This window comes from Rhinoraja longicauda, chromosome 24 (genome assembly GCF_053455715.1).
Source record: "Rhinoraja longicauda isolate Sanriku21f chromosome 24, sRhiLon1.1, whole genome shotgun sequence".
Lineage (NCBI taxonomy): Eukaryota > Metazoa > Chordata > Chondrichthyes > Rajiformes > Arhynchobatidae > Rhinoraja > Rhinoraja longicauda.
This window is the reverse complement of record NC_135976.1, coordinates 5639938-5784116: the sequence shown is the minus strand read 5'-3', so window position 1 is coordinate 5784116 and position 144179 is coordinate 5639938. Positions and strand designations below refer to the sequence as shown.

General features: G+C 42.5%; 1 protein-coding gene across 2 annotated transcripts; it reads right to left on the bottom strand.

The window, feature by feature from the left end:
- Positions 1–26619: 26619 nt before the first annotated feature.
- On the bottom strand, positions 26620–123523 carry trim33 (tripartite motif containing 33). 2 transcript variants are annotated; one of them, XM_078420577.1, is made up of 20 exons: positions 122894–123523; positions 109008–109126; positions 101941–102088; positions 100696–100828; positions 82630–82746; positions 75531–75645; positions 75295–75441; positions 70511–70628; positions 69718–69965; positions 68960–69139; positions 65238–65438; positions 60723–60867; positions 55361–55436; positions 54607–54775; positions 51416–51768; positions 49144–49267; positions 48031–48105; positions 36940–37092; positions 32939–33013; positions 26620–30408 (listed from the first exon to the last, which is right to left on the bottom strand). In XM_078420577.1, the coding sequence occupies exons 1-20, from the start codon at positions 123507–123509 to the stop codon at positions 30196–30198; spliced, it is 3525 nt and encodes a 1174-aa protein (XP_078276703.1). In that variant the 5' UTR covers positions 123510–123523; the 3' UTR covers positions 26620–30195. The 2 variants fall into 2 exon arrangements, with proteins under 2 accessions (XP_078276703.1, XP_078276704.1); XM_078420578.1 differs by lacking the exon at positions 32939–33013.
- Between the last annotated feature and the right edge of the window lie 20656 nt (positions 123524–144179).

Below are 144179 nucleotides of genomic sequence, written 5' to 3'. Positions count from 1 at the left end.
TCGACCCAGATGAGATGGTCGCTCCAGGTGGTCTGGTTCTGCGCGATCAGACAGCGCAAGCAGGTCTCGAGCTCCTGGTTCATCCGCTCAGTCTGGCCATTGGATTGCGGATGGTAACCAGAAGACAGGCTGACGGTGGCACCTATGAGGGAACAAAACTCACTCCAAAACTTGGACACAAACTGAGGACCTCGGTCCGAGACAATGTCTGTAGGGAAACCATGGATACGGAAAACGTGAGACATCATTACCTCTGCCGTCTCTTTGGCAGAGGGGAGCTTGGCCACAGCGATAAAATGTACCATCTTTGAAAATCGGTCTATCACCGTCAGGACAGTTGTGTTACCTTTGGAGACCGGCAACCCAGTAACAAAGTCAATGGAGATGTGGGACCAGGGCCTCTGAGGGACTGAAAGTGGGTGCAGCAGGCCCGCTTGGGCTTGTCTGGAGGGCTTGCTCCTTGCACAGACAGGGCAGGCGGCCACATATTCAGCTACATCCTTCTCAAGTGAAGGCCACCAAAAACGCTGTTTAACCACAAAAACAGTTCTCTTGGCACCTGGATGGCATGTGAGCAGGGACGTGTGAGCCCAGTGGATTACCTGGGGGCGCAATGTCACAGGAACAAACAAACAGTTAGTAGGACAGCCACTCGGTGCTGGAGTCTCATCATTAGCCTGCTTCACATCTGTTTCGATCTGCCAAGACACCGCTCCTACCACACGGTTAAGTGGCAGGATGGGTTCGGGTTCTCTGGTATCAGGTTCAGGGTCATAAAGTCGGGACAGAGCGTCTGGTTTTGTGTTCTGGGAACCGGGCCTGTAAGACAGAGAAAAGTTGAACCTACTAAAAAACAGAGTCCATCTGGCCTGACGTGAGTTGAGTCTCTTGGCTTTACGGATGTATTCCAGGTTCTTGTGATCTGTCCATACCAGAAAAGGCTGCTCGGCCCCCTCCAGCCAGTGCCTCCACTCCCCCAATGCGGCTCTGACCGCCAGCAGTTCTTTGTTTCCGACATCGTAAAAAAATTTCTGCGGGGGTCAACTTACGTGACAGGTAGGCGCAGGGATGAATCCGGTTGTCCTTCTCCGCTCTCTGGGAAAGTACCGCCCCAATCCCCTCGTTGGAGGCATCCACCTCCACAATGAACTGTCTCTGGGGATCTGGGATGGTCAGAACAGGAGCGTTGGTGAACAATGTTTTGAGGCGCTGGAAGGCGGCTTCGGCCTGAGGATTCCACTGGAACTGGGTCTTGGAAGACGTGAGAGAGTGCAGAGGAGCAGCAACAGCACTGAAGTCTCTAATAAAACGTCTGTAAAAGTTTGCAAATCCGAGAAACTGTTGCACCTTCTTTCTGTTAGTGGGGGTGGGCCAATTGGCCACCGCACTGACCTTACCAGGGTCCATCTGGATGTGGTCGGCCGATATAATGTAGCCCAGAAAGGACATTGTGTCTGCGTGGAAGTCGCACTTCTCGGCCTTCACATACAGACGGTTAGCTAGGAGCTTCTGCAACACACACTTGACATGACGCTCATGAGACTGTATGTCTGGAGAGAAGATAAGAATGTCATCAAGGTAGACAAAAACACACTCATTGAGAAATTCCCTGAGGACCTCGTTCATAAAAGCTTGGAAGACTGCGGGGGCATTGGTTAACCCGAACGGCATCACCAAATACTCGTAGTGCCCGTTAATGGTGTTAAACCCAGTTTTCCACTCATCCCCCTCTCTGATTCTCACTAGATGGTATGCATTCCTTAAGTCTAGTTTAGTGAATACTTTGGCTTTGTGCAACAGTTCAAAAGCAGAAGACATCAAAGGAAGTGGGTAACGATTCTTGATCGTAATCTCGTTTAGGAAGCTGTAATCTATGCAGGGACGAAGTGATCCATCCTTCTTGCCCACAAAGAAAAACCCCGCGCCTGCTGCCGAGGAGGACGGGCGAATAATGCCCGTCCTCAGGGAGGACTCAATGTACTCATCCATCGCCTTCCTCTCGGGGCCGGATATGGAATACAGTCGCCCCTTGGGAATAGGGGCCCCCGGCAGCAGGTTGATAGCACAGTCGAAAGGTCGATGAGGAGGTAGGATGGTGGCCCTGGACTTGTTGAACACCTCCTTCAGTTCATGGTAACAGGGTGGAACCTTCAACAGATCGGGATATTCATCATCATCATTAGAAATCTTTATTTCTTCAGATTTAAGAACATTTATTCCCAAAACCGCCCCGATCTTCCCGTAACTCACCCCTTTGTTCACTGGTTCAACAAGACATGATTGTGTGCACTCAACCCCCCATCGTCTGATCTTACCAGATCGCCAATCAATCTGAGGATTGTGTTTCTGCAGCCAAAGGGAAACCAAAGACCAAGGGATGTTGAGCTGAGTCAAACAAGTGAAAAGACATTATCTCCACATGGTTAGCATTGAACATGACTTTGACAGGTTCTGTACGATGAGTTATCTCAAACAACTGACGTCCATCTAAAGCGCTCGCCACAATAGGTTGCAACAAGGGCACAGATTTAACCTTATACGATCGAGCTAGAGTCCAGTCCATGAGACTCTCGTCGGCTCCGGAGTCGATCAAAACCCCCCGAGTCACAATTTGCTGATTCAGAGTGAGGGTAGCCTGTGTCAGAGGTCGAGGAGGTAAGTCCGAAATGGGGAATTGGCTCACCAGTGTCCTCCTTTTCACTGGTGAGCCACCCCCTTTTACCGAGCAGTCGGCCAGACGGTGTCCTTGTTGACCGCAGTAAAAGCAGGCTCCGTCCTTCAGGCGGCGCTGTCGCTGCTCCGGAGTCAGCCTGGTTCGTCCTAGCTGCATGGGTTCCTCCGACAGCTGAGAGGACGCTGTTTTCTCCGGCCAGCGATGGACAGGGAACGATGACTTCTTCGGTGTGAAGGACCCGGAGGAGCGCCCCTGGTGATTGGGAGGACGATTAGCAGCCTGGTGTCTTTCCTTTTCCTTTATCCTGTTATCGACACGAATAGCCCTGGTAATTAATGTCTCTAGATCATTGGGTAACTCAAAAGGTAAAAGTCTGTCCTTTATAGCCTCCGACAACCCATTCATGAATGCATCCACTTGTGCAGGCATATTCCACCCACTGTCTGTTGCAAGGGTTCGGAAGTCAATGGCATAGTCTATCACTGGGCGAGTGTTCTGTTTTAGCTGCAGTAAGACTCGGGAAGCTTCCTTAGCAGAGGAAGTGTGATCAAAAAGACTGCTAAATGTTCTTTGGAAGAGGTCTAGATCCTGACAGACTGTGGAGCCCTGAGACCACTCCGCAGTGGCCCATGCTGCGGCTCGTCCCGTCAAATGGGACACAATAAATGCTACCCTGGCCTGGTCTGAGGGGAAGTGTGCAGGGTTATGCTTGAAGTGGAGATCACATTGTACAAGGAATGATCTACAATTCTCCGAGTCTCCAGAGAACTTATCTGGTGAAGCCAGGCGTAGAATCAGCGTGGGGTTCGCGGGTGTGGCCGGAACAGCAGGTGGATGGCCGGCTGAAGGTTCAACGTGAGCCAGTGGAGAAGCTGCTGAGGTTGGGTCGAGACGAGCCAGAACCTGATGGAGTTATACAGCGAGGTGGTTAATCTGGGTCGTCACTGATGACTGGAACTCGCCTTGTCTATCGTTCAGCTCGCGCACCCCGTGACTGACTGAGCGCAGCTGCTCCTCCTGGTGCTGGATCTTAGTGCCCTGGTTGGCAAGGGCTGATTTCCAAATCTTAGAGTCGGCTGAGTCCATATTATGGCCAGTTCGTTCTGTTATGCTCTGGGGCACACAGGAACTGGACTCAAACGCACGACTCACACACAAGAGTCAATTTGGAGAAAATAAAGGCGTTCTTTAATTTTCACATTAAAGAACACTGCGATTCGAACCAAAAACTCTAAACTTACTCAGCTACAAAAACATTAGTTACAGAAATTACTTACTAGCTGTACTACGACCGAGAGCACATGAATCAGAGCACATGAATCACAATACGAACTGGCACAGGACAAAGGGAGGTGTGGACTATATATACATGAGGTAAGGGCACACAGGTGGAAACAATCAAGGCGGGGCTGACAATTACAATGGCAGGAAGTCAAGGGACCTGAAATGAGAATTTAAACACAGAACATGACACAAGACTAACAGATCTGACGGGACATTACACAGACTTCCAATCACAAAAGGAACCATCAGCCCTACCTCCTATCTCCTATTACCTTTTAGCCAATTTTTCCTATGCGAGATGTTGTCAAGGCCGTGGATTACGTCAACCATATCACCCTTATTGACACGCATAGATATATTTTATGTTGAGTTTAGAGATACTGAGCGAATACAGGCCCTTCGATCCCCGTACACTAACACTATCCTACACACACAAGGGACAATTCACATTTATACCAAGCTAATTAACCTACAAACCTGTGCGTCTTTGGAGTGTGGGGGGAAACCGAGGATCACGGGGAGAACATACAAACTCCGTTCAGACAGCACCCGTAGTCGGAATCGAACCTGGGTCTCCAGCGCTGCAAGCGCTGTACGGCAGCAACTCTTCTGCTGTGCCACCGTGCCGCCCTTTTGAAGATTTAGTCAGGATCTCTGCTTCGCAAAGCTTTACTGACTATCCCTGATCAATCCCTGCTTTCCAAGTGCAGATACATGCTGTTCCTCAGATTTATTTTCCATTCATTACCTGACAACAGATGTTAACTCACTGGACTGTAATTCCCTGGCTTTGGTTTATCCATGCTGCCTTTTTTGAATAAAGGTATCATATTTGCTGTCCGAGTCATCTGCCATCTCTGTGGCCAGGGTAGATATGAACAGTCCTGTCTCCTCCGCCCCACCTGTCTCCTCCTCACCCTGTCACAGCAGCCTGAGATACATCATCAAGTAGTCCTTGGATGTATTCATCCCCAAGCCCAACTAGAACCCAACTAAAAACCTCCTCATCCCTACAGTTCAAAAGTATCCAATTTGTTTGCTGCGTATGGGTTGCTGAAAATTTAGTGTTATAGAAGCAGGCCCTTTGGTCCAACTCATCCTTGCCAACCAAGATGGCCCATCTAAGCTTATCACATTTGCTTGCATTTGGCCCTTATCCCCCTAAACCTTCCCTTTCTTTGTATCTATCCAAACACCTGAAGAAGGGTCTCGACCCCAAACGTCACCCATTCCCTTTCTCCTAGATGCTGCCTGAACTGCTGAGTTACTCCAGCATTTTGTGATACCTTCGATTTGTGCCAGCATCTGCAGTTATTTTCTTACACAAACGCCTGTTATAGTGTTTTGAAAATGTGACCAAAAAGGTTGATGAGAACAGAGCTGTAGATGTTGTACATGTGGACTTCAGCAAAGCTTTCGACAAGGTTCCTCATGGTAGGCTGCTCTGGAAGGTTAGATCGCATGGGATCCAAGGAGAGATAGCTGAATTGGATAGAAAATTGGCTCCAAGAAAGGAAGAGGGTGATGGTGGAAGGTTGCTTCTCAGACTGGAGGCCTGTGACTAGTGGTGTGCCTCAGGGTTCGGTGCTGGGCCCGTTACTGTTTGACATCTACATCAATGATTTGGATGAGAACGTACAGGGCAAGATTAGCACGTTTGTAGATGATACAAAAGTGGACAGTACTGCAGATAGTGAAGATGGGTGGCGAAAATTGCAGCAGGATCTTGATCGATTGGGCAGGTGGGCTGAGGAATGGCTGATGGCATTTAATACAGAGAAATGTGAGGTGTTGCATTTTGGAAAATCTAACACGGGCATGACCTACACAGTGAATGGTAGGGCCCTGGGGAGTGTGGCACAGCAGAGGGGTCTAGGAATGCTGGTTCACAGTGTTGAAGTCCCGAAAGCTATTTGATGTGGAATACTCTGTCACATATTTAAAATCAATTCAGTGATCTTTTATATCATGTAAAACATTTTATTTTTCAACACAGTTTCTTGTTTAAATATACTTTATTCATAAAATTAGTAACATAGGCGACTCCTTCATCACGGTAGAGTTGTAGGAAGTGTAGAGTTCATTAACACATTAAACCAAGAAATCGCTAGCCAGTATCAGTTCATTAACATACTGATTGTCCTTACCCTTGTGTGCTAAACAAGAAGTCGCCAGCCAAAATCTGTACATTAGCGCTCAATGCTGGAGTAACTCAGCGGGACAGGCAGCATCTCTGGAGAGAAGGGACGGGTGATGTTTCAGGTCGAGACCCTTCTTCAGACTGAAGACTCTATAGGAAGAAGACCCTTCTTCAGTGTATCATTGGTTTAAACCAGCATCTGCATTTCCTTCCTACACAGTCTGTTCACTAACATTTTGATCTAATCACCCCTTGCATGCAGACCTAGTGGCGATCACCATCACGCTGATCAGCCCCTGTGCATCCTGAACCATCTCCTTTGTGTGTACCAGACAGGGCTAGTGAGTGTACCCATCAAGCTAATCAATGCTTGTGCATCATAAATAGACAATAGGTGCAGGAGTAGGCCATTCGGCCCTTTGAGCCAGGACCACCATTCAATGTGATCATGGCTGATCTTTCACAATCAGTACCCCGTTCCTGCCCTCTCCCCACACACCCTGACTCTGCTATCATTAAGAGCTCTAACTCACTCTTGAAAGCATCCAGAGAATTGGCCCCCACTGCCTTCTGAGGCAGAGAATTCCATAGATTTACAACTCTGAGTGAAAACGTTTCTCCTCATCTCCGTTCTAAATGGCCTACCCCCGGACTTCCGGTGGCGCTATGGAGGGCTAGAGGGTAACGCCAGCCAGCTCCTCGTAAAAAACGGAGAAAAACCGGGGATAAATCGACCTACCTGCTGCCTGCTGTCGCTGCAGTGATTGCACCGATTGTTATAAGTGACGCTATCAGGCGCGCGACTTATAATGTATACACAGCACAGCCCACCCGCGGATAAAACGGATAAAACGAAAAGTCGGGCTACCAGGCAGAATCCGCGAGAAGGCCTGACTGAAGCCTCGGCCTCAGGTAGGACGTTATCCCAAGAAGATGTGACGGGGAAAAAAGTGACCAAAAAAGCAGAAGGTGAGGAACTCAAAAGCTTTATTGCAAGTGAAATTGCTGGTTTGAGGGAAGAAATAAAGCAGATGAATGTTGCTGGGGAAATAAAAAAAATTAAGGAGGAAATGAAGGACTTAAAGCTTGAGACTAAGAATATAGCAGTGGATTTGAAGAATGATTTGTCGAAAGAAATCTCTGAAATAATATTTGGACTATCAAAGGAGATGAATGAGAAAATTAAAAATGGGAAAGTTGAATTTGATGAAAGGCTGAATCCTGTGGAAAAGGCATTGAATTACCAGACGGGTGTTATAAAAGACCTTGAAGACCTAGCCGAAACAAGCGCTCACACTACAGCAAAACTCGTTACAGAAAATCAACGTCTAACTGATATGATGGTCAAAATAAATGAGAAATGTATTGAATTGGAAGGTCGCCAGAGAAGACAGAATTTAAGAATTGCAGGTATCCCAGAAGGGGAAGAGAAAGATCAAGATATCCGAGAATTCACTGCAAATTTACTGCAAAAAGTTTTATCTCTGGACCAAAAGCCTCAACTAGCCCGAGCACATAGAGTGATGAGACGCCAGACAAGAGTAGGCGCACCCCCAAGACAAATGATAATAAAATTACAAAACGACTATGTTGTGGAGGAGATAATGCAAAAAGCATCAAGAAACAGAAAGCTTGATTTTAAGGGTCACAGTATCAGCATTTACCGAGATTATCCAGCAGAGGTTGCAAGGAAACGAAAAGCATTCAACGAGACCAAAAGTATTCTGAGGGAAGTGGAGGATTTGAAATATGGTGTGAGTTATCCTGCTACCTTAAGAGTTACTTATGACAAGAAGGAATACTTTTTCTCCGACCCTGTGAAAGCATTGGACTTTGCCAAGAAGTTTAGGTCATGAGAAGATGCCTGATCCCTCATCATGAATAAATGACTTTGCAGGACTGCATGGAATTGAATTGATGACTAAAGAAGCTGAGAAAGAAGTGGATCGGAAATTCTGCCATGGATACTAATAACTGCGCTACTAATATAATTAACTAATGAATACTAAAATGATACCGCGGTATTTTTAACAATTAGAATCAATAATTATTACTAATGACTAATACTTACTTATAAAGTTACTTATAATGGAATGATTAGAGGTAAATACAGAGCTGGATCTTATATGTTATGTTTGGAAATCTGCTCTCTTTCCTTTCCTGCTAGTAATTTTCATTATCATTTTTACTTTTATTGTTCCTTTAACTCTGGGTTTTATTATTTGTATCATAACTCTTCCGACTATTGGAACTTGATATACCCCCGGTAAAATATTGCTATGGAACACAAGTTCCAAGAAACAAAGGGGCTGGATAAGTTCGAAACATCAACTACGGAAGTCGGTAGATGGGTAGCCATGCTAGTATGGCTAGCACTAACTGCACTAACATTAGATGTAGTTTTTTCCTTCTTTGTGCACAATACTAATTTCTTAATCTATTCTCTTTTTTTTTCTATTACAAACTATCATTATTATTTTCAGTTTGAACGGAGTTATAAATTGGAGCAAAGGAGATATATATGTGAGAGGCATTTAAGAGTCTTAAAATTCATCTATTCAGTGTTCGGGTGCGGGGTCGGGTCTGTTGAACTGAACCATTGGCTCTATTATAGACCCCCATAGACAAAAAATGCAAGATTTAAAAATGAATACGGGGAACGAAGGAATAACGTTTTGCAGTTGGAACGTTAAAGGTATTAATGAACCAATTAAGAGAGGTAAAGTATTAGCACATTTAAAAGCAATTAAAGCTGACGTGATTTTCATCCAAGAAACACATTTAAAAAAAGATGCTGAGCATAGGCTGAAAGCTAAATGGATAGATAAAACATATCATTCTTCTTTTACACATAAATCAAGAGGCGTAGCAATATTATTTCGGAAAGGTACTTTATTCAAACATACATCAACTATAACCGATAAGGATGGCAGATATATTATTGTAATAGGAGAATTAAATGCACAAAAAATGATTTTTGTTAATGTATATGGACCAAACTTTGATAGTCCACTGTTCTTTAAGAAAATATTTAACTGCATTCCGGAAATGGCACAACATAATTTAGTAATTGGAGGAGATTTAAATTGTACTTTAGATTCCTATTTAGACAGATCAACAAGACAAAGGAAAACCAAATCACATTCCAGTGACTTATTAAATGCATATATGGACACTAGTAATATTAAAGATGTTTGGAGAGTGGAAAACCCAACTGGACGAGAATACTCATTTTATTCACCTGTACATAAAACCTATTCAAGAATAGATTATTTTTTGGTCGACGCTAAACTTATCTCACTTACTTATAATTCAAAATACCATAATATTATAATCTCAGATCATGCACCTTTAACATTCATGATTAAATTAAATGGAATGTCCGAGAAACAAGCATATTGGAGATTTAACCCACAAATTGTGAACGAAAAGTCATGCCAGGAATATATTATTAAACAGATTCAAATATTTTTTGAGGCAAATGACAACCCTGACACACCTATTTCTCTTATGTGGGAAACGTTTAAAGCGTATGTTCGAGGTACATTAATTTCTGCTCAAGCTTTTTACAATAAAGAGAACAGGATTAAGCAACAAACATTGGAAAGTAAAATCAAACAACTAGATATAGAAAATGCGAGAATGCCATCTACTCTAAAATATAATAAAATTGCGGTATTGAAATATAAATTAAATAAAATGTATTCAGAACAAGTAATAAAACTCTATCAAAAAACAAAACAATTACATTTTGAATTTGGAGACAAACCACAAAAACTATTAGCACGTCAGTTACGAAAAATGGAAGGGGAAAAAATAATTCATAAAATTAGAACAGAGACAGGAGAATTATTAAAAATGCCCAAGGACATAAATGATAGATTTCTCCAATATTATCAGAGCCTTTATTCAACTAAAACCGTAGCACAATCAGAAGGAATAGCAGACTTTTAAAAAAAATGTAATTTAAAAGGTTTAGATTCAAACGATAGAGAAGTATTAGAAAGGGAGATTACGACAAAGGATATTGAGGAGTCTATTGGTTCTTTAAAAAATGGTAAAGCAGTAGGACCAGATGGTTTAGGCTCCGAATTTTATAAAAAATTTTATGATTTGCTTAGCCCACGTTTACATAGACTGTATGAGTATATATATACTCAACAGAAACTTCCAGACACTCTAAATGAATCTATAATAACACTCATTCCTAAAGCTGATAAAGATCCGGAAGATCCGGGATCATACAGAGCAATTGCACTTTTAAATACAGATCAAAAAATTTTAACTAAAATACTAGCGTATAGATTAAGTACAGTGATGAATAAATTAATACACCCTGACCAAACAGGCTTCATTCAGAAACGATACTCATACTATAATCTAAGAAGATTATTTAATATTATATATTCCAAGAGAATTATTAATGAAGATCTAGCAATAATCTCACTTGATGCTGAAAAAGCATTTGATCAGGTTGAATGGTCTTATTTATTTTCGGTGATGGAAAATATGCAGCTAGGGGAGAAATTCTGTACATGGATAAAACTGTTATATACAAATCCCACGGCCAGAATATTTACAAACCAAAGGTTGTCATCGAAATTTAGCCTATCTAGAGGTTGTAGACAAGGATGCCCGTTATCCCCATTATTATTTGCGCTTGCTATTGAGCCACTGGCAGAAAGAGTTAGGGGGCATCCGGAAATACATGGATATAACACAAAGGACACAGTGAATAAAATTTCTCTATACGCAGATGACGTATTAATTTACATCACAAAACCAGAAATTAGTATTCCAAACCTATTAAAGCTAATAACCCAATTTGGTTCATTTTCAGGATACAGAATAAATTGGAATAAAAGCGAAATTATGCCAATAAGGGAACATAATAAACAGATAATACAACAATTTCCATTTAAAATAGTAAATGAAAAATTTAAATATCTAGGGATCTATGTAACTAAGATATATACATCATTATTTAAAGCAAATTTCCCCCCATTACTGAACAAACTACATAAGAATATTCAATATTGGAAAACACTCCCTATCTCAATGGTTGGCAAAATTAATGCCATAAAAATGATTTTTTTACCGCAAATATTATACCTTTTTCAGACAATTCCGATATATCTGACAAAAAACTTTTTTTAAAAATTGGACTCTATTGTTAATGATTTTATCTGGGATTATAAGAATCATAGGATAAACAAAAGACACTTGTGTAAATCAAAAATAAATGGAGGCCTGGCTTTACCCAATTTTTTGTTTTATTTCTGGGCAGTTAATATTAAAAATATGAATTTCTGGTTGGAAGAAATAGATCATCAACCAGACTGGTTAAAAATGGAAAAGGAAGATTGTTTACCTTTTGATATTGGTTCGATATTATTTGCTACGTCTAAATTAAACAAAAAAATTTATAGGGAAAACCCTATAATATTTAGTGCTACACGAATTTGGAAACAATTAAAAAAGACATTAAAATTAGATAATTTATCACTTTTTCTTCCAATTGTGAATAATCCTTTGTTTAAGCCTTCATGGGTAGACGGGGGTTTTACACAATGGAAGGATTATGGAATTAAAAATATGGGACAACTTTATAAGGAAGGCACCTTTCTGACATTTCAGGAGTTGCAACAGACTTATGGTCTTCGTGGAAATGATTATTTCAGATATCTTCAACTTAGAGATTATGTAAAATCGAACTCCCAAAATTTTCGAATTAGAAATTCAGAAATTCTTGATGAATGTTGGAACAAACATCCTAATACAGAAAAATTAATATCTTATATATATAATATCTTATTAGACAGTGACATTCCCTCCACGGACTTATACAGACAAAAATGGGAAAAAGAATTAAACCAAGTAATTACGAAAGATACTTGGGAAGAAAGTTTGCAACATATACATCAGTGTTCACTAAACGCCAGACATTCTCTAATACAATTTAAAGTAATACATAGGTTACACTATTCAAAAACAAAACTACATAAAATTTTCCAACATATCTCACCTAAATGTGATAAATGTCAACATTTAGAAGCTACATTATTTCATATGTTCGCAAACTGTATAAAAATTAAAAAATTCTGGGTAAATATTTTTAGCATAATATCTAAAGTAACCAGCACACAATTGGACCCAGATCCAAAATTAATTATACTCGGAATATTAGAATTAAATCAAACATTTAGAACAATACAAAGAAACTTTATGGATTATAGTTTAATAACGGGAAAAAAATTAATTCTAAAATTTTGGAAAGGCCCTACGGTCCCCACAATCAAAATGTGGATTATAGAAATGACGGAGACCTTAAACGTGGAAAGAATCAGATTTTCCCTGTTGGACAAACAGGAATTATTCATTGGAATATGGTCTCCTTTTATTGATTACTTAAAGGGTCAGAATGGTTCAGCACAGGAACCTGACTAGCACTCGGACTAAAGAATGGATGAAATGCTATACTTTGAAATGTACGTATATATCTCGAATGAAGTTTTTGTTATTTTAATAAATTTTTCCATTCTTCTTTAACTAACTTTTTCCTTATCTTTATAATTTGTTCTTGTTTTTGTTTTTATTTTGCTTCTCTCTCTTTTCTTTCTTTACTTCATCTATTTCTTTAGTTCTATCTAGTTTTTTAAAAAAAAGGGGGCAAAAGGTATTGGAGACAATATAATAATAATTGACAATATTATCAATTTAAAAATGTATGACTGTAAAGATGTACCTATCTCCAATAAAAAATTTATCTCAAAAAAAATAAATGGCCTACCCCTTATTCTTAAACTGTGGCCCCTGGTTCTGGATCTTCTTCGTGTGTTACATGCAAACTAATGATTATCACCATTGCATTAATCAACCTTTGTACATCACATTGAATCTTCTTTGTGTATAAATATCTTGTTGTGCCATCAAACTTTGGAGATGTGATCACAGCCTATGAATAAGTCCTTGCGCAAGTAAATAAACCTACTGGTTAATGATTCAAGTCCCTGAGTCTTATTACGGTTTGCGACTTCGACTATACTTCATTGAATGGTAGCATCACAGGTAGATATGGGTGGGGTCAAAAGGCTCTTGGCACATAGGCTTTCATCGGTCAGAGTCTTGAGTATAGAAGTTGGTAGGTCATGTTGCAGTTATATAAGATGTGGGTGAGGCCATATTTAGAGTGTTGTGTTCAGTTCTGGGCACTGTGTTATAGGAAAGAAGTTGTCAAGTTGGAAAGGGTAGAGAGAAGATTTTACGGGGATGTTGCCAGACTTGAGCTATAGGGATAGGCTGAGTAGGCTGGGACTCTATTCCTTGGAGTCCAAGAAGGTGAAGGGTGATCTTATAGAGGTACATAAAATCATGAGAGGAATGGATCGGGTGATGCGCAAAGTCTCTTGCTCAGTGAAGGGGGATCAAGAACCAGATGAGGCCCCATAGCAGAAGCGTCCATGTCGTGGGACTGGAAACTGGAAGTGTCCTGAGCTAATTCTGCTACTACGTCATCTATTGTACAAGTGATGGCTCCCACTGATTGTCACCGGAAGCTTGCGCCTTTTTTCCAGACGGACGATGACAGTGATGTAATATTTGAAACATAGATGATGGACACGGAAGAAGAAGAACCAGAGGACATAGGTTTAAGGTGAAAGGGAAAAGATTTAATAGGAATCGGAGGGGTAACTTTTTCACACAAATGTTGGTGGATGTATGAGATGAGCTGCCAGAGGAGGCAGTTGAGGCAGGAACTATTGCAATGTTTAAGAAACAATTAGACAGGTACATGGATAGGACAGGTTTGGAGGGATATGGGCCAAACGCAAGCAGGTGGGACTAGTGTAGATGGTGTTTTGTTAGTGTGTTTACTGTCTGTAATCTGCTCCATTACAGCCACACAACTAATTAACAGAGGCTTTACACTCGAGTCTTGGGTTCAGCCAATTTAATTCAGGATCTCCTTGGCTACTCGTAAAGAATCTATACCTGTCGATGGTCTCGTTCCTCACGGGTTGACAATGCTGTTCGAAAGCATCGCGAGCCTGCGCTAGCGTAACTTCTTGTACGTTGCCCTCCGGCGTCCGTGTCTCTAGCGTCTGGTAGAGCTCCCTCCCTTGCGGTCCAACTAGGTACATGAGCAGTTTCCTCATTGTCTTGTCATCCTTCCCTTCCATGCTCAAATCAACATGGAGCTCAAACTCCTCCCATCAACATCTCCACTCCATTGGCAGGTCTCTTGCCTCAAAATTCATTTGCCTAGGGGGCTTTAGCTGATTCATGTTCCTGATAAATCCGCCCCTCTATCGATGGAAACAATGTAGGCCCCACAGACGTCTCTCGGTAGGAATTACTCACAAACGTCGTCCGTTGTCGTCCTCTCGACTAATCTGACACCGTGTTTTGTTAGTGTGTTTCCTGTCTGTAACCTGCTCCATTGAACCCAAGACTTGAGTGTAAAGCCTCTGTTAATTAGTGTGTAGCTGTAATGAGCAGGTTACAGACAGGAAACACACTAACAAAACAGATGGGACATGTTGGTCAGTATGGGCAAGTTGGACAGAAGGGCCTGTTTCCATGTTGAATTACTCTAAATGCTGTTATAGTACCTGCCTCAACTACTACTTCCTCGATCCATATACACACCACCCTCTGTGAAAAAGTTGTCCCTCAGGTTCCTTTCCTCCTCTCACCTTAAACCTATGTCCTCTAATTGTGGATCCCCCTACCCTGAACTGTGCAGTTCCCTCTGTTGTAACTGTTGTGGGGTCACCAATAATGAGGGCTAATAATCAGTGAATAGGGATGTGGATTGTGCTAATGTGGCGGCAGGAAACCACAGACAAAGTTTAACAAGAATACCATTGATTATGCGTGTACCATCATTGTAACAGAAACTTGGGTCTACTGTTAACGAATTTAGACTTGCGGATGTAAACACTAAATGCCGGAGTAACCCAACGGGACAGGCAGCATCTCTGGAGAGAAGGAATGGGTGACGTTTCGGGTCGACACCCTCCTCCAGACTGCAAGTCACGGGAAAGGGAAATGAGCGATATAGATGATGTAGAGATATTGAATTATGAATGCAAAAAAAGTAACAATGATAAAGAAAACAGGCCATTGTTAGCTGCTTGTTGGGTGAGAACGAGAAGCTGGGGTGACTTGGGATGGAGAGAGAGGGAATGCCAGGGTAACTTGAAGTTAGAGAAATCAATACTCATATGACTGGAGAAAATGAATGGGTGATTCAGTCTGAATAAGGGTCTCGACCCGAAACGTCACCCATTCCTTCTCTCCAGAGATGCTGCCTGACCCGCTTAGTTACTCCAGCATCTTGTGTCTACTTTCGATTTAAACCAGCATCTGCAGTTTTCTTTCCAAGACTTGCGGATAATCATCTAATTCTGTTTGTGACCTAATTAAGACTTTCTGAGTTCCACTCTGGAATTAAAGACTGTTGCATTGTTAATATATTGTTAACTGTCATAACCGCGTGCGGATTTCGCAAGAATGCAGCCACACAACTACCACCCATTCCTCCCTTTAGTGCTGACTAACAAAAAGATCATCTGAGAGGATGGGGAAGCCATCAATACAATACAATATATCTTTATTGTCATTGTACAGGGGTACAACGAGATTGGGAATGCGCCTCCCATACGATGCAATAAATCAATTAGCTAGACAGTATTAATTTAAACAACCCAATGAAACAAATTGTAACAGTTTTAAAACAGAATAAAATGCAAGTAGATCTGTGCCGGATCACTGTGCGATGTGACCATCCGGCTCAGCAGGACCGGTTCATAGCAGCTATGGCCCTGGGGATGAAGCTGTTCCTGAGTCTGGAGGTGCGGGCGTAGAAGGCCTTGTATCGTCTGCCCGATGGTAGAAGTTTGAACAGACTGTTGCAGGGGTGTGAAGAGTCTTTGTGGATGCTGGTGGCTTTTCTGAGGCATCGTGTGTTGTAGATGCCCTCCAAGGCTGGTAGCTGTGTTCCGATGGTCCTCTGAGCTCTATGCACTACCCGCTGAAGAGCTTTCCTCTCTGCCTCCGTGCAGCTGAGATACCACACAGGGATGCCATGTGTTAGGATGCTCTCTGTGGTGCAGCGGTAGAAGGTCGTCAGCAGCTGTTGGGGTAGACCAGACTTCTTCAGTGTTCTCAGGTAGAACAGTCGTTGCTGTGCCTTCGAGAAGGATAACGGGTCATGAGACTGGGGCTGAATGGGGCTCTGAAGAACCCTTCCTTGTCAGACAGTATTTGGGATTGGGGTTTGAAAGTACAAATCCATCCCAGAATCCAAATTATCTCTCACATTATCGTTGTACAGCTGATTGTTTTGTTAACTATTATTATTTTAATGTGTTTACTGCGACAACAGATAAAGCATTGGCCTTAGAGGGACGAATGTTTAGAAGGTCAAACAAGGGATCTAATCTTTAGGCCAAGGGCCGAGAGGTGGGGACTGTTGTAGGGTTAATAATTAGTGAATAGGGATGTGGATTGTGCTAATGTGCTGGCAGGAAGCTGCAGACAAAGCCTGACAGGAATGTCATAGATTATGCGCGCACCCTTTATTGTAACAGAAATTTGGATCTACTGTTAATGATTTAGACTTGTGGATAATCATCTGTTTGTGACCTAATTGTGTCTTTCTGAGTTCCATTCTGTAATTAAGCCTTTGTTGCATTGTTAATCAAGTCACTGCAAAACCTCGTTACTGTTAGACAATAGGTGTAGGAGTAGGCCATTCGGCCCTTCGAGCCAGCACCGCCATTCAATGTGATCATGGCTGATCATTCTCAATCAGTACCCCGTTCCTGCCTTCTCCCCATACCCCCTGACTCCGCTATCCTTAAGAGCTCTATCTAGCTCTCTCTTAATCCAGTTTCTGAGTAACTTCATCATCTGACAAATGTAAAAATGTACCAAAGTCACACTTGACAGGTTAGCTTTGGCTGGCCTCTTGGTGTGCAAGCAGCAGTTTAATAACTTGCCCGTTACGTGGAACGCCAACTCTGAATGGCCTTTCCATTTTGTTCCTACACCCCTATTCCCCTCATGACGCTATATAACATAATGAGATCACCCCCCTCCAGTCTGCTGCACTCCAAGGAATAAAGTCCCAGCCTGCTCAACCTCTCCCTGTAGCTCATGCCTCAAGCCCAGGCAAAGTCCTCATGTCTTCTCTGCACTTTTTCCAGCTTAATGGCATCTGTCCTACAGCAGTTTAGTTTAGTTTAGAGATACAGGATGGAAACAGGCCCTTTCGGCCCACCGGGTCCGCGCCGACCAGCGATCCCCGCACATTAACACTATCCTACACCCACTAGGGACAATTTTTACATTTTAACAAGACAATTAACCTACAGACCTGTACATCTTTGGAGTGTGGGAGGAAACCGGAGATCTCGGAGAAAACCCACGGCAGGTCACGGGGAGAACGTACAAACATTGGACAGACAACGCCCGTAGTCAGGATCGAACCCGGATCTCCGGCGCTGCATTCGCTGTAAGGCAGCAACTCTACCGCTGCGCCACCTTGACCAAAAGTCAATGTGATTCTCCAAGTACAGCCTCACCAATGTCTTGTCAAATTGGGCTGATCAGGGCTAACTTTCTGGGTTGCTCGGTTGTGGATTAGCAAGAGCTGAAAGATGTCTGAAAGATGGCAGAGGATCATAACGTCATCAACTCGCTTTCCTCATGAAGGATAAGTGACCAGGACCTCAATTTTGTGTTTGAAAATATCTAACGACCAAATTGGAACATTCACAATGGATAATTTAGTCATGGAAAGGTGCTGCACTGAATCAGGCCCTTTGGGCCATTGAGTCCACACACACCATCAAGTACCAAATGTTACCATCATTTACCCACACAGTGACGATTATCGTAATCACATTCCCACCAATTTCTTCTCCCAACGTTGCGCTGGTCAGATCGCATTTGGAATACTGTGAGCAAATTTGAGCCCCATACCTGAGGAAGGATGTGCTGGCGCTGGAGAGGGTCCAGAGGAGGTTTACAAGAATGATCCCAGGAATGAGTGGGTTAGCACATGATGAGCGTTTGACAGCACCAGGCCTCTACTCACTGGAGTTTAGAAGATTGAGGGGGAACCTCATTGAAACTTACAGAATAATGAAAGGCATAGACAGAGTGGATGTGGAGAGGATGTTTCCACAGGTGGGAGAGTCCAGGACCAGAGGTCACAGCCTCAGAATTAAAGGGCGCTCATTTAGAAAGGATGTGAGGAGGAACTTCTTTTGTCAGAGGGTAGTTAATCTGTGGAACTCATTGCCACCGAGGACTATGAAGGCCAAGTCAGTGGTTATTTTTAAGGCAGAGATGGACAAATTCTTGATTAGAACTGGTGTCAAGGGTTGTGGGGAGAAGGCAGGAAAATGGGATTGGGAGGCATAGATCAGCCATGATTGAATGGCAGATGAGACTCGATGCGCCGAATGGCCTAATTCTACTCCTGTAACATGTGAACTTGTGAACTTTCAGATTCTTGCATCCAGCCACACATCAGGGGCAATTTACTGCTTCCAATTATTCCACCAACCCCATGCATTTGTAGGATGTGGGAGGAAACCAGAGCACTTGGTGAAAATTCAAAGTGGCAGGGAGAACATGCAAACTCCACACAGACAGTGCAGGAGGTCAGGATTGAACCCAAGTCACAAGCTGTGAGGGAGCAGCTCTACTAGCTGTGCCACTGCGCTACCAATTCCTTCACGAGGTGTTGGGTTGAAAGCCGGCAGGGCTCATGCAGTTAGTCCATACTGGCAGTGGGTATTGACTGAATTTCAATTTTATTCTGGAGCCATCCGTACCTCAACTTGTCTACTCTCCCAAAGTGGGCATTGGGATGGGGGAGGGGGAAGGGTGCAGGGAAGAAACAGGATTAGCAAGAACCAAGTCAGTGATCAGGAGTTAGGGGCAGGGTTGGGTAACCACACAGAACAATCCTGACGCACGGTCTTAACCCAAAATGTCGACTATCCCTTTGCCTCCATATACAGTATGCAGCGTGACCTGCTGAGTTCCTCTAACAGTTTATCTTTATGCTCCAGACTCCAGCATCTGCAGTCTCTTTGTCTCCACAAAGTGGTTCTTTGTGGTGCAGAATAGAATATGAGAAGAGATGAGGAAGAGGCTGAGAGGGTGATAGGAGCAAATAAATAAAGGCTTCTTTCATTCACTCCCCTCTCCTCAAGGGAAACTCTTGATTCTTTGAATTATCATTTCATTTCTGCTTCTCCTTTTCCAAAAAAATGCTTTTGAAAAAATTTGAAGGTGATGAAATATATTGAGAAGCACTGATCCATTTTCACTCAAAAGAATGAAGTTTTCTATCATTGTGAACAAAATAAAGAGGCACTGTTTACAGAACACAGAACCTTGCTTGTACCATAGCACAGCTGCAAAGGCACTAATATTTGGAGGGAAAACAGAACTGAATGCCAAATATACCTGACTGGTTTAAATAACCTGGTTTAAATGACAACATTACCATCTGTGTTCTCTTAGATTCATACCAGCTGCACCATTTTATTGCTCCGCCGAAGATAGGCAAACAAAGCTGGAGTAACTCAGCGGGTCAGACAGCATCTCTGGAGGAAAGGAATAGGTGATGTTTCGGGTCGTGACCCTTCTTCAGACTGAGAGTCAGGGGAAAGAGAAACAAGAGATATAGACGGTGATGTGGAGACTTTTCTCCAGAGATGCTGCCTGCCCCGCTGAGTTACTCCAGCTTTCTTTTTCTATCGTCGGTTTAAACCAGCATCTGCAGTTCCTTCCTCCACATATTACTGCTCCACCATGTGTATTGACTTGCTTCGTGCTACTCCACCACCATGACAATGTTTCTTTGTTAAAGCATTGCAACGTCCTGATGGAAAAGGAAAGCATTCAAGAACCTTGTTAACATTGACTCTTCTTACACTGCCTCAGTATCAAGTCATTTTACCGTAATGTAGAAAGCTGAAAAAGCTCAGGACTAAAACCGCATCACAGTGCTGGAATCACTGCAGCAGCTGCTTTTGAGGATTGTAGATGGTATGGATTTGCACTTCAATCCTAATAAGACACACTGGCCAACCTGAGGAGCACCTTCAGCGACAGACTGGTTCCACCAAGATGCAGCACAGAACGCCACAGGAGATCCCTTTTCCCTGTGGCTATCAAACTGTACAACTCCTCCTCCTTCTGTCATGGGGTAGACTGACTCCCCTTCCCCCCCCCCCCCCCCCCCCCCCCAAATCTTTGCACATCCCCAATCCTTTCCACTCATCACTTTAATTCCATGTTTCATGTATCTTGTGTTTTATGACTGTTGGCAGATCAATTTCCCTCCTGTTTGATCGTATCGTACCGTACCGTGATATGCAAAAGTCTATTACCTAATATGCCAAATATTCCCAAGTCAATTGTTTAAAACAGGATAGCTCTCATATCTTCAGGAATCAATCACCACTGCGTAAAAAAAACCATGCCCGCACATCTCCTTAAACTTTGCTGTTACCTTAAAGCTATGTCCTCTAATCTTTTACATTTTCATCCTTGGAGTGTTGATCCTATTCATACCTCTCATAATTTTATACACATCTGTCAATCTCTCTTCAGCTTCCAACAGAAGTTCATAAGTCATAGGAGCAGAATTAGGCTACTCAGCTCACCCAGTCTACTCCGCCATTCAATCTTGTCTGATCCATCTTTCCCTCTCAACCCCATTCTCCTGCCTTCTCCCCCGATACTCTTACTAATCAAGAATCTGCCAACCTCCACCTTAAAAATACCCAATGACTTGGCATCCACAGCCGGCTGCGGCAATGAATCCACAGATTCACCTCCATCTGATTAAAGAAATTCCTCATCTCCTTTCTAAAGGTACGTGCTTTTATTTTGAGGCTGTGCCCTCTGGTCCAAAACTCTCCCACTAATGGAAACATCCTCTCCACATCCACTCTGTCCAGACATTTCACTATTTGGTAAGTTTCAATGAGGTTCCCCCCTCACCCTTCTAAACTCCAGCAATTGCAGGCCCAGTGCCATCATATGTTAACCCACTCATTTCCAGAATCATTCTCGTAAACCTCCCCTGGACCCTCTCCAGAGCCAGCACATCTTTCCTCAGATATGAGACCATTAACTGCTCACAATACTGCAAATGCAGTCTGACCAGTGCCTTATAAATCCTCAGCTTTACATCACTGCTTTTATATTCTAGTCCACTCGAAATAAATTATAACATTGCAATTGCCTTCCTTATTACCAATTCAATTTGCAAATTATCCTTTTGAGAATCCTGCACCAGCATTACCAAGTCCCTTTGCACCTCCGCTTTCTAAATCCTCTCCGTTTAGAAGTAGCCTATGCCTACTAGCCTACTACAAAAATGCATGACTCCACTTTGTTACTTCATCTGCCATTTCTTTGCCCACTCTCCCAACATGTCCAAGTGCCTCTGCAGATTCCCTGCTTTCTCTCCACTACCTGCCCCTCCGCCTATCTTCATATCATCTGCAAACTTTGTCCCAAAGCCTCAATTCCCTCATCCAAATCATTGAAATACGTGAGAGACTAGAGAAATCTCCGGAAGACATTCACATGGCGATCGATCCCTCTGAGAAACTCCTACCAGGCTCCGACCAACCGTGGATAACCTGGCGCAGTCTCAACAGACTGGGGACAGGCATGGGAAGGAGCAAATCGAACTTGCTGAAGTGGGGATACACTGAAGATAATAGACAATAAGTGCAGGAGGAGGCCATTCGGCCCCTCGAGCCAGCACCGCCATTCAATGTGATCATGGCTGATCATTCTCAATCAGTACCCCGCTCCTGCCTTCTCCCCATACCCCCTGACTCCGCTATCCTTAAGAGCTCTATCCAACTCTCTCTTGAATGCATTCAGAGAATTGGCCTCCACTGCCTTCTGAGGCAGAGAATTCCACATGCGGCAGACTGCGAGTGTGGACGGGGCCTCCAGACTATGGAGCATCTCCTGAGCTGTGACATGCTGCATGACACACGCACAGTAAAGGATCTTGCAGAGGCCAACGACGAGGTACTAAAATTTGCTCGCTATTGGCAAACAGTTGTGTGATGAAACAAATAATAAAAATATACAACGTGAAGAATAGCAGCCTCAGCACCTACCCCTGCAGAACAGGACTAGTCACTGGCAGTCAACCAGAAAAAGCCCCCTTCATTCCCACTCTTTGCCATCTGCCATTGAGCCAACCTTCTATCCATGCTAGTATCTTCCCTCATATACCATGGGCTCTCATCTTCTTTAGCAGCATCATGTGCAGCACCTTATCAAAGGCTTTCTGAAAATCCAGGTAAACAACATACACTGACTCTGTCTATCCTGCTATTTACTTCCTCAAATAATCCCAACAGACTTGTCAGGCAAGATCTCCCCTTCACAAAACCATGCTGACTTTGGACTATTTCAGAACCTGGGTCAAGGTGATTTATCCACCTTTAGACCTTTTAGCTTCCCCAGCACATTTTCCTTCGTAATAGCAATCCACTAACGTCCGCCCCTGGCTCTCTTGCATTTGGATCACGTTGCTGATGTCTTCCACTGTGAAGACTGACATAAAATACGTATTCATCTCCCGTTTCTTTACTCACCACTATCACTCCTCCAGTGTCATTTTCCAGTGATCCAATGTCCACGCTTGCCTCTCTGACTCTTATATATCTGAATAAACTTTTGTTATCATTTTATATTATTTCCTAGCTTACCTTTGTATTTCATCTCTTCTCCCCGAATTATCTTTTTAATTACCTTTAATGACCTTTTGTTGCATTTCAAAAGCTTCCCAATCCTCTAGCTTCTCACTAAGGCTTCCCTCAGAAGGCAGTGGAGGCCAATTCTCTGAATGTATTCAAGAGAGAGCGAGATAGAGCTCTTAAGGATAGCAGAGTCAGGGGGTATGGGGAGAAGGCAGGAACGGGGTACTGATTGAGAATGATCAGCCATGATCACATTGAATGGCTCGAAGGGCCATATTGGACATATTGTCTATTGTCTAATCTTTGCAATATTATATGCCTTCTCTTTTAGTTTAATGCTGTCTTTGACTCCCCTTGTCAACCAGTCACCTCGTTCTCTCCTTAGAATCTTTCTTCCTCTTTGGGATGAATAGATCCCGCGTCTTACGAATTCTAGAGAATACAATCCAAGTTTGTCCAACCTCTCTTTATGGCTACAATCTCCTAATCCAGCCAGTATTTTGCACCAGCTCCAAAACTTCAACATCCTTCCAGAACGCCGCGCAATGCTTCAAAGCGGCCTAACCAAAGTCTTAAGAGTTGCGTCCTAACTTCCGGATTCCTAGACTCAACACCCTGACCAATGAAGGCGAGCATACCATGTCTTCTTTACCACTCGATCACCATGTGTTGCCATTTTCAGGTAGATATGGATCTGGATCCCAAGATCCCTCTGCACATCAATGCCATCAACCGCATATCTTCCCCATTATATTCAATTTCCTAAAGTGCAGCACCTCAGTTGTTTGGATTAAACTCCATCTGCCATTTCTGTGGTTCATCTGCATCCTGCTGTATACTTTGACAACCTTCCTCTCTGTCCACACCTCCAGCAATCTCAGTGTTGTCTGCAAACCATAATAACCAACCCTTCTACATTTACACCGAAGTCATCTGTATACATCACGAAAGCAAAGATCCCAGCACAGATCCCCATTTGTCACAGACCTCCAGCCAAAACAATGCCCTTCCACCATAACTCTGCCTTTGTCAAGTCGTCAAGTCAATTTTATTTGTATAGCACATTTAAAAACCCACGTTGACCAAAGTGCTGTACATCTGATTACGTACTAAGGAAAAAAAAATGAAACATACAGTAGCACGCAAACAGTTCACAGCGCCTCCTCAATGAGCCTCAAACGCTAGGGAGTAGAAATAGGTTTTGAGCCTGGACTTAAAGGAGTCGATGGATGGGGCAGTTCTGATGGGGAGAGATTGTGTTCTGGTTTCCTCCCACACTCCAAACTTGTAGGTTAATTGGCTTCGGTAAAAGGTGTAAAATAATCCCCCATGTGTAGGATAGTGTTAGTGAGTCAAAGGGCATGTTTCCGCGCTATATCTCTAAAGACCTAAATCAGCTCTGAATTCATACGCCCGGAATCCCATGCATTTTAATCTTTTGGAGCAACCGACTCTGGGGGACTTCATCAAATGCCTCACTAAAATACATGTTTTGATATAAGCTTTGGCTGAGTTGTAGTTAAGATGTTTACTTTGGAGTAGCGTTTCCCACACTATCAATATTTTCACCTCTTCAGCCATCATTTAAAATCTCTCAAATGGAGAGGCAAGCTTGTTATATTTCTTATTTAAGATAACCATTAGATGCCTGAACCAGGTCTTCTCTGGATAGAATATAGTCACTGATAGACACAAGGAAAATGGTGAGTAGTGTCACAAAGTGCATTTCCATTCCAGTCAAACAGGATGAACAAATACTAGAGTAGGGTGTGGCGTTTTGGAAGTGCAAAGCATTCATAGCTACCCATACCACTCAACTCCAGGCATATTAGTGTCCAGGCCTGGAATACACAAGTGCCTTCAAGCAAGCTCTTGGGGAATGTTTTAAATGAGCAAGCCTCACAATGTTCGGTGCAGCTTCATGCACGGAACAGAAGATTCTCTGCCTGTATTACAGCAAGAAACTCCCCATCTTTAAATTCTCCAGATCCAAGCCAAACCAGCACGCTGGATTTATGGTAAAATTCACAGTGTTGTGTAATATCAATGTGCATACGGTCCACTCCCCACTCTGGAAGAGTGCCAAAGCGATTTACACCAGTGGCAATTTCTTTGCAAGCAATAATAATTACCCACAAATGCTGCTTGCAATTGTTACCAAGCCGTTGTGAAGGGTCTGGAAAATAAAACACTGCACATATCGAAGCTATCAAAAAATTGGAAAAATGTGCACCTATACACCGCACACTTATATTGGAATTTTAGAGGAAAATATCACTCGAGAAATTCTAGAATATTGTAGGCCAAAGGGCTGTACTGTTCTATTGTGAACTGGGCTGGGGGCAACATCTCCAACACCTTCACTTGCACCTCCTCCAACCTCATCTACTGTATCCATTGTTCAAGATGTGGACTCTTGTACATCGGCGAGACCATAGACTGTGCGATCGTTTCGCTGAACACCTTCGCTCAGTCTGCCTGGACCCACCTGATCTCCCAGTTGCTAAACACTTTCATTTCCCTTCCAATTCCCACACTGAAATCTCTGTTCAAAGCCTCCTCCCGTCAGAGCGAGGCGAAATGCAAAATGGAGGAACAGCATCTCATATTTTGCTTGGGTAGCTTACAACACAGTGGTATGAACAATGGTATCTCTAACTTCAAGTAACCCCTGCATTCCCTCTCTTCCCCCCCCCCCCCCCCCCCCCAACCCAAGTAACACCAGATTTTTGGTCTCATCTAGCTACAGCTAACAATGAATGACCTGTTTCCAGTATCATTGTTACTTTTTTTGCATATCTTTCATTCATTTTTCATTATCTCTCCCCATCATCTTCCATCTCTTTATTTTTCTTTTCCCGTGACTTTCAGTCTGAAGAACGGTCTCAATACAAAACGCCACCCATTTGTTTACTCCAGCATTTTGTGTTTATCTTTCGGATGCAACATTAACATGTTCAAATTTGGCACATTGGTCAATGTCAGATTGTATATCTAATTTTAATGCAGTTTTTTTTTAAACTGAGTGGCTTGCCAGTAAACTCAGAGGCAGTAAGAGCCAATCGCTTTACAAGGAGTCTGGTGTCACCAACATATGGGCCATCTCCCCGAAGATCTGTAACACAAAAATGTTACAATCTAGTTTTTCTTATGATCAATTTCAGACTTTAAAATTTAGTTGGCTGAATTTAGATTACACAGCTTGCAGCCTGGGACTCAAAATTCTTCATGCATCTAGTTAGCTAGGACAGTATTTAAATACCGATACAAATTCTAGTCTGTAGTCAAACTTAATTTCCTCCATTGCTGAAAAGCCAACACATTCCAACATTGTGACTGACGGTGTAAATCCTATGCGTATTATTTTTCCTTAGCAGAAATTACTTATTTGTGATTCAACCTGGATAAATGACCACTAGCAGCAGAATTCCTGGTCAACCCAGCATCAAACTTCATTGGTCCAACATTACATTTCAAAAAGGATTGAATTAAATGTTTCATTGTTGTAAGAACTGTTGAATTTTCCAAAATCAAAAACATTGCCAAATTAAAGGTGCTTGCATTGATTTGGCTGAAATATTTCAGCTGCCTTGAACAAAAATCTATTTTTTATTAATAGATAAACAGAATGTTCATTTATTTAAACAGAAGTGACACCTTGATTTTTATTTGAGAATAGTGTCTGCACTGTGGTTGCATTGAAGGCCACACCTGCGTTTAAGCACAAGAAAATCACTCCTCACCACATGGCCCTTGCCAGCTGTACAATTTAATAGAAATGACCAAGGAGAATATTTCCAATTAAAGCTTTTCTTCAGTTCTAATGCAACAAATGTTATCATCTACAACACAACATTCCATATTATTTTAAACAGATAATATTTACAAACTGTTGACAGGCTTTTAAATAACTCATTTTGACAAAAATACTGTAAACTTTAAGTTACAAAACTAGCAAAAAACACAGCGGGTGCAAGTCATAACTGGCAATTATAAAAAAAGACAAAGTTAAATCGCTTAAAATTCATCCATCGGACGATCGACGAGTATGATCAGTAGCTAAATGAGGCTGTATATTTTTATAGCACACACAAACAGCTTATGAAGATAAAGTAATTTTTTTTGTTTGTTCAGCTTCAGTCTCAAATAGTAATAACTTTAATGAGATGTCATACTACTATTTTTGATTTCAGTCCAAGACTTGAGCTAATGCACAAATTATCACGATGTAGTAAGGTATAGAAACAAAGTGCAACTTATAAATATGTTATTATTGCAACTTCACAATTCACTGTACATTGCTTCAGTAGATTGCAGGCTCTCTTTTACATATAACATTGCGTATTTCAATGGTCCATTCCCTCTTTCCATGATCTAATAGCAGCATCAATGTTTACTGGTGTTTAACAGAATTGCAGTACACATTGGATGCATGGCATCAACTGTTTATAAGTAATGTCAATTTTCTCTTTCAATTCAATTAACAAATTAAAACATGGTCTACTGAAGTACATAAAAGGGGTTAAGTTATGAATTTGAAAGACCCCAGATAGACACTTTATTCTGCTCTTTGGGGCTTAACAGCTGATTAGGAATTGCATTGTTTCTGGGTACAAACATCAATTACCTACCTCCCAATAATGGAAGACCTATTACAGATTTGCTATTCACCAGCTAATAAGACATTTAGTAGTCAGATGCAGGTGTTCAAAATTAATACTAGAGAACAAAAGAAAAATTGCATAAAAGCAACATGCAAACTAAGATTTACAAACAAATATTCTGCACCCTGAAATTGGTTGAAAAATGAATTTAGAGATTCAACTAGATTTCTAATATATTCAGCCCTGTGAGAAGCTGCCACCTGTATGGAGATTTGTGATGAAAGGAAAAAACAGTAGTATCCAGCAGCATGCTACAGATTAACATTGCCAGCACATCACTTATAGAAAAGCAAATCAGCAGGTATATAGATTTTCAAAATCTGAAAAAGAAATCAACTTTTTCACTTATTGGTTTACCAGTTTTGAGTGGAGACAGAAACCCAGTTACATTGCAGTTGCCAGGGAAGTACAATAAAAGCAAATAGCCATAATCTGGTTCCTTTCATAAAAGTCTGCATCGCATAAGAAAATAAGAGCCGTCTTGCCTTGGAATTCTAACACATTCAAATGGAAATATTTGATTTAACATGTTGATACCATTATCAACACTTCATAGATCAAACCACATTTATTAATGTTTCATTTGTGGTGCAAAACATGTTGTGGGTGCCATGAGCCAAGATTTACCTTTATCAAAGTTCAGATTTTACATATTTATACAGTAATCACAATGAAAATTCCATTAACCTATACACTTCAGATGCCTTGGTTATCAATGCCTATTCCGTACACGAACCATACACTTCTCACATGACAATACATAATGGTTGACAGAAAAATCTTAGATAGCATTAAATTGTTCAAATGATTTTAGCATTGTTTGTACATTTTAAATAAATAATTAGCACTGAATAATTTTATAATAATCTATTTTATAATAGTCAAGAAATCAATTCAATAAAATTAAGGATCAACACTAATTCCAAATGTAACTGTTCCATCTATTTCAAAATTATACGTGTATTACTACTGTGTGCAGGGCAATCATTTGTAGTTCCATTCCTGACTACACACTTTCATTTTGGCTCCCAGCAGTATTATTCCAAAGTCAAGTAGAGCAGAATAACTGCAGACCACAGTTCCCATCATTAACTTGACCACTGCAAATAAAATCTGAATGTACAGCTGATGCATCACTTCGTGAATTTGGAATGAAGTGTAAAATAAGCCAAAGGAAAGCTGATATTCTGTTGGCATTCAAGAATAAACTTGGAATTTTTGTCCAGCAAGCTCCAGGACAAAATCCATGATGGTTTTGTTGTTGCTGCCATGATGTCTTGTCATATTCTGATATTGAGCATTCCCAAAAAAGGCACTGAACGTAAAGTTTGGAGATATCATGTTGTGCGAGATGCACCATGGTCCTCAATTTCCAATACTAGCCACCCTTATTACAGACATCAATAGTTAGCATTGATGAGAGGAATTATGGACATTTTTGCTCTGCTGAATTAAGCTCACTCAGCCTGGGTCAAACTGACTAGTCAAACTCAGTTTGCACAATCCCAATCAGCACAGAAAATGGCAGCAGCTCCGGCCATATTTACGGGGAAATTCCAAAGGATAGAAAATATGATACTTACATTAAATGACTAGTCACTTCTACTTAATGTTTAATGAACTAGAGGCAAGATCCTGTTTAATAATCAAGCACATGAACTCAATTATGTTTAAAATTAATAATTTCGCAAGCTACACTTTTAAAAGGGTACTCGTGATTCTGTTCTAAATTTATGTGGTATTCACTTATGCATCTAAAGGATCAAGAGGGCACAGAATGGGATTAATATGTCAGAAAACTGCCTTGAATTCTTCCATAAGTTTGAAAGTATGGAAGCCCATGAGGTAAAAAAACTACTGGAATATCAACTAAATGGTGTAGAATAAAAGTGATATGTTAAACTGCTGAAGCATATTGGGACCATATCATAACATAATATTGTTGGGCTTGTATGTCCATGGTTCCTTACTGTGAAGTACAAACCAAAAATATGCACACATAAAATACATTATTTACAATTGTTAGGAAAAATAAATAAGAAATTCTTGTATTTTTAAGATGTGTCACATGTGTTACTGTGGTCCTTAAAACAGTTTACAGTGTGATTAACGGCAGTTATTACAGTGCTCATTGGAATAAAAAACACTGACATTCAATGGATAGCGCACGACGTTGAATCTATTCTGAAGATTCAATCATTGAAACAAGATAACGAAATAAGAACAGCCACCTGAAATACAAGATCAAATATATTTATCCAAAGTGATAGTTGAGCTGGTTTTATTTTACACAAATTAAACTTTTAGTTCTAAATTTGCAAATTAAAGGTGTGTAGAGTTAATAAATATTCTGTTGTGCATGCCAATAAAATACAAGCCTTCTACAACATTTACCACAAAGAATTATATAATTACATCAGTAAAGGCAAGGATTTCTTTTTTAAAAAAGCAACAGTCTGGAAAGAGTCCTAGTATTCAGGGAATGAACAAATGCAACAAAGTCTTATTTATCTGTACAAAATCATTTTAAAACTCTAATAAATACTGTTTGGTGGGTATCAGCTTTAACAACCAACCAGCAGATCGCCACAGGTATGTGCTCACTTCCAATGAACCAAGGGCAAAAAAAGGTCCAACAAGTTCATCTTCCTCTCAAGGTGAAGAAAATTATTTAATGTGCACTGGTCTGTCATCTGATTTTAGGCGCTTTCGCCTAGGTTGAACAAAGTCATCATCTGAATCCTCGCTTATATGAGTTTCTTCATGATCAGAATCTGATTCCATTAGAGGTGTAAAGGTTCTGTCGGAATAAACGTCTTGTAGCTTTGCTTCAAAATAGCTTTCTAGAGCCTTTCCAGCTTTGGCCACTTCTGAATCTGCCTAAAAAGTGAACACATACAAAATAGTTAATCTTACTACTAACACAACAGCTACACCATCATAAGGAAGCAAATATTCCTTTATTAAAAGTCCATGCGTATTAGTAGATGGGTTGTTATGACAAGTTAATTCCCAATGTTTTTAAGAGTAATGCCTTTAGTTGGGAGAAGAATTAATTAGACCTGTACAGTCTAAATAGGTGAGAAATTTAGGTTTATGCTTGGCAGTTAAATGGCAACTACTGGAAATATCCCTTGTCTGGACTTCAACGGGGATAGGATCATCAACAAAGGTTAATGTTTTGAAATTCACCTACTAAAACTCAACGCCCACAATTTAAATGTCCACTTTGTTGAGAGAAAGGAAAGCCATTAGCCCTCATTACTCCAAATAGGCAAGATTGTATTTCCAGATAAGGAGAACTTTCTGGAATAAATTTTCTGAAGTTTATAATAGTGCATACACAATATACCGCAAACTTTAAGTACCTCAGAAAATAAATTTGGCGCATATGAAATTCTCAAAGTAATGCACACCCAGATTTAAACTCACTTTTAAATAGTGTGTATCTAGAGACGATAGCCATATACTATTTTAAGTAATGTCTATGGATTTTAAAAACAGCTCACAATTAAGATAAGGAAGAGAATAAAGATAATTAATCTCTTTACAATAATTTAAAAATACTACTATATATTATGAATTAATGTGGCAAATCCACTTTATCATTCTGCCATGAAATGTTAACATTGAGCACATACTAAGTGTTTTGATAGATATCCTTTTGCACATTACGCAAATATTTTACGTGCAACAACCGCGTCATTTACATCAAGACCATACAACAAACCTGAAAGGCAACTTACATTTAATCTGCACCTCAAATAAAAATAATAAATTGCACTCAAATAGTCTTTCATTACCTCACATGTCTGTGCACCTCATCTGACTACTTTTAACATGACAGGATTGTTGGCAAATGTAGTCAACACATAGACACAAGGTCCTACAAACCACTTGGAGGTGGATCTCTTGATCATGTTGTAAAGCTATTTGAGGGATATATCCAGGACATTACACTACTTTGTTGAATAGTTGTAATTTAAAATCAGAATGAATAATTAGTGGAACTGCTGCCTCACTGCTCCAGCACCCTGGACTTTCTCTGCCACCATGCAGTACCTACTGGGTGTTCAGGTTTCATCTCATTCCAAAACTGCATGGGTTGGTAGGTAAAATGCCCATTGTAAATTGCCCCGTGTAGGTACTCACTAGATTCTGGAATTTGATAGGAATGAGGGGAAAATAAAATCAAATTAGTCTTGAATTTGTGTGAATGGGCACGTGGGACAATTTCAGTGGGTTGAAGGGCCTGTTTCTGCACTGCATGACTATGACTCCCTAATACTGCCATGAAACCTTGTGTGCCTACCCAAACAGGGCCCTGAAAATCAATGCAGCATCTCCCCCACTGTACTGACAAATCAGCATAGACAAAGTCTTCAGTCTCTGGAGTGGAACTTGATTCCACAATTACAGATATGGGGTTATAATTGGCCAAAGATAACATGTTGAATGGCAGGTTAAATGCTTGTGTTCGTAGATACCATATCTAGATTTTTCTCTTCCTAACTTGCCTTTAACTTTCGCTAAACAATGGTCTCATTGTCAGCAACAGTGCAAGTATAATTGCAATCATGGGTTTGCAGGAAACAAAAAAAAAATGCTTAGATGTTATGACAACTTGGGTACATGAATAAGTAGACTACTACTGACGAACTGAGTTCAGTGAAGTGGAGCAATTAGCAGAAAATTGTGCTTCTCTCCTAAATCTATGAACTTACTATCGATATATTTCAAAAGCAGAATGTTAATTTTCTGCTGAATGTCAAAAGGGTTTGTAAGGAGACATTAAAAGCTAGAAAGGGGTAGTCTCCTAGTTGTTTACAACTCTACTTGCATTAAAAACCTCCACAGGTAAAAAGAGAAATGGTAATATAATTGATTAGCCCAATTGCACTCTTTTGTACAAAGTAATTGAATAACAGTTTCTGGTAAAATGAACGTTCCCCTTTGAGGACACCCACCAAAAAGCAATTCTAGATCATGCAAAGAATTCCATGTCAACAGCAAAGCTCCCTTTACTCCACTAAGCATAAGACTAAATAAGCCCCATCTACAACACCATTACATCCCACTTCTCACCAGCCATTCCACTAACAAAGCCAACCAATGAACAACAAAAGTCCATATGCATAAGATGCAGAGAGTAGGACACAGACCTTGGCCCATTAGTCTTATCCTGCTCCCTGAATTTCAACCAAAGTGAAAATACACTATGATTTTGATCTGATTCAAGTGCAGTGGCTAATGCAAGAAAGATTTTCTGTTGCGCCTTGGTGATGTCCTACATCTTTATTTCTCATCCATCATGTGTCATATTTGATTTTATATATAAACAACAAAATTCAACTGATTACAGACTGCAGAGAAAATAACAGGTCTGTCAAAAGCAGGGGTTATGTTTTACCTTGGTTCTCATTTCCCTTTCTTTGGTCCCCATGAAGGCTTGAGGACCATTTTGAACCCCAGGTAATAGGGTAACCTTTATGAGACAATAAAATTCATAACATAAATTTGTTTTATGTTGCACGGAAATAGATAAACATCAAAAAGTTTCCTTAATATCTGTATAGTTTACCCTGTTAAGTGCATATCTATTTGCACCACAGAAAAAAGGTAAATCTTTTTTCCTAAGGACCAATCTGTTACGAAAATAAAATAATGTAGAAGTTTAATATAATTGGTCAACCACTGGATGTAAATGTCATGCTCACTTTCTAAGCACTTACCCTATCTTTATATGTAAACATATGCAAACTAGATAAAATATGTGAACACGTTCTATAACACAAGATCATGCTCAAAGAGTAAAATCAAAATGAGAGCATACTTTGCTAGAAAGACACTATGTTTGTGTAAACCCTGTTCTTGTATTTGTTACGAATCTTGCAAGAAATGGAAGATTGTTATTCCATGATGAATACACAATGTCAAATAAAATCAAAAGAAGGGTCTCGACCCGAAACATCACCCATTCCTTCTCTCCAGAGATGCTGCCTGCCCTGCCGAGTTACTCCAGCATTTTGTGTCTACCTTAAATAAAATCCTGGCAGTTTCCCACCGGGTAAACATCTATGGATTCATATTGAAATCTGCAATGCAGAAATCCAGCTCTTGGTTAGTGTTCAGTGAGCTGGGCTTTGTAAAAGGAACCATCTTTTCCTCAGTAATTTTCTTTATTTCTAAACATCCAGTACCACTACAATCCAAATTGGGCATTAAGGAGGAGCACAACGAGCCTATTGTAATCTACACTATGGTAAATTGTCATGGTGCAAATACCCTGCAGAATACTACACTAGCTACTACTGCTTCTGAACCGAGGGGAGATAATTGAAGATAACATGGAGAATACTGGTAGGAGCTGTGATAATGTTTGTCGGGCACATGGGGCAGCTGAAGGATGGAAATGCTAAACAAGGAAAAAAGATTTTCCACAGCATTTAATCTGGAATAATGTTGTGTCCACACTTGGAATATTCTGTAGAAAGCTAGTTTGTGCATCACATATGGAACTACACCAAACAAATGAAAAAGACTCTACAGAAACCAAAGATGAAGAATCACACCCAAAGGGAATCTATATCTCCAAAATCTATCCACTTACTATATAATTAATCAAGTTGCCTGTCAATTTTACAAACACTGAAAATCGCCAATCTTGTCTTCATGGTTGCAGGTTGCTCAGAAAGAACCAAATCAGTACAAAATATTATAGAGTTCATGTGCATATGGATGTAACAGTGGCACGAACAAACAACTGGCTGTCTTGGAGTAAAATAGAAATGGGATAAACGATTGGCAAGATGTAATGAGTAACGTCACTCAAGGGTCACTATTTCACAGCATTTTACACATTAATGTAAATAACTGACGAAAGGGCGTCAAAGATTTGGTTAATAGTTTCCTGATAACACGAAGATATGTAAGAAAATGAATTGGAGGCTAGAAAGGGATAAAGAGAGATTACGGAATGGGTGAATACATGGTGAATAGAGTATAATGCAGGAAAATGTGATATTGCAGGAAAAGTACATCTAAGCAATGATCAATTGCAGAAACCCGAGACAGGGCGATCATGGTGATTTGCAAAACAATACTATTGCAGGTACCAGAACCAATCAGTAAAGCTAACAATGTCCTTTCATGTTATGGAAATTGAATACAAAGGTGCAAAGTTCAGTTTTACTTATACAGATGCTCCCCGACTAACGATGCTTTGACTTCCGATATTTCGACTTTACAATGGTGCAAACGCTGGGCAACGGCAGCTACCCGCAGCTCGCTTCCGCCCACGTGATCAGGTGTATTAAATGCATTTCGGCGTACAATATTTTCGGTTTACCATGGGTTTATCGGAACGTAACCCCATTGTAAGTTGAGGAGCACCTGTATTGGGCATTGTGAGACATTGCCAGCAACCTTTTTAAAAAATGACATTAAGAGAGCTTGTACATGCACAAACTAGGAGACCTTTGAGCTATGATTTGTCAAAATAGTCACACCGTAGTTTTACATGAACTTGTACCCGAGCCAAACAAAATTTGCCACGGGCTCTATCAAATCACATCTAATCAAGACAACTTAGACCATAGGAGACTATGTCTGCTGCAACCACTAGTGGCACACCTGATGAGGACAGGTTTATTAAGTTGTTTAATTTCAACAAACAACCAGCAGATCCAACTCAAAAAACACATCTGGCATAATTAAGCAGTTAATGCATCACCAGGGCATTCCAGATTGTATATTCCAGAGTAATATATATTTGGCTAAAACTGATCTAATCATTTCAAAGAATTCTTAATGCTACAATGCCAAATTTAGAATTTCATTATACATTTATTTTGAATTTGTTTTGCTAAATTGAAAACTTGGTAACTGCTACTTGTCTTATTTTAGCCAGACTGTGCTTGCAAAAAAGTTATTACTCTGAAGTCAGGTGAAAAATGCAACAAATTAAATTCACAATCACACAAGGATAACAAAACACAAGATTTGTTAAAATGTTTTACATCAGGACACAGGCTACAAATGTAATCTTTTGAAGCTGAAAGTCATTACATGTAACATACCTGTTAAATGGTCACTCATCCCATCATTCTAAGCCAGCCACGCTCCACAAGTCTCCTCCCTTATCAACTAACACCCTTCAATTCCTTTTAACTTCAATGATTCTCTAGCTTTACCCATACAAAAGTGCTACGAGCCACCCTTATATTACAGGCAAGGATGGACGAATGCTTTGGTAAGTTTTGTTAACCAATTAAACTAATTATTCTGTTTGCAACTTCAATGAATAATCAATGTATGATGTAGAATTGTTTAGTACTGCTTGTAGCATCCTCTGAATAGTTGTGATTGTTGTAAATTGTTCAACTCTTCAGTACTTTATCCTTTTTGTATGGAGACCCAAGAATATTAATTGTAGTCTAATCACAGTACCTTTGCAGTCTATTATTGTACCTAGTGTTTACCCCCACTTAATATTAAAATACCAATGTACTTTGGCTGCTGACACATTATTTCCACTTCTCCAAAGGACAAAGGCAACAGACATATGGATCACTACCATCTGCTAGGATTCTGTCGTCATTAATCATATTTGACTTTTAAATATTCTTCCTTTGTTTCTCAGTCTAAATCTTGTAACTCTGTGGCTATGAGCACCATGGAAATGTGCTCACCTGACAAACTGCAGACTCACAGAACCAACTCAAACTTCTCCTCCACCCCCAATCTCAAGGGAAATTAGGGATCAACATTAACCTTACCAGCAACATCCATATTATGTAAATTCATTAATAAACACTAATTTCTCACATTACAGCCAGTTTCCAAAATGCACAAATCACATTTAATTGAATAAATTTGGTAAGTTTGCAAATTACTTTAGTTCAGATCACTCTCCCAAATTAGATGTAATGTGCACATTTTAATATTCTATCTCAAATTCTGGATTCTACATCATCTGAGGGGTTTACAGCATTGCTTTTTGTGATCCATCACTTCCTATCTTCTACTATCCTATCACTGATAGCCCCTAATATCTGTTTTCCAATTTGTAGCCTGTTGCTATTTTATTTTCCTGAATCAACATTTTGAATGTTGTCAAAATTGAAATTACTGATGAATATCTAATACTATCAGCGAACTTTTATACGTGTGTGGCATTATCCTCGTGTGCCAGTTTCTTTTTCCAAAGTCTTCAATAATGCTGGTCATGAATCAAATTGTACAATATATATATCTGGTTTCCAACTGAAATTTGTTTTATGCAGTTTGAGTCCAAGCTTGACTATAGTTGAAAATCAACTAATAAGGGTTGCAAAGCTTACCAGCATTATGACAATAGAACTTGGAAATTTTGGTGTATTTGAAACATGTGCAAATTCATGTTATACTTACTTCATTGAACTTTTCACAGTTTTTGAAAATGAGCCTGACATCAGCCACAAAGCTCTTCGGCATTTGGTAATGCTGAGAATGTTTTTTCTGCAATTTCATTTTCACTCTGGATAAATCCATTGGATTCTTAATAATTCTGTAATAATCAGGAACCTAGAGAGAAAGAAAAATAGGTTGATTCCCTTCAGTGCAAATTTTGGTTACACTCGTGGCCCAAATAAAATTAGACACTGACGGTGAAGATAGAATGAAATGAAGTGGTTCTATGTTGGGCTCACTCAAATGCTTTTTATTTCCATCAAAATTTAAAAAAAGTTCTAGTATTGTAATGTCAAACTTCCAAGAAAAACTGCATTTTCGAACATAATAAAATCCTGAAACCCAGAGTCAATGCTTTACAACAAGAAACAAAGTTTAAAGAGGGTCTTGGAGAAGGTGATATATAACCTGATGCACTTTAAGGGGAAATTTTGCAAGCTCAGGCTTTAAGCAACTTAGGACATGGGTATCAATGGCAAAAAAAAGGATACCGGTTAAGGTCACCATATAAAATCAGAGTTACACAAGAGTGGTGTGGATATTGAAGTGGTTAAAGATAAAATTAAGGCAACGCCATAAAATTGATCATTTCAAATTGGGTGATTGAGAGTCAATGATCAGCAACAGAAACAGGAGTGATGGACAATCAAATAGTTGGAACCCAAGTTTTCAATTGGCATCGGTTTCTCCAACCCCCTTGTTTCAATTGATTATTATCACTGTAAGCTATCGTTTTCATGCTATCAAACCAAATCAGGTATTATATATATTAATATAAACAAGCCAAACACAAGTATGACAGGTAGAGTGAAGAGAAAAATACCCGAGTGCAGAATATAGTTTCTCAACATTTTAGTGTAATAGTTCCAGAAAAAATGTCTAATGTCCACAATGAGGTAGGTTGCGAAAATCTGCTCAGTATCACAAGCTTATGTAAAGATCATTCAGAAGTCTGTTAATAGAGGGGAAGATGCTATTCCTGAAACGAGCTTATGCTTTTTTGTGGTACGAGCTGACAAGCTTTTATATCTTCTGCCCGGGAGTGGAGAAAGGAATAAAAAAGGTGGAACAGGTCCTGAATTAAGTGGCTGCTTTCCAGAGGCAGCATGAAATGTAGATGGAGTCAATTGTGGGGAATATTGTCTGCGAGATGGACTGGGCTACTCTCTGCAATTTCTTGTGGTCATTGGAAGAGTTGCTCCCAAAGCAAGCTATGATGAAACCCGGTTGTATGCTTTCTATTGTGCATCTGTAGAAGTTGGTACGAGCCATTGGAGACACGCTGCATTTTCTCGGTTTCCTGAGGAAATAGAGGTGCATGTGTGCAGTTTTTGGCTACAGCATCAATGTGGTTAGTCCAGGATAAATAGTTTTTTTAATGTTATATTTACATGAAGGAACTTGAAGCTTTTAACTAGATCCACTTTGCACCATATCCGTACTCCACCATGCTTCCTTTGTCTTGCTTGCATTGAGGGAGAAGTTGTTGTCCCGACACCAAATGAGATCTCTATCACCTTCCTGTACTCAGTCTTGTTATTGTTCAAGATCCGTCCCATCACAGTGGTGTCATCGCAAACTTGGAGGTGGAGTTAGAGCCGAAATTGGCAGGATAATCATGGGTGCAAAGGGAGTATAAGAGGGGCTGAGAACACATCCTATTGAGTATTATTGTGGAGGATGTGTGTCGCCTATCCTCACTGATTGTGGTCTATAAAGTCAAAGATCCAGTGGTAGAGGGGAGGGAGCTGACTCCAAAGTCCAGAAGTTTGAAAATGCTATAGTGAATAAATGAGAGTCTGATGTAGGTCTCCTTGTTATCCAGGTGTTCCAGAGATGAGTGTAGAGCCAGGGAGATGGCATCTGCTGTGACTGTAGGCAAACTGGAGGTCAGAGTTGAGGTGTGCCATCATCAGTCTCTCAAAATACTTCGTGATGGTGAATGTCAGTCATTGGACAGAACTCATTAAGGCACACTACCTTCCTTACCTGACCCACTCCAATCTCATCCCCTTCCAAATATGCGGCCCTCCGCTCACTCAGCAACAATTGCAATATTGTCATCAAACTCACTGACAAGGGAGGTGCTTTAGTAGACTAGCAGATTGACCTTTACCGTAATGAGACCAGGCGTCAGCTCTCCGACACCACTTCATACTTACCCCTTGACCATGTCCCCATTGATGAAGAGACCACTGTCTCCCAACCATCACCAATCTTATTGCCTCTGCTAATTTCCTCTCTAGTCTCCAACCTTATAGGTCCCACCAGCACTTTGGCCATTTATCTCTCCTTCCCAAAATCCACTAGGGCTGCCCTGGAAAACCCACTGTTCCCGCCTGCTCCCCTCCGTCCAGTTCCTTCCAACCTTCATCCGAAACACTTCACACACTTCAATAACTTCCACTTCCTAGGCCTCTTGGGTCTTCCTTGAACAGGAACTGACACTCCTCTGCTTGGCATAACAACTTCTTTGACTCCTCTCACTTCCTTCAAGTCAAGGTGTAGCCGTGGGCACGCCCATGAGCCCCAGCTATGTCTGTCTTTTTGTTGGTTACTCTCAATTTCTTCGACTCTGTCGCATTTGCTCCCAAGAGTTCCTACAGCCTTTTGTATTTTGCCCTCGTTTTAAATGTTCAACAGGGTTTATCGTGGGCAAATATAACCATATAACAACTACAGCACGGAAACAGGCCCGTTCGGCCCTACCAGTCCACGCCGACCACTCTCTCTGACCTAGTCTCATCTACCTGCTCTCAGACCATAACCCTCTAATCCCCTCTCATCAATATACCTATCCAATTTACTCTTAAATAATAAAACCGAGCCTGCCTCCACCACTTCCACCGGAAGCCCATTCCATGCAGCCACCACCCTCCGAGTAAAGAAGTTACCCCTCATGTTACCCCTAAACTTTTGTCCCTCAATTCTGAAGCTATGTCCCCTTGTTAGAATCTTCCCCACTCTCAAAGGGAAAAGCCTACCCACGTCAACTCTGTCCGTCCCTCTTAAAATTTAAAAAACCTCTATCAAGTCCCCCCTCAACCTTCTACGCTCCAAAGAATAAAGACCCAGCCTGTTCAACCTCTCTCTCTGTAGCTTAAGTGCTGAAACCCAGGCAACATTCTAGTAAATCTCCTCTGTACCCTCTCCATTTTGTCAACATCCATCCTATAATTTGGCGACCAGAACTGCACACCATACTCCAGATTCGGCCTCACCAATGCCCTGTACAATTTTAACATTACATCCCAACTTCTATATTCGATGCTCTGATTTATAAAGGCAAGCATACCAAACGCCTTCTTCACCACCCTATCCACATGAGATTCCACCTTCAGGGAACAATGCAGTTATTCCCAGATCCCTCTGTTCCACTGCATTCCTCAATTCCCTACCATTTACCCTGTACGTCCTATTTTGATTTGTCCTACCAAAATGCAGCACCTCACACTTATCAGCATTAAACTCCATCTGCCATCTTTCAGCCCACCCTTCCAAAAGGCCCAAGTCTCTCTGTAGACTTTGAAACTCTACTTCATTATTAACTACACCACCTATCTTAGTATCATCTGCATATTTACTAATCCAATTTGCCACACCATCATCCAGATCATTAATGTAAATGACAAACAACAGTGGACCCAACACAGATCCTTGGGGTACTCCACTAGACACTGGCCTCCAACCTGACATACAATTGTCAACCATTACCCTCTGGTATCTCCCATTCAGCCATTGTTGAATCCATCTTGCAACCTCACTATTAATACCCAACGATTTAACCTTCTTAATCAACCTTCCATGTGGAACCTTGTCAAATGCCTTACTGAAGTCCATATAGACAACATCCACAGCCTTGCCCTTATCAATTTCCCTGGTAACCTCTTCAAAAAATTCAAGAAGATTAGTCAAACATGACCTTCCAGGCACAAATCCATGTTGACTGTTTCTAATCAGGCCTTGTTTATCCATATAATTATATATATTGTCCCCAACTATCTTTTCCATTAATTTTCCCACCACAGACGTCAAACTAACAGGTCTATAATTGCTAGGTTTACTTTTAGAACCTTTTTTAAACAAAGGCACAACATGCGCAATGCGCCAATCTTCCTGCACCATCCCCGTTTCTAATGACATTTGAAATATTTCCGTCATAGCCCCTGCTATTTCTGCACTAACTTCCCTCAATGTCCTAGGGAATAACCTATCAGGACCTGGAGACTTATCCACTTTTATATTTTTCAAAAGTGTCCGTACCTCCTCTTGTTTGATCCTCATAATTTCCATCACTACTCTACTTGTTTCGCTTACCTCACATAATTCAATATCCTTCTCCTCGGTGAATACCGAAGAAAAGAAATTGTTTAATATCTCCCCCATTTCTTCCGGCTCAGCACATAGCTGTCCACTCTGACTCTCTAATGGACCAATTTTATCCCTCGCTATCCTTTTGCTATTGACATATCTGTAGAACCCCTTGGGGTTTACTTTTACATTACTTGCCAAAGCAGCCTCATATCTTTTTTTCGCTTTTCTAATTTCCTTCTTAAGATTCCTTTTACATTCTTTATATTCCTCAAGAACCTCATTTACTCCCTGCCGCTTATATTTATTGTATATCTCCCTCTTTTTCCGAACCAAGTGTCCAATTTCCCTGGAAAACCACGGCTCTTTCAAATTATTATTCTTTCCTTTCCACCGAACAGGGACATAAAGACTCTGACCAGTAGTGAACTGTAATATTGAATAGTGGCAGAGTAAGACACAATATAAGCTTGGTTAGGGCTAGAATTGCAACTAGCCATTGCAAGAGTCTTGGAAAATGCAGAGTTTTTGTTGTGAACAATGACACCTTTCTTCCATTGATCAGCTGAAGAAAGCTACCCTGCATCCTGAAAATGTCAGATAGGAGGTTGACAAAAATTGAAAATGCATGCATCATACGAGGTAATAAAGAGAAGGGATGCTGACCCCTCATCCGCATATAACATCAGACGTTAGTGTATAAATAACAGAAGTTTCAGGAGAATCTGAAGGAACAAATAAATGCTACAACACTACAATTCAATTGTCCCAGTTATAATTAAACAGGTATGAATGGACTATAAGAGTTGCACTGAGTTGACAATCGAAGATGAGTAAATAAAGAGGAAAACCATGAATCATAATCAAAGAATGCAAATTGTACAATGGGTTAAAGTAGCGTCCACTGGGAAAGATAATTCATTGTGGAAGTCATGGGCATGGATTTGGAAGTAACATCATATCCAAGGACAAGGATGTTGAATACGATGAGATCGCTTACAAAGATGAATGTTTGAGAAGACATGATGATGATGCATTAAGATGGTACCTGAATGATTTGAGCCAGCATGGGACACCTGGAATGTGGGATAAAAGAATGTGGTGAATACTGTGGATGCCACAAGCTCAGAGGAAGGAAAGAAGACAGGAAATAAATTAGATAACATGATTGGTTGGTTAGTTGATTGGTTAGTCTCTACCTTAGTAACAACTAATTCCACACACAGGTAGTATGTTATAACTCAAAAGATGCCTTCCTCAGAAACCTTGTACTGCAGAAAATCAGGTTATCAAACCAATTGTATCAATCGGAAAGAGAAGGTTAGGGGCTAAAAAGTTTCAGATTCACAATGAAGTTGTTTTTCCCTGTGATATATTCAAAAATGAAGGTATTTGTAATAATGAAGTTGATTTTTGTTACTGCAAGCTGAAAATACTGAAGGTTGTATATTAATTCATTTAATAAAATATTGCACAAGTGTTAAAAGAAGCGATGCTTGTCACGTTCTACAGTGAGAGTAGCAGCCGTGTTCATTATGGGGGAAACATTTTATTTCCAATAGTTTTTTTTCTGCTTGCCAATTTCCAAAGTAATCTTTTAATGTTTCTCTAGTTCCCTAATGAAATTGTGTTATAACCAATAAGACCCACATAAGACAAAAAGAGGGATCTTGGCGTCCAAGTCTAAAACTCCCCGATACCGTAACACTGTATGGGAGAACAAACAAGCTTGAAACAGTAAGGCATTTGCCAGCTGTGCACCAGAAACCCTGAAATCCAAATACAGTGGATTTTTCAAAAGGGCAAAGACCATGACTGAGGAATTGCTTGGATTGTGAGACAGTTAAGATTTAGTGAGGAAAATGACATTCAAGATGGTAAAGACGGCACATGATATGCTTACTCTCAGGTCAAGACATTGATTATAAGAGTCAGGAAGTGCCGCTTTATAACACTTTGGTTAGGCTGCATTGGGAATATTGCCCGGATTTTTGGTCTCCCCATCATAGGAAGGGTGTTAAGGCTTTGGAGAGAGTGTAGAGGTGTTTTCTCTGGAACACCAGAGGTTGCTGGGAAATCTGATAGAAGATATAAGATTATGAGAGGCATAGAAGGAGTAGACAGTCACAACAATTTTCTTAGGATGGAAAAAATCAAATCCATAGGGCATAGCATTAAAGTGAGAGGAGTAAGGTTTAAAAGAGATGTGCAGGGCATGCTTTGATTTATATTTAGAGGGTGGCAAGTGCCTGGAACGCAAGTGCCTGGTTGAGGCAGATACAATAGTGACATTTAAGAGACTTTTGGATAGGCATATACGGGGAATGGATTACCTGCAGGCAGATAAGAGTTGGTCTTGGTATCATATTCACAAAATGCTGGAGTAACTCAGCAGGTCAGGCAACATCTCAGGAGAGAAGGAATGGGTGACGTTTCGGGTCAAGACCCTTCTTCAGACTGATGTCAGGGGGGCGGGACAAAGGAAGGATATAGGTGGAGACAGGAAGATAGAGGGAGATCTGGGTATCATGTTCGGCACAGACATTGTGGGCTGAAGAGCCTGTTCTTGTGTTATATATTTTTTTAATGTTTTATGAAGGAGTATATACAGGAATGAGGAGCAAACATAAAAATGATTGAGCAGTAGTAGGCTACTCAGCCTTTCAAGGCAACTTCACCATTCAATCGAATCATAGCTAATCTGTGAAATTTCAACTCCACACATCCATCTCCCCATATAACTTTCACTCACTTTCTTTTTAAGAATCCATGTATCACTAACTTCAAAATATTCCTAAAGTCAACAAGGTTTAAAAGTCAGTGAGTAGGCATCTTCTCATCCCAATGCCTTTGCTTGAAAATACAAGTTGTTGGGTAAATTCAACTGGCAATGCAGCCCGTTAAATCTTCCCTTGTAGGCTCAAATGATAAATGGCAACTCAGGGGGATGAAGTGAGATGCACCAGCACTTACAAAGTACTGTCCACAGAAGGAAGAGATCAAGTCATGATTGAATGTGTAATAAATAAAACCTAATTTTTGTTAAGTATTAAATAATTTATCATGTACACCATCTCCCTTTAGAGAAATTTTAGTACAAGATGCAGTACCAGAATTAGCAAGTACACATCTCAGGATCTACACATGGATGATAAATATGTAGACACTCCCCAACTTATATAAGGGTTACATTCTGACGGACAGGAAGCAGCACGTGAGGCTGGGAAAGCACATCTCAGCATAGGAGCAGACCCTCAGCGGGGACAAGGCTGCATACTCTCCCCTCTCCTTTACTCTCTCTACACCAACGACTGCACTTCCACAGACTCCTCTGTCCTGTCAAGCTCCTCAAGTTTGCGGATGACACGACCCTGATTGGACTGATCCAGGATGGGGAGGAATCTGCCTACAGAGGGGAAGTGACACAGCTGGCGTCCTGGTGCCATCGCAACAACCTGGAGCTCAATGCTCTCAAGACAGTGGAACTAATTGTAGACTTTCGAAGAGATTCCCCTCCCCTCCCCCCACTCACCATCAACAACACCATAGTCACATCTGTGGAGTCATTTAACCATCATCTCCAGGGACCTTAAATGGGGGGCCACCATCGACTCCAGTCAAAAAGGCCCAACAGAGGATGTACTTCCTGCCGCCATCTTACCGTAGGCCTCCAGCGGCCGCCGCCTTCGCCCCGCCGCGTTGCCACGGCCACCAGTCCTTGTACAACGCGGGCGGGCAGAGCAAGGACGACCCTGCCTCCCAGGGACGGCAGGGTTGGAGTCGACTGGAGGCCGGGTCTCCCGGGCCGGGACAGAAGCCTCGCCGGCGCCCCGGGGAGAGTGGAGCCGGCGGCCTGGGGCCCGTACCCGGGGACTGAGGAGCAGCAGCAGCCGGCGGACAGCGCTCCCCTCCCTGCCTGTGGGGCTGCGGACCACCACCCATGGGATCAGCCGCAGGACTACCCCCGCCCCCACGATGTCTCCACTGTCTGGTGTGCATGCCACAAGTGCAGTCGGCAACTCGTTGGTTCCAGCAGCTTAGGGCTTGTCTACCTAGCATGTGAAGCTGGGTTCGGCGGATTGCTCGGAGGAAACCACCAGAAGGTTTAACGGGCAGAAAGACGATCCCAGCAAAGCGCCAAGGAGCGCAAACAGGGCAGAGTGAGATACGTAGGACACTTCCTACCATCCACTGCATCCTGACCTGTCCCCAGCCGTCCCGACTATGTCTTGCTGCTGGAACCCGATAGGCCGGGACGAGAGAGTGAGGCCGACGATCTGCGCAACTCCCCCTCACTTAAATCCAAGTCAAGCGCAAGTCATCACTTCAACCTCAGTCAGCATACATACCGCGGCTGGCGGCGATCCCAATCAGCGGTGGAAATAATAAGATTAAAAGTAAAGTCATGGTCATCTTTGAACCCGAAAGATGAACACAACACTTCCTGCGGCAACTGAAGAAACACAATCTGCCACAGGCACTGATGGTCCAATTCTATATTGCTATCATTGAGTCCGTCCTCACCTTCTCCATCATGGTCTAGTTTGGCTCAGCCACCAAGCACGATATCCGGAGGCTGCAACGGATCGTTCGCACAGCTGAGAAGGTTGTTGGCTGCAACCTTCCCCCCATTGACGAACTGTACACTGCAAGGGCCAGGAAGCGAGCGGGCAAGATCATCTCTGACCCCTCTCACCCTGGCCACAAACTCTTCGAAGCACTTCCCTCTGGAAGGTGACTCCGGACTGTCAAAGCAGCCACAGCCAGACATAAAAACAGCTTTTTCCACGAGTGATAGTTCTACTCAATAACCAGTCTGTAGTCTCTCTTTTGCTCTGGTTTATTTTCATCCACATGTTTAGACCGTAATGGTGTATCCTTATTGTTTTGATGTGGTTATGCTTTATTCTTAATTGTTAACTGTATGTTTGTGTGTCATTTGTGAGCGGAGCACCAAGGCACATTCCTTGTATGTGCACATACTTGGCCAATAAACATATTCATCAATTCATTCTGTAAACCCTTAGGCAAGTCAGATTTTTACGCAAGTCAGGATCACCTTAAAACTGGGTAGAAACAAAGAACTGCAGATGCTGGTCAATATACAAACGACACAAAGTGCTGGTGTAACTCAGCAGGACAGGCCGCATTTTTGGACAACATGGATAGGTGACGTTTCAGGACAAGACCCATCTTCAGACTGATTTTGTCCAAATATGTCACCTACCCACATTCTCCAGAGATGCTACCTGACCCACTGAGTTACTCCAGCACTGTGTCCTTTCATCTTAAAACCAGGTGCCAATGCTGCTGGTCTGCACCAGCGAGCCCTTCTCCACCAGCTGCCAAACCGTTGCAGCTCACCTTGAGGCCCCTGGCCAACTGCGCTTTCTTCAGGCCACGGCCACCGACAGGACCCACTTGGTCACCATGAAACTCCCTCCCCTCTCACCAGCTGCTGTTTATTCCTGTCGGCCACCAATCCGTCCACTCTACCCCTGCCTCCTGCGATTCCCCTGCAGTCGCCGACATCTTCCGAAGATATCGACGACTCCGGGGGAGAAGGAGGAGGCAGCAGCGCAGAGGGGGGGGGGGGGGGGTGCAGCAGAGGGGGAGGGAGCAGCAGAGGGGGGGGGGAGCAGCCGAGGGGAGAGCAGCAGCAGAGTGGACAAAGCGACAGGAGGGCGGGACAGTGGGGGAAGAGCAGTGGAGTGAACAAAGAGACAGCAACAGGAAACAGGGTAAACTGGCGTGTGGTGAGTGTGCCCCATGGTGCCCGAACATGTCCTCTGAATAAGCATTTTCAGTCAAAGGCTACAACGTGAGCCGCATGAACAGCCTCGTCAATTGGACGGCGCGCAGATGGTGTACAATGCCTCGCTTGCTTGCGACTCTTGCCTCCCTCGTTCTCGCTCCCCTTCCTGATGTCGCACCGCCAGTGGCCGAACCTGGAAGAGCATCGAGCCTGGGCGATGCTTTTGTATCTGTGAAGTGGACGGAAAACCGTCACCATCCTCCTGTTGCTAAATTTATGTTTCTTACTTTTATTAAGCCCGTGGATCACAGTAAAACCCACCCGCCCCTCTCCAAACCCGCTGGATCCTGACCAATGGCTGCAAAGCATTCAAATCCCTCTGTGTTGCAAACTCAGGCTTGGCCGAACTTGTCTGATTCTCCATCCAGTCGCATTTTCAAATTTCCCTTCAAAGTAGAGTTGCCAAGGAAAATGTTTCAGGAAGAATCAGTGGTTTCTGTTCACATTGCTCTGAAATGATTCTATAAATGTGGATGTAATAACAGGTTATTCAAGAAATGGGACCACCTATTGTGAATTGTTTACACAAGTTGCCTATTAAATAAGTTTGGGAGTGCCTGTAATTAGGTGTCAAAAATTGGGCGTTCTATTTTGAGCTAGCTACTGAGGGCAATGTAGAAGCACCTTGCATTGGTGCACACTTTTATGGAGTTAAATGTAGAATTCACATTTACTCTCAATAAATGTTGTAGATTCTGAACTCTTGATATTCCATTAAAAAGTCATCAACCCGAAATGATGAAAATGTTGAAAACTCACATGGTGCCTAAACTGCTGAATTATTTCTAGAACGTTGTTTTTAATATAGTTATTCTAGTTGCTTTGTCCGGAACACAGATCTGGCACAAAGACTATGGAAAATGACATAACATTTCAGAATTAAGCACTTCAGAAGTTGAATAAAACTCTACGCCAGTGATACTTACAGAGTTAGGAACGGGTTCTTGGAATGCAATGCTCATTTCGTGACAATACAGATATAACAAGAGACGTTCTGACTTCTAAAATAAGGGAAAAATAAGGGGAAAAGGTTATAAAAATGAATTAAAATCTGAGTTCTATATTAGTCTGCACATCACGCAATTGAAGTAATGGGACTTTGTTTGCAATAGAATTGAATAAATCTGACCATTTTAATTCTAACATTTGAGAATTATAAACAGAAGTTCTAACACATCTGACTCCTTGAGCATTATCTACCATTCAGGGAGTTCACAGGTGATAAGACTCAGAGACACAGCATGGAAACATCCTTCGGCCACAGAATCCGCAGATTGTCAAATACATATCTACACAAATGTTACATTAATCACATTCTCTACGTATTCTATGGACTCCCCCCAGATTCTACTACTCACTTACACACCAAGCATACTTTACAGTGGCCAAATAACAATCTTTAGGATGTGGGAGGCAACTGGAGACCGGGGAAAAACCCCATGGTGTCACAGGAAGAAGATGCAAACTCCACAGACAGCACTGGAAATCAGGATTGAATCCTTCTATCTCAATTTAATTTTCTGCCTTTTTCTCCATATCCAACGAGCATCCGAAACAGGCTGAAGTAATACGAGAGAGTTCTGTGTGCGACTAAAATTTCAGAATCTATCCAATTTAATGATAGTTCTCTACCAACTTCGCAAGAACTGAAAAAAAGGTAATATCCATTTCATTATAATTAGATACAAATTATAAACTAGAGTGCAGGGGCCAATTCCTGGGCATTCCCCAATTAACCCAGACTCTCACAGCACTAATTCTGACATTATACATTGTGTTCTCTTCCCCATTAGCCAAATCTTATCCAGACTGATACTTTATTCAAGATCAAGTTGATATTCAGTTCTATATCCTTCACATGTATTAGGTTCCTCGGTAAAAAATAATAACAACTTGACAATTATAGTATCCACCACCAGTATTTACTGCCCATTCAACACCATTATGCTGCAATAAATATTGGGTACAAAAGGGGAGGAGGGACGAGGTAGGAAAAAAGAGACGGAAAGACAGATCGAGACGAATTAATGGTAACTCACCCTCTGGTCAACTGGGGCCAAGCTTGGGCCAGTTTTCCCCTTCTTTATGTGATGCAAATTATCACAATCATACTCTACTTCTGGTTTGGACAGGTCACGACAAAACGTGCAGATCCACTCCCCACTTAATTCCGAAAAGAAAAAATCAGGGTCAAAAATAAATTTTGGCATTAATTTGTAAGTGCATGTATTAGCAGTTCCAGCAGACATCACTAACTTACTAAACAGCCTAACCAGTCAAAGGGATCAAAAATTAGGAGTCCTTGGTAAATAATTTAATTGTGCCAAGTAGTTGTGCCATCCCACCCTCGCACAAAAACAAATTCCGCAGTTTTTAAAAAGGCCAGAAACAGCATCTGCATGGTATCCTTGTACCCACAGAAAAGCTGAACAGTGTACGGTATGGAAAATAAACCCACAACACATGTGGAGTTAGTTTATCGACTCGTTCAATACATGACTAAATATGAATAGAAATTGAGAACCTTTTTAAATACAGGCTTACCATGTTTAAAAACTCATTTTTAGAGAATGACAAGTGCACATTTTCCCATGTTAAGGTGAATTAGATTGGCAAATTGTAGGCAACAATTGCCTTCAGCAATGGATAAAATGCTATCCATTCTATTATTAGTTGACCATGCTTGTATCAGAGAAAGGAAGTGAGATGCATGTTAATTGAGGAAGTCTAGGCTTTGCAATCAGGATGCTCCCTTTTTGTGTTTATTGTTACCATCTGACAGATTGTTAACATCCAGTTTCATTCCTAATGGGAAAGGGAAATTGTATGGAATAAAACTAGATATGTACACCGATCGACCAAAACATTATGACCTGATGAGCCAAAACATTATGACCACCTGCCTAATATGCTGTTGGTCCTCCTTGTGCAGCAGGGTGAGATGCACTGTGTATTGTGACACATTCCTCCCGTGACCACCATTAAAATTGTGCCACCGTAGACCTTCTGTCGGTTCGGACCAGACGGCCTTTATCGCCCTCGCGCATCAAGGAGCTTGGGCATCATGATCAAATATCAAATCACTCTCATGAGGGGGTCAAGGAAAGAGCATTCACGTCAATAGACCAATAGGTGCAGGAGTAGGCCATTCGGCCCTTCGAGCCAGCACCACCATTCAATGTGATCATAGCTCAATCAGTACCCCATTCCTGCCTTCTCCCCATACCCCCTGACTCCACTATCCTTAAGAGCTCTATCTAGCTCTCTCTTGAATGCATTCAGAAAATTGGGCTCCATTGCCTTCTGAGGCAGAGAATTCCACAGATTTACAACTCTCTGACTTGAAAAGTTTTTCCTCATCTCCGTTCTAAATGGCCTACCCCTTATTCTTAAACTGTGGCACCTGGTTCTGGACTCCTCCAACATTGGGAACATGTTTCCTGCCTCTAACTTGTCCAACCCCTTAATAATCTTATATGTTTCGATAAGATCCCCTCTAATCCGTCTAAATTCCAGTGTATACGTCGCGGCCCTGTTTCCACCAATCTTTCCACTACGATGCACAAGAAGCCATTGTATGCAGAAGCCGAGAAGTGTGTTCAGCTCAGGTTGAACAATTTCTAATCTTGTGATGCAAACTCGATAAGAAGACTGTCATGAGAGTCATCACTGGTAGAGAATTATCACTGGAATGCTTTTATCAAGGTTTGAGCCTGGCTGCCTGTGCTCACAAATATACCCAGCGCATCTGCATATTTCTAGAAAACGCAACTATAAAACAGACAAACTCTTGCTAATCCAGACCAACTGCTTGCAATATGCTTTGCAAAATTGATGATTCTATACCAGACTCCTTATAGAGTATGAAATTGTACAACCTGAAAGATCAATTCTTCCTTGCAAGCTGTGGACAGCCATAAAACTGCGCCAAAAGTTATTGATGGCAGTCACAAAATGCTGGAGTAAGTCAGCGGCACAGGCAGCTTCTCTGGAGAGAAGGAATGGGTGACATTTCGGGTCGAGACCCTTCTTCAGACTACCTTCGATTTAAACCAGCATCCGCAATTCTTTCTTACACAAGTTATTGGTGGCAATCTATTGCGACTTTTAGTACACATGGATGATTAAAGCAATTCCATCAGCAGAGTTACTAATCAAACCCTACAAATGCTTCAACAAGCTTAACAGCAAGTTGCAGATAGTCCACAAAAAACACTCATGCTGTTTTACCAGGAAGCACACTTCTGGATATTTGAAAAACATTGATACATTGCTATAACCACAGAAAGAAATGTAATGACGAAGACTCACCTGGGGAAGCTGAGAAGTGTAGGTACATGACAAGCTAGATGGAAGACCTTTGGGCACTTATCACAACACAACAGATCTCCTCCGTTCTGACACACTGCACACCAATCTTCATTGGGGTCATCATCCTTATTGTTGTTGTTATCACCTCCAACACGTGGTGGACGATGTGTAAAGTTGCGGATTGGAGACTTTCCATTAAAGGTAATACCCAAATGCCTGCAGCTTCCAGTCCTGTTGAAGCCTTCAATCTTAACATGGTTTTCTATGTTCCGAAGCCCTTCGATATCAGTCTCGCTCTCAGAATGCAAATTGTTGGAAAGAGGTGGCGTCAAGCTGCTTTCTGGACTGCTCATCTAAATTTGAAGGAAGTTTGCAAGTGAATTATTTTCTCATCAAATGTTTCAAACTAATTTTATCAGTCTAAATTAATTTTGTGTCCCATTGCCTCACTGAGGTTTCTGAAGCCTATACTATTCCCTGTTCAAATATGTAGGAAGTGAACCTGCTTTCATTTTTGACATTCCCAAGTCTGCCCTGAGAAATAGTAAATCTGCCCCAGATGAACATTGCTTCGGATTCCCATCTTTCTTGCGGGGAAGCGTTCAGTCTCTCTTTTGCACTGCACACCAAAAAATGTACAAGGGGAACATTAACAGCAAATACTTAGTTATTTGGACCCACGCTATTCAAAAATAAAGCCTCGTCAATTTGTTGGTGGCCCGTTCTTACAACAAAATCTATTCAAGGTCGCTTGTGACGAAAGGAACAGTAATATTTATGTAGTGTATATTTGCTCATACATAAATGCAGTGTAAGAGAGAACAGTAAATTGGAATTGTATCTCAGAATATATCTCTGATGCCTGCAAAGATTCCCGTCAGTCAATAATGTCTACATATAGAGCCAAAAGTAGAATTTCCAGCAACAATTAGTGCAGTAGTTTTTCAACCCCATAATTTAGTTCTCTTCCCCGAGTAACTTAATCATTTATATTAGTGTCCAGCTGGATTTTGCACCTCAGGCAGTTCCTCAGGATTGATGACGACTTGCTTCCATTCCTATTTTGTGGGTTCTGAAATGGCTAACGAGATCAATGCAAGAACCACAGAATCTTCCAGATTAGATGGGGTAGAGAGCTGGCAGACCAAATGAGCACGTGGTTAGTTTGTGCAGTGGTGTGTTCCTTTTGTCATTCATTTGTGCACACTCAACCATCTAGTCTTTCTGCTGTCATGTCCCAGAGGTTCCCAAACAGCGAGTGGAGTTGACGCAAGTTTTCAAGGAAGCAATGAGAACATGGAATACGTGTCTCTGTCCACCTGGTTATCTTCTCACACACAGGGCTGGGAACAGAGTATCTGTTCTGGAAGTCTGGTGTTGGGAGCATGAACAACATGGTCAACTCAGAGTGATTAGGGCTCCAGGTGTTAAAGATGTTAACCTGGGAAAAGACACTGCATTTTGATTTATTTTCTTTCCAATAAGTTTGATGTATTTGGCAGAATGTATTGGTTGCATTTTTCGAAAGTCTTAGGTCAGAGATAAACTTATACAGCATGGGAATAAGCTCCTTGGCCCAACCTAACCATTCCAACCAAGCTGACCTATTTGCCTGCATTTTGGCCCACATCCCTCTAAATCCTTCCTCCATATATCTGTCTTGAGATGCCTGTTGTAGCGGTCCAGGTATCAGAAGCACAGGGAAGGGCAGGAATCACTGCTACCTGGCAACTATCCTTGAAGCCTTGACCTTCTAATACCGTATCCTCAATTAACCAAAGGTTATGCTGGTGCATTGAAAGAGGTGACAAATTTTATCATGGTGGTGCTGTTGCCAAGAGATGCCTCGCAAGATACGGAAAGTTATCCGCTTCTTCCATAGTCTTGAATCATTATCATTGAAAGGAAATGTGGTGCAGATTGGTACAGATCTTGGTCTTGGTGTGAACTGCAATGCCCAACATCTTATATACTTAAAAAAACAAGCCAATAACATTTTGGAGCTCGTCCTACAAGTGAGTATCAACACAAGTTCCCTCGACGACTGAGGATTGGGATGACTGCTTCTGGAATAGGTGCCTTAGGTTGAACAGTTTCCCATTAATTCTGTAGATTACTTCCACTTCCCCAAGGAGGTTTGTTGGAGGAGGGGTGCAGCTTGGTGATACATTTGGGAAGTCAATTTGGAGGAGGACATATACAATAAATGATAATGCCCCCGGGAATGCTGATGACCAGAGACCTAGGTGTACCAGTCCATGGTTTCCTAAAAGAGGCAGTACAAGTTGATAGGAAGGTGACCTTCATTGGTTGGGGGATTATGTTGCAATCTTATAAAACTCTGTAGACACATGGATCCACAGATACTGGTTTACACACAAAAAAAAATCTGAAAAAAGGTTCTGACAGAACGTTAGGTTGAACTCAGGAGTATTGTGTGCAGTACTGGTCACCATACTGGATGCAATTGCACTGGTGAGAGATTCACCACAATATTGTCTAAATTGAAGAACTTCAGTTGCACAAATAAATTGAATGGACAGGGCTTGTGTTTCCTGGAGTTAAGGCCGAGGCGTGATCTGATAGAAGTCTAAGGTGAAAGGCATACCTTAGGTAGACAGTCACCAACAGGTATGGATATCCAAAACAAGGGGGCATTGGTTTAAGGCGAGAGGTGGGAATTTTTAGGGGATCCGAGGGACAAAGTTTAAAAAAAACCAGAATGGTAGTATTCTGGAATGCACTGCTAGAGGTGGTAATTAATCAGATACAATTACGATAAGAGGCATTCAGACAATTAAAGACTGTCAAGGTGCCATGTGCAGTGGGTGACAATTTCCTGTATTTTTCCTGAAGTTTTGTCACACACTACTACAATGAAATATGCACCACCAGCTATCTGAAAATACAAAAATGTTTTGATACTCTGGAAAGTCAACAGCAAACTGGAACAGTTTTGTAAAATAACTTTGCTGTGTAACAATATTAGATAAGTTTGTAATACATCAATAGGCTTTCTGCAAGTTAATGGTTAATCATCATAATTGACATTTTAATGCAACACATTAAGTAATATTAACAAAACATGTGTTTACAAAATTACTGCCGCCTTAACCTTGATTGTCAAGCATATTATTGTCACTATAAAAAGATGCATGATCTTGATTATATCACAAGTATTTAAGGTTTACCATGCAAGCACTTCGTCGGCCATCTTCCAAATGCTCATGCTTTACAGAAGCTCCGGAAAAACTACACACATCATCCTCTGTGCCTGGCTCTTGTTTCACTTTGAGGTACTCTGTTCGGAAAACAGAGATCCCCTTCTCTGTTAAGTGAGCTCTACCAGAGGAGCTGCAGCTGCAACAAAGCACGAGCAATTAGAAATTAATATTAACCATGTTACAGTAATATCACTCGTCAGGTCTATGGCATTACACATTTAAAAATAAAGTACGTTGGGCGATATCACACCTTCAACTGTGCTCTTCTTTGCAGAAAGATCTATACCAGAACATCAATTTGCTCTCTTTATAAACAACTTAAACAAGTCAAAGTCTGCTTCTGACCTACACTGTAAACAGGGTAGCGGAAAATAAATTTGCCACAATAATTAACTATGGCTCAATCAAAGACGCAGAAAGCATCACAAATGTTTATAGTTAGATTAAATTGACGTCAAACTCCACCTGCACAATCCATAACAAATCCTGGTGTCTGGATTTTTCTCTGCTTTGATCTGATCCAAATTAAAATAAGTAATATTATCCTGTTTCAAGTGAATTCTTCTCATAACATGGTGGAAAATTCCAACATTAACTCAGTTTCTCAAGAAATGCACTTGTTGCAAATGCTATTTTCAGGAGGCTAAAGCCAAGATTGAAAACAACACGGTAATTTCAGCCGAAAGAAGCACTGACAAGTTTAAACCATCAAACAACTTACCTGCCTCTGCTGCCAGTACTGGAGGTACTCGACGGTCTGACTGGGATATGGGAACTAGCCATCACGAATGCTGCAACTGAAAAAAATTGAACACTCTTTCAAATATTAACAGAAGCTACGAATTAGCTGCAAGCAAGAATCAGAACGTCATGCACTTCAGAGAAGGGACAGCTTTCAGATTGCATTGCCATTTTTTTAGATTTATTTTTTAGATTTAGAGATACAGCGCAGAAACAGGCCCTTCGGCCCGTGCCGCCAAGCGATTCCTGCACATTAACACTATCCTACACCCACTAGGGACAATTTTTACATTTGCCCAGCCAATTAACCTACAAACCTGTATGTCTTTGGAGTGTGGGAGGAAACCGAAGATCTCGGAGAAAACCCACGGAGGTCACAGGGAGAACGTACAAACTCCGTAGACGGCACCCGTAGTCAGGATCGAACCCGAGTCTCCGGCGCTGCATTCGCTGTAAGGCAGCAACTCTACCGCTGCGCCACCGTGCCGCCCTGATTTGATTCTGATATGAATGGCAAAGCTGCACCGAAAGATGTCCTTATGGCTGTGGTATATCAACATGGGCCAAGTATAAGCCTCAATGCTGCCCAAATCCTTCCACCTTAGCTTTGGTGTTGTGCCAAGATCAGTATCATTAAATGTTAACGCATCATTGTCATCAATTGGTAACTCTCAAATAATGTCCTCAATTTGTCATTAAACATTTATATTTCACTATAACTCAACATTTAATTTAATAACTGTTTTAGTCCATTCCACTCTCCAAATTGGATTTTGTCCTAAAGAACAAGTGAGCAAAATAGGTTTTGAGGTTCAATTTATGCAGCACATAGTAGCTTATCCTTTGAGTACTAAAAGCTATGCTTTTAGATATACCTTCTGAGAAACAAGATTAAAACAAGATTGTTCCAATGATATATTTTGCATAAAGTTGAAAAATAACATCATCATGCTACCTAGGGTAATAACAAATCTGGTCGTAGATGTAGAGGGCTTGGCAAGTTTGAATATTACACAAAATTTGGGAGACAGTGAGGAAGTCTGTCAAAGGCCAAAGTAGGATACAGATCACCTACAGGTGTGGGTGGAGAAATGGCAAATGAAGTTTAATCCGAACAAGTTCGGGGTGTTAAACTTTGGGAGGTTGAATGCAAGGAGAAAATATACGTGGCAAGATCCTTAATAGCATCGATGTACAGAGGGATCTTGGGGTCAAAGTCCAAAACTCCCCGAATGTGGCAACACAAGTAGACGGAGTAGTAAAGAGAGCATGTGGTATGCTTGCCTTCATTGGTTGGGATTTGAGTATAAGAGTCAGGCACTGACATGCAGCTCGATAGGACTTTGGTTAGGCTGCATTTGGAATATTATGTTCAGTTCTGGTCACCTCATTGCATGCAGTACGTGGAGGCTTTGGAGAAGGTGTCGATTACCAGAGGCTGCAAGAGATTTACAATTTAAGAGATTTATCAGAATGCTGCCTGGATTAGAGGGTATGAGCAACAAGGAGAGTCTGGACAACCTTGGATTGTTTTTCCTGGAACGTCAGTTTAGTTTAGAGATACAACGTGGAATCGGGCCCTTCGGTCCACTGTTTCTGCACCGACCAGCGATCCCCGCACATTAACACTATCCTACACACTAGGGACAATTTATAATTATACCAAGCCACTTAACCTACAAACCTGTACGTCTTTGGAGGAGATAGAATTTGAATCTTTGGAGTCAGATAGAAGAATATAATATTACAAGAGGCATTAATGGACAATCAAAACCTGACATCATGTCAGCAGAAACATTGTAGCCAGCAGGGACTATTCCTGTACTGTACTGTTCGATGTTAAACTACGAAGGGACGATGAAAAAATAAGTCAGCAGGTTTCAACTTGTGCGGCTTCCTTTCTTGTTGCCATTGTTGTTTGGGGCATGGTATACTTATCTCTTGGTGGCCAAAGAATTGAATCAAGCATTTCAATAAGCATTTTTATTTTCCCTGGAAGGGTCATATCAGGAATTCAAACAACTAATCAATATTGTGTACTGAAATACAACGTGAATTCCTTCCACTCAGGAGCAGGCTTATTCGCTTCTGAATTTGTAAAAGGGAAACAAAGAAACACAGAAAATAGGTGTAGGAGTAAGCTATTCGCCCTTCGAACCAGCTCTGCCATTCAATATGATCATGGCTGATCATCCAAAATCAGTACCCCGTTCCCGCTTTCTCCCCATATCCCTTGATTCCGTTAGCCCCAAGAGCTATAGATAACTCTGTCTTGAAAACATCTAGTCAATTGGCCTCCACTGCCTTCTGTGGCAGAGATTTTCATAGATTCACAACTCTCTGGGTGAAAAAGTTTTTCCTCATCTCAGTCCTAAGTGGCCTACCCTTTATTCTTAAACTGACCCCTGGTTCTGGACTCTCCCAACATCGGGAACATTTTTCCTTCATCTAGCCTGTCCAATCCCTTAAAAAATGTATATGTTTCTATAAGATGCTCTCTCATGCTTCTAAATTCCAGTGAATACAAGCCCAGTCGATCCATTCTTTCATCATGTGTCAATCCTGCCATCCCGGGAATTAACCTGGTTAACCTAAGCTGCACTCACTCAATGGCAAGAATGTTCCTCCTCAAATTAGGAGACCAAAACTGCACACAATACTCCAGGTGTAGTTTCACCAGGGCCCTGCACAACTACAGAAGGACCTACTTTCTCCCATACTCAAATCCCTCTTGTTATGAAGGCCAACATGCCATTTGCTTTCTTCACTGCCTGCTGTACCTGCATGCTTACTTTCAGTAACTGATGTACAAGGACAGCCAGTTCGCGTTGCACCTCCCCTTTTCCAAAACTGGCACCGTTCAGATAATGATCTGCCTTCTTGTTCTTGCCACCAAAGTGGATATCCTCACATCTGCCATGCATCAGCCCACTCACCCAATCTGTCCAAGTCACCTTGCAGCCTCATATCATCCTCCGCGTAGCTCACACTGCCACCCAGCTTTGTTTCATCTGCAAACTTGGAGATGTTACATTTAATTCCTTCGTCTAAATCATCAATACATATTGTAAATAACTGGGGTCCCAGCACAGAGCCTTGTGGCACCCCACTAGTCACTGCCTGCCATTCTGAAAAGGACGCGTTAATTCCTACTCTGTTTCCTGTCTGCCAACCAATTTTCTATCCATGTCAATACTCTTCCCCCAATATCCCGCACTCTAAATTTGCACACTAATCTCTTGTGTGGGACCTTGTCAAAGGCTTTCTGAAAGTTCAGATACACCACATCCACTGGCTCTCCCTTATCCATTCTACTCGTTACATCCTCAAAAAATTCCAGAAGATTAGTCAACCATGATTTGCCCTTCATAAACCCATGGCAGACTTTGACCGATCCTGTCACTGCTTTCTGAATCCGCTGCTATAACATCTTTAACAATCGACTCAAGCATCTTCCCCACTACCGATGTAGAACTAACTGGTCTATAATTCCCTGTTTTCTTCCCCCCCCCCCCTCCCCTTTCTTAAAAAGTGGGGTTACATTGGATCAGTTCCTGTGGACTGGAGGGTAGCCAGAATCGAGAGAACTTTGGAAAATGATCACCAATGCATTCACGATTTCTAGGGCCACTCCTTGAGTACTCTGGGATACACACCATCAGGCACAGGTATTCTAGGATACACACCATCAGGCCCTGCCTTCAGTCCCAACAGTTTATCTAACACCATTTCCTGACTAATGTCAGTTTACCTAACGCCATTTCCTCCCTTCAGTTCCTCCCTCCCACTTGATCCTCGGTCCCCTCGTATTTCCGGGAGATTGGTTCTGTCTTCACTAAGGAAGACATAAAGTACTCGTTTAACTGTTCTACATTTCTTTGTTTCCCATTATAAATTCAACCGTCTGATTGTAAGGTACCTATATTTGTCTTCACTAATCTTTTCCTTTTTACATATCTAAAGAAACTTAGTCAGTTTTTATATTCCCCGCAAGCTTTCATTCTTGCTCTTTTCCCCCTCTTAATTAACCCCTTTGTGGAATTCTAAATTTCCCCCAGTCCTCCCGTTTGCTGCTTCCACTGGCCAATTTATAATACCTCTTCCTTGGATTTAACATTATCCTTAATTTGCCTCGTTAGCCACAGTTGAGCCGCCTTCCCCGTTTTATTTTTTCGCCAGACAGGGATGAACAATTGTTGTCATTCATCCATGCGATCTTTAAACCTTTCCATTGCATATCCACCGTCAACCCGTTAAGTATCATTTGCCAGTCTATCCTAGCCAACTCCCGTCTCATACCATCAAAGTTACCTTTCTTTAAGTTTAGGACCCTTGTCTCTGAATTAACTGTATCACTCTCCATCTTACTTACAAATATAAATCAAGCAGTCCTCAAGTATAACATATGCAAGCAGTTCGACTAAAATGAATTGCTATGGAAGGAGCTGAATGGAACGTCTGGGATTCATTATAACCCTTTGTGTGGCTATCTTTTATCAGCTACTGTAACAGGATGCCATTCAGTGGATTAATTACAGTGAAACCAACTGCTGTAACATGAGAAAAGCAAATAAATGATAAACAGGATATTGATGTGGAAGTGCTCATGAAGAAGGATTCTGAAATTTTAAGTAATGCAAAAATACATCAATATAATATGACAGATGATATATTCTATGAATATCCTATTGCACTGAACAATGTTTTCCCTAATAAGGTACAAGCTGAAGAAATTACTATCACATTATCTATTGGTCCACTTTCTAGAATCAAGAGTTCTAACCCCTTGTCTGGCTATTTTTTATCAACTACTTAACAGGATGCCACATGGTGGACTAATTACAGTGAAACTAATTGCAGTAAGGAAACAGACCTTGCAGACCAACTCATCCAATTGCCTACCCGCAATAGTACCATTTACATATTCTGGCCCAATATCACTTCAATCCTTTCCATGTACCTGACCAAAGGTCTTTTAAATGCTGTAATTGCACCCGCCCCAATTGTTCCTATGGCAGCTCTTTCCACATATCCACGAGCCTACAATTTCAACTTTAACAATTAAAGGGTTATACAAATGCTCCCTCCCCCTCTATTTTCCCATGTCCCTGAAAATGTCCATCTTTTGTCTAATTATCTAATTCTCTTTTGAAACTACTGTCTCTTCCACCACCTTGTTTCCTACGCAGAGATTTCGAGTATGTATGTTACAATTAACAAATTAGATATTAAATTCCTATTATTAATTCCTTATTTCCAAAATACTAAGTTACATTTAATTTGAAAAAAATGTAAATATCAGTTTTCCCAGTTTGTCCATTTGAAGCATTCTATTTCCTTACTTGCTGGTCCAGGGGATGGTGCCGAGGGTCCAGGTGATGGATTTGAACTAGTGGAAGATGGAGGTGGTGGTGGGGGGTGGTGGTGACTCTCCAAGATAAATCTACTCAAAAGATGATCCAAGGTACTCGATCCAGCATCATCCAGCTGTGTCCAGAATATTGAACAAATAAGCAAATGAGTAATTATTTTTCAATACACAGGTAGTACACAAATCAAGCTGCTATTGTGAACAGTGAATGGCATAGCTTAATCAGTCAGTCTTCACTGATTGATTAAGCCTTTACCTTTAATTAATATTAGAATTTCCATTGACAGCAGTGGTTGGTTAGATTCCAAAAATGACTTGTGCATTCAGTGAACAGACAAGACTGTGACCATTATTGGGTCATGAACTGAAGAGGAAACAAAAATGCTCGCTAAATCATAAACATTTACAGGGTGAAAATTCAAGGAGACTTGGGGGTCTACATAGAGAGATCAATTTTTAAAAAATCACAAATGAATGAGGAAAATAATAAAAGTTAATAGAATAGCCTTTGCAGTAAACTAGAAAAAAGGGAGGAATTGCTGCTATTCTGTTGCTGCTATTCAAAACCATGGCAGACCACGCAGAGTACTGAGAGCAGTTCTAAGAACCACCTTTCTTATCTCATTATCACAAAATAGACTACCCCACTCCGATCACAACCTTGTCTGATCACCTAATTAACAGGCATGCAAATTTAATATAGGAATAATTAAGTTTAACATAGAGATGCATCCTACCACAACCAATCAGCAGTCCTGAACTATCTATCTCATTGGTGACTCTCAGACCACCTTTGATTGGTCTTTACCGTGCACTAAACGTTATTCCCATATCATGTATCTATACACAGTAAATGGCTCAATTGTAATCATATGTCTTTCCGCTGACTGGTTTAGCACGCAACAAGCTTTTCACTGTACCTGGGTACACGTGACAATAAACTAAACTGGAAAACATTCATTTCCTAGGTGACATACTGAATGACTATAAACCCTCAAACCTGACAACTGCACACAACTGGACATACTGGCCCTTTAACAGTTCAGAGTAGATTCAGAAAGATACCTGGAGTCCAATTGTAATAAAAAGGAACAGCAGATTCAGGTTCATACCATAGATAGGAAAACAATGATGGAGTAATTCAATGGGTTAAGCAGCATTTCTGGAGAAAATTGATAGGTGATGTTTCAGGTTGGGACCCTTCTTCAGAAGCAGGGACATTTTGGTATCTGAAGCAGGGTCCCAACCAGAAACGTCATCTACCCACTTCTCCAGAAATGCTTCCTGACAATACAATACAATACAATACAATATATCTTTATTGTCATTGTACCCAGGGGTACAACGAGATTGGGAATGCGCCTCCCATACGATGCACTAATTTAGGTAATTTAGACAGCAGCAACCCAACGAAACGAACAGTTGTAACAGTTTTGGACAGGGTAAAGTGCAAGTTGATCTATGCGTTGTGGCCATCCGGCTCAGCAGGACCGGTTCATAGCAGCTATGGCCCTGGGGATGAAGCTGTTCCTGAGTCTGGAGGTGCGGGCATAGAAGGCCTTGTATCGTCTGCCCGATGGAAGGAGTTCGAACAGACTGTTGCAGGGGTGTGAAGAGTCTTTGTGGATGCTGGTGGCTTTTCTGAGGCATCGTGTGTTGTAGATGCCCTCCAAGTCTGGTAGCTGTGTTCCGATGGCCCTCTGAGCTCTATGGACTACCCGCTGTAGAGCTTTCCTTTCTGCCTCCGTGCAGCTGAGGTACCACACAGGGATTCCATGCGTTAGGATGCTCTCTATGGTGCAGCGGTAGAAGGTCTTCAGCAGCTGTTGGGGTAGACCAGACTTTTTCAGTGTTCTTAAGTAGAACAGTCTTTGTTGTGCCTTCTTGACCAGCGCAGCAGTGTTATTGGACCATGTTAGGTCCTCCGAAATGTGAGTGCCCAGAAACTTGAAGCTGGACACTCTCTCCACACTGACCCCATTGATAGAGATCGGGGCATATTCCCCGTTATGTGACCTACGGAAGTTGATGATCAGCTCCTTGGTCTTGGTGGTATTTAGGGACAGGTTGTTATCCGAGCACCAGTCCGCCAGGTTCTGCACCTCCGCTCTATAGTTTGTTTCATCCCCGTTGGTGATCAGCCCGATCACCGTTGTGTCATCTGCAAACTTGACAATGGTGTTGGTGTCGAATGCAGGAACACAGTCGTGTGTGAAGAGGGAGTAGAGCATGGGGCTCAGAACACAGCCCTGTGGTGTGCCGGTACTCAGGGTGATAGTGGAGGACAGGTGCGGGCCCATTCTCACTGCCTGCGGTCGTTCCAGCAGGAAGTCCAGGATCCAGTCACATAATGACGAGCTAAGGCCTAGCTGGTGGAGTTTGGTGATGAGCTTGGTGGGGATGACCGTGTTGAAGGCGGAGCTATAGTCTATGAATAGCATCCTCACGTACGTGCCCTGTCTCTCTAGGTGAGTCAGGACAGTGTGAAGAGCCAGAGAGATGGCGTCCTCTGTAGATCTATTTGCCCTGTATGCAAATTGATGTGGGTCCAGTGAGTCAGGGATGCTGGATTTGATGTGTGAGAGGACTAGCCTCTCAAAGCACTTCATGACAATCGGCGTTAGGGCAACCGGGCGGTAGTCGTTCAGGTTGGAGATCTTTGCTTTTTTCGGCACCGGAACTATGATAGCCGACTTCAGGCACTTGGGGACCGTAGCCAGAGATAATGACAGGTTAAAGATCTTGGTGAATACCTCAGCCAGCTGTTCAGCACAGTCCTTCAGTACCCTTCCTTGAACACCATCCGGTCCTGCAGCCTTGCGTGGGTTGACCCTTTGCAGAGCGCGTTGTACCTCCTGTGTGCTCAGTTGCAAGACCTGTCCCACCGCCTCGGCTGGGGTTCTTTCACTCAAGGTGGTTTTGCCAGTTTCAAAGCGGGCAAAGAAGGTGTTAAGCTCGTTGGTCAATGCCATATCGCTGTGGGGGCAGGCAGGGCTGCTCTTGTAGCCAGTGATGTCCCTGACACCCTGCCACATGCTTCTGGTGTCCGTGGTGTTGAAGTGGTCACTGAGTTACTGAGTCACTGACCCACTGAGTTACCCCCTAACATTGTATCGATCCCTGGAGTCCAATGTTTAATTGCAAGAGGAGACTACGTGAAGTGTCCGGGACATAACAGAAAATGCTGTGAAAAATCAGAAATTCGGATGAAAATGCACCATCCTTGTTGGGGAGGTTAGAGGGAGTTTACTGTATTGCACAGAATTTAGACGGGGAGAATAGATACAACCTTTACAAGATCTGAATGGAAATCAACATTTTTTAATTGTCTGGTTGGGAAGTCTAGGGCACAGATTTGAACCGTTGAATCAGGTCTTTCATGAATGATAACACCCCTAAATGCAAACTGGAAAATAAATTTGGAAATCCCCACTGCAAATAGCAAATAACCAATTATAAATGTTTTAATCTGAAATTGATGGTTTGTTGTTAACCAGAAGTATTAATGGATACAAGGTGGGTACACTGAGTTACTTCACAGATTGGTATTGAATTCAGCATTTGGAGAGCCTAAAGGAAACAAATAGCCTACTTTAGATACCTTGAAAAATAACTTGAATTTTAAGAAATATTGCCCTAAATAAATCAGATCCATTCAAGAAGCAAGTGTACATTTGAAGTACAGTTTTTGTCTGGAAATAATATGGGATACAAAAGTAACCGCAAATCAAATAGATAATGTTAAGTCTGAAGGGAAATTTATTTACAAATACAGAATTGACATCTTTCATAAAATGAATGTGATCCATAAAATTCTATAGAGACGATAGCACTAAATCACAACCCAGCATAGATAAATCCAATAGGAGGAAGTTCTACCCAATGAATAGCAAGAATATGGTACATGCATGCTACAGCACGGATGATTTGAGGGAAATACTAGCGACAGCATAGCTAGATAAACTCACAGGGAGAGGAATAAAACGATGATGATACCAGATGACATGAAGATTGCTGGAGTTGTGGACCTTGGCAAGACCCTTAATAACATTAATAGAGTCAGAGAGTGATAGTCATAGAGTCTGCAAACTGCCGGCCAACATGTCCCAGCTACACTAGACCCACGTGTTTGGTCCAAATACCTCCAAACCTGCCCTATCCATGCACCTGTCTAACAGTTTCTTAAATTTTGGGGTAGTCCCTCCATATAAACAATGAAGGCCTTCATCTTCCACAAAACAAATGAACCACAAGCAAATTGCTAACTTGATCTTAATAATAAATTGAGCATAATTGTTATAGCTTTCCTAATATTACAGCTCAACAGGTTAAAGTCATAATTAAGGTTCTATAAAGGAAGAGGAAAAAGGAAGCAAAAGGTAATTTCCTGCATTTGCTGTTGTCTACACAGTGATTATTTATTATCTCATATTGTTACAAATCAAAATAGCAGAAAAGGCTATTAATTCAAAATAATGGTACTGACCTGAATGGGCGGGATATCTGGAAGTGGAGGAAGATTTTCCGGGTTTGTGACTGAAGGAATCAGCTCTATTGTAGCAACTGTGGGACTGGTGGGCCCGCGGTTTGCACCAGCCAATGTTGCTGTTGTGGGACTGGTCGGATTTGGGATGCTGTTGTGGACAGATGCTGCCGAAAATGGCCCCGACTGGCCAGGATTTGCATGCTGTCACGAAAACAAATGAGGTTAAATTAAACTCTCTCCTCATTATCTTTTATTTGCTATAATTCCCAATTTAATTTGAAAACGTAAACAAGACAGGTAGAAGATAGAAAGTAATAAATATGCAGAATTTACATTCAAAAATTATTTGAATATTTGTATAATACGATCAGATGAGGTTTACCTCATGAATGCCATCAATTAAGCTTTTGAATACTATTCACAATACACATTATTCCGACAATGCTGAACATTGCAAATTGCTGCTTTTGCTTTAGTTACTTGGGCATCTTTATATTTTTAAAGATGTTAAAAATTATTGAAAAATGTATCTGCTTTACTCATGTGGCCAATATTATTATTAACAATATTGTACAAGACTTTGGTGAGGTCACATTTACAATTTTGGTCACCCTGTTATAGGAAAGATGCTGTTAGCTGGAAAGGGTGCAGAGAAGATTTATGAGGACATTGCCAGGATGAGGGATGGGTGATCTTGTAGAGGCCAAATGCAGTTTGGTGGGACCAGTGTAGATGGTGTAGGTTGGTCGGCATAAAAGCAAGATGGGCCGAAGGGCCTCTTTCCACGTTGTATGTCTTTATATCTCAAACATACACTTAGTTTAAAGTTAAGCTTTTGGGCAATAAAGTACAGTAGCAATGGGGAAAAAATGAATGAGAGACTACAACATCATTGAACAAAATTTTCATTTTGAGGAAGGAGGGTCTCAACCTGAAACGTCACCCATTTCTCTCCAGATGCTGCCTGTCCCGCTGAGTTACTCCAGCATTGTGTGTCAGCTTTCATTTTGAAGTGTTCAGATTAAATCAAATGCCTAGTGATCACATACTGTTTAATGTAGTGAACTAGATTGTCCTGCACTGGACCCATAACCCAGAAACATAGCCTATGCAACAAACAACTTAATGTGTACTCACTTGGAATGGCAGCAAAGAACAACATTGCTTCCACCCTTCCACCCCTGCTCAACCAACTTTCTTTCCAGACCAACAGTCTGAATCATAATTGGTTTGAAATGGCCAGTGCAAAGCCCTATCACAAAACATCCCTATAGAAAGTGACGCTGAGGCATTGCTTTGACTTTTGGCAAAGTTGTCAAAGATTGAAAAACAAATACAAAATAATAAACGGCACAAAACCTCAAATTAATATCAAGCTAAACACAAATTCGGAGCAGCAGGACATTTCACCAATGTGACCATGGTTGACTTGCTCACATGCCAGTTACCCAGCACTCAACCACATGATTTTCAAAAATGTAACTACATCCTCCATTTATCTCCAGAAATCTAACTTCTGTAACCCTCTAGAATAGAGAATTCTGGAAATGATTCACCAACACCTACAAAAAGAAATTCCTACTGTTTGCTATCTTGCCCCCTTGTTCAAGACTCCCCCACTTGTAGAAACATTTCAATTTCTATGCTGTGTACCCCAGTACTGTGTACTGTGTTCTTTTGTGTTTCAAAAGCATGTAAAAAATATTGCAATGTCTCTTGTACCCTAACTTGCAAGTCAGTTGGATGCAGAGGAATCCCAGTTCTGACCCTGTCACTGAATGCCAGTTTGGCAAACTGCTAGATTCATTCCTCATCCTAAATATACCAGGAAGATCCAGACATTCAGTTTGTGTGCAATCCCTGTGTCATTTTGTCTGAGGCATCTTGTCTTGACAGTGGGGCAGCTGGTACAGCTGCTGCCTCACAGCAGCAGAGACTGGTGCTCAATCCTGACTAAGGGTGCTGTCTGTTCAGAGTTTGCACATTCTCCATTAGTGTGAGGGTTTCCTCCGGGCGCTCCTGCTTCCTCTCACATCCCAAAGACGTGCAGATCCGTAGGTTGATCAGCCTCTGTAAATTGCCCCAAGTATATAGGCAGTGGATACAAAAGTGGGATAACATAGAACTATCGATATGAATGGTCGACGTGGACTCGGTGGGTCAGGCAACATCTCTGGAGAACATGGATAGGTGATGTTTCGGGTCTGGTCCCTTCTTCAGACCAGAGAGGTGTGGTTCTGTGGGGAGTGGGATCAATGGTGGAGCCTGGGGATCAGAAGCTATTGCAAGAGGCTTGCGTGGAATAAATCTATACAATCCTTCTGATCTCTACATTAGGACCGAGATGAGGAAAAACTTTTTCACCCAGAGAGTTGTGAATCTGTGGGATTCTCTGCCACAGAAGGCAGTGGAGACCAATTCACTGGATGTTTTCAAGAGAGTTAGATTCATCTCTTAGGGCTAAAGGAATCAAGGGATATGGGGAAAAAGTAGGAACGGGTACTGATTTTAAATGATCAGCCATGATCATATGGAATGGCGGTGCTGACTCGAAGGGCCGAACAGTCTACTCCTGCACCTATTTTTCTATGTTTTCTATAGGACTCAATTTTGGAAAGCAATTCACGTCAAGTTAAAGATTGATGTCCACCTTATTGTTAATTTTTTTAAAAATTAATTATAAAATTCATTTGTTTTTTGAAATATTCCCACTTGAATATAAAGTGTCATATTTAATCAAATAATCTAACTATACTTCCTTGGCACTGCACAGAAATGACAGCCCATAAACATTTAGCTCAGGATCAAAAGCTAAGACTAATACTTAAAGACTTAGGAATTGCTAGCCTTTTAAGATGGTTGTTCTCACAATGATCTAAGAGTTTGGCAAAATGTACATTTTTATTTAGCAGTGGATTTTAAATGTGTGGCTTTCACTCAGCGGTGATAATGTGCCAAAACTACAATTGTAATACCAAAATCATAATGAATTTGATTTCATTGTCACGGGTTTGAGGAATATTTAGATTTGTTGAAACAAACTACAACAAAGAAGGCATCCTATCAGGATGCATCACAGCTTGTTTTGGCAATTGCACTGCCAACGCAGCAATAATTGCAGCATTATGGTCGCAGCTGAGAAAATCGCACAAACTCGCCACCCTCCATTTACTCCATTTATAGACAATAGACAATAGGTGCAGGAGTAGGCCATTCAGCCCTTCGAGCCAGCACTGCCATTCAATGCGATCATGGCTGATCACTCTCAATCAGTACCCCGTTCCTGCCTTCTCCCCATACCCCTTTACACCGGGAAAGCAGCCAACATAATCAAGGGTCATTCACATCCCAGTCTTTCGCACCTCAGGCAGTTGATACAAACGGTTGAAACCACGTACTACAAGATTCAAGTCTAGCTTCTTCCCTGCTGTTAAGATTCTTGAATAGACCTCTCACAAGTCAAGTATGCATCTCCATCCCCAACCTATCTTGTTGCATCCACTTTTTAAAAGTTACATTTTCTCGTTGGCTTTAACAGCATATTCTGCAATCTGTTGCCTTTCTTTTTACATTAACCATTGTGCTTTTATATGGTTTTGATTGTAATCATGAATGTACGTTTACCAGGATAGCACATAAAACAAGGTATTTCCTCTGTATCTCAGAACACATGACAATAATAAAATAATGCCAAATTGTGAGTTTATAGATGATTGTTTTACCTGCCGAGATATTTGAGACATCATAGGGTACTGATGGCCATTGTGTCGAGACATCCCAGCCATGCGAGCAGCATTCTGTGCCATTCTCATCTGATGGGCTTGATGAGCCTGATGGGCTTGAAGCGCAGCACCATTCAAACTCCCTCTCTGCATGGCTTGCATGCTAATCAAACGTGGAGGCTAAAAGGATAAATTGAATCAATCTACTCTTGGATTTAAACAGCACAATAAAATAATTGCCATAAATGTTGATGTTGTACAAACTCATTCAAGTCAAAGGAGTTAAGGCAGGCTTTGATGTAGAGTAAATTAGGAAGTAATAAAAAATATAATACACCCTCAAGTGCCTTAAATACAATTACCTCTTACTTTACTGGACTTGCATTATTTATATTTTGCTACTGTATACTTAAAATTGTTACACTGGAATCGTTTAACAAGAATTGATCTTGTAGTATAAACTCTAGGGTACAATATGTCTACATAGTGGTCTTTTGTTATTTTTGATTCATCTTCTGGACAATATCCAATAAATCTTCATTCTCCCCTCCTGCCATAGCAGCATTATTTTATTCAAAACACTGGGCAATGAGATTTCTAATGTATGATTATTTATGGATACATTAACAATGGATATCTCATATAGCATTAGTGTAGTACAATACTCAGTTGTTACACCCTTCAAATGTTGGTAAAGTTTACAAATCTCTTTTCATGATAAATCGGCTACATTTCAGTAATATGTCCGGCTGAGGTACCTGCTGTTGCACCATCTGCGGTACTGTAGTCCTGGGATGTTGTCCGACTGGGTGGTTCATTCTCATCTGTTGCATCTGTTGCTGCTTCTGTGCAAATTGCTGCTGCATATGTTGTAGGCGTAGCTGTGCAAGATTAATCTGACCCTGAGGTTTTCCCCCAGCTTGTCCTTGGGTTTGGGGATTGTGCCCAATGACTACATTGGGCGTATAACCCGCAGGGTTCGGCTTGTTTTCAATCACAAGATTACCTAGTTTAGAAAATAAAAATCATTTTTTCAGGGTAATTTTTTATTTGTTCTTGATCATGGTGCATCAATAAAATTATCTGTCTCATGGGTTAGTCCCTGATTCCAAAAGTCTCTTTGGACACATTTCAGCTTTTAGTACAAAGTAGCAAAGTTTTTTAAAAAAATCTAAAACCGTGTTCTGTTTAATAGCAACAAATTAGGAAACCAAAGTAATGTCTGGTTGTCTTATTTAAAACAAAAAACATAAATATTTCAGTCATTAAACATTAAGTGTGCATTAAACATTAAGTAAACATTAAACATAATGTGCGGGGATCGCTGGGCGACGCGGACCCGGTGGGCCGAAGGGCCTGTTTCCGCGCTGTATCTCTAAATCTAAAAATCTAGACAGTTTAAACAGTGCACATTTTGATTTCTGGTGATGGGGGAGGATTACATGGTGAGAAAACAAGGACAAGTTGGAAGATGGAGAGGACAGAGAAGTAATTAACAATCTAAAGGCCATAAGTACATTTCTTAACTGGTTCATTTTCGTAATGCCTTACCTAGATTCACCACATTTTTTGCCCAGAAGGTAGGGTCACAATGAAAGCGCATTCCACCATTAGCAGCTGGAACAGGGTCACAACGTGCTCGAAGAATATGGCGCAACTGAAAGGTTATCTGAAAAACAAAAATTTGCAGCCATTTTATAATTTGGTATTACTACAGGTCTTTTCTGGCAACTGGTGGTTCAGCACCTCCTTTAACCTGGAAAAATTATGAATGCACACATAAATAACAAAATACTGCCAGTAATCTGAACATCTTACTTTATTTAACACCTGCAATCTGACTATTCAATTACTTCATGCAAAGTAAAGCAGTCTACAGATTTAAACTGAGTTTCAGCGCTAGGCTGCCCTTCCATAAATAGTGCAAAAACAAACAATAGTGGGTGAGATTACAGGACCCAGTAGTACGGAAGATCTTTTGTCAGGAGTTCCTGGGCTGTGTATATTTTAAAACATTTAGAGAACTGCCCTAAAGGTAATTAATATTGTAAATCATAAGACAAATGACAACATTTACAATGGAGTTATGGAGACAATTCTACAATCTGGTGCTGAAGAGCATGGCTGTTCAATAATAATAGATAAAACAGAACCGTAGGGTCAGTGGAATGAGTTTTTCAGCCCGCGATGTCCGCCAACCATGGTGCCAAATTAAACTAATCAAATCTGCCTGCACATGATCCATACCGATTAATTATCTGCATGATCATGTGCATGTCTAAATATTTCAACAGTAATTTTCATATCTTCTTCTACGTCCCCATTTGCAGCACGTTCCACTGTAAAGAAAACCTGCCTTGCACATCTTCTTTAAACTTTTCCCCTCTCACTTAAACCTCTGCCATGAGATTTGATGGCGGTAAAGAACACTGTCTACCCTATCGATACTTTTCACAATTTTATAAACTCAGATTTCTTCTTCTGCCTCGATCACTCCACAGAAAACAATCCAAGTTGCAGTTGAGTTTGATATGTTAAGTTGAGTTTATTGTCACATGGCACATTGAAAAGCGTTTGTTGCATCCTAACCAGTCAGCAAAAAGGCAATACATGATTACAATCGAGCAATCCACAATGTGCAGATACATGATAAAGGGAATATAACGTGAATAACATTTAGTGCAAGATAAAGTCCAGTCGGGTCCAATCAAAGATATTCTAAAGGTCTCCATTGAGGTAGATAGGAGCTCAGGACTGCTCTCGAGTTGTTGGTTTGGTTGCTGGGGATTTAGGTGGGATGGAATGATTGAACCAAGGAGCCATCGCTGCAGAAGGTGGAGAGGGGTAGGAAGATGTAACTGGTGTTGAGATCACATTGGAGGTGCCAGAAATGTAGGAAAATTGTGTTGGGTGTGGATGCTGGTGGGGTGAAAGGCGAGGATCAGGGGATCTCTATCCCTGTTCGGCTGGGGGAAGGGGGAGCAACATTAAAACTACAGAGGAGACATGGGTGAGGGATACATCTAGGACAGCAACGGGGAAACGACTTTTACTAAAGAAAGGACATATCGGAATCCTAGAATGGAAAGCCTCATCTTGGGACTAGATGCGACGAGACAGAGATCTTGAGTTGTGGATAGTGTCTTTGCAAGAGGCAGGGGGGAGGAGGTATAGTCCAGATAACTGTGGAAGTCGAAGGTTTGTAGTAGACTTCAGTCAAAAGTCTGTTCCCCGTGATGGAAATCAAAAAAGGGAAGTGAGGTATCGGAAATGTTCCAGGTGAGTTAAGGCAGGGCGGATGTTAATGGTAAATTAATGAAATCAATGAGTTCTGTGCAGGTGCAGGAGGCAGCCCTGATTCAGTCGTCGATGTAGCAAAGAAAGAGTTGGGGGATGGTGTCAGTATACCTTGGAACAAGGACTGTTTGACGTCACCAACAAAGAGCAGCATAGTTGGGGCCCACGCGAGGGCTCATGGCTACACCTTTAACCTGAAGAAAGTAAGAGGAGTCAAAAGAAAAGTTAGAAGGCAAGGACTAGTATCACGAGGTGGAGGACAGGAAATTGATTGTGGGGTGTTCAATGAAAAACCAGAGACTTTCCTGGTGAAGAATGGTAGAGTAAAAGGACTGGACATCCACGGTAAAGATGAGATTGAACAGTTGAAGGGCGTGTGGGGTGACTAGGATGTAGGTCGGAAGAGACTGGATACGGGGGAGGAATAAGGTGGAATCAAGCTATTTGTTCTGTGGGGCAAGAACAAGCAGAAACAATGGGTCTACCCGGGCAGCCCCATTTGTGGATTTTGCAGTTAGTTGTTCTTCCAATTTAGTCATTCAATGCAAAATCATCAAATTAGCACAATTCATTGAACCAAATTAAATTAAAACAAAGATTGCAACATTTTGGCCGTGAAGTTTTAAATGTCTGCAGGCAAGCAATGCAACAAAAAATAGCACTGTAATTTAGAGGCTAGTCTAAATCTAAAGGGAGAGGTTGCTTGGGGGATTTTGTTCAAGTGTGGGCTCCTTGATATCAAACTCTCAAGATACCCGTGGGGAGATTATGTTTACTCAAAGTAAGCCTACTTTTCTTAGTAGTGTCTCACGAGTACGTGCATGTTGGCTCTTCAACAGGCCACAGCAGGATCTTTTGTTTTATTTCTGTGGGGTTTTTTTGCTGGTGACCTCCTCCCCTATTTCTATTTCTGAAAATAAAGCTGAAGCTTGAAATTTGAAATTAAAACAGAAAATGCTGGACATATTCAGCAGGTCATGAAGCAGCTGCAAGGAGAGAAATAAATGTTTTCCATCCAGAAACCCGTGTCAGAACTGGGAAAGAAAAAACAAGATGGGGGGGGTGGGGGAAGAGGATGTACAGCATAATACCTCAAATAGGGTGAGACCAAATGAATCAATGTAGCTGGTAGAATCCAATTATGCTTTATGCCTGTGGTGTGCTGCTAATAGCAGAGCAGTGAGACATGCACAGCAGACCAGACTAAATTGGAGAGAAAGAAAACGGAGCCAAAACTACAGATGGATGGTTGGCAGAAGTGGCTAGTTCTGAGAAACAAAAAGAGTAATTCTCTTCAATCATATTCTTACCATTATACAATACAATATATCTTTATTGTCATTGTACAGGGGTACAACGAGATTGGGAATGCGACTCCCATACGATGCAATAAATTAATTAGCTAGTCAGTATTAATTTAAACAACCCAATGAAACAAATTAGAAAGTTTTAAAACAGAATAAAGTGCAAGTAGATCTGTGCCACCGGTTCACTGTGCGATGTGACCATCCGGCTCAGCAGGACCAGTTCATAGCAGCTATGGCCCTGCGGATGAAGCTGTTCCTGAGTCTGGAGGTGCGGGCGTAGAAGGACTTGTAGCGTCTGCCCGATGTTAGAGGTTCGAACAGACTATTGCAGGGGTGTGAGGAGTCTTTGTGAATGCTGGTGGCTTTTCTGAGGCATCGTGTGTTGTAGATGCCCTCCAAGGCTGGTAGCTGTGTTCCGATAGTTTTCTGAGCTCTATGGACTACCCGCTGAAAAGCTTTCCTCTCTGCCTCCATACAGCTGAGATACCACACAGGGATGCCATGTGTTAGGATGCTCTCTATGGTGCAGCGGTAGAAGGTCGTCAGCAGCTGTTGGGGTAGACCAGACTTTTTCAGTGTTGTTAGGTAGAACAATCGTTGCTGCGCCTTCTTGACCAGCGCAGCAGTGTTAGTGGACCATGTTAGGTCCTCCGAAATGTGAGTGCCCAGAAACTTGAAGCTTGACACTCTCTCCACACTGACCCCATTGATAAGAATCGGGGCGTATTCCCTGTTGTGTGACCTACGGACGTTGATGATCAGCTCCTTGGTCTTGGTGGTATTTAGGGACAGGTTGTTATCAGAGCACCAGTCCGCCAGGTTCTGCACCTCCGCTCTGTATTTTGTTTCATCGCCGTTGGTGATCAGCCCGATCACCGTTGTGTTGTCTGCAAACTTGACAATCGTGTTGGTGTCGGTGTTGAATGCAGGAACACAGTCGTGTGTGAATAGGGAGTAGAGCATGGGGCTCAGAACACAGCCCTGTGGTGTGCCGGTACTCAAGGTGATAGTGGAGGACAGGTGCGGGCCCATTCTCACTGCCTGCAGTCGCTCCATCAGGACGTCCAGGATCCAGTCGCATAACGACGAGCTGAGGCCTAGCTGGTGGAGTTTGGTGATGAGGTTGGTGGGGATGACCGTGTTGAAGGCAGAGCTATAGTCAATGTCTCTCCAGGTGAGTCAGGACAGTGTGTAGAGCCAGAGAGATGGCGTCCTCTGTGGATCTGTTTGCCCTGTATGCAAATTGATGCGGGTCCAGTGAGGCAGGGATGCTGGATTTGATGTGTGAGAGGACCAGCCTTTCAAAGCACTTCATGACTATAGGAGTTAGGGCAACCGGACGGTAGTCGTTCAGGTTGGTGATTTTTGCTTTTTGCGGCACCGGCACTATGGTAGCCGACTTCAGGCACTTGGGGACCATAGTCAGAGATAACGACAGGTTAAAGATCCTGTCTATAATTCTATGTCATAATTCTATGACATTTCAAACCAAATTATTAGTGCTTTACATAATTTACTCACTAGTAGCCTTAATTTTCATTCTCCATTCCCAGGATTACACAGAATGTTACAGCACAAAAGAATACGTTTCCTGCTCATCGGTACAAGCATCTTCAATAATACTTCAGATTTTCAGATCAACTTGTCATAATACGGAGAATTTCATTTTTCACGGAAGGAACATTCTCTTTTGAACCCAGATGCAATGTTATACAATTTCAACTGCCTTACCAGGCGCTTGCTGTACAGTAGTGCTGTACTGCTTCCACTGGAAATTGCCCACTTTGCAAAATTCATTACGTGCTCCACCTGCCTGGCTAGACTGGTAACGTCCTGTTGCTGCTGCAATAATTTTATCTGCCTTTCTTTTGTTACATTCTGCAGAAAAATAAATAGTGAATTCCAGTCAAAGTGAGCAAGAAGATATAATCAGAATATCAAGATTTACTCAAATATTTTCATCGTACCTCCAATTGCTGCAACAGATTCTTGCCCTTCTTGTTTATCTCATTAATGAGAGTGAAGATAGCAACTTTAATGTCGTGCTCAACTTTCTTGTTTGTATCAATGACTTCATTTAACCTACGAATATGGGGGGAAAAGTTATTTTCCAAAGACTAAATCATATGACAAATCTTCGATGTATTTTCATAATAGCACAAGAGTTTAGAATTGAGGTTGGACAGAACTATTTGTAAAATGCAAGTTTTAACAATTTTTCAGATAGAAAAGCAAATAATTTGAAGTTAAAATAATTACCTAATTCTAAGACCTACCTAACTAACCTCATCATTTGAGTCTTTTAGGTGCTACCCATTTTCCTTAAAAATAATCATCACATCCAATTTGATATAGACCGTTGTTTGAAGAGGCATTCAAATGATCATTAACTGTGAAATCATACATCTGTGGTACATTTTCTTAGCATGCTTTACTAACTTCAGTCTGTCTGAAGGATTCTGTGTATTGAACAAATGCAAGTCAAATAATTTGCAGCATTTTACGTATTTTTCTCCGTCACACTTTGATTTATTCCAACCTCTTGTAAAATCCCTTTCATTATTCTATACTATTCCTTTAAATATGCCATTCAAAAGACTACTGCAGCTAGGGTGCTTCTGGAGCCCTCATAGTAAGCAATTAACTTCTACCTAGTCTTAAAATGTTCTATTAGTGAAAATAATAACCTCTGAAATTTAAATAAAATCGGAAGTTGTTTAGGGGGGGCCACCGGCAGCACAAAGTTGGAGGGCTATGTCCTCTACTATGTGCATATGGCAGCTATTCGAATAGGATCCAATAATGAATGTAACATATATTAGCTGCCTTTCGTGTTTATTGTACATATTAGTGCTATGTTCTAGACTTCTTTTTGTTCAGATATGTTTAAAACAACATAAGGCAGCTTTTTTGGAGTTTAAATACGTGCATGTTTTTGTGAATTTCATAGAAATACATGTGGTTTTACAGTTGGTGCTTTCCCATACAAATTAGTAATTGATGATATTTGGTTTCTCTTCCAATTCTGTGAAAGATTAAGTCAAGTCTATTTTTAGTGTGCTGAAAAGTACATTTCCAAAAGCTTGACAAGGGGAATATCAAATTGCATGTGTGTGGAAATTCCCGTGTCTATTTTTAGTGATAGGGACTGTCTGCAAGCCTTATTGTGTTGAAGTGAATTGGGATTATTTATCATTTTCATCCCTGCTTTTGCATCTTGTGACCCTTCTCGCTTTCATTTGCCTATTCTGAAATAAAGTTTTACACAGCTGAAAATGGATGAACAATCAACTGGAAGTCAAGCACCGTCAACTCCACCATCAGTACAATCTCGCACACCTACATCTGCTGCAAAGGTGACACGTAAAACAGCTGAAATCTTTGGTCTTGGAAGTGGAATTACATCTTCAGATGCAGAAATCACAGGTTCACGTCTACCAACATGTCGCCAAGTACTACGCTGTTTGATGTGTCACCCACAGAAGGGAGTCTCAGAATCCCAAACTAGAACTGAAGCTGCAAAAATTGTTCTTGCCAAAGTTTATCCATTTTATGGAAAAGCAAACATTCCAGTGATTTCTGAGATCAAGACTTGTCAGAAGATGATAAAACTGTTAGATGAAAATGCAAAAATCAGGGCCATACCAATTGCACGCAGAACAGCACCAGCTACTCTTGCTAAGCTCAAACAAATGGACACTGAACTTAATAAGACCTGTCAATTATGGCCACCAAATGCTGAGGTTGATAAAAAATCAAGAAGATCTTCAATTTCTTCAATCAATGAAGACAGATCGTCTAAATCTTCGTCTAAATAGATCTTCAGATCTATTTTTTGACTAGCACTGTCTTTTGTTAGGTTTCTGTGACTCAAATATAGAAATGGTAGCCAATTTATAATATATATGCTCCAATGTATTTAATAAAACATAAGGCAGCTATTCTTTAATTATGTCAATATCTATCAAATAGCTGCCTCATACTTAATTTTGTGGATATGAACAGTGAAATGATTCAACGTAACCTTACAGAGGGCAAATGTGCAGAATGATTATACAGGAGCTATTATTTTTCCAGAGTAACCCATTGCATAAATATAGCTGCCTTTTGCATAAAATGATAAACTTGCGATACAATTTTGATTGGCTCGTGGACTCCCAAGGCAATAATTGATTTCAACCAAATTTTGTACGAGTGGTCCATTTAGGAAGTGGAACAAACTGAGGGTAGGTAGAAGTTTAATGCAAACATTTCTTTAAATCATGGGGCTCCAGAAGCAGCAGCATCTTGCAACTGACTTTCCACATTCAAACAGCACGCTGCAAATCATGTTTTCTTCACCTAAAATTTAAGAAAATTGTACTATGTACAAAATGAACTGAATATCTACTATCAACACTTAGTTACATTTTCTTACACAATCACTATATACCTTGATACTTTAAACCTGAAGTTCACCAATCTTAGCCTTGAGCGTAATCAATTATGAGCATCCATCATTACCCGAGGAAAAATTCTAAATACAAGATTTATATAAAAGATTTAAGATATATAGAACATTTAAATCTTTTCACTTCAGTTCTGACTAAGTCTTGAACTAGCATAGACCCCATCCAGGAAACAGCTTTGCAACATTTACTCAATTCCCTTCAGATCTCTCAATGAAATCACACCTCATTCCTATAAACTCCAGGGAGCACAGTGACCTGTAATCTTACTCTTTGTCCACAATAAATCATGCCCTCTCCAGAGAATAAATTTAAAGAAACAATGCAAAAACTAACTCTAAGCAGAACCTCCCTTAAAGTTTAACCATGCAAAGTACTCCAAACAAGATCCCACAAAAGTTCTATAAGGTTTCACTGCTTTTTCTTCCAACTCATTAAGTAAATTGTGAATAGCCCCAGAATAGCCTAATTCCCAAGGTGTCCTACCAAAAACATTGTCTATGTGCATATTATCTATTTATTGCTCTCCATTTTGTCCTTTAACCAATCTTTTCTCCATGGTAACCTGATCCTTTAAGTGCTTATAAAATATTTCCCAATCATCAATTGGCAGAGGACAGGTAGCAAGGCAAGGCTAGGAACACACAATTAAGCATATGTAGATCAGCTCCACTGGCTGGACACACATGTCGATTGTAACCATAGGTAAAGATCACCAAATGCAATATACCATTTCACGGCTGAATAGTTATACACGAGTTGCCAAGTTGTTCACAACATTTACAAAAGTAATCAGGACCTAAAGCCCTGATTTGCAGAGTGGAGTGGATGCATCCCCGAATGGGGGTAAAACCAGGGTGACTGGCGATAAGCTGTAAACAAAGTAATCTAGTCAATGAGAGTGAGAACATAGACAAGAGAACCTAGATGAAAGAATTGTTGGAGTTGTGAAATGTAGAGCAGGAGGGTCTGCTCAGCAGCTCAGGCTGGGCATGTACCCCTCTCCAAGAGAAAAAACTGAGTTAAGATTACAGATGGATGACTGACACAGACAGAGAAAACAATATACTAAATATTGAGTTCAGGAATGAGAGGTGGTGGGAGAGTGCCAATGGGTACATGTTAAAAATTATGTATTTCAGATGATATTGCCAAGGCAAATACAGCACATTGATAAAAAAAACAGAGCCGGGGAAGAAATGGCAGAACACATGACGGTGTCAGAGAACATAAATCAGACCAATATGCTCCTGGCAAATTTTGTACACAAGATCCTTAATTTAGAAAAAGGTAACCTTGCATTTGATTATAGAAATATGCAGCAAATCGGATGGAACTGAATGGTTCATCCTGAACTGCTGAAAGATGTTCTGAGTATCAAGATCAAGATGACCTTACAGCTCCATCCACCGGCGCTCCCTCGAGCTCAGGTATGCCGCTCTTCGACCGATCATCCCGGTCCCTGGATTGCCGGCCCGCGGGCTCCCAGCAAGGCCATCTGTGAAGCGCAGCGGCGTGGTCTCCCTGAACCTCCGCCCGCTGGCGTGGGAGCCGCTACCAGACCGAAGCTCACCTGCTGTCCCTGCTAAAGTGGCCCTGATCAATGCAAGATCCCTACAGAACAAGACCTTCATCCTCAACGACTTCTTCATCACCCGTGGATTGGACTTCTTACTGCTCACAAAATCCTGGCTTAACCCTGGTGAGCTTGCTCCACTCGTGGAACTCTGTCCTGATGACTGACTTCTTCACCTCGCCTAGGCTCTCCAGACGCGGTGGGGGCTTAGCCACTGTGTTTAAGAAACATTTCAACTGCCGCCTCCTGAACGCTGATCATTTCTCCAGTTTCGAGGTGCAACTAATGAAAGTAGGCCTAGCCTATCCCCTCTTAATTGTTCTTGTGTATCTCCCACCAAAAATGCATAAGGACTTCATCACCCAATTTGCTGATCTGATTTCTAGCATTTTGCCCAAATTTGATCGGATCATGATTCTTGGTGACTTTAATATTCATGTTTGCTGTCCCACTAAGCCTCTTGTGAGTGAATTTATGCACCTGGTTGAGTCCTTCAATCTGACTCTTCACACCACGGGACCCACTCACAAGTTAGACCATACTCTCGACCTAGTGTTATCGTCCGGATTCCCAATCAACAACATTGAAACTACTGAAGCCTGTCTATCGGACCACAGCGCTATCATTTTTGACGCATCTCTGCCTTTATCTCCCGCAAAATCTCATCTCCCTGTTCGCTACTCCCGCGACATAAATTCATTGACTGCCAGTAAATTCTCCGAGGCTCTCACAGCTGCCCCCAACATCTGCACTATTGAGGCCTCTCCCCCCCATCTCAGCACTGAGGATCTCGCCTCTTTATTTAATATCACTTGCTCTTCCATCCTGGATTCTATCGCTCCCCTTAAAATGAAAAAGCCTAAGCCCAAAGGTCGGCCGTGGCTCAATGACTCCACCAAAGCCCTAAGATGGGTGTGCAGAAAATCAGAAAGGAGGTGGAAATGTGACAAGCTTCAAATTTCCTTCGAAATTCTGAGAAACAATCTTCTCAAATACCAGGAAGCAGTAAAGTCTGCTAGAGCACAATACTTCTCCGACCTTATTTCCAAAAACTCTCATAACTCCAAGGTCCTATTTAGAACAATTACCTCTGTCATATGTCCCGCCACCAGTACCCCAGCTTAGTTGGGTCCCCTGCTAAGTGCGAAGAATTCGCTAAATTTTTCACCAACAAAGTTGAGAACATTAGAATGAACATTTCCCCTCCCACCCGTGACCTAGCTGTCTCACTAGTCTGTTCATCTAAATTGGACTGCTTCCAACCCGTCACTCTATCCTCCCTTGCAAAGCTTGTCTCCGCTATGAAACCTGCAACCTGCCCCCTTGATCCTGCCCTTCTGAAGGATGTCATTGCAATAGCCGGTCCCCAGCATCCTCTCTATTATCAACAGTTCTCTGGCCACTGGCACTGTTCCAACCAGTTTCAAGCACGCGGTGGTCCAGCCCCTACTGAAAAAACCTAACCTAGACCCCACCTTGCCTAGCAACTACAGACCCATTTCCAAACTGCCATTCCTGTCAAAAGTCCTTGAAAAGGCAATTCTAAACCAATTAGTGCCCTACCTGCACCAAAACACCATCCTGGAAAGTTTCCAGTCAGGTTTCAGAGCCCACCACAGCACAGAGTCTGCCTTGTTGAAGGTACACAACGACCTGCTTCTCGCCATCGACACCGGCGACTATGCAATCCTGCTCCTTCTCGACCTCAGCGCAGCGTTCGATACAGTGGACCACACCATCCTTATTGACCGTCTCCGGTACGCGGTTGGCATTGATGGCACTGCCCTGAGCTGGTTCGCTTCGTACCTCAAAGATAGGAGTTTCGCCATCAACATAGGCAGTTATTCCTCTGCTCCAGCTAGCCTCTCCTGCGGAGTTCCACAAGGCTCCATCCTAGGCCCCATTCTCTTCTCTCTATACATGCTCCCCCTTGGCCAAATCATTCAAAGGCACGGCATTTCTTTCCACTGCTATGCCGATGACACTCAGCTTTACCTCCCCCTGAAACCCAACAACCAGTCAAATTTAAACAGCCTCTTACACTGCCTTGAGGACATAAAATGTTGGATGGCACAGAACTTCCTCCAATTAAATGAGAGCAAGTCTGAGGTCATCCTATTCGGGCCCCCCCCCCCCGACTCCATCAAATTGATAACAGGCAGTCTTGGAAGTCTATCCTGCCTAGTCAAACCGCATGTCAAAAACCTCGGCATGATATTTGACTCTGCATTAAAATTTGATAAGCAAGTCAACGCTGTGGTAAAAGCAAGCTTCTTCCAACTTCGAACCATAGCTAAAATCAAACCTTTCCTCCAATTCGACGACACAGAAAAAAATCATTCACGCTTTCATTTCCTCCCGCCTAGACTACTGCAACTCCCTATACACTGGGATCAGCCAATCTTCCCTGTCCCGCCTGCAACTGGTCCAAAACGCCGCAGCGAGACTCCTGACGGGTACCCGTAAAAGGGACCACATCACCCCGATTCTGGCCTCTCTCCACTGGCTCCCTGTACGGTACAGAATCAACTTCAAGCTCCTCCTATTCACGTATAAAGCCCTAAATGGACACCCCCCCCCCCCACATCAAAAATCTTCTAACCCCCCTCTCTAACTCCAGGTCCCTCAGGTCGGCCGACTTGGGGCTACTCACTATCCCGCGGTCTAGGCTTAAGCTCAGGGGTGACCGCGCTTTTGCGGTTGCAGCTCCTAGACTGTGGAACAGCATCCCTCTCCCCATCAGAAATGCCCCCTCCATCGACTCCTTTAAGTCCAGGCTCAAAACCTATTTCTACTCCCTAGCGTTTGAGGCTCATTGAGGAGGCGCTGTGAACTGTTAGCATGCTACTGTATGTTTCATTTTTTTTCCATTGGAACCTAATCAGATGTACAGCACTTTGGTCAACGTGGGTTGTTTTTAAATGTGCTATACAAATAAAATTGACTTGACTTGACTTGACCTGCTTGAAATAAAAATGGCAATATATCTCAATAGGGTATAATCATCACTGCAGTCCTCCACAGTAAATAAGCTGAACATACCTGTTTTGCACTTGACTAGCTGCATACTGTACATAATTCTTCTTTTCTTGAAGCTTGGCCATTAAAGTTTCAATAATAATTTTTTGGTTTTGAAATGCTTCTTCTAAAAATTGGTATCTGTGAACAAAAAATGTTAAATTTATTACTAAAATCATTCATGAGGGAGGGTGGGCGGAAAATAGCATCCCTCTCCTCCACAGCTGCAGAAACCCTCATCCACGCCTTCATCACCTCCCGTCTGGACTACTGCAACAGCCTCCTCTATGGCGCACCCTCAAAAATCATCAATAAACTTCAATACATTCAAAACTCCGCTGCCCGTCTACTCACACACACCTCGATCCGTGACCATATCACCCCCGTCCTTTATAAACTCCACTGGCTCCCCATCCCCCAGAGAATCCAGTACAAAATCCTCCTCATAACCTACAAAGCCCTCCATAACCTGGCCCCATCCTACCTGACCGACCTCCTCCACAGGCACACTCCCACCTGCACCCTCCGCTCTGCCGCTGCCAATCTCCTATCCCCCCACATCCGGACTAAACTCAGATCCTGGGGGGACAGGGCTTTCTCCATCGCTGCTCCCACCCTATGGAACTCACTACCCCAAACCGTTAGAGACTCCCCCACACTCACCACATTCAAAACATCGCTGAAGTCTCACCTGTTCAGTACTGCCTTCAACCACTGAAGGTCACCTCACCTACTGTCTCCTTTCTCTGTTCATTTATTTATTTACTTATTTATCTATTTATTAATTTCCCTATGTTCTCAAAATCTCTGTAAAGCGTCTTTGAGTATATGAAAAGCGCTATATAAATAAAATGTATTATTATTATTATTATTATTATATGCAGATCAGTTTAAAAAAAAAATCTAATATTTAGATTTCTAATAATCTCATATTGAAAGCTGTTATTTGAAAGGTAGAATGTTTAAACGTTCCTCTAACTGCAAGGAAAATAATTTTATTAAATAATGTACTCTTGGCTATGTAGAGAATATTAGCATTTTGCAACATTTTGCCCAAAATATCACTCATCCAATAAAGTTATTTTGACAAGCAGTTAGAATGCACAAACTAGATAAATTATTAGATAATCAATTTCAGTGGAGAGGACACAAAATGCTGCTGTAACTCAGCGGGACAGGTAGCATCTCTGGAGAGAAAGCACAAAATGCTGGAGTAACTCAGCAGGACAAGTAGTATCTCTGGAATAGACTAAATGCTGGAGTAACTCAGCGGGACAGGCAGCATCTCTGGAGAGAAGGCACGAAATGCTGGAGTAACTCAAAGGGACAGGCAGCATCTCTGGAGAGAAGTCTGAAGGGTCTCAATCCGAAAGGTCACCCATTCCTTCTCTCCAGAGATGCTGCCTGACCCGCTGAGGTACTCCAGCATTTTGTGCCTAAACAATTTCAGTGGCGTTGGTAATGTAGTATGTGTTGGCCAGTACACCTACAAATGTTAAATTTCACAAAACATTTAACATCCATCTAAGAGTGTACATAGGTTTCCATGTCTCAGCAAGCAGTGACTAGTGGGGTACCGCAACGATTTACAATATACATTAATGACTTGGATAAAGGGATTAAAAGTACCATTAGCAAATTTGCAGATGATATAAAGCTGGGTGGTAGTGTGAACTGTGAGGAAGATGCTATGAGGTTCCAGTTGGACTTGGACAGGTTGTGTGAGTGGGCGGATGCATGGCAGATGCAGTTTAATGTGGATATGTGTGAGGTTATCCACTTTTGTGGTAAGAATAGGAAGGCAGATTATTATCTGAATGGTGTCAAGTTAGGAAAAGGGAACGTACAACGAGATCTGGGTGTCCTAGTGCATCAGTCACTGAAAGGAAGCATGCAGTGAAGAAAGCCAATGGAATGTTGGCCTTCATAACAAGAGGAGTTGAGTATAGGAGCAAAGGGGTCCTTCTGCAGTTGTACAGGGCCCTAGTGAGACCGCACCTGGAGTACTGTGTGCAGTTTTGGTCTCCAAATTTGAGGAAGGATATTCTTGCTATTGAGGGCGTGCAGCATAGGTTTACTAGGTTAATTCCTGGAATGGCGGGACTGTCGTATGTTGAAAGACTGGAGCGACTAGGCTTGTATGCACTGGAATTTAGAAGGATGAGAGGGGATCTTATCGAAACATATAAGATTAAGGGGTTGGACACGTTAGAGGCAGGAAACATGTTCCCAATGTTGGGGGAGTCCAGAACCAGGGGCCACAGTTTAAGAATAAGGGGAAGACCGTTTAGAATGGAGATGAGGAAAAACTTTTTCAGTCAGAGAGTTGTGAATCTGTGGAATTCTCTGCCTCAGAAGGCAGTGGAGGCCAATTCTCTGAATCCATTCAAGAGAGAGCTAGATAGAGCTCTTAAGGGTAGCAGTCAGGGGGTATGGAGAGAAGGCAGGAACGGGGTACTGATTGAGAATGATCAGCCATGATCACATTGAATGGCGGTGCTGGCTCAAAGAGCTGAATGGCCTACTCCTTCACCTATTGTCTATTGAAGAATACATAACTGCTGCAAACGCTGGGATCGGAAAAGGCCACAAATCTGAAAATTCCAGAAAATTCTGGAAGAATTTTACTACTCATTGTACTACTCCCACTCCACTGTCTGTGGCCTCTGGCACAGTTACAAAGCCAAATGCAAGCCTGGGGAACAAACCTTTTTCTGTCTGGGCACATTACAAACCTCAGGATTCCACATCAAAAATCTCCAATTCTACCTAATTCGGAATGACCAGTTCTGCCTGGCCTGCTAGGCATACTGCATTGCAACACCACCCAGAGGGCAAAAATCTGACATTAAATGCTATTTTGGTCACTTTATTTTACCCCAGATTTATTTCCTTTATTCTACCAATCTTCTCCCACTTTCGCCGCTACTGAAAAACAATGGTTTTTACTTTCCCGGGTAATCAGAGCACAGGAACATGCCTTTCTACCCATGTCATCTGTGCCATACATAATGTGATATTAAACTAATTTGTTCTGCCCCACGTTTCATACCTCCTTAATTTTCTGCATATTCAAATGGTTAGCCTAAAAGGCTCTAAAATCACCACTATTGCATATGCTTCCTTCCTCTGGCAAGGCATTCCAGGTACTTACCACTCTGTGTAAAGAAAACGTTAAAATTTGCCCAATGCATATCCTGTAAACTAACATCCTCCACCTTCCCTCCACCCACAAAATAAAATTGATAGAAACCATTCTGATAAATATTCAGGGAGTGCAATTGCACACATTGCATCATCTTCAAAAGCTCTCTGTTTCTTTCTTTGTTTTCAAAGGGCTTTCCTCAATGCATAATCCAACATAGATTTTGCACTTCATTACCTGGGGACAAGATTTGAGGAAAACAGCACTTAATATACAAACAAAAGGACATTTCTTGGTTTAAAAACATTTTCCTAACTGACATCTGGTGGACTAATCAAAAGGAAAGTATGAATGCAAAAAATACCATTTTACATTGAAACAAAATCATTTGTAGTTTGTTGTATTACACTACTAGAAAAATATCATAAATTAACAATGTAATAATCAATAATTCAACAATTTATCCATGGACTGGATTAGTGTTTCTTTTTTTAGGTTTTACGTTTATTTAAATTTATTGTCATGTGTACCGAGATACATACTATCACATGTACCAAGGTATAGTAAAAAGCTTTTTATTGCAAGCTATCAAATCAAATAAATACAATCAAGCCAAACTCAAGTACAATGGGTAGAGGAAAGGAAAAGATCCAGGGTGCAGAATATAGTTCTCAGCACGTTCCAAAGACAAAGTCCAATGTTCGCAATGGAGCAGAGTACGAGTTCAATGTTTGCAATCGAACAGTATGCTATCTTACACAAGGACTGTTCAGAAACCTGATGAGAGGGGAAGAAGCTGTTCCTCAGCCTGTTGGCAGGCGCTTCCCAGCTTGTGCATCTTTTGCCTGGTGGGAACAGGGAGAAGAAATGACCTTGGTGGGACGTGTCTTTGATTATACTGGCTGCTTTTCCAAGGCCGCCTGAAGTGTAGATGGAGTCAACTGTGCTGATCTGTGTGAAGGTCTGAGCAACATCCCACAACTCTCTGCAATTTCGTGCAGTGTTGAGCAGAGCTGTGATCAATCCAATCTGTGATTAATTCACTGGCTTGTTCAATTTTTGATTCTGAACAAAGTAACTGATCAAAAGTTGCCCGAATTCTCATTCCAAAAAATAGTGTAATAGAACTGGTGAAAAGATTAAAGGCAGGTTTCATTGTCAAGTGGAAAAACTCAGCAGAGCAGGTAAAATACATGAAGGAAACAGAGTAAACATTTTAGGCTGATGACCTTTCAGTTCTGATGAAAGTCAACATTTCAGGTTGACAACCTAAGAACCTTAAAAATAATAGCAATAGGAACCTCTTCATGCAAGCTCTGCAATTCAACAAGACTTTGGATAATCATAACTCAGCAAACTTCCTTGATTTGCTTGTTTTCTAAAAATCTAACCAATCCACATCTTGAATATACGCAGCGGGCCAACCCAAGCCCCGCGATTCCGGACTGGCGAAGACGCTGCCGCTGCCGGAGCTCCCAATGTCTGCCCCCATCCAGGGGCCTGCGAGCTTCCGATATCCACGCAGCCTGCGGCCAGTCGCAGCCGCTCTTGCAGCTGCCTCCGAAGGCAGCCAGTTCCGCAGATGGTAAGTCCGGTCCGCGGGCTCTGCGAACCGGAGCCCAGGGGGTCCCAGGTGGAGGCTGCCAGCTCCAGGTGTTTGGCCGATGGTAGGCCGCAGCGTGAACGGAGACACCACCCAGAAAAAAGTCGGGTCTCCGTTCGGAGACAATTTTACAGTCCTCCCCCCCCCCGTAATGAGTGGAGTCGTACACACGTTGTAATGCAACAAACATTTATTAAAGTTCACTTACAGCATAGATCTGCAAGACTTCACAGCGACTAACAACTATTCCAACTGCCCCTACGTAAGCAAGCTCTTGGTAATATATATCGCATATTAGGCGGAGCAACTACTAACAAGCGCTACAATTGGTTAGTAGAAAATAACCAATCTACATCTTTCCTTGTAGAAACAAATAAAGCATAGATACGTGGAAACATGGTGGCTAAACACTACAGTAGCCGAAACGTTAATATCACATCTGGGGAAGATAAATGGTTACACAAAATTGCTGTATCTAATGGGTGGCCTGCTGACCCGACAGGCGTGTGTGCGGTACGAATCCGCATCTCCTCCCTTCACGGGTGAAGTGAATGGGGAGGGGACCAGGGGTGTGACCAGGGACAGCACCGGAGACCCGTCGGGTGTAGGTGGTGAAGTAGTCGAGTTGGGCGCTGAACTACGTGGAGAGGCGGCGGGGGACCCAGTCTCCGGTAGTGGAGTAACCAGCCCGGTAGTGAGAGGGTATGCAAAACGCGAGGCCTCTGGATGTGGAGTCACAGGATGCGGTTCCATCACTGGCAGATGTTGACGGTTGCGTCTGTAAATGGCTCCGTCCGCACTAACCAGGTAGGAGCGCGGTTCATTGGCAGGGCTGTGGATGTGACCCAGACGGCCGTGGCCCTTGGTGGTCTGGAGGCGAACGACCTGCCACTGGAGAGAGGTTTAAGTGGCTTACTGGATTTGTCGAAAAGACGTTTTTGTGCATTGCGTTTGAATTGTAGCCGATTCTGGACCGCGGGCGTAGAACGGACCTGTGGCTGCAAAAGCTGCTGGGGTACAGGCAGGGAAGCATGGGTTTGGCGAGACAGCAGTCGCTGGGCTGAGAAACCCAGTATGGGATCCTTGGCAATGTTCCTTAAATTGAGTATGTCCAGGTAGACGTCAGATTTAGCGAGGCATGAACACTCCATTAATTGTTTTGCGCTTCGGATGGCTCATTCGGCGAGTCTGTTGGACTGCGGAAACTCAGGGCTGCTGGTGACATGTCGAAAATCCCATCGTTGTGCAAAGTTTTTGAAAAGCTGGCTGGTAAACTGGCTGCCGTTGTTGGACAGAAGGCGTGCAGGGGAGCCGTGCACGGAGAAATGGCGTTGCAGCTTCTGGATAACGGCTTCTGATGCGACGGTTTGGAGTAGATCGATGTCAAACCAGCCCGAATAAGAGTCGACAAGAACCAGATAGTGTTTCCCATGCCATTCGAATATGTCGGTGGCCACCGTGGACCACGGCAGAGGAGGAACCGGGTGCGGCTGTAAGGGCTGCTTCTGCTGGTGTGGCGTTAGGCTGTTGCAGATGGCACAGATTTCAGTTTTGTCACGTATGTACTTGGTCATACCACGCCAGTAAAACATGCTCTGTGCCCATTGTAAGGTTGCCTCCACACCGGGGTGGCCCCTGTGGACGGCATCGAAGTATATGTCTCGGAGGACAGCTGGGACAACTGCCTTGAGGCCTTTGACTATAATCCCGTCCTGTAACACTAGCTCGTCGCGAACCAGGAAGTATGGGCGGATCGCGAGCAGGGTGCTGTGTTGTTTATCCAGCCAACCACGCCGGATGACTGCGGACAGCAGTTGTAAAGTCTCGTCAGCAGCCTTGTGCTCAGCCAGGCTGCTTAGGCAATCAGTAGGAACATTGGATACCTTCATTACAGAGAACTGATCCTGTTCAGAGGGCTGTTGTTCTCTGGTTTTGCGTGACGCCCTTGATAGCGTGTCAGCAATGTGCATGTCTTTGCCTTTTTTAAAGACAATGTCAAAATCAAAACGCTGCAGCTGCATCATCATTCGTTGCAGGCGAGCCGGAGCAGCGTGAATGGGTTTGTTCAAGATGGTGACCAGCGGCTGGTGGTCCGTTTCTATAGTCACATACTTTCCAAAAAATAAAGTCTTTGAATTTCGTGCAGGCGAAAACCACCGCAAGCAATTCTTTTTCGATCTGTGCATAACGTTGTTCAGTGTTGGTTAGCGTGCGAGAGGCATAAGAAACAGGCTTACAGTCGCCATCTGCAGGCAAGCAGCACCAAGTCCGTACTGGGACGCATCACACGTGAGCGTGACCGGCAACTCTAAAGCGAAATATGCGAGGGTGGGTGCGCTAGCCAGTTGCAACTTAAGGATATCAAAAGCTCTTTGGTGCTGCGGATACCAGGACCATGCAGCGTCTTTGTGTGTCAGTTCCCGCAGGGGGGCAGATATATCGCCGAGGTTGGGAATGAATTTTCCTAGGTAGTTGACCATTCCAGGGAACCTTTGTAGAGTCGTAACGTCAGTAGGAGCCGGCATTTCATTGATAGCAGCAGTCTTTGAAGTGTCTGGTCTGAGGCCATTTCTTGTGAAAACATGACCGACGTAGGTAACTTCTGGGACCCGAAACTTGCACTTCAGGGGATTGAGTTTGAGCTGAATGACTTTGGCACGGTCCAGCACTTTCTTCAGATTGGCGTCATGCTCAGCCAAATCGCGCCCATAGACGAGAATGTCATCAACAATGATGGCGCTTGGATACCCCGCAAACAGTTGTTCCATCGTGCGCTGGAAAACCTCGCTGGCAGCGTTGATGCCAAAGGGCATCCTCAGGAATTTGTAACGGCCGAAGGGGGTGCCGAACGTAGTAAGGTTGGACGAGTCCGAGTCCAGCGGAATCTGCCAGAACGAATTTCTGGCATTCAGAACGGAGTTGTTGTGTTGCCTATTTGTGCAGCAACTTCCTCTACCGTTCGCATAGGGCTGCGGGCGTCTGATAGCCGTGTTGAGGTCCCTGGGGTTGATGCAGATACGGATTTCCTCCTTGTTTTTCTTCGTTGCAACCACCATGGTGGAAACCCAGTCAGACGGGTCAGTAACTCGGCAAACCCTCGGCTTTCGTTATCAGCAGACTCATGGTGCACCAGGTGCACACTCGTCCTTGGAACGGATTTAGTTGCACGGGAACGGCAACATTTTGCAAAGTGCTTGAATTTCTTGCAGAAATTGCAAACTTTACCATAGGCAATACAAAACTCCCGAGCCGGAGCATGAGACTAGCTACAATTAGGACATCGAGCAGCAGACCTTGTCCGCTGCCAGGGCGGGGAAGGCTGGGGACGCTTGTTCGAACAAGAGGTGTCAATGAGGTTAACACTATACTGGGCACGCTGGCTAAAGAGCACAGACGTAGTGTGAGAAGCTGTTATTTCAGCAATGCGACAGGCGTGTTCGGCTTCATTTAGAGCCAGTTCAGTGTTACGAAGTAATTCGTCTCTCACCTTGTCATTAAGCATACCACCAATGAGTTTGTCGCAGACCCGTTCATTGCATAAATCTCTAAATTGACAGCGCGCTGAACAGCGTCTGAAACAGCAGGCTGAAAAGTAAAACGGTCCGCACGTTTCATTGCCTCAGGCCCAGCCAGGTTTAGCAGCACGGAAGCACGAACATCTGGAGGATCGTTGCGATGCACGATGCAAATGTAGCGAGTGTAGTCACACTCGAAAAGGCGCCAGCGTTCAGCAATGTCAAGAGTCAAAGATCAGGGGACAAGGACGGCGAGACGAGTTTGCCTTGAGAGTTAACAGGCACATAAAACAAATGTAAAAAAAACAAAACCCGATAAACATGAACGGAGTACGTAAGAACCCTTCTGACACCATGTAATGAGTGGAGTCGTACACACGACGAAATGCAACACACATTTATTAAAATCCACTTACAGCATAGATCTGCAAGACTTCACAGCGACTAACAGCTACTCCAACTGCCCTACGTAAGCAAGCTCTTGGTAATATATATCGCATATTAGGCGGAGTAACTACTAACAAGCACTACAATTGGTTAGTAGGAAATAACCAATCTACACCCCCCCCCCCACACATAGTACACAACCACAAAAAACACTACGTCACATCTAAACACTACAATTAAGACAAACAACAACAAAAAACACAAAAGACAAAAGGACTGCAGGTGAGCCGCAGCTGCTGCGCAGCACCGCCATGTTGATTCTGCGCTGTATCTCTAAACTAAACCTCCGAATATGCACCGAACTACATAGACGCAAGCCTTGTCATGGCATATATACAGTCAACCCGCGTTTAAAGTAACCCTTTTAAAACGAATTCCAGTTATAACGGACGGACCTCTCAAAGCAAGCTGGGGGGGGGGGCTCTGACTATCTATCCTAGCTATATCTCTCAATTTTATATACTTGTATCAGGTTTCTCCTCAACCTCCAGCAATCCAAGTTTGCTCAACTTCTACTTATAGCTAACACCCTCTAATCTAGGCCATATTCTTCACCCACTCAAAAGCTTCCATATCCTTCCTGTAATGGGTTGACCAGAATGCACACAATACTCCCAATGAGATCCAATCAAGATCCTATAAAGCCGCATTTCAGAACTGAAACGACCAAGTCCAGCTGAAATTTGACATTGTCAAATTCCTTATTAAAATCCATGTGGATAATATCCATCACCCTACTCTCATACTCCCTTCGTCACTTCTACAAAAACCTCAATCAGGTTCGTAAGACAACCTGCCATAGATAAGCCATGCAGACAGTCTCTAACCACACCATTGTCTTCCAAATGGGAGTAAATCCGATCCTGAGGAATCCTTTCCAGTAACTTCCTTACCACTGATGTGCAGCTCAAAGGGCTAGAATCTCCTAGAGTATATGTATTCCCACTTTAAATGAACATAGGCGAAAAGCCAAATTCCATAAATCCTACACGAGGATAAACATTTGGTTCAACTTCAATTACAGTGTTATTGTTCCATAATTTTCCTAAACAGGAAACTTCCATCAAAATGTAAAAAACATCTTCATCTGCCAGTTTTCAGTCAGACAGGTGCAAACTAGGGACACTACCTTATTTGGGAAAGTTATAAGATGATATGATATGATATGATATGACGACTTCTGTGAACATTTCTTTGAATTGTTTGCTCTGTTGTGGGGAAAAGCTGGAAAAAAATTCCATCAGCGTAAACAAGGATTTTGTTTCAATTCTCGAAATTAATTGAAAATATTGGTAAAATTTCATGGAAATCCCCGACCTGATTTGAAGTTTACTACGAAGCTCCTATTACCCACTTTGTAACAATTTTTTAAACCAAGTCCCTACAGCTGCCCACAGAAAAAAAATTAAATGTTAACATTTAGGCAAATTAATCTGGGAGATCTTCACGATTTCTTCGGAGTGAACCCTGGCAAGTCCAGCATGTATTTTGATGACTAACCTCAAGGCACTTCAATTGACTTGATTACTCAAGGTAAGAAGAGGAACATAAAAATGGAGTTTGAGCATTCTTCTATCCAAATAAAATATATCCATTTTTGAATTAAAGCCAACAACAGCACCCCAAATTAAAAGTACAACTATTGAAGAGTATAGGCTTAAGGGAGTGGTTTTATTTCCATTTTAGAAAAATATTTAATTAGTTTTAGAGTGAGCTTTTAGCCTCGAGCATCTATGATGAGGTAAATACAAGAAATAGACAACAAAATAGTAATTTGCCAGAGGTAGTTAACTAACGAACTAGTTAAGTGAAAACCAGTAAGTCAAAAGTGGTGGTGATTGGAAATTAAATAAATCCATTAAATTTGTGAACTTATTCCAAGACGGAAAGAGATGTGGAAGCGATGTGCATATTAACAGAAACTACATGGATCAATGGCAACCTCGCTTAGAATAAATGTCTGCAGCTGAAGTAACTTCAGTTCAGAATCGATGAACTGGAGTTTCAGATATGTACCCAGATGTAATACAGAAGTGGAAAGTTACCTCAATAGTATTTCAGAAAGCAGCCAGAATCCTTGGGTTAAGTTTTGTAGAACCATTCAGTCGAGGTGGACAAAAGAATGCAACAAGTGAGGCAGCCGTGAGAATTCTGAAGGTAGAGTAGGGAACCTCAATCCTTGAGCCTGCATGGTCTTTGATTGTCCAGTGACAGGGTAAAGTACATGTCATTGGGGCTGTACAACATGGAGGGGAAGACCCAATTGTTGCTGTCCAAGTGGGAATTAGTGAGGGAGATATGAAGAATTATGAGCAATTAGAGTCCTGTGGTGGCTCCCAAGGGTCAGACCACTCCCATATCAAACCTTCCAGCACGGTGATGGACAGGTCCGGGGGCGGCTCCCAGCTGCAGAGATAATCCGGGGGCGGCTCCCAGCTACACAGATAAGTAGCAAGGAATTTGGCGCGAGCCCAGTCTTCAGTCTCGTGTTTGTGTACCTGGATGACATCCTTGTGGCTAGCCGCTCTCGACAGGAGCACGTTGCACATCTCCGTCAGCGGCTCAATGACCACGGGCTGGCCATCAACCTGGAGAAGTGCCGTTTTGGCCTCGCGTCCATCGACTTCCTCGGACATCGTGACCCCACAGGGCCAATGCCGTCCGCCAGTTCCCATGGCCTTCTACTGTGCGTGGTCTGCAGGAGTTCGTGGGGATGGTCGCATTCTACCACTGGTTTGTGCGCGCTGCGGCCCGAATAATGCGGCCATTGTTTCAACTCCTGGCGGGTCAGCGGAAGGCCGTACAGTGGCACGACGAGGCCGTGGCCGCTTTCAAAGGTGCGAAGGAGGCCCTCGCACGGGCGCCAATGCTGTTCCACCCGCAGGAGGAGGCCCCGACCGCACTGACGGTGGACGCCTCGGAGACGGCAGTCGGTGCGATGCTGGAGCAGTTCACGGACGGGTGTTGGCGGCCCCTGGCTTTTTTTCAGCAAGCATCTCAACAACACCCAAAGACATTACAGCGCGTCCGACCGGGAACTCCTCGCCTTGTACCTGGCGGTACGACACTTGTTACTTTCTGGAGGGTCGACCCTTTACCGCCTACACCGACCACAGGCCACTCACGTTTGCCTTTGCCAAGGTGTCCGACCTGTGGTCCGCGCGGCAGCAACAACAATTGGCGTTCATGTCGGAGTTCACCACCTCCATCCGCTACATTGAGGGGAAGGAGAACCGGGTCGCCGATGCGCTGTCCCGCCCCGCCATCAATGCCGTCCTGGAAGTGGCCCTGGGCATCGATTAATCCGCCCTGGCAGTGGCTCAGTAGGAAGACAGCGAGATGTCCGCCTACCGGACTGCCATCTCTGGACTGCAGCTGGAGGACGTGCCGTTTGGTCCAGTGGCGGCAACATAACTGTGCGACGTTTCGTCTGGTCAGCCACGGCCCATCGTACCTGCCGCCGAAGAGTTTGCGACGTCATCCACGGGCTGGCTCACCCTTCCATCAGGTGACCACAGCTTTGGTAGCCGCCCGTTTCATGTGGCACGGCCTGCGCAAGCAGGTTGGTCACTGGGCCCGGTCCTGCATTCCATGCCAGACGGCCAAGATCCGACGCCACGTCCGAGCGCCCCTCCAGGAATTCGGGGCACCGTGCCGGTGGTTTGACCACATCCACGTGGACATCGTGGGCCCCCTTCCCCCGGCGTCACCCACCTCCTATAGGTGGTGGACGGATCACGCGGTGGCCAGAGGCCATTCTGCTGGCTGACACTTCTGCAGTGACATGTGCTCGTGCCCTGTCCGCACACTGGATTGCCCGCTTCGGGGTGCCGGTGGACATCTCATCAGACCGCGGGCCTCAGTTTACCTCCGAGCTGTGGTCGGCCATGGCTCACCTGTTGGGTGTGCAGCTTCATCACACCACGGCCTATCACCCGCAGGCAAATGGCCTGGTAGAGAGGTTCCACTGGCAACTCAAGGCCGCACTGAAGGCACGGCTCACCGACCCGGACTGGTTGGACGCATTGCCGTGGGTCTTGTTGGGCATTCGGACCGCCCCAAAGGAGGACTTGGCCTCGTCCTCGGCGGAGCTCGTCGACGGATCTCCGCTCAAGGTGCCTGGGGAGCTCATGCCCTCGGCGCAAGGACAACAGGAGCCACCCTCGGCCGCCCTACAGCGCCTCCGCGAGCGGGTGGGCAAGCAAGCTTGCCGACATGCCAACATCTCGCCATGGGGCCTTTCGCCCTCACGTGCCATCAGCCCTCCGGGACTGCCCTTATGTCTTCTTGCGCCGTGACGCCGCTTCAGACCGGACGCCACTTCAGAGGCCGTACGATGGCCCATTCCGGGTGCTGCAACATGGGCCAACCACCTTTGTGCTGGACATGGGGGGGGGGGGGGGGGCTGGCGTGAGACTGTGTCGGTCGATCGCCCGAAGCCGGCCCATCTGGACATCGACCAGCCGGGCAGGTTGCCCAACCTCGGCCACGTGGGCATCCTCCTTCTCGGCTTCCTCCATCTTCGCCGGCCCCTGCTTCGGTTGACCAGCGCAAGCAATCAGGTATCAGGTAGAGTTGTGCGCCCGCCAGTCCGTTTCATGCCTACGGTTCTGGGGGGGGGGGGGGGGGGGGGTCTTGTGGCGGCTCCCAAGGGTCAGTCCACTCCCATATCGAACCTTCCAGCACGGTGATGGACAGGTCCGGGGGCGGCTCCCAGCTACAGAGATAATCCAGGGGCGGCTCCCAGCTGCACAGATAAGTAGAAAGGATTTTGGCGCCAGCCCAGTCTTCAGTCTCTCACTGCAGCGGAGAGTAGTGTGCTGTGCTCATTAAAGCCTCTACAGAATTTGCCTTGCTCCTCGCCTTCATTCCGGGCTTTCGCACGCACTCGCTACTGTCTGAATTTAAAAGCAGAACAAGGATGATCTTCAGTGGATTATTCCTGAGGTTCATTCAAATTGACATATTATAAATGAGATGCAAGAATTTTGTCTCGCAAAGATGGCTGTGGCAGAAATGCCTTTTAATTTGTGCGTCACTGACAGCAATACTGAGCGAAAAGGAGATGCTCCTTTGACAAATCAGGATAAGACCATTGTTGTAGCAAATCAAATTACTCAGAGTAGATAAGGGTGAACAAAACTACAAATTTAGTGCAAGGTATCAAACTGAGTGAAGATAACCAAGTTCGAGGAATGAGCAATCAGAAGCAAAACTGAAAAATTGCAAAAAGGCAACACTGATGTCAGAGCCCTTCAATCCAACTTGCCAAGTTGATAGTCTGAGTTAGTCCCATATCCCTCTAAACCCTTCATATAAGCAATCATTCGTAAATGGTCACAGTATTCATACAATAGATTAATTTTTGCCACCAATAAAAATGGTAGAACGAGAAAAACTTTAGGAAGCTTGGTTATACAGTAACCAAGGTTAGGAAATAAATATATATGATATTCAATTTTTAAAAGAATTTGGGGAAAATAGAGCAGGAAGCAAGGTAGCCCTGATATTAAAGTTACAAGATGAAAACAGGAGAAAGAATCCTAACACAAACAAAATCAAGTAAAACCAGCTTGTAATGGAAATACAAGAGCAAGGGACAGAAAATATTGGTGGGAATTGCTCCAACTTCACAGTACACTGATGAGACCAAGAATATTCTGTTTAGTTACCCTACCCACATTTGAATTACTTGCAACAGGAGCACATGAAACGGTTCGCCAGACTCCTGAACCTCAGATTTGTTGTATAAAGATCGATTAAGCAAACTACATGTGTACATTCAGTTTAAGAGTCAGTTGTACAGCATAGAAACAGTTCCTTTGCTGACCATCATGCTCATCTATATTAATTGCACTTGCCTGCATTAATTCCATATCCCTCTATGCTCCTTCAAGTATGCATAAAGGCACCTCTTAAATGTTACTGTTTCTGCTTCCACAGCCTCCCCTGGAAGCTCATTCCAGATACCAAATATCCTTTATGTTAACGTTTAACCATCTGATTCCCTTTAAACCTCCCTCTCACTTTAAACCCATCCAGATCTGGACACCCCTGCCATGGGAAACAGACTCCCACCATCTATCCTAACTATGCCTCTCAATTTGATACACCTCTACCATGTTAGCTCAGTCTCCTTTGGTCCAGGAAAAATTAGATCCAGCCTATCCTCTCTTCCTAAAACTCACGCTCTCCAATTCAGTCAATATCCTTATGACTCTCTTCTGTACCCTCTACTGGGTTCACACAATTGTGTGGGCATGCAGAGTGAATGTCACGAATAAAATAAGCCATCTGAACATGACGTTGAAAAATTATAGCATGTTTGGTTATATCCATTCAACAATTCCATTTAAAAATATGCCATATCGAAGGTATCACAAAAAGCTGGAATAACTCAGCAGGTCAGGCAGCTTCTCAGGAGAGAGGGAATGGGTGACGTTTCGGATCGAGACACTTGTTATTTTCAGACCCTTTATTTTCAGACACTTGTTATTTTCCTACATATATTAAAAATATGCCAGGCAATTTCCAAAACTATACAACATACAATTTTAATGTTTGCAGATGGTACAATTATAATTGCAAAACACAGGTCCAAAGAGGTAGATGGGAGGTCAGGACTATATTCTCACTGATAAGAGGACTGTTCAGTTACCTGATAACAGCTGGGAAGAAACTATTAATTTTGCATAACTGCCTTCACCATGAACATAAAGGGATGATACACTAAAAATGCAGTCACTATTCAAGATCACAAAACTGAAGGCATTTGGGTATTTTGCTTTATCTGTACCAAAAAATAGAAAAGTAAGCCTGGATAATTTTATAATGCCATTCCCATAGAGAATTTGGGAAAGTTATTAATATTCCAACAAGGCTCTGCTTTAGGAAAGAAGGGTCTTGACCCATAACAGCACCTATTCCTTTTCTCCAGAGATGCTGTCAGACCCACAGATACTCCGTTTTTTGAATCTATCTTCAGATTAAAACAACATCTGCCACTCCTTCCTACGCAAAGTGGTTCAATTTGTAATTCATTGCTTGTTTGATTCTACTATCAATGAACAGAAATAAATAAGCCAGACGCTCACATTAAGTAAGCAACCATAAATTAATAAATTAGCAATTTCATAAATACCAAACAGAAAATCAAGATTCAGAGCAGCAACTACTCAAGTGGATAAATTTCAGCAGCAGTCAATTAGAGATAAATGGTGCAGGATGCGCACTTATCAATCAATTAAAAGCATACCAACAAGTTAATGAACTAATCGACCGGGTCTGATCAGTAAGGGTGTCAAAGGTTACAGGCAGAGTTTAGGAGAATGGGGTTGAGAGGGAAAGATAGATCAGCCATGATTGAATGTTGGGAGTGTACTCCACTTCTGTCACCTCTGCGCCTTTTTCTATGGGAGAGTCCTCACCACCCAGTGATGACGCCCTTTTCCCGTCTCCACTGGTCCCCCTCCTCTTGGGACTCCCGCGGACAGCCTTCTTCCCTCTTTAGACCTTTTATTTTCTAACTGCTGGCGTGATATTAACCGCCTTAACATTTCGACTCCCATTACCTACTCCGATCTCACCGCCTCTGAACGTACAGCCCTACGCTCATGCTGTAGCAACCCCGACATTATCATCAAATCAGATGGCAAGGGATGTGCCATGATAGTCTGGCGAGCTGACCTCTACTAGGCTGAGGCCAGGTGCCAACTCTCAGACAGCTCTTCCCACTTACCATGACCCCACAGATGAGCACTAGGCCATTATCTCACAGACCATCTCAGATTTTATCACTTCCCGCTGTCTGCCTTCGATAGCTTCCAACCACTGTAAATGCTTAATCTTATGCTCAGGAACAACTCAAATGTTGAAATTTGGAAACTTTTCTCATTCTAATTTGTTTAATTCAACAGTATGTATCTCTTTCCTAAGAACTACTAATGGAGGAAACAAATGGCATAATTTGCTTTTTACAAATATCCATACACGAGTTCTCCTACAACGTGTTTTTCCATAACACAAATTGGATATCACATGATGAATTAGGGAACAAGATTTGCATTACGCGGACCAAACTGGTTATAATGTGATTTTGATCAAGAACTAGAGAATCACTTAAAAGTTACTTAGGAAATTGACAAAAACACTGTCCTGGTTATAAACGAGGGGAAAAAATCATGCTTCCATGTAACCTCCCCACAGTAATTGGGACACCATTGCCTCTCAAGAACATTGCTGCTATGTCAACAGGCAGCCTTTAAAACTGAAAAGCAAGCGTTTCAACCAACACTAGTGCAACGTGATGCTATCAAACAATGTAACAGCCTTTGGTATTTTTTAGCATGCAGTAACAAAATTAAACATATTACTACTGACAAGATTTTGTTTTTAATCCTGCAGGTAAACATAACTTTGTTATTACAAGTTTGAAACTTTATAGCCCCTAACCCACCTTCCCCTATGGACACAATTGTCAAAGTGAGTTTCCATAACACAAGGTTTCTTAAGAACGCAACTATTGCTTTATAGCAAAACTACCCTTACACTGTTTACATATACATTGGTGTTCTCTAATTTTTAATATAGTCAATAGTAATATAAATGTGGATTTAGGAAAGCAATTACTTACAAAACCAATTCAAATCTCAATCCACATTAAAAAAAGCTCATTACCAGGTACAGTGTAAGGGTAGTTTTGCTACCTTGTGTTATGGCAACTCACTTTGACAATTGTGTCCATAGGGGAAGGTGGGTTAGGGGCTATAAAGTTTCAAACTTGTAATAACAAAGTTATGTTTACCTGCAGGATTAAAAACAAAATCTTGTCAGTAGTAATATGTTTAGTTTTGTTACTGCATGCTAAAAAATACCAAAGGCTGTTACATTGCTTGATAGCATAACAGTGGCGCAGCGGTAGAGTTGTTGCCTTAAAGCGAATGCAGCGCCTGAGACGCAGGTTCGATCCTGGCTACGGGCGCCGTCTATACGGAGTTTGTGCGTTCTCCCCGTGACCTGCGTGGGTTTTCTCCGAGATCTTCGGTTTCCTCCCACACTCCAAAGACGTACAGGTATGTAGGTTAATTGACTGGGTAAAATGTAAAAATTGTCCCTAGTGTGTGTAGGATAGTGTTAATGTGCGGGGATCGCTGGGCGGCGTGGACCCGGTGGGCCGAAGGGCCTGTTTCCGCGCTGTATCTCTAAATCTTTAAAAAATCTAAAAAATCTAATCATGCCTCTGACCACCAAGAAGGCAGGCTACTTTTGACAGATTTGGCCATAACACGAACCTCCAAATAAGATCTGAAAGTTACTATTTGGCATAATAAGTTATTTTTCACAAGATTCACCGTTTGGAAACTATACAAATCTGAACCTACCTGTGCTCCTTGTGCTCTAATAACTGGCAGTCCCGGCAGGTTAGTTTATCGCACGTTTCACAGAAAAGTTTCAACTGTTCTTGCTTGTGGACGGGACAAAACACAGGTCGCTGGCTAGGTGCTCCTACTGTGTCTATAATTCAAAATAAATACTTAATAATGAACACAATTTAAACTGTGAATGTATACCTTTCGCATCACAGACTATTTGTATGCGAACAAGTTTCTGCAAATACAATGTTTTTGTCAGTGCAAGTGTTGTTCACTACCTGATAAAAAAAACTCAAAGCATGGTCATCACAGATCCCCATCACAAAATCAGTAACTGATAAAACCATGGACTTTTCTTTCAAGAGCCATGCGCCTGTTACACATGTTGTGGCTACAGGGCAAGTTATAAAAAGTTAGGTATTCGATACATCATTTCGAGCAAACATTATTTCTTCTTCCTACCCATTACAATTATCATTGTTTGCATGAACAATGAAACAGTGAAGAGATGGGTTAAGTAACGTGCTCAGCAATATTCAATCCATTTTAACATTTTACCTTAATTGTTATGCAATTCTACTTAAGCCCAGCACTTGATTCAAAATTTAGAAAGATGGGGCATCAGTGACATTTTTTTAATGAATAACCAAGCTATTAATGGGAATTCTACATTCCATAAAACATAAAATTGTATTGAAGCCAACGTTCTTGTGATTTATGATCAGGCTGCAATTCTCTTTTTGGCCAATTTGTTTTAAAAACAAGACTAAAAAGTCCTAGGAGTGTTTTGGACAGGAACGGATCAAGTAGCAAATGTTCGGAAAAGCTTTAATTCATTCACCCCAATTTTTCAAACCCTTATTAGTCTGGAGCAAGGATCACCAACTTTAACGTCTGGAAGCATATCCATTGCGGTTAGAACAACATACCTTGTTTTATGACAATTACCATTGTCCTCTTAGCCTTTATTCCCTTCTATAAATACAATGGTTACATTCAGATATCGACAACTTCCAGATCCAAGTATATGCTGGCACTCCTTATTCATCTTTTAAATGTACGAATATGATCCATAGACTTTGAAGCACAATCTGAGACAACCTGATCACACGCAAATCTGAAATTGTTTTCAGTTTCTTCATTTATTAGATTTTTCCCAAATCGTTTGTACTACTACATTTAATCGTTTACATGGCTTCGGGCAAAGAAATTTAGATTTTCAAAGCTCAGAGCAAGTTTGGCAAATTTTCCAACCTGGTGAAACATCTTCCTTTCTTCTTATTGTGTGATCTTTTGTGAATTTCACTCTCTGGTGGGCTTCTACACATGTTTTACAGAGCCATTCAAGACATTCCACACAAAATCCACTAGCTTCTGCATTATCTTCACAGCTTGTGCATACCTGTGGATCAAAAAAGAAATCTGTAGGTACACTAAAAATCACAGACAATTTAAAAAGCTTCTTGTCAATTTTAAATCACTCCATAAGATATTATTGGTTATCAATAATAGGATGTCTGTGCAACTTTGATTTACACTTTCTTTAAACATTTCAGAATTTAGAACTTGTACTTTAGAGAATTAAACGTATACAAACTTATTACAGGTAAGTAATCATTTTTTCATGCAAGGATTTATGTACAAATTATCCTGAAAACCATAACTGTGTTCTAGATGTAGAAGGCCCTTATCCTGCAAATTAGTTTCCATCAAATTATGACATAACTTCCCAAATATTTTTTGAATGAGGGAATAAGAAATTAAATGCCAACACCAGAGAAGAGAAACACAGCAAGAAATGTTGGAAAACACAAGTAAACATTTGATACCTTCTGCCAATAAAAAAAATATCTAATACCATAAGCTTGCACATGGAGCATAATTGAGAAATGCAAATCATCTTCAACACATTAAATTCTACCGTTTCAAAATACCCCCTCCCTATTTCCTCAGCCCCAGAACCCATCCAGTGTACATTAATTTCTCTGACCATCTAACATCAACTTAGTTACCCTCTCTATCTCACTCTTAGCTTCTCTCCCAACCCAGGGTCCCATATTTCCCTTTCATAACCCTCTTTCCCTTCCACCCATGTTCCTCCCTATGACTCTACATTTCACTCCTCTCCTTTCCTCAACTGACACCTTTTATCCCCCTATTCACCTCTCACTTTTGTCAACTCCTCCATCCATCTGCCAATCCTCCTTCTCCTCCCTGTATCCACCTTTTACGTAAGACCACGAGACAGAAAGACATCAGAGCAGAATTCCATTATCCGGCTCATTGTCTACTCTGCCATTCAATCAAAGCCAAACTATTTTTCCCTCAAGCTCATTCTCCTGCTTCTCCCCAGGCTTTCCCCCAACCTAACCCTGCTTTTCCCCTCTAATCTATTAGCCTAAAGGCACCCATCCAAGAGTCATCTGCCTATTCCCTCCACAGATGCTGCCTGACCCACTGAGTTCCTCCTGCACTTTAACGTTCAAACACATGATTGAATATCAATTTATTAACCAATCTAGTCCAAGTGATTTGATTTAATTATCAAGCCTATGCTAAATCTTCACATTACCAAACATAGCTGTTGCTGATGCACTAACAATGCTGAGAACTACATTCTGCACTCTGTATCTTCCCCTTTGATCTATCAATTGTATTTCAATTTGAACTAATTGTATCTACTTATGGTATATCTGTTCTGTTTCGATACCATGCAAAACAAAGCTTTTCACTGTATGTCAGTACATAAAATAAACCTAAACCTATTTTAAGATGTTGATGGAAAATATTGAAAATGCACATTTCATAAAAGATTTCACTACATATCAAAACGACTAATATTCAAAAAACAGACTCTCACTTCCCATATCCCAGTCTTAAATATGAAAAAGTGAAAAGGTATGAGACACAGCAGAGGCTAATCAACTCCTGCTCAACTGCATTTCTCATCATTAGCATCGATCGCTTGCTAACTTTTGCCCCATCCTTCTCCCCTCCCTTTTTATATTGGCTACTATCCCTCTTTTATTTCAGTCTCAATCCAAAAAGCTGTCTGTCCAAATCTCTTAACAGACTCTGACTGGCCCACTGAGTTCTTCCAGAAGCTCTTTTTTGCTAAAATGCTAAAAATGTTGCTAAATTTTGCTAAATATAGACATTACAGACAAGGTAATGAGTGGGAAATAACAATGGTTATTGTTTAAATGCAAACACTTCAACTTTAGGCAAAGAAAGACATGGAATTAAACATTAAACCAACAGGCTGATGCCAGAGAACAACAAAACCATTAAGTTTGCAAATAACACCCTACTGCCTGGTTAATCATTTCTCAGCAAATTTGAACTTAAAATGAAAAATATGATTTATTCACAGTATTTACAAATATATACAGTACATTCAAGTCACCATTCATTGTACGTAGTCATTGCCTGGAATCATCCCATATATAACTGCTTGGGATGAACCTTCTTGGCAAATGGACATTCTAGGAGAAAATTAAAATATCTCATGCCCACCACAGCGGTCTCAAGAATTTTGGCTCTGAGACCTCAGCTCTACATGAAGAATCTGATAGAGCCGTTTTCAACATTGGCTTGCGGGCAGCTGGGCAGGAGAGGATTCGCGCAGTCAACAAATATGGCTGCATTGGGGCTGTAGAACTTGTTGATTACATTAAATCCACCACTAACTTCTACCCTGGCCTCAGATCATGCGACTGACATCCACTGCAATACTTCCTCCAACCCTGCCTCTTGCAAAGGCACTAGCCCCTTATTCTCAATTCCTCTGCATACGCCACATCTGCTCTTAAGATGAGGCTTTCCTTTAGAGAGCAACTGAGGTAGCCTCATTTTTTAATGAATGAGATTTTTCCCCCCCATCTGTCAGAGATGGATCCCTCATCCGCATCTCCTCTTTGCCCCATAGTTCTGCTCTCACTCCCCTCTCCCCAGGCTCAAGAATTGTTCCCCAATCCCTCACCTTTCACACCACCAGCATCAGCATCCAATACCATAGAAAGCATTTTATTGGGATGCATCACAGTTTGGTTTGGCAACAGCTCCATCCATGACCGGAAGAAATTCCAGCAAATTGTGAATGTAGCCCAGGCCATCACACAAACCAACCTCCCTTCCATTGACTCCACTTATATCTCACGCTGCCTTGGCAAAGCCAGCATATAATCAAGGAGGAGTTACACCCTGGCCACTTCCTCCTCTCCCCTCTCCCATTAAGGTATAGAAGTGTGAAAACGCACACCTCCAGATTCAGGGACAGTTTCTTCCCAGCTGTTATCAGGCAACTGAACCATTCCACCGCAACTGGAGAGCAGTCCTGAACTACTATCTACCACATTGAAGACTCTTGGACTATCTTTGATCAGACTTTACTGACTTTACTTTGCACTAAACTTTATTCCCTTAGCATGTATCCACACACTGTGAATGACTCTATTGTGATAATGTATTGTCCTACCGCTGACTAGTTAGCACGCAACAAAAGCTTTGCACTGTACCTTGGTACATGTGACAATAAACTCAAACCGAAACATCATCCTCTGATATTTCCACCACTACCAACATGATCCTGCCACTAGTCGCATCTTCCCAAATACACCCCTTTTCGCCTTCCGCCGAAATGGCTACCCTCCGCAACTCCTTGGTTCACTCATCCTTTCCCACCCAACCACCCCGCCCGGGCACTTTCCCCTGCAGCTGCAGGAGATGCAACCCGTCTTTATGCCTCCTCCATCACCACCGTCCAAGGATCTCAGTCGTCCTTCCAGGTGAGACAGAGGTTCATACACCTCCTCCAACCTCAACTACTGCATCTGTCATTCCCATAGTGACCTCTTGTACATCAGCGAGACCAAGAGCAGACTCGACGACTGTTTTGCTGAACTCTTGCATCCATGATAAATGCAAGAAAGCTTAGTTGACTGTAAAGAAAGTGCAGACTTAAGAACAGTTTCTTCCCCACTGCAATCACCATCTCCCCACTCATGAACAAATTAGCTCTTTCAAACCACATTCTGGAGGGACAGCCATGGACTCATTTCTACCTCATTTGATTTTATTATTACATTTTAATATTTTTCTGCACTATCTTCTGATTCCATTACAACATTGGGCCATTCTGCTGTTTTGCAGTCATCATAGTATTTATTATAGTATTTATCATTACTGTAAGCACCTTGTTCACATTATAAGCTTATGTAGAAACAAGGAACTGAGATGCTGGTTTACACCAAAGTAGACACAAGGTGCTGGAGTAACTCAGCGGGTCAGGCAACATCCCTGGGTAAAAGGACTGGTGATGTTTCGGGTTGGTCTGAAGAAAGGTCCAGACCTGAAATTTCACCTGTTCATTTTCTCTGTTCATTTTCTCCAGAGATGCTGCCTAACCCACTGAGTGACTCCAGCACCCTGTGTCTATATCTATTTTATGAGCCTCATGTGTATAAGGAATTTCATTTACCCCAGCACATAACAATACACTAATCTGAATATAATGAATGATAGAAGTAAGAAACAATAAAATGCTGGGGAAACTCAGCAAATCAGCCAACATCTGTGGTGAGAATGGGCAGATGACATTTTGTCAGGAGCTTTCTTCAGACTGATTCGAGAAGGGGAGAGAAGTTGGAAAAGAGTTGGGGGTGGTACAAAGCCTGGCAAGAGATAGATGCAGTTAAAGGGGTGAATTGGCACATGGGTCCAGCAGGCCTTGGTGGAGTGCGCAAGTGTTCAGCAAAAAGGTTGCCTCGTCTATGCTTGATCTTGCCAAAGGGAGGTCCTATTGGGTGCACCAAATACAGTTCCCTACTCCTCCACACTAACTCCTTTCCCTGCACCCCCCCCCCCCCCCCCCCCCCCACAGTCTGCATAGTTCTCCCACATTCCAGTCATCTTGCTTCTTTCCCCTCCATACACTGATCTTATATTCATTAGTCTTACAGTTCCCTTTTATTCCCTCATTTTCCCCTTCCAACATACCCTTCCTTCCAGCTTTACATGTCACTCAATTTCTTTCCTTATCTGACAATCTTGTTGTTTTTTCATCTCCTGCCTTTGTCACTTACTTCACCCAAAAATTATCCCCTCGTCTGTATCCACCCATCACATGCCAGGCTTCGTCTGATCTGCACCTGGCTATTTTGCTCAAGATCCCAGCATCTGCAGTTTCCCGTCTCGATGGCAGGAATAAGAGTTGCCCATTCAGCCTCTCATATTTGCTGTCATTCATCATGATCGACATTTTCATTGTCAACACCCTTTCCCACGCAAGGCTCCATATGCATTGATTACTTTAATATACAAAAAATCTATTGATCTGGTGCATGATATACCCAACAACTGAGCTTGCCCGTCACCTCTAGATACAGAATTGCAAAAGATTCACTATCGCAGAGTGAAGACATTTATTTCTAATGTGTCATCATCATATCATCATCATATATATACAGCCAGAAACAGGCCATTCGGCCCACCAAGTCCGTGCCGCCCAGTGATCCCCGTACATTAACACTATCCTACACCCACTAGGGACAATTTTTACATTTACCCAGCCAATTAACCTACATACCTGTACGTCTTTGGAGTGTGGGAGGAAACCGAAGATCTCGGAGAAAACCCACGCAGGTCACGGGGAGAACGTACAAACTCCTTACAGTGCTGCTGGCCAAATGGCTCATTTAAACACTGACCAGTTTTAGACTCCCCAGCCTAGCTAGACATCATCCTTGCACCTACCCTTAAAAGACTAGCAAGAATCTTATACAAATCATTACAACCATCTTTTATTCTTTTTAAACTCCCTCTGCCTAATCTTTCTTCATAGAACAAATTCCCCTCAGCCCAATTGGCCTCTGTTGCACTCCCTCTTGTCACATGCATGCCATTTCTTAGTTAGCAAGGACAGACATATGCAACATTCAACATGCATCGTCAACAGGCTCCTCTAAATCAACTTTCTCTTCAGTACTTGGATATAACAGTTAACTAGGTGGCACACTAATTGCCTATTAATGGCCAACCCTTAATGAGCAGATGAGAAAAGAACAATTTCAAAACCTACATTACAGCAAATGAAATGCAAAACAAACATACGATCACATACTCTGAACAGAAAGAAATCTGGGCCATGAGAGACCGCACGACAGTTCAACACATGCAAGGTCTCATCATTTACACAAAACCTGGAAATAAAGTACATATTGTTGTAATTCTGAAGCTGGGTAAGGACCTCTCCAATCCAAAGTGCTTCAGCAATTTCAGTGCTTTCGGTAAACAATTCCCAATTGGCCCTTGTCCATTTTTGAAAGGCAACTTGCAGAACAACAGTGCACATCGATAGAGTTTCTGCCATACAGCGTCAGCTAATTGGATTCAATCCTGACGATGGGTGCTATCTGTATGGAGTTTATATGTTCTCCGTGACTGTGGGTTTTCTCTGGTTTCCTGCCACATTACAAAGACATGCAAGTTGGTAGGTTATTTGGCTTCTGAAAATAATCCCCATGATGTAGGATAACTAAGCAGCAAATTTTACTGAACACCTGTATAAAGAGGTTTCTTGAAAAGCCTAAAGTTCCTCCGGGTGCTCCAATTCCTTCCCACATCTCAAAGACGTGTGGGTTTGTAGGTTAATTGTGTAGGAGGGCTGGTGTGCACAGATGATCAATGGTCGATGCGGACAGTGGCCCGAAGGGCCTGTTTCCACGCTATATTTCTGTATCTCAAAATCAGTGTAGCTTTTATTGGCCCCTCAACACCATTTCATAGTCTACCACCACAGCTTGCTTTGGAAGGCACATGACACAATGACAAATCATCAGTCATTCCCCATGATCCAGATATTTGCATAAAACCCAACCTGCTGGAGGAACTCAACTTCACCTGACCATCCAATCCACAGATGCTGCCTGATCCGCTGAGTTTCCCCAGCACTGTTTTGCGCAAGATTCCAGCAATCTGCAATTCTTAGCATTTCAGTTGCAGGGAAATACTGCTTTTATATCCAACTGGGAGCAAAACAGAGTCACTCCCCTTGTAATAGCCTTAAACAAAATGCATTGGCAGTCCTGCTTTAACATTTACTTACCCTGTAGTTTAATATTTTTGTGAATGACCAACGATACAAACATAGCTTTATCTATGCTAATGACCAGCAATGGCAAGGCAGCAGAACACTGTCACTTTAAATACACTTGAACAGTTGCATTAACCAGGGTGACTAATAAAATGCAATCAAATATTCTAAACCACAAGATATATTCTGTTGTGCCAATTATAAAACCTCAGAAGTAAATCATTCTCACCTGGCATGAATTTTCATCAGAATTATATGACCCTTCTGTAGAATCCTTCACAAAGTAGTTATCGACTAAGTCTATCTGTCTACATTCTTGTCGGCACACCGGGCACCGGATGACACCCACTGAAAAAGATTTTAAAAATAATTTCAACCTTGAATATATTTTTTAGTCTCTAAAATTGAAAACATTGAATAATTTCTAGTTTAAAACAAAATGTTAATTTTCTGGCACAGAATTTCCCTCAAATGTGAAAGGCATTCACCAAAAGCATAACGTTTGCAAGGTAGATAAAAATCTACAAGATTAAAATTAAACCTGCAGGAAAAAACTGTTGAAATTATTCTAACATTCAAGCATTTATTTTCTTTCTCCAGGAGATTGCAATATTTAGATCTACTTGTACAGCTGACACCAAATAAACTGGAGATAGATACAACGTGCTGGAGTAACTCAGTGGGTCAGGCAGTATATCAGGAGCAAAAGGATGGGGATGTTTTGGGTCACCTTCTTCCCCGATCCGAAACATCGCCCATCCTTTCTCTCCAAAGATGCTGCCTGACCCACTGAGTTACTCCAGCACTGTGTGTCTATCTTCGGTACATACCAGCATCTGCCGTTCCTTTTTACACCATACTAGACAGGCGTGGACCCGTTTGGTCCAAACCTCTCCAGCGGGCCCGGCAACCCTCCCCCAACAGACGACCCGTGGACCCGTTGCCCGCCGGGCAGTCTCCCCCAGGGTCAGGCTAGATGAAAGAGAGGGAGCCACTCACCCCGGCTGGAGAGCAGCCGCAAGGCGCAGCGGCATGTTCGTCCTGCTAATAAATATTTTGTTTTAAATATTTGGCGACATGCCAAATCTCTTTAAATTTAAGTTGGACAACTCAAACGCGGGTGCAACTTCTGTGCGGTTACATCTAGGACAATTCACCCGACCTGTAAACTTCCAGGGATTAGGCTGCTTTCTTTCTCCATCAACCAACCCATCAATGAAACCTGGCATGTGGTCGCTACTACTTCCCCTTTCAGAAGTCAACTATTAATTTTTTGGTTTTGTTGATGTTAAGAGGGGATGTTGTTGTGGCCCCACTAAACCAGGTGTTCTCTCTCCTATACACTGAATCTTCACCCGTGAAACAGCCAATAACAGTTGTGTCATTGGCAAATTTACAGATGGCATTCCAGCTTAGCCACACAGTCATGTGTAAAGAAAGTAGACCACATAGCCTTGAGGTGGACCTGTCTTGATGATCAGCAACGACGTTGTTACTGTACCTGTTACTGATCGAGGTCTGCCATTTAGAAAGCTAAGGATCCAGTTGCAAAGGGAGATCCAGAGGTCCAGGTCTTAGAGCTTTAGAGTCTTAGAACTCCCCCTCCCCCGAGACAGGAGTTGATTCATGTCATAACCAGCTTCTCGAAACATTTCATCGTGGAGGATATGAGAGCCAGAGGCAGGTCACCATATCCTACTTGAGCACTGGTATAAAAGATGCCCTTTTGTTGAAGAGGCAATATGTAATCAATATGTGCAGGGCAATTTCTGTTTAGAAATTTCTGTATAGAAAGAGGGTGGTTGGTGCCTGAAACGCACTGCCAGGGGTGGTGGTGGAGGCAGATGCGATATTGGCGATTTTTGGATAGGTACATAAATATGCAGGGAATGGAAGGGTACGGATCATGCACAGGCAGATGAAAGTTAGTTTATCTTGGCATTATGTTTGGCACAGACTTTGTGGGCCAAAGGGCCTGTTCCTGTGCTTTACTGTTCTCGTGTGGTACTTATTCAAGTTTGATGAAGTAGGTGGCAACCACAAAGCAGAAGCTAGATGTTCCCGAATACATCAGCCAGCTGGTCCACACAGGTCTTAAGCATTGGGTCAGATGCACTATCTGAACACAACACTTTCCAAAGTACAGGAAAAGCAGGATGTGTACCAGTAGGAAAAAAGAGATTTCTGTTCAGGTGAGCCTTATGCTACAGGGAAGATGCATTCCTACAAATTCATAGCATGATTTTCTACAACGTGATGCTGCATCACCTGCATAAACGTGGAGAAACAAGAGTTGAAAAATAATTGTATTTATTTTTCCCCACATAAATAACTTAAGCAAATTTAATTCTGTGCCTCAAATTGTTTGAGTAGTATTTGTGAATTCTGTAAGGACCAAATTCTATTATCCAAATGTCACATTGCAGAAGAATTACCAATTTAAAAAAGGCTGCTGGAGTAACTCAGGTTAGGCAGCATCTCTGGAGAACGTGGATCGGTGACATTTTGTCTCATGGCTCTTCTTTAGGCTCTGAAGTAAGATGTAGGGCTCCAACCCAAAACATCACTCATCCGTGTTCTCCGGAGATGCTGCCTGACTTGCTGAGTTACTCTAGCATGGTGTCCTTTGCCAGCATCTGCAGTTTGTTGCATCTCCAAGTACTAATTTAGTGCAAACTTTGGGTGTTTTTACTTTCTTTTCACTACATTCACCCTAGTTTGTATCATTTAACAAATAATTTACTTTTCTTTCAAAGTGCACATCCTTCTCTCAGCTGACAACTTCACTTGGGTCAATAGCAAAGTTTGCAAATAGACTTCAACCATAATCTATACTGTGCTTGGCAGATTTATTGCACAGACCAAAATGAATGACAACATATGAAATATGAAGTGCAAACTAAAGGTTGAAACTTCTCTCTGCTGGACTGCCCCCAATTAAAATAGCCTAGACTGTATCAACAGTTTACAATTTATTGAACTCTCATTGATTAAGCAACAATTATGCAGAGTATTCTCACTGACCAAGTGTCAATACATATTAACCACACAAATGTGAATTATGTGGATATATTTGGCAAACAGACTGGACAAATTCATTAAGTGGGTCAACTGTTAAGCTGCTAAAATATGGCAATTTTACTCTTGTTTTTCCCCAAATATTCTTAATTTAGAAAATTTCTGTTCTAGGACAAGAGCACACTCATGAAACAACACCCTGTGGGGTTGTCCAAGAGCTCAGTCATAGTTAGATATTTCCCAATCAAGCAGAAAAGATTTCAAGGATGAAAAAGTAACATTTTGAATAACTCATGGGAATCTCTACACCATGGCTGCTTGGAAAGCAGAAACCGGGAAAGCTCTGGGCACCAAGTTTCAACAATTAGAGCACGCAAAGGCCACCTGCAAACCAGGACAAACATCCTAAACCACACATATTCATCCAAACAATTGGGGCAAAGTTTGATTGCCACAATAACTTCAACCATTGTGGCCACATGGTAGCACAGCAGGAGTAGCTGCCTTACTGTGCCAGAGAGCCGGATTCAGTGCTGTCCGATACAGAATTTGTACATTCGCCCTGTGACCACATGAGTTTTCTCCGGTTTCCTCAAGATTGTAGGTTAATTGGCTACAGTAGATTGTAAATTTTCCCTTGTATGTAAGATAGTGTTTGTGGATCACAGGTCAATGGGACTCGGTGGGCCGAAGGGCATGTTTCCACACTGTATCTCGAAACAAAACATCTGGAATATCATATACCAGAGTTTTGCCAAGTCATCCTTCCCAGGAGTTTAAGTGAGATAACCTTTGCATAACCATGCAGATTACACTACAGTTCTTTGCTTTGTTACCATTTTCACAACATTTTCTTTCTGGTTTATTCAATTATGATTGAATCTCAGCCTTCTATTGCTCTGTTCTAGTTCTAAGTAGGCAATTCCAAAAACAAATATTTCACAAGGGCAGTAATTACAGCAAAAAAATAATTGTGCTTTATTAGGTTTTCATACTTACGATCTTAATACTTGTGGTTTGCCCAGGACGGTGTCGAATGTAATTTGATAAAGCCAGTCAATTATTGCTATGCAGTTGTGTAAAGAATTGATGCCGGGTGGAAAGTGAACAGGTGGTTTTGCAACTTGGCACCCATGACATGAACACCGTTATGATCATCTGTGGCCCAGCACGCTCATATCCACCCCACAGTCAAGAATGGAGATAAATCCATCAATGGAGGCAAAGCGAGAAGCATAGAGGCAGAGCAGTTAGCACAGCTTCAGCTACCTGGGTGACCTCGGGTGATCAATGTTATATTTGCATATTCTTGCAACTGACCTCGGGTGATCAATGTTATATTTGCATATTCTTGCAACTGTGTTTGTATCCCCTGAATTCCCTAGTTTATTTCCACATTCTAATGGCACATTGGAAGATTATAGCTACTATAAAATTACCCCCGTGGAGGCAAGTAGTGGGAAAAATCTGGGGTTCTTGATGGGCATGTGGGAGAGAATAAGCTACAGAGCAACAAGTGAGGAAATGCTCTCAAAGACAGTATAGACTAAAATTGGCCAAATTGCTTTCTAGGTCTTCAGAATCATCTCAGACATATCAAATAGAGTGGAATGTTTAAAAGACTGCATCAGCCACCATTCTATCCTTGATGTGACTACCTTTAAGTCAGTAGACTGATCCATAATCAGGGAATTTATGGCTAACCTGAATGAGTATGCCACTACCACGACAAACTTCATCAATACGTGCGTAGGGAAATGTGTGCCAAAGACAACAATCCGAGTGTTCTCCAACCGGAAATCTTGAATGAATACGAGGTCCATTCCCAAGTGAAGGCCAAGACCGGTTGCGGCTCAGCGGGAGATCCAGGTTCGATCTCAACAATGGGTGCTGTCTGTACGGAACTTATACGTTCTCCCTGTGACTGCATGGGTTTTCGCTGGATGATCTGGCCTCCCCCCACATTTCAAATACACGCAGGTTTGAAGGTTAATTGACTTCTGTAAATTATCGCTCGTGTGCACGGTGATCACTGGTCAGGGTTGACTCGGTAGGCCGAAGGGTCTGTTTCCGCATTGTATCTCTAAAATAAAACCGGGGCCATCACGGTGGTGCAGCAGTAGAACTGCTGCCTTACAGCAAATGTAGCGCCGAAGACCCGGGTTCGATCCGGACTACGGATGCTGTCTGTACAGAGTTTGAACGTTCTCCCCGTGACCTGCATGGGTTTTCTCCAAGATCTTCGGTTTCCTCCCACACTTCAAAGACGTATAGGTTTGTAGGTTAATTGGCTTGGTAAATGTAAAAATTGTCCCTAGTGGGTGTAGGATAGTGTTAATGTGCGGGGATCACTGGTCGGCGCGGACCCGGTGGGCCGAAGGGCCTGTTTACCGCACTGTATCTCTAAACTAAACCAAACTGTAACGTACATTAAATCATTCCGAGCGGTACAATAAATCTTTCCAATGCTATCAGAAGTACCAAGAGGCAATACCAGGACAAACCCGAGTCCCAGCATTGCCACTTGAACACTTGTCGACTGTGGCAAAGCCTGAATACTATAAATGGGACACAAAGTGTAGTCAGGCAACATCGCAGGTGATAGTGTATCGTTCCCTGATGAACCTAATGCATTCTGTGCTTGTTTTGAGCAGGCCAAAAGAATGACCACATCTATCCCAGGACTAGTGTGTATGATCTCACTGTCAAGATTGGCCTTTCTGACAGAGAACCCGCAGATAGCAATTGGCCCAGATGGAGTCCTTAGGACCTTCACAGACCAACTAGTGGGAGTATTCACTGACATCTGTAACTGCTCCCTACATTCTGAGGTACCCACCCACATTCTAAGGCGACCACCATCATCCTGGTGACAAAGAAAAGCAAGATCTCATGCCTTAACGACCTATGGCCTTGACATCCACCATCATGACACGCTTCGAGCAGCTGGTTATGGCACTAACTAGGACTGTTTATCACCAGCAATTTATCCTGCTTTATCAATTTATTTGCTATATCAAAGCAATGACCAATAAAACACATCAATGCCTTTACTTCCTTAGAAGGCTTAAGTTCAGCATGTCTCCATCAATCCTCACCAACTTTTACAGATGCTCCATAGAAAGCATTTTATCAGATATGCATCATAGCTTGGTTTGGGAACAGCTCCATCCAAAACTGAAATTGCAAAGAATTGTGGATGTAGCCCTGACCATCACATAAAACCAGCCTCCTTTCCACTGACTACACTTCACGGTGCTTGGCAGGACTGCCAGCATAATCAAGGACCAGTATCACCCCAGTCACTCCCTCTTCTCCCCACTCCCATCAGACAAGTACATAAGTTTGATAAAACGTATTTATAAAATCTCTTTGGATTGCTTGAGCAATTCTTCTGCCCACTTTTTCCCCCCCATGATTTCCTTAATTATGCTCCCTAGTCACCTAAACTCCTCCATGGATACACTTGATCCAATCTATCTATATCTGGTGCATGTTTCCTTTTTCACGACCAGAGGCTCGAATTCTTAGTTTTGAGGCTTACTTACTCCTCGCTGCCTTAATAGGAACATGCATGACTTGAACTCACCACCATTTTTCTTTTTAAAGGATCTGACTTTGCAATTGGGTTCAGATCAGGGTGACTGACTTGGTCAATCAAGAATTGACCATTTTTTAAAGCTAAAAAACTCCTTTGTTGCTTTAGCAGTATGGTTGGGATCATTGTCTTGTTGTAGAATGAACCGCCGGCCAATGAGTTTTGAGGCATTTGTTTGAACTTGAGCAGATAGGATGTGTCTGTGCACTTCAGAATTCATTATGCTACTACCTTCAGCAGTTGTATCATCAATGAAGATAAGTGAGCCAGTACCTTCAGCAGCCATACATGCCCAGGCCATAACATTCCCACCACCGTGTTTCACCAGATGAGGTGGTATGCTTTGGATCTTGGTAGGTTCCTTCTCTCCACCATACTTTGCTCTTGGCATCACTCTGATGTAAGTTAATCTTAGTCACATCTGTCCACAAGATTTTTTTCTAGAACTGTAGTTGCTCTTTTAAGTACTTCTTGGCAAACTGCAATCTGGCCATCCTGTTTTTGCAGCCAACCGGTGGTTTGCATCTTGCAGTGTAGCATCTGTATTTCTGTTCATGAAGTCTTCTGCAGACAGTGGTCATTGACAAATCCACACCTGACTCCTGAAGAGCGTTTCTGATCTGTCGGACAGGTGTTTGGGGATTTTTCTTTATTATAGAGTGAATTCTTCTGTCATCAGCTGTGGAGTTCTTCCTTGGCCTGCCAATCACTTTGCGATTAGTAAGCTCACCAGTGCTCTATTTCTTCTTAATGATGCTCCAAACAGTTCATTTTGGTAAGCCTAAGGTTTGGCTGATGTCTCTAACAGTTTTATTCTTGTTTCTCAGTCTCATAATGGCTTCTTTGACTTTCATTGGCACAACTTTGTGGATGATCAGCCAAGATCACAATGAATGGCAGTGCTGGCTCAAAGGGCCAAATGGTCTCCTCCTGCACCTATTTTCTATATCTATAGGAACTTTGGTCCTCATGTTGATAAACAGCAATAAAAGTTTCCAAAAGTGATGGAAAGACTGGAGGAAAGACAAGATGCTGAGAGCTCTCTTATACTGCATTAATAATATAATATATTCCTTTATTCATCCCTCACCGCGGAAATTTAGTGTTACAGCAGCAAAGTGGATAGCACTTGGCCAATTGATCAATCAGCTGATATGACACAATCATAAAATGGTACCACAGAGTAGACAGGTCAAGCCTTTAGCCTCACATTCCTCTACTGAAATGGCTGGTCTTATACTTAACATCAGCAGGTACTGAATGAAGTAGCTGTAGAAACACACACATCATTCTGCTGAAACCTCTTAAGCCAACAGCTACTTAAACAGGAATACGGATTGTGCAGCAGCAATCGGTTTTAAGTGATCTGGATTATTGATATTTATCTTTGGAGAAAGTTCAAACCAAATGACCCATCCTGAAGATCATCTCCTTACCAAAGCAACTAATCTGCATTTCCAAGTGGAATGCTTACAAGCACTTAACTGGAATGCAGCACAGTAGAAAATACAGAGGTGGTCTCATGAAGCTTAAAGCCTACACAAGATTAAACTCCATTATATTGAAACAATATATTATAGAAAATAAGTGATACATTTCTTCAAGTCAAGAGTGTAACTTGAATATATTTAGGCGATTTTGTGTTCCATGTACCTGTTGTCCCTGCCTTGATGCAAGACGACATTCTCGTGAGAGGTGCTGGAGTAAGAGCTAAGTAATTGCAGTGCCTGTTCTGAGTCTTGGACTGGATGCCAATCAGGAAGATTGCTTTGTGTTGAATGGTGTCAGGTATTGCTGGAGGTGAGCTCGCCTAGCTATATGGAGAGCATGCCATCATTGCATGCAAACTTGTGATTTGGATATTGTAGATGGAGAAAAGGTTTTAGGGTGTCAATAGGTGGCTCTTTCACCACAGGGTACCCAAACCCTGATCTTCTAGTGACCAGGGTTGGAAACATACAAGGTACAACCTACACAGTTGTTATATCAGTGGAGTGTTTCACCACTCTATTTCAATGTGGTCTCAGCATCAATAACAACCTTAGTGATATCCAAATTTTGTTATCCAAAGAATATTCCGCATCCTTTATGAATAATGACTTTTACAGCAGAAAAGTCACCAAACATCGTGCAATGAAGACTCGTGCCTCCTGCAGAAAGTCCATTCTCAAAAAAGACAAATCCAATCTGGCTAATCAATCGTAGACACAAAATGCTGGAGTAACTCAGGGGGACAGGCAGCATCTCTGGAGAGAAGGAATAGATGATAGACAATAGGCGCAGGAGTAGGCCATTCGGCCCTTTGAGCCAGCACCGCCATTCAATGTGATCATGGTGATATTTCGGGTCGAGGCCCTTCTTCAGACTGAAATCAGTCAGAATAAGGGTCTCAACCCGAAACATTACCCATTCCTTCTCTCCAGAGATGATGCCTATCCCGCTGAGTTACTCCAGCATTTTGTGTCTATCTTCGATTTAAATCAGCATCTGCAGTTCTTTCTGACTGGTTAATCGATTAGTCCACTCTCAATCAGCATAGTGATGGAAGATGGTGACAGCAGAAGTAAAGGGGCAGTTGCCCACCAATAACCAGACTTCACTCCAACTATAGTGAAGAAATACAACAAGAGACAAATTCCACAGATGAAGTTAAGAATAAGGATGAGACCAAGTGTGCCTGAAGTAGATTAAATTGGTTAATGGGAGTCAAGAAAAACTCCTTACAACGAGCAGCCATTCAGTTCAAAGATCAAATAGTTATATGAATCTCAGCACCAGATAATCACTTTGAGCATGTCTTTGGATAAAGCATCATAAGCCATTTCAATTACCTTTTTGCCATGCAGTTCAGGGGATATTGGCTGATAACTTTGTTTTATTCCATCTACAGTGCCAAAATGAAACAGCCAATGCTTGCCTGCAGTCAGATCTGAATAATGTTCAAACATGGGCTAGAGCGTGGCATGATAAGTTCACAAGTTATAGGAGCAGAATTAGGCCATTCAGCCAATCAAGTCTACTCCAGCATTCAATCGTGGCCGATCTCTTTCCCTCTCAATCCCATTCTCCTGCCATCTCTTCATAACCCCCGACACCCATACCAATCAAGAATCTGTCAATCTCCGGCTTAAAAATATCCATTGACAGCCTCCACAACTGCCGGTGGCAATGAATTTCACAGATTCACCACCCCCTGGGTGAGAAAATAATCCTCATCTCCTTTCTAAAGGTACGTCCTTTTATTCTGAGGCTATGGCCTCAGACCCAAGATTTTCCCATTAGTAGAAACATCCTCTCCACATCCACTCTATCCAGGCCTTTCACTTTTCAGTAAGTTTCAATAAGGTCCCCTCTCATTCTACTAAACTCTAACGAGTACAGGCTCAGTGCTGCCAAATACACATCATATGTTAAGTCAAATCGGTAGTAAGGAAGGCCAATACAATGTTAACATTTAGTTCGAGGACCAGGATATTATAACAGGGGTGTAATGCTGAGGCATTATAAGGCACTGGTCAGTTGGGAGTAATGTACGCAGTTTTGGGCCCCATATTTGAGGAAGGATGTGCTGGCATTGGAGGAGGTCCAGAGGAGGTTTATGAGAATGATCCCAATAATGATTGGGTTAACATATGATGCGCATTTCCAGCACCGTTTTTTGATAAACCAACATTGCAGTTCCTCGTGTCACCACTTTCTTATGCTTTCCCTCTGCAGACCTACAATCATCATTGAAATTCAAAAAATCACTGAATCTGCATTAGGTTAATCTTAGTTTAGAGATACAGAATCGAAACCGACCATTCACACTAGATCTGTATTTCACTTTCTCATCCACTCCCTACACACTACGGTCAATTTAGAGGCCAATTAACCTCCAAACCCGCACATCTTTGAGATGTGGGAGTAAACCAACACGGTCACAGAGGGTATGCAAACTCCACACAGACAGCACCTGAGATCAGGATTGAGGCAGCAGTTCTACTTGCTGTGCCACCCCTTAATCTAAAAACACATTTCCGTGGCATAAATTGAATCCATGCAGGTGGTCTAAAAATTATGACCACATTAAAAGCACGAGTAATGCTGGCAGGACACCAGTATTTCACAGTAAAACTCAGAGCGATACATCTGATAATGTCCAGTCATATTTTGTTTGCAATACAACCTTCTGTCTTATAAAAACCAATTGCAACACTATGTACAAAACAAGTACTTTGCTATTCCGTCAAAGCATTTAATAATCCTGGTACCACTGGTAGTAGAGAACAGACAGCATTGCTAGTGTCCACTGACTCATGAATATTATTGCTGATAAAAATTCAATTGCATGTAGCAAAGAGTAACAATTTTCTACACTATTTGATCATTAGTATTCTTACATTAAATTTACCTGTGAAAGCCATTTTCTTTTCCAATAGCAGAACAGTATTTGAAAAGGGTTTGTGATTACCAATTTCAATTTTATAGCTACAATGGGATGAAATATTATTACAAAGTAATCGTTCAGAGTATTGCAGAGTTTACCTCGTGCCCCATGAAAACATTCAGCACCACCTCCACAAACTGCAGCTTAATTACATAATGAATTATTTGCATTTCTGTGTGAGTGGTTTGCACATTGTTAAAAATGGTACAACAAATTAAAATGCATTATCTTACACGTTTCTCAGGACATTTACTTCAACTTGAGACCAATATCAAACAACGTTAAGGCTGATAATACAAACTGTCAATAATCTTTGAAAAAATCCTATTATTGCTTACTCTATTATTGTATCCTTCTAAATAAGATGTCTGCTACAAACACTGCAGAAATATTTGCACTTCGACAATAAACTTGTCCATTTTTCCAGTTACTGATTAATGTTCCCACTTTTAAGTGTGATTTTTCACAAAACAATGTTACAGTTTACAAACTAATTATTGAATATTTTTGAAAGATAGTTTTGTTTCACTAAAAAGTATTCTTAACAAATTTGCAATTGCGCTCAAAGCAAGAAAAATCGCCCAACATTTAAACACCAATATGAAAAAAAATCTGCTTAGATTTCCATGAATAAACTCAATTTAGTCAAAAGGGCTACATAATTTCCCTTATCTGCATTCTTTTCTGCACTATCGAAGGGTACACACCAATATTAAACAAATCTTCTGTACTAATTTCTAATAATTCTGTGCATATTTGAGAACATCACTAAACTTGTAACTTTCAGAAGAGCGAGGGGATGTACATGCACATCAGGATGTATATGTATATTGATTCCTACACCAGGGTACAGAGTAAATAAAACTAACAATTTCAAAGTTAGATAAACATATCATATCATATCATATATATACAACCGGAAACAGGCCTTTTCGGCACTCCAAGTCCGTGCCGCCCAGTGATCCCCGCACATTAACACTATCCTACACCCACTAGGGACAATTTTTACATTTACCCAGCCAATTAACCTACATACCTGTACGTCTTTGGTGTGTGGGAGGAAACCGAAGATCTCGGAGAAAACCCACGCAGGTCACGGGGAGAACGTACAAACTCCTTACAGTGCAGAACCCGTAGTCAGGATCGAACCTGAGTCTCCGGCGCTGCATGATACATTGCACACAGATACCCCATTTGCATCTCAATAATAAGTTGCATCTCAATGTAAATATTCAGAAAAGACTACAACAAAAGGCTACCTTGACTCATTTCCACTGGTTTCATCAGTAACAGATTTGATATTTAGCCTTAGAGCCAATAGAACTGAAAATACCATATGCAAATTACAACTTATATTCTAACAGTTTCAATAACAACTTCCTATAACAAAGCCCAAATACACTTTAGTAGTTTGCATGTAGTTGACCACTGCGTACTTGGATTTCTTCTTCCCATTTTGTTTGATAAATGAAGTATTAAATTACAAAAATATGCAGAACCGGGTTAAGATGTGCAAAGTAAACACAACCATCTGAGCAACCCCTCAAAGTGACTATTTATGGCATTCGGCAGGTCTGAAATTAACTACAAATAAACATTTTTCCTCCACAACATTCTCAATTCTGAAATTCCCAACCAGCACCAATGACTAGAAATGGTGTACTTAGCCAAATAATTAATGCATCACACTTACATTTTCAAATCATAAGATCAATTTAGTTATTATGATTGGGTATTATGAGCATTGCAATCCTGCAAAATATGGCACCCCCAACTCATTCTTATTACAATTCTCACTATATACACATTGCCATTCTTGGTGCACATCTGTTGTAGAGAAAATGTTTGGTCAGGTGAATTTATTCTCATGATTCATTTTGAGAGAAATGCAATTAAATATCCAATATAATCAAACCCCAGTTAATAAACACATTTACTCAGTTTAAAGAATGTTATAAATCACCTGTTAATGTGTTTTCTTTCCAATCACCAATAGGCAGATTATCATTGGATTGTTTCCAGCTGTTGTCCAGCAAAGACTACACAAATGTCCAAAAGCATGCATTGGTTTGTGATATTCAATTAATTGTGCATGTACCTAATATAATTCATTTCTGGAAAAACTTTTCAAACTATTGCTTTTGGGAAGGTTGTAAATATTGTTTTCCCTCGTTCGTGCCGATTCTCAGTGAATGAAAGAAAATTAGGTCTTGATTTCAATCTCAAAGGAAAGATACAGTTGGGGGAGTCAAATAGCATCACATTTGCTGCAGATTTTAAGAGTCTCATTTCCGAAACAATATTCTCAGTACTTCCAAACATTTTTAAACTATAACTAACTAGTTCATTTACAAGGCTTGACACCACTATGTTTATGGTGTTGTCTACCTCTGTTTCAGTTTTGTCATAATTGTTCTGATGGCATCAGTTCAGAATATAACAATATGGTATGAATTTAAATATGAAATGCAACATCTGATCAATAATTAATCAAAATATTATTGCAAGTATCTTTACTCCAGAATAAAGGACAGGCTATGTTTTGAGAACATGTTTGAAACCAAAAGAGCCCCAATTTTTTTTAACTGGCAAACTTGAATAGAGTACCAAATATGCGATGTACATTTTTTAATTGATTCTTAACATTTTGCTTAAAAATACCTTAAGGGTAAGTAGCGATAATATAGTGATTATGAAAATTTACTCAATCTATTAAATATCACACAAAAACAAAAGGCATTACAATATATGATCCAAGTAATTCCATTTCATGCAACTTAGGGATAAATAACACAAGGAGAGCAACATCTCCCAATTGTTTTTCACTTCACCTCTTCCAACTTTTGTTGTCCTACTCCACGTAAATACTTTTGGCATAAAATCTAGTATATATTAACAGTAGAATTCATGATATGCCACACGTTGCAAGATCAGACAATCGTTCTGCAAACATGACAATCTGACGAATTATAGTTATGTCAATAGGAGCAGACGTTACTGTAAAAGTTATAACTAAAGTCCGCAGTGGACGGGTGGATCCCCCACAGTTGGTCTGGAGAGTGGTACTTACCCTGCTGAATAGCGGGCGATTCCCCGTTATTTCCTACAGTAACATTGCCCCCGGTGGGAAAGGGGATACTCAGCTGCCGCTCGGGCTCCGGCAAACAGCGTTTACAAAAGGAGTGAAGGCATGGGAGTAGTTTGGGCTCCTTCCCCTGCAGACTATCTCGGCATACGGCGCACTCGTCCAAAAGGTTCAGGTTCACCTCCGTAGACGCGGTCGCCGCCGTCGCCTTTTCTGGGCCCACTCCAAGACTTGGTCCCGAACCCGTACTCGGTCCAGGGCTTGGACCTGGAGCAGGAACGGATGCAGAGATGGCTGTGTGTACCGGCCCCGAGCTGGGGCATGCCCCCGGGCTGAGGACCGGACCGGGTGCCGGGCTGGGCCCTGGCACTTCAAAGACGGCAGCCGCCGCGGCCGTTGGTGATGGTGCTGCCGTCGTCGTCGCCGCCGCCGTCACCGCGGCTGTCGGCGTCGATGTGGTGACTGTCAACGCAGCACCCAGCATCGCCCCCACCTCCGGATCCTGCTTCTCCCGATTCTCCTCATCCTTGTCGGACGGGCCGCTCTTCTCCTCGCCAACGCCGTTCGCCTCGATATTAGTTTCACCTTTGTTTTCCGCCATCTTTCCTCCTCCTCTCTCCCTCGGACGGCGCACGCTCACATTCAAACTCCTCTCGGGCTCGCCGACGGCCGCGTGAGAAGGCGGCGCCTATTGGCTGGGCTCGAAGCTTCATCTAAGCCGGCTGCTGATTGGCTGCCTGAGCAGCACGCTCGCAGGGGGGGGTGGAGGATCGTCAACGTCACGTGGGGGAGTCGTCAGGCAACGGAGGGGGGAGGGGGAGGAATCGGCAACGTCACGCGGGGGAGGGGGAGCCGCGGTCGGTCAGGTGTCAACACCACGGTGGTGTGTGTGTGTGTGTGTGTGGGATCGCACGTCACCGGGGGGCGGAGTTCCGCGATCGGTCAGTCAGTTGTCTCAACGGAGGGTGGGTATGTGACGACAGGGGGAGAGCCGCTGTCCGTCAGGTGATTCAACGGCTCGGCGCTCCACCGGGTTTCAAATGGTGGGCGCGCGCGGGATTTGAATCACGCGACCGCCTCGTGGACTCCGCCGCCCGCCTTTCATTGAACAACGTGGAGACAGGAAGGAAGGAACTGCAGATGGGGGAGACGCATCGAGAAGAGACCCTTCTTCAGGCTGAGAGGCAGGGGGTTTCTGTTTCTGCTGCACAACCGACAACAGCTGGGCTATCTCGTGCCGGTTTCGCTCGCGCGGTTACCGGTTGCAAAAAGGTCATTTATATTCTTATGTGGGCAAGTTTGGTGAGATGATCCATGTCCAAAGCTGTCGAGTGGTGACTTGAAGAATGACAAGGTTGGTGCACGTCTGGGAAGGATGTTCCACTCTGGGATAGCCAAGTTCAATTTTATTTGTATAGCACATTTAAAAACAACCCACGTTGACCAAAGTGCTGTACATCAGTTCAGGTACTAAGAACGAACATACAATGGCACACAAACATAACAGCACATACATAAACAATTCATAGCGCCCCCTCAGAGGGCCTCAAACACTAGGGAGTAGAAATAGGTTTTGAGCCTGGACTTAAAGGAGTCGATTGAGGGGACAGTTCTGATGTGGCGAGTGATGCTGTTCCACAGTCTAGGAGTCATAGTCCATGGATACAGTGACTGTGGGTAGCTAATTTAGTTTGCTCTGTTTCTGAGGGAGACACAGGTATATTGAAAGGTAAGGCGTGAAAATGACAGATCAATGCACACGGTGATCAAGGAAATGCAGAATGGTTCATTGTGTAGCAGTTCTTCAGACTTCTGAGTCAGGGGAAAGGGAAACAAAATTTAGACAGTGACATGGAGAGATATAGAACAAATGAATGAAAGATATGGAAAAAAAGTAACAATGATAAAGGAGACAGGTCAGCTGTGTGCTAGGTGAAAATGAGTTGCAGCCAATGAGACTCAACAAGATGACTTTGAAGCTATTACAATGACTGGGGTGGGGGAGGGACGAGAAAGAGAGAATGCAAGGGTTACTTGAAGTTAGAGAAACCAATACTCATACCACTGGGTTGTAAGCTCAGTCTGAAGAAGGGTCACGACCTGAAACGACATCTATTCCTTTTCTCCAGAGATACTGTCTGACCTGCTGAGTTACTCTAGCCTTTTGTGTCCACAGTGGTTCATTGTTGGCCGAGGGGACGGTGACAACGAGGCATACAAAACAGTAAAATTAATCTGGATTGAATGAAACTAGCTGGAGGAGGGACGGCAAGAGAGGGAAAGCGAGGATTACTTGAAGTTAGAGAAAACAAAATTCATATCTGAACGTACAGCCCTCAGCTCACTCTGCAGCAATCCCGACATTATATTCAAACCTGCCAACAAGGGATGTGCCGTGGTAGTCAGGCGCACTGACTTCTACCGGACTAAGGACAGGCGACAACTCTCAGACGCCTACTCCTACCTATCCTTGGACTATGATCCCTCAGCCGAGCACCAGGCCTTAATCTCACACACCATTTCATATTTCATTACTTCCGGCTGTCTCCCCTCCAAAGCCTCCAACCACATACAGAACTGCCCTGGCGGACCCATTGTTTCTGCTTGTTCGTGTTCCACTGAATTAATTTCCACATACCTGGACTCCATCCAATTCCCCTGGTCCAATCGCTCCCTCTTTATCTCCAAGACTCCTCACACACCCTTTGCCTCTTCAATGACTTCTGTTTTCCAGACCCCCACTATCTCATCTTTCAGTCACTCTACACATCCACTCCCTTTGCCCTGTTTTCACACCTCACACTTCCTTATCAATACACTTCCTTATCTATGTACTGCCCATTCCCCTGACATCAGTCTGAAGAAAGGTCTCGAACCGAAACCACCCATTCCTTCTCCAGAGATTCTGCCTGTTACTCCAGCATTTTGTGTCAATCTTCAATTTAAACCAGCATCTGCAGTTTCTTACAACACAATATTCATACCGCTGGGTTGTAAGCTGCCCAAGCAAAATATGAGGTGCTGTTCCTCCAGTTTGCATTGGGCCTCACTGACTGTGGAAGAAGCCCAGGATAAGATGGGCATCAGGTACATGTTTCACTGCATAGTACAATACATGTACGATATATCCTCGTTTGTATGCCCACTGAAGTTGTGGTGCCTTCACGCCCATGTTGGTTTTGCATACAGCCTGTCACCGCTGGCGACTCGCCAGCAGCCTCACGAGAAGGTCCAGCCACTAGCTCAATAACAACTCCAAGGTCAGACTCACTAATTGGCCTTATCTGCACACGGGTTATGATTGGTGAGAATGTAGGTAAGAAGGGCTCCTGGAATAAACGTCACACAAGGTGTCTGGCTCAGCTAAGTGTCGTTTCTTCTTTACTTTCTGTCGTGGGATTCAGTAGATCCTACAACTGGTGACCCTGTTGCTACACGCAACCTTCCACTTACTCACCAAGTGTATGACAATGAAAGATTGGCAGCGATGTCTGGAAACGGGGTTTTCCGCTGCATGCCTACTCAGGTGCAAGGGCACCTGATAGGTATGTTTCAATCGGCCAGCATAGACGAGCTCGCAAAACAGGCCGACATTGTCATGGAGACAACCACTGTGCTGCAGGCGACTGTGGTTAAACAGTAAAGCCGGAAAATGCACAGCAAGAACAGCAAATTGCAAAGCCGAGGCTTTGGCAGCCCAGCAGAACCATAAGAGGGTAGGTTAGAGGGGCTTCTAGAATAAACGTCACACAAGGTGTTTAGCATCCACCTATATCCTTTCTTTGTCCTGCCACCCTGACATCAGTATGAAGAAGGGTCTCGACCCAAAACGTCACCCACTCCCTCTCTCCTAGATGCTGCCTGACCTGCTGAGTTACTCCAGCATTTTGTGATACCTTGGCTCATCTAAGTGTCGTTTGTTCTTTGCTTTCCGTCATGAGATTCAGTAGATCCTACAAAGGTATTCAACAGCTCTATCAGGCAAGCATTGCATTGCTGGGGTTTTTTCCAAATCTAATCATTGCATGGTGCTTTATGAGTCAAGAGTTTTTAATTGTCATTATGTATCGACAACTGAACAGTAATATTCTTACTTGCAGCAACGTAATAGGGCCTGAAAACACAATACACATAGATAATATATAACAAACAAAAAAATTAATAAATTGATCAACCCAATGCTAGTGCAAAAAATATTTCGATATCCTCAGAGCATCCAAAGCAGGCCATTGTTGAAAGCTGGGGTTAGTGCAGTGTACTGTTCAAGAGGCTCATGGTTGTTGGGAAGAAGCTTTTCTTGAACCTGGTGGTTACGGTTTTCAAACTCTTGCCGATGGTATGAGTGTAGAGAAAAAAAAAAATGCAGATGCTGGTATATATCGAAAGGTAGACCCAAAATGCTGGAGTACCTCAGCGTGTCAGGCAGCATCTCTTGAGAAAAGGAATGGGTGACGTTTCGGGTCGAGACCCATCAGAATTACCTTTATTGTCATCCAAAAAACAAGTCTTTTGGACAAGATTTCGTCACCCACAGTCCAACAGTAAGAGCAATAAAATAAGCAATTACACAACCACAAACCACAAAACAAAACAAAAAAGAAACATCCATCACAGTGAGTCTCCTCCATTCACCTCCTCACTGTGATGGAAGGCCAGAATGTCTTTTCTCTTCCCCTGCCATCTTCTCCCGTGGTCAGCCTGTTGAAGTTGCCACGTTCCAGGCCGCGCCAGACGGTGAAAGGTTGTCCTGCTGCACGTCGGGGCGGTCGTGGCTCCCGACATTGAAGCCCCCGCCGAGCAGAGAAAAATCCCGCAGCCTATTTCAGGCCGCGGCGGACGGTGAAAGATCCACGGCGGGCCGACCCAAGCCCCGCGATTCGGGGCGGGCGAACACGCTGCCGCTGCTGGAGCTCCCGATGTCGGCCCCCACCCGGGGAACTGAGCTTCCGACATCCCCGAAGGCGAGTCGCAGCCGCTCCCGCAGCCTCCGAAGGCAGCCGGCTCCGCAGATGGTAAGTCCGGTCTGCGGGCTCTGCGAACCAGAACCCAGGTGGAGGTCGCCAGCTCCAGGTGTTTGGCCGATGGTAGGCCGCAGCGGGAATGGAGACACCACCCAGAAAACAAAGGTCGGGTCTCCGTTTAGAAGAGACAAATTTACAATTTTACAGTTCCCCCCCACACATAGTACACAACCACAAAAAACACTACATCACATCTAAACACTACAATTAAGACAAAAAACACAAAGACAAACGGACCGCAGGTAAGCCGCAGCTGCTAGGGCAGCGCCGCCTCGTTATGTTCGCCTGATTATTTTTCAGACTAATGGTATGAGTGAATCGGTACAGTGCTATAACAGTATTGTAACAAATAAATTGTTCAGCTTGCAACTACTAGGTGATGATATCCAGGATACCTTTTGTTTTGCTGAACATCTCCGCTCAGTCCGTCGTTAACCTGATCTCCCGGTGGCCTCTACAACGGCGAGACCAAACGCAGGCTTGGCGATCGTTTCTCTGAACACGTCCGCTCAGTCCGTCTTAACCAACCTGATCTACCAGTGGCCAGCACTTCAATTCCCATTCTGACCTTTCTGTCCTGGGCCTCCTCCATTGTCAGAGTGAGGCCCAGCGCAAATTGGAAGAACAGCACCTCATACTTCACTTGGGTAGTTTACACTGCAGCGGTATGAACATTGACTTCTCTAACTTCAGATAGTCCCTTTTTTCCCTCTCTATCCCCTCCCCCTTCCAAGTTCTCCCGCTAGCCTTCCTGTCTCCGACTACATCCTATCTTTGTCCCGCTCCCCTCCCCTGGCATCAGTCTGAAGAAGGGTCTCGACCCGAAACGCCACCCATTCCTTCTCTCTCGAGATGTTGCCTGACCCCCTGAGTTACTCCAGCATTTTGTGTCTACCTTTACCTTTCCTTCTTATGTTCTTTATGGAATAAATATTGGGCAGAATGGGACACAAGGGATACTTAATTTTCAAAATGGCATCCAATGTGAGAGAATGGAATTCATTTAATCATATACCAAATAAAACTGCTCTGCAATTCAACACTTTTTATGTGGCAAGGTGGAGTACAAGCCTTTTTGTGCTGCACTAACTTTTTTCCTACATGTACTGCCCTTTGTCGCATTTTCTATTTATTTTTAACTTCAGATTTCCAATGAATTGAATAAACTTTATTAGCCAAGTATGTATACATACAAGGAATTTGCCTTGGTGCTTTGCTCGCAAGAAACAACATGATATACAGAAAAACTATTAAGAATAAAACATTACAATTTAAAGATGTGCAGAATGAAATAAAATACCAGAGCAAAAGGAGGCTACATACTTTTGGTTGTTGAGTAGAGCTACTGCTCGTGGGGAAAAAAGCTGTTTTTATGTCTGGCTGTGGCGGCTTTGACAGTCCGGAGTCGCCTTCCAGAGGGAAGTGCTTCAAAGAGTTTGTGGCCAGGGTGAGAGGGGTCAGAGATAATCTTATCCGCTCGCTTCCTGGCCCTTGCAGTGTACAGTTCGTCGATGGGGGGAAGGTTGCAGCCAACAACCTTCTCGGCTGTAGCCTCGATGTCATGCTTGGTAGCTGAGCCAAACCAGACCATGATGGAGAAGGTGAGAACAGACTATGATGGCAGTATAAAACTGAACCATCATTGCCTGTGGCAGATTGTGTTTTCTCAGCAGTCGCAGAAAGTACATCCTCTGTTGGACCTTTTTGACTGTGGAGTCGATGGTGGAGCTCCCATGTAAGGTCCCTGGAGATGGTTCCAAGGAACTTAAATGACTCGACAGATGTGACTGTGGTGTTGTTGATTGTGAGTGGGGGGAGGGGGAGCTCTACTAAAGTCTACAATCAATTCCACTGTCTTAAGAGCATTGAGCTCCAGGTTGATACGATGGTACCAGGACGCCAACTGTGTCACTTCCCGTCTAGGCAGATTCCTCCCCATCCTGGATCAGTCCAATCAGGGTTATGTCGTCCGCAAAATTGAGAAACTTGACAGAGGAGTCTGTGGAGATGCAGTCGTCGGTGTAGAGAAGAGTAAAGGAGAGGGGAGAGTACGCAGCCTTGCGGTGCTCCTATGAGATGTGCTTTCCCAGCCTCACATGCCGCTTCCTGTCTGTCAGGAAGTTGGTGATCCACTGACAGAGCAGTTCAGGCACAGTCAAGTAGGAGAGTTTGGAGTGTAGTAGCTCTGGCACAATGGTGTAGAATGCAGAGGTAAAATCCACAAACAAATTCCTTGCCTATGATCTCTGGCAATCTAGGTGCTGGAGGATGAAGTGCAGGCCTAGGTTGACTGCATCGTCCACTGATCTATTGGCCCTATATGCAAACTGCAGGGGGTCCAGCAGATTTTTGTGATTTTTTTCAGGTGATCCAGCACAAGTCTTTCAAGGGTCTTCATGATTACAGTGGTCAGTGCGACAGTCCTATAGTCATTTAAGACCAGTAATCCTTGGCTTTTTGGGATACAGGAATAATAGTGGAGAATTTGAAGCAAGCAGGGACAGTGTAGGTTTGCAGGGACTGGTTGAAAATGTCAGTGTAGACATGTGCCAGTTGCTCGGCACAGAGCTTGAGGGTAGAGGAGGAAACATTGTCCGGTCCTGTAGATTTCCGGCGTGTCTGTCTCCTGAATAGCCTCTCCACCTCCTCAATTTCTATTCTTGGTGATGGAGAAGTGGCCAGACTGATGTTGGGCAGCAAGGAGGGGGTGGGTAGCGGACGAGGGCCCAGCCTTTGCAGACTGGAGTCGGGCTGTAAATGGATGTGAAGTGGTGATTGGGGAGGGATGGATGGGGAAGGGTCCAGTCTTTGCAGACTGGAGTCAGGCTGAGTAGGTGTGAAGTGGTGATTGGGGAGGAGGGGGTACCGGGTTATGTTTCTGTCTATCGAACCTGCAATAGAACTCATTCAATGTATGCAATTGTTACATAAAATCAATAAACTACTGATTCACGTGGACCAAGCTATCGCTGTTTTGATCACAGTTTGTGGAGATGATGCTGAACTTCATTAAATTCGGGTCACCACAATTTCCAAGCCAAATTTAGGAGCACAGAGAAAATAGTTTAAAATGGGCTCATGTACTTTATTGAAGCATAGACAAGGAAACAAATCATTACACTTTCTACAATTCATGAACGATGTAGACAGTAAATTAAGGCACACATCCTATTGGCAGAGAAATCAAGCATTGGGGAATGTGAAATGGAGGTGATTGGCAAAAGAAGCAAATGTGACATAGGACAATTATCAATAAATAAATCTTTTACATGTGAGTGTCAAATCCAAACTGCACTGATGTGGGTAATAAAGCTCATTCAGCTCAGCCTTCTACATCTGAAGAGTATTTCTGGACAGATGTGTGAGACAAACAGTAGACCAAATATCTCAAATCCAGCCCAGATACCCCAAATGCAAAACATGTTTTATATATTAGCATCAACATAACATCAAATTATTAATGCGCAATATTTGTAAAAAGCACAGTATGGCTGTCTGGACTGCTGCCACATTGATGCATGGTACTGTTTGCAGAGCTTTTACATTGTTCTCTATCTCCCATACTTATACTCACCCTTTGCAGATCTTGTTTTTTTCTTTAGTCACCTGAACTAAAACCTGCACTTCATATGAAACTTAAAATAACACAACTGGTCCTCTCTCTTTTATCATCTCTGGGGCATATTGACCAAAAGGTACAAAATGTGCTTTGCGTTGTCAACACTGGCTGGATGGCTGTGCAGCTGCAACATTGAATCTGCTTGCTTGGCTGTAGGAATGGTGGGAGAGACAACAGCTCATCTCTCCAGAGAATGCAAATGGATAACAAATATATTTGTCAAGACACAAATCACTTTCAACATCAACAATTCACCAACCGACAGTGGCACAATGTCGTAGCTAGTAAAGTTGTTGCCTCACAGATTCAGTGAACCCCCAGGTTCAATCCTAACCTATCTATGTGGAACTTGCAGGTTCTCCCTGTTTGTGGATTTCCTCTGAGCATTCTTTTTCCTCCCACTGTTCAGGTTGGTAGGTTAATTGGTCATTGTAAATTGTTCCTAGTGTGTAGGTGAGTGATAAAATCTCAGATGATCTAATGGGAATGTGGGGAGGATAAGGGGATGAGTGTGGGATTAGCATAAGGAGCATGTTAGGTGGAAGGCCATGTCTCCCTGCAGTATGATTCCTTGATGAATAGATCTCCCCAGCTGATGCTGATATGTTTTATGAATCATAGATACCAATGGAATCATGTATGAGAACATAGTACCACCTCTGGGGAAAATAAGTGGTGACCCCACCATCTGGAGAACTACATTAGAAATGTGGTGGATGTATTTTGTTTCTATAAATATCTTACAAATATTCTATTTAAACTGGAAAAAAACAACATTTTATGGAAGTCTCATTGAAATTTTACTATTGTTTTGCTTTATAGAGGCATTATTTATACATTCCTTGATGTCTTTAATGCGTTACAGATGTTGACTAAAAGGAATTTGAAATGTTCTGCCTTTTCCACTCTTCTCCCAACATGTTATGAGCTCTAAGCTATGTCAAACATATAACCCGTAATGCTCTCAGGAATGTAAAAATAAAACTCAAGAATTATTTCATAATTCTACATCCTAAATTAGACCCAACCTGATATTTTTGCAAAAGTGAAGGAAGTTGTCCAGAATCATGTCAAATTGCACCTTTAACATTATCAGTGTCCACGATACTCATAACGTTGAAACTGCCCATCAAGCAAAAGTCCTGATGAGGTTGTGGAATTGGATGGTCAGAAACATATGTTTGATTTTAGGGCCTAATTTGGAATTTTCTGATTGAATCAACACAGTGTGGAAGTATACTTCTCAATTTTCATTGTTATACAGCTAGGAAACTAGCTCTTCAGTCCACCATATCCACGGTGGACATCAAGCATCTATTCACACTAATCTATTTTATTTTTCCCATATTCACATCAACTCCACCTAGATTCTACCAATCACCCGATGTATAAGAGTCCACACCTGGAACAGATGAGATTGGAGGTGCAAGTGAACCTCTGCCTATCCTGAAAGGAACTGTCAGGATCCGTGGACAGAGTCGAGGGAGGAGGTATAAATACAGGTGTTGCATCTCCGGTGGTTGCAGGCGAAGATACCTGGGGAGGGGAGGGGATGGGATGGTTTGGATAGGAAGGGATGAGTTAACCAGGGACCAGTTGACACTTCAAGTCCCCCTTATTTTCCACAGCAATGTGTGTACCAATGTATGTTCTTTTCAGATAAAGTCCCACCAAACACAAATTAGCTGGGATAACATTTAATGAAGGTATTCACCAGAGTAACACCATTGATGTCAGAACAGGTGAATCTCATAGATCATGAATGAAACTTACTCTTTGGGTCTGCAATCTGGAGTTTTACATTGATTTTGATCCAGTTCCTACTGAGTATTTGTAGTGTCTTGCAGGACTGACTGTTGAAAGGGAAAGACAGAACGTAAAGAAAGGATGTGAACACCCTGTGAAAGAAAAGTTGACATAAAAATCAATGTAGACTGGTTGATAACAATTCATGTAATCATCTCCCCAACAACAACCAATCCCCTCCACCACTGCCAACTGATATTCATCTTCATTCTTTAGTGATGTTCTGCAAAGATAAGGACCAGATCTCACTCTAAAGAAGTAAAGGGGGGTGACAAAAATGGCTAATATTTTCACATTTGCTTTACTTCTTATTGCATCCATTGGCATCTTGATAACCCGAATGTTAGTTGTGCTGAGAAACATCGCTATCACTCACCACCAGGAGATGCCATTGCATCACAGGATCACAAATAAGAAACTAGGTTGACGAGGTAGCCCATTCGGCCCTCATCATTAATGACAAAAGTAAAACTGCCCATGCCACCCAAGTCCAGCACCCAACTGTATCTTAAACAGCCACCGGATTTCTGCCTCTGCTACTCTACCTTGTTAACATCATTAGAAAACATTCCATGTCTCAATTTGAATTTAGTTAAACAAGCAGCGAGATTCTAGATCTAATTTATTTACAATATTATGCGTAGGTTTTGCCAAGTCTGCTCGTTGGCACAAAGGTTAGCGCTGCTGCCTCACAGCCTCAGGGATTTGGTTTTGATCTACACGTTGAGCTTGCATTTTTTCCCCATGACCATGTGGGTTTCCACTGGGTGCACTAATGTCCTCCCATATCCCAGAGATGTGCTGGTAGATTGATTGCCTGCTGTAAATTAGCCCCAGTGAAGATAGGTAGCAGAAGAACCAAATAGAATTTATTGGGCACATGAGGCAGAATAAGTTGAAATGGGCTGGGACTGATAGCATTGCTCTGCTGGGAGCTGGCATCACCCCAGTGCATTGAATGGCTTCCTCTCATGCCATAATATGTAAGAAATCAGTGCTGTTTGTGCATCCAGCATCTGCAGTTCCTTCCTGCAGAATTACTCCAGCATTTTGTGTCTACTTATGAGACATATTGCTAGTATATCTGGAATCGTATATTAGGTGGAAACAGATAAGAACTGCAGATTTCCTTCTCTGAAAGACATTAAAGAAAAAAATAGTTATTTTAAGGACAATCTAAGGATAATGAGAGTAGACACTCATTATCCACTCTCTGACGGTTCATAATGCAGCACAACTGAGAACTCTCAAACGTTTATTAAGACTAAATAAATACCACAGATAAAATAATACAATAAGATATTATAAACAACTATTTAAAATACCGTGTAATAAAGCGGCCTCTGCAGTTTAACGATTTTACACAGCTTAAACTGTTAACTCATGTCGATAGACACAAAATGCTGGAGCAACTCAGCAGGACAGGCAACATCTGTGGAGAGAAGGAATGGGTGACGTTTCGGGTCAAGACCCTTCTTCAGACCAATTCATGTACTTGTCTCTAACCCTCTGAACAGAACTCATGCCAGCAAAGAATCAAAGGGGACACAAGAACCTGCAGATCCTGAGATCTATAGCAAAAAAAATGATGGCGGAACTCAGCAGGTCCAGCATATCTATGGAGGCAAAGAAAAGGGTTCTGACACAAAGTCCCGACTCAAAACATCTACCATTTGGTATTGGCTTACTATTGTCACGTATACCGAAATGCAGTGAAAAGCTTTTGTTTGCGTGTTATTCAACCAAATCCGATAATACTATACATGAACACAATCAAGTCAAACATAAGTACAACAAATCAAAGAGAAAAGTAAAAGAGAAGAGTACAGAACATAGTTTTCCAGCATTGTGGCATAACAATTCCCTTGAAAAAGTCCAATGTCTGCAATGAGGTAGGTTGGAAAATCGGTACTGTACTCTAGCTTACAAAAGGACCTTTCAGAAACTTGATAATGGAGGGGAAGAAGATGTCTGGTAAATTGTGCTTTTAAGCCTTTACATTTTCTGCCCGACAGAAGTGGGAAAAAGTGGGTATGACCGGAGTGGAACAGGTATTTGATTATGTTGGCTGCTTTTCCAAGGCAGCATGATGTGTAGATAGAGTCAATGGTGGTGAGTCTGGTCTGCATGATGGATTGAGCTGCATCCAAAACTCTCAGCAATTTCTTGCGGTCTTGGGCAGAGCTGTTCCAAAACCAAACTATGATGCGATCCAATAGCATGCTTTTTAAGATACATTTGAGAAGTTATTCTTTTTTATCCGTCACTTCAATGTGGTTGGTCCAGGTAATATTTAAACCTAGCAAGCTTGAAGTTCTCAACCATTTCCAGTTTGGCACCATTGATGCTGACTGGTGATGCTGATTGGGCATCTCTTTGCCTCTGCAGATGTTGCTTGACCCACTGAGTTGCAGCAATTTGTTTTTAGCATAAGGCCCAAAGGATTGAAGGATCCCGATCTGAAACATAGTCAATAGTCAATAGTCAATAGTCGTTTATTTGTCACATACACATAAATGTGTAGTGAAATGAAACATTACCCGCAGTTGAACAATAAGACCAATAAGATTAATCAATAAAAATGCAATAACACATACAATCACAACTAACACCAAACAAAAAGAAACATCCATCACAGTGAGTCTCCTCCAGTCCCTCCTCACTGTGATGGAAGGCCAGAATGTCTTTTTCTCTTCCCTGCCGTCTTCTCCCGCGGTCAGGCTGTTGGAGTTGCCACGTCGGGGCGGTCGGGGCTCCCGATATTGAAGCCCCCGCTGGGCGGTGAAAAATCCCGTGGCCTATTCCAGGCCGCGCCGGATGGTGAAAGGTCCGTGGCGGGCCGACCCAAGCCCCGCGATTCGGGGCGGGCGAACACGCTGCCTCTGCCACTGCCGGAGCTCCCGATGTCGGCCCCCATCCAGGGGCCTGCGGGCTTCCTGCCTGTTTCCCTCCGTTTATGGCTGCTTGGTCTTCTGAGTTCTTCCAGCTTTTTTTTTGTTGCTCAATATCAAATGTTTCTCACTTGTACTCCAGACGAAAACTCGTCATGGCAATCGGAGGAGATCCTGCCCTATGTGACACTGTCCCCACTGCCCTTGTGAAGGATGTCTTTGCAATAGCCAGTCCCAGCATCCTCGCTCTCATCAACAGTTCTCTGGCCACTGGCACCGTTCCAATCTGCTTCAAGCATGCGGTGGTCCAGCCCCTCCTGAAAAAACCTGACCTAGACGCCATCTTGCCCAGCAACTACAGACCTATTTCCAAACTACCATTCCTGTCAAAAGTCATTGAAAAGGTCATTCTAAATCAACTACTGCCTTACCTACACCAAAATATCATCCTGGAACGTTTCCAGTCAGGTTTCAGGGCCCACCACAGCACAGAGTCTGCCTTGTTGAAGGTACACAACGACCTGCTTCTCGCCATCGCCACCGGCGACTGTGCTATCTTGCTCCTTCTCGACCTCAGCGCAGCGTTCGATACAGTGGACCACACCGTCCTAATTGACTGTCTCCGGTATGGGGTTGGCGTTGATGGCACTGCCCTGAGCTGGTTCGTTTCCTATCTCAAAAATAGTTTATCCATCAATATAGGCAATTTTTCCTCTTCCCCAGCTAGCCTCTTCTGCGGGGTTCCACAAGGCTCCATCCTAGGCCCCATTCTCTTCTCTCTATACATGCTCCCCCTCGGCCAAATCATTCAAAGGCACGGCATTTCTTTCCACTGCTATGCTGATGACACACAGCTTTATCTCCCTCTGAAACCCAACAACCGGTCAAATTTAATCAACCTCATGCACTGTCTTGAGGACATAAAATGTTGGATGGCACAGAACTTCCTTCAGCTAAACAAGAGTAAGTCTGAGGTCATCCTATTCAGCTCCCCTGACTCCATCAAAACGACAACAGGCAGCCTTGGAAGCCTATCCACCCTAGTCAAACCTTATGTCAAAAACCTTGGCGTGATATTTGACTCCGCTTTTATGTTTGACAAACAAGTCAACTCTGTGGTAAAAGCCAGTTTCTTCCAGCTTCGTACCATAGCTAAAATCAAACCATTCCTCCAACTTGAAGATCTAGAAAAAATCATCCATGCATTTATTTCCTCCCATCTAGACTACTGCAACTCCCTATACACTGGGATCAGCCAATCATCCCTGTCTCGCCTGCAATTGGTCCAAAACGCCGCAGCAAGACTCCTGACGGGTACCCGTAAAAGAGACCACATCACCCCGATTCTGGCCTCTCCACTGGCTCCCAGTACAGTACAGAATCGACTTCAAGCTCCTCCTATTTACATACAAAGCCCTAAACGGTCTATATCAAAAATCTAACCCACCACTCAAATTCCAGGTCCCTCAGGTCGGCCGACTTGGGGCTACTGACTGTCCTGCGGTCTAGGCTTAAGCTCAGGGGTGACTGCGCTTTTGTGGTTGCAGCTCCTAGACTGTGGAACAACATCCCTCTCCCCATCAGAACTGCCCTCTTCATCGACTCCTTTAAGTCCAGGCTCAAAACCTACTTCTATTCCCTAGCGTTTGAGGCCCTCTGAGGGGGCGATGTAAACTGTTTATGTATGTGTTGTTAGGTTTGTGTGCTATTGTATGTTCTTTTTTAGTACCTGCACTGATGTACAGCACTTTGGTTAACGTGGGTTGTGTTTAAATGTGCTATACAAATAAAAAAAACTTGACTTGACATGTGAAAATGAGTTCAAACATAGACACAAAATGCTGGAGTAACTCAGCGGGGACAGGCAGCATCTCTGGAGAGAAGGAATGGGTGACGTTAAAGGTCAAGACCTTTCATCAGTCTCGACCCGAAACATCACTCCTTCTCGCCAGAGATGCAACCTGTTCAGCTGAGTTAGTCCAGCATTTTGTGTCTATTTTCGGTGTATAACCAGCATCTGCAGTTCCTTCTTACACATGAGATCAAACGTATCTTCAGCTCTTTGCAAGCTGCCAAACATTGTCCTGAAGTCGCCTTAATGTTTTAATCTAAAACACATTCCCTTGAGAATTTCACTGATATAGCCCATACTTTGATTGTATCTCAAATGTACACCGAACAGGCAAGACATAAAAGAAATCAGTGAATTAGTTTATTGGCCCTCAATGAAATGTGATCCTGTTTGATGTTTTGATTATTGTCACACAATGTTATTTTAATGGAAAGACCTCTGGTTTTATTGGCATCTTGAGAAGCTGATGAATGGGTTTTGCCCTACGAATGATTTGTACATTAACATATCCAAAGCCTTTGGAGCAGAATCCAGACTTGTTGGAACCAAAGTTTCTATTTTGCTGTGAATTTGAGCCTTTTGGCCACAAATGCTACAAGGATTCAGAGAAGAAAGCCGTGGATTCATTTCTCAGCTCACTGGGGTTTATTTACCTTAATGCATTTAAAAATGTCCAGCACCTCCTCTTCTGTAGTTTAATTTAAATTTAATTTAATTTAGAGATAGAGTGGAAACAGGCCCTTCAGCCCACCAAGTCCACTCCGACCACAATCACCCGTACGCTAGTTCTATCCTACAAACTCGGGACAATTTACAGAGGCCAATTAACCTACAAACTTACACGTCTTTGGAATGTGTGAGGAAGCCGAAGTACCTGGAGAAAACATACGCAGTCACAGGGAGAATGTACAAACTCCGTTCAGACAGAACCCATAGTCAGAATCGAACCCAGGTCTCTGGAGTTGTAAGACAGCAACTCTTCGACTGCACCAATGTGCCGCTCTCCTGCGCCACTAAGCTGCCCTCAATTTGGACTGTAATGTAATGTGGACTCTATTCAAGACATCATTATTAACTTCCCTGAGTTCCCTAGCATCCATGTCTTTCTCCACGGTAAATACAGATGAAAATATTCATTCAACACTTTGCCCATCTCCTGTGCCTCCACCAATAAATTACCTAATTGATCTTTAAGGGGCCTATTTCTCCCTAGTTATTCTTTTGATCTTAATATATTTGTAGAATCTCTGTGGATTACCTTATCTGCCAAAGCTATCTCATGTGCTCTTTTTGATCTCTGCTTTCCTTTTTAAATTTACTTCTACACCCTTTATACTCCTCAAGGGCTTTACTTGATCCCAGCTACTTACACCAGATATATGCCCACTTGACCAGAGGCTCACTCTGGTCATCCAGATTCCATACTCCTGCCAGCCTTACTCTTCTAACAGGAACATGATGGCTCTGAACTCTCGCTGTCTCATGTTTAAACGCCTCACACTTGCCAGATGTCCTTTTACCTACAATCAGCTTCCCCAATCACCTTTTGAATATTCCTATTTATTACCATCAAAATTGGCAGTGCTCCAATTTAGGATTTCAACTTCTGTATCTGCTCTATCCTGTTCCATAACAATTTAACAACTGATAGAATTATGGTCACAGATCCCAAAGTTCTCCCTCACTAATACTACTTGAGTCACCTGCATTGCCTTTTTTCCCAAGATGAGATTGAGTATTGCCTCTTTTCTGGAAGGACAATGCACATATTGATTCAGAAAAATATACTGAAATTTTACTGAATGTACTTCATAATTCATTAATAAATAATGCACTTCATAACTTCTACCTCACTAAAATTCTGTCCTTAGCATCATGGCAGCCCCAGTAAAGGCCTGTAACAAGTGATGTGCCACAGGGATCTTTTTTCTATCCCTTCCAATTCCTGATATCTCTTCTGTAACTTTAAATTGCAAAATAAAGGCCAGTACAAAATAATTCCAATATTATTTTCCCAAACTCATGTTCTATTGAACCAATGCCATTTTTTTAAATGTCTGTTGAAACGTTCACTGTATATTTTTGTATTTATTGGTAGCTTTGTCTTCGACTCTAGCCTTTTTCATCTATTAATCATTTTTGCTGTCCTTTTTGTATTCTGCTCAGTCATCTGACTTGCCACCCATTTAATTATATAGTTTTTTCTCTAGGTTTGATGCTGTGTTAACCCACGCATTTATACTTGCAGAAAATAAATTGCACTCACAATTGTCTGATGCAACATGTTCTGATTCAAGGGAGGAGAGGTTTGATAAATGAAGAAAGTTTTGCAAGAACTTTATGAAGGAGTGGTGAAGTGGGGCTATTTGGATTGTTTTACAAAAGAGCAGAAGCAATGCCAAAAGGTGAATGGCCTGCTTTGTGCTGTGTTTTAATTCTATGGTTTTGTGAAGAACAAAAGCTGTCATTTAAGTTAACATTGTATTAAATCAGAGATTATGCATTTTCTGAACACATCTTGGTGGATCATTCTGTTTGTTCATTTACTCCTGATGCAAATTATTCATTGTTTCTGGAATATATAATAATATGAATGTTTTGTTCAGATTATTATAATTTTATCTCAACCCATTGAGGGAGCAAGGAAATAATTATAAGACAGATTACTTAGTATCTAAGAGAGAAAATATGTTAATTGTTTGTTTATATATTTTCATTAAATTGCTGAAATCTTTCCGCTGCAAGAAAAATATTCATCCTTGGTTAAATTCTATGTCTAAGTGAATGTGGAAGGTAAAAAAGCCTTAAACCTATTGCAGAATATCCATTAGTATTGCATAGATGTATTCAGAAGTGGAAATGCTTAATACTCTCATTAATGCTAAATAAATTATGCACCACAGTGAGAAGTCAGTAAATATATATTAGAGAGTGTGGTGGAACAGAAATCGTGAAGGTCATGAGTTCTTTGGATAAATTAAAAGAAAGTAATAGGGTATTGAGGTGTCTGAAGAAGGGTCTCGATCCAAAAGTCACCTATTCCTTTTCTTCAGAGATGCTGTCTGACCCGCTGAGTTGCTCTAGCTTCTTGTGTCTATCTTCTAATATAACCTGGCTATCACAGCAATAGCATTGCAGCCATCTCATTAGAAACCTGCCAAGAGTCCTTTGTCCTTCCTACAACAGAAACTATTATTAGTTTACCCTGAAAAATAAGGTGTGTTGTTTGTACACTACATTACTTCCAGGTATTTAGTACTACAGTGCCCTCAATAATGTTTGGGACAAAGACCCATCATTTATTTCTTTTCCTCTGTACTCCACAATTTGAGATTTGTAATAGAAAAAATCACATGTGGTTAAAGTGCACACTGTCAGATTTTATTAAAGGCCATTTTTATACAGTTTGGTTTCACCATGTTGAAATTACAGCTGTGTTTATACATAGTCCCCCCATTTCAGGGCACCATAATGTTTGGGACACATGGCTTCACAGTTCTTTGTAATTGCTCACGTGTGTTATTTGCCTCCTTAATAATAATAATAATAATGCATTTTATTTATATAGCGCTTTTCATATACTCAAAGACGCTTTACAGAGATTTAGAGAACATAGGGAAATGAATAAATAGATAAATAAGTAAATAAGTAAACGAACAGAGAAAGGAGACAGAAGGTGAGGTGACCTTCAGTGGTTGAAGGCAGTACTGAACAGGTGAGACTTCAGCGATGTTTTGAATGTGGTGAGTGTGGAGGAGTCTCTAACGGTTTGGGGTAGTGAGTTCCATAGGGTGGGAGCAGCGATGGAGAAAGCCCTGTCCCCCCAGGATCTGAGTTTGGTCCGGATGTGGGGGGATAGGAGATTGGCAGCAGCAGAGCGGAGGGTGCAGGTGGGAGTGTGCCTGTGGAGGAGGTCGGTCAGGTAGGATGGGGCCAGGTTATGGAGGGCTTTGTAGGTTATGAGGAGGATTTTGTACTGGATTCTCTGGGGGATGGGGAGCCAGTGGAGTTTGTAAAGGACGGGGGTGATATGGTCACGGATCAGGGTGTGGGTGAGTAGACGGGCAGCGGAGTTTTGAATGTATTGAAGTTTACTGATGATTTTTGAGGGTGCGCCATAGAGGAGGCTGTTGCAGTAGTCCAGACGGGAGATGATGAAGGCGTGGATGAGGGTTTCTGCAGCTGTGGAGGAGAGGGATGGACGGAGACGGGCAATGTTTTTGAGGTGGAAGAAGGCTGTCTTTGTGATGTGTTTGTCGAAGGAGAGGGTTTGATCAAAGATGATTCCAAGATTCCGGATGTGAGGGGAGGTGGATACTGGGAGACCATCAATGTTGAGGATGAAGTTTTGGGTGGATTTGGTGAGCGTTTTTGGACCAATGATGATGATTTCAGATTTGTTGCAATTGAGTTTGAGGAAGTTTGATTGAAGCCAAGATTTTATTTCAGTGGTGCAGTTTGTCAGTGTAGAGTGTGTGGTGGGGGAAATTGACTTGGTGGAGATGAGGAGCTGGATATCATCGGCGAAGCAGTGGAAGTTGAGACCATGACGGCGGATTAATTGACCAAGGGGGAACAGGTAGAGGATAAAGAGGAGGGGTCCAAGGACTGAGCCTTGGGGGACACCTTGGGGGAGGGGAGCGGTGGGGGATTTACAGTTGTTAATGGAGATGAACTGGTGTCTGTCAGAGAGGTAAGATTTGAACCAGGATAGGGCTGTGCCGGTGATGTTAAGGGAGGTTTCAAGTCGGGTGAGGAGAATGGGGTGATTTATGGTGTCAAAGGCGGCGCTGAGGTCAAGTAGGATGAGGATGTTGAGGTTGCCAGCGTCGGAGGAGAGGAGAATGTCGTTTGTGATTTTGAGGAGCGCAGTTTCAGTACAGTGGTTTGAGCGGAATCCGGATTGGAAAGTTTCATACAGGTTATTGGTAGAGAGGTGGTATTTGAGTTGGGAAGCTACAGCACATTCCAAAACTTTGGACAGAAAGGGTAGGTTGGAGATTGGTCTGAAGTTGTTTGGGGTGTCAGGGTTTAGACCAGGTTTTTTCAGAATGGGGGTGACAGCAGCGATTTTGAGGGATGGCGGGACGATGCCAGTGGACAGGGAGGAGTTTATTGTTGCAGTGATAAGTGGAGAGAGAGCAGGAAGGCAGGCCTTGACAAAGCTGGAGGGGATGGGGTCCAGAGAGCAGGTGACAGTTTTTATTCCTGTGAAGAGGTCAGAGAGGGCGGTGGTGGAGATTGGGGAGAACTGAGGCAGGGGCTGACAGGATAAGGGGGGGCAGGTGGTTTGAGGGGGAGCAGGTGCGTTGGTGGTTAAGGTGCTGTAGATGTTGTCTATTTTGCTTTGGAAGAATGAAAGGAAAGTGGTGCATTTGTCAACTGTGAATGATTGGGAGATGGTGTCCAGGGGGCTGAGGAGTTTGTTTATTGTAGAGAAGAGTGTTTTTGGGTTTCCGGAGCCAGAGTGAATTATTTGAGAGTAGTAAGTGGAGTGGGCGCGGGAGAGGGCATCTTTGTAGTGCTGCAGGAGGTCTTTGTAGGCTTGGGAGTGAATTGTGAGACCTGTTTTGTTGCGGAGTCTTTCAAGTTGGCGGGCATGAGTTTTCATCACGTGGAGTTCAGGGGTAAACCAGGGAGCAGAGTGGGTGAAGGAAACTGTTTTGGTTTTTATAGGTGCAAGCTTGTCGAGGCAGGAGGAGAGAGTGCAGTTGTAGTAGTCAGTGAGGTCAGAGGGGCTGTGGAGGTCAACGAAGGGAGAGGCGGACATTATTTCAGAGAGGGAGGATGAGAGCGAGGTAGGTGAAACAGAGTTCAGCTTACGGAAGTTGGTTTTGCGTTTTTGCTTTGGAGCTGGGGTGGGAATGATGACAGACATGGTGATGGCTAAGTGATCAGAGAGGGTGGGGCCGGAGCCAGAGAGGTGATGTTGATTTAGTCCAGTGGAGCAGACAAGGTCCAGAATGTGCTCACGGTTATGGGTGGGAAAATTGACGTGTTGAGTGAGGTTAAAGCAGTTGAGTATTTCAGTGAAGTCAGCGGTTATTGTGGAGTCAGTGGAGTCCATATGGATGTTGAAATC

Coding starts and splice junctions, on each gene's coding strand:
- trim33 (XM_078420577.1), bottom strand. CDS start 123,509: ATGGCGGAAAACAAAGGTGAAACTAATATCGAGGCGAACGGCGTTGGC. Junction 69,140..69,717: donor CGCAGATGGTGCAACAGCAG/GTACCTCAGCCG, acceptor TTATCCTTTTAG/CCTCCACGTTTGATTAGCAT. Junction 49,268..51,415: donor ACACTTCTCAGCTTCCCCAG/GTGAGTCTTCGT, acceptor TTCGGAATTAAG/TGGGGAGTGGATCTGCACGT.